Here is a 144179-nt window from a genome sequence, read left to right on the forward strand (position 1 = left end):
GACTTACCGACTTTCCTTCATGGAAGAAAGGTGTCATTTAACTCTGAAACTAAAGTGCATTCTAGAAGGATTCTACTTTTTAAAACAATAGTTAACAAGTTCTTGAGACTCCAGGTCATCCTTTTAAGTTGCTTGAAGAGAGAACAATAATACACTGTAAATATCAACCTCAGTCCACTAACATATTTATTTAACAAAGCTTGGCACTCTTGGAGTGATTCTGGACTGCATCATTTTCAGTGTTCAACTGGTGGTCATAGAGACTCTTCAGTCAGATTTTGACAAAAGGAGGTTGGGCAGAGAAAGAAAGAAAAGACATGAAGACTGCCAAGCATTTGCCTTGTGAAATAACATTATAGGGATCCATCTTTTTGAAATCCCTTTCTCATCTCTGCTTGTTTCCATTGTAAAGCAGGAATAATAATCGGGAACTTGAAAGCAGTTTGACATCTGTTCCACTTCATGTGTCTAATATCTCTCCTCCACCAGCATGCACTCTATCTAGACAGCAGAGGAGAGAAGCCCAGAGCACAGCCATCAGAGAATCAGCATTATACAGACCCTTTGTTCTGTGGTCCAGAGTGTCAGAGGGCTCGGAACAAAGTCAGGAAGAGAGTTTTTCAGATGCTCTGAGAACCTAGCAAACAACTGCCAGGAAAAGTCAGAGATCATTGCATTGTCCATCTGTCAGCAGTTCTGAAGTGATCTTTCCTCTGCTCAGAACTTAGTGAATTTTTTATCCTTTGTATTCTTCTTCCCCATCACAACACTTAATGTAGTTCTCTGCATGCACATCGGCCTCTCAACAATTGTGGGCAGGTTGGAAATATGATAAATTTGAAATAATAGGATGCGGTAGGGTGAGGGCCATGAAAATGCACCACTTGGATCTAACGTGGGGAACATAATTGGTGGGTGGTCCCACTGATGCCTTCCAAGTCCTCCCTTGTGTTTGTACGGGGCTTGCTCTTGGCAGGGCTGCTCCTGTGAGGGCAGGACTCTTCTCATGGGTGACTTTAGCTTGCAGACTCTCTTTAGACATACCCAAGACCGTCTGGAGCTGTGCTGCAGTGTTAGACCCTTCCTACCAGCCCTCCCTCCTTTTCCCTCTTCTTCCACAGGAGTCAGAACTGCGGTGCCCTCCGGAGGTTTCCCCGGTTCCTCCAGCGTCCTCCCCTTCACCCTACAAAAGGGATTTTCTCCAATGAATCTCTTGCAGGTCTAATACTGTGTAGGCAACTGCTCCTCAGAGGACCTGAGCTGAAACAAAAGGGAAAGAGATTTTCTCCCACACTTTAGAGCTCTAAATTTGATGTGAATAATGCATTAGAGAAAAACTAAGGGACAAAAGGCAGATATTCTAATGGAATCCCAAACTGTGCTTGGTCACCCTCTCTCTCCTTTAACTGTTTTGCCTCTTCCCAGCCCATAGCAGGGGTTGGTCAACATTTCGGTAAAGGGCAAGATAGTAAATGTTTTATGCTTATGGGTGACATGGTCTCTGCTGCAACTACAAAACTCTCTATTGTAGAGTAAAAGTACCCAGAGGCAACACATAAAAGAGTGGACATGGCTGTGTTCCAGTAAAACTTTATTTTAAAAAAAACAGGTGGTAGGGCATGTTTGGCCTGTGGGCCGTAGTTTGCGGACCCCTGGTCTTTCAAGTTCATATTGGAAATTTCCTTTGGCTGAATTATTCAATCACTTATTTAGGCCCCTGGAGACTGAGAAGACCATTTAAAGCTAAAAAGAACAGGAAGCTCTGTGTTTTGCATTGGCATCTTCTCCCTTAGAGATACCTCACCCTGTAGTCAGCATTCAAGGCCCTCTTTCCTGGGGATCCGGTGTCTTATGTGCTCCCAGATCTCTGTCATTTGCTTATAAATTTCCTAAGCACTCCACCTTCTATTCTAACAAAGGAAACTTCATTTTTCTTGTTGCTGGAAATTTTAAAACTGAAATATAGCAAGACGATGACTGCATCTTACAAAAGCTTCTAGAAACTACAATAGGAGTCACCATGGCAACACACATTTTTTTGGATGAAGGCATTTTGGAATGGGAGCTGATGAGGAAAAGAAAATGTTGCATGCAGCCAACTGAGGTTTTGACTTTAGCTAGAAAAAACTACCTTGAAGTCTCCCCAGAAGTGTAGGGATTGGGAAAAAGGAAGTAGAGCTGACGAAGGTCCCATGGCTGAGAACAAACCCAGGTAGGAGGTGAGTCAATGAAGTGGCCAGGTATTCTGCAGCCGCAAGTGAGATGGGAAGGTTTTACTTCCCTGATTATGCTTAATTGGTGGTGAATTTTGGTATTTTGTGATTCATATTTTGTATGCTTGAAGTCACTTTATTCATATCCTTGCTCAGATATTACACTTGAATTTTACTATTCTCGAAGAAAGGATTTAGCAAAGGGCACTGGACCCGTTTGGATTGTCTTTGGCACTTGTTGTTCCAAACTTCAAGACAGAATGGCAGAAAATGGCCTCAATACTTGGAAAAAGAACTGGGATGGTGGCAATATAAACATTGACTCTCCCTCTTGAGAGAGATCCGTGACTCAGAACGGATTTCCAAGCCATATCCTTTTGTCTCTTGGCACTTCACCCTGATCCCGTTGTCCTTCCCTCCCTCTTTGTTCTTGTTGAGGACTGAGACAGAGCCAAGCCAGCAATAAGTAATAGATGATAAAACTTCGTTTACACAGAGCCTCTTAAAAATAGTTAACAGTCTGCAATACTTTTAATGAAGCACCCATACTTGTGAGGATTAATCATTTAATTAATGATAACATATAATTAATATAAATCATTAGTGACAATAATAATAGTTATAAAGTGGTAGACTAAGCAGGATCACAATGACTACTAAAATAATAATGAAATGTGTATCATCTCATTTGATTTATACAACATCTTGTGTAGTTGGCATTTTATAGATTAGAAAATTTAGGCTCAGAGTTTAATTCTGATTAAACGATTCTACCAAGGGCATAAAGCTGATAATTCATAAAGTGGAAATTTTTGGCTAGTCTGGCCTCTAATGACTGAGAAAATGGTTAGGCTCAGAACTTTGAAATCAGATGATCTGGGTTTGAATCCCGGTTCTACTCTTTCATAGTAAGTTACTCAACCTCTGTGTCTGCCCCACTGGGCTGTTAGGAGGATTAAATGAGTAGTATTTGGATAATGTTTAGAACCACATTCAGCATACTTACTATTATTAGTGTTTGTAAAATAAATAATTATACCACACTGGTTCTGAGAATTTGAATAAATTAGCTGACATTAGGAGATACCTGACCTTTCTAAGTTTCAATTTCTATTTATCTGCAAAATGGAGATAATAATGGTATCTACCTTACAGTTATTTACAAGCCTAATTGGACTTAACGTAAGTACATCATTACAGTATCTGGGACTATTAAGGGCTCTATTTTTGTTAGCTATTGAACTAGTCTGGGTTCTCTAGAGAAACAGAACAAATTATATAAATATATAATATAATATAATATATTTTAAACTATAAGGAGTTGCCTTATACAGCTGTGGAGGCTGAGAAGTTAAGTCCATGATCTGCAGTCAGCCAGCTGGATACCCAGGGGAGACAATGGTGTGAATGTCAATCTGAATCTGAGTCTAAAGGCAGAAGATCAAGGTCCCAGCTCAAAGACAGTCAAGCAGAAAGCATTTGTTCTTTATCAGCCTTTTATTCTATTCAGGCCTTCAATGAACCCCACCCACATTGGGGAGGGTGATCTGTTTTATTCAGGCTACCAGTTCAAGTGTTAATCTCATTCAGAAACACCCTCCCAGACACACTCAGAAATAATGTTTGTAATGGACTGAATGTTTATGTTCCTCTAAAATTTATATGTTGAAATCCCAAACCTCAAGGAAATAGTATTAGGAGGTGGGAGTCTTTGAAATGTGATAGGGTCGTGAGGGTAGAGCCCTTATGGAAGAGTTTAGTGCCCTTTATAAGGGAGACCCTAGAAAGATCCCTTCCTCCTTTCACCATGTGAGGTGACAGGGAAAAGACAGCTGTCTGGGAAGTGGGCCCCCAACAGACACTGAATCTACTGGTGTCTTTATCTTGGACTCCAGCCTCCAGAACTGTGAGAAGTACATTTCTGTTGTCCATAAGCCACTCGGTTTATGCTGTTTTGTTATAACAGCCCAAATGACGAAGACAATGTTTAACCAGATATCTGGGCACCCAGTGGCCCAGTCAAGTTGCTGCATACAATTAACCATCCAAGCTAATATGATTATTTTTGTTGTTATTGTATTCTTTTGTGGAGCTGAAATCTATGCAGATAGATCAACCACATCGACACTGAAATATAGACAAGTATAAATGGCTAATGTGGGTGATGTGCATAATATTTTCAATTTCGTAGGAGCACACACACGTTATTCAAAGATTAATCTGCTTGGCTGACAGAATAATTTCAACTACATTTTAAGGACATTTCTTCTCATAGAGAAACATCTTGTTCAGGCACCAGACAACTTAAGAATAATGGGTTGATTTAAAAGACAGTAGACTCAAAATTGACCACTGTATAAAAAATAATTAGGACCTTCCTTAAGTGTTGGAATTTTAAGGCATCGATTGGACAGCAGACTTTTAAAACTGCGAAATTAAGGCAGAGTTCTTGCCAGACAAAGCACCTTTGCCTGTGAGGGGAATTTGTGAAATGTCACAGATGGTTTACTAAAAAAGACCCAGAGGAAATTCTTACAACCTATGAGCAAAGCGGCAGGTGCAGGACATAACTCCCCTCAAGCTGCCCCTATGAACACGTAGAGCCTCAGCCTGTGTAACCTGGGAAGACCTGGGCCTGTGTGTGATACAGCCCCTGCCTACCTCTCCAGCTCTATCTATGTCTCCTCCCCCTTTCTCTCCTTCACTTACGTTCGACTTTTCTTAGTTCCATAGTTGACTATGCTTGTGCTCGCTTTCAGGGCTTTGCACCTGCTACTCCTTTCTGTGAAGAATGTTATGTCCTCACTCCTGCCTAACTCCTTCTCATTTTTCTGTCCTAGTTTAGCTATCATTTTTCCAAGGGGGTTTCCACGATCCCCCAGACAAGATTAGACCTCTCTGTTGTATGCTCCAAGAGCACTGTTTTCCAGTGTTATAGCACCCATCTCCCTTAATTACTTTTCTTACTTCATATTTTAATAACTATATGTACTAAGACCATGAAAACTCCTGAAGGGCAGGGCCTGCGTTCATTCCGTATTCTCCATTCTTACCACAGTGCCTGACACATGGTAGGACCTCATTAAATACTATCTTTGATTGAATCTAAGATGCATTGATTGTAAGACACACCAGTATTTCATCTACCTATAGGAAGAAAAAAACTTCCAATTAAACTATGACATCATACTTTTTTTACCATTTAGCATTTTTTTAAAGATTTTTTTTTTTGATGTGGACCATTTTTAAAGTCTTTATTGAATTTGTTACAATATTGCTTCTGTTTTTTGGTTTTTTGGCTGCGAGGCATGTGGGATCTTAGATTCCCGACCAGGGATCGAACCTGCACCCCCTGTATTGGAAGGCGAAGTCTTAACCACTGGACCACCAGGGAAGTCCCACCATTTAGCATTTTTATTCTGTATTTAATAGAAGACACTCTCTAGTCTTGTGTAGGTATAGATTTTTATCACATATCACTCTTGTACTTACATGAAAGGAAAAAGTGGAATAAATTTGTAAATACATGTCCTAAACATCTTCATATTCAGAATCTGACTCTTCTGATCATTTTATTTTTTATTGTGGTTAACTATACATCACATAAAATTTAGCATCTTAACCATTTTAAACGCACAGTTCAGTGGCATTAAGTACATTCCCATTGTTGTGAGATTTATTTTTTACCCCTTAGTTTAGGTGTTCTTGTTTCCTCTGCCCCATCCCCCCGCCCTCAGAATATCCTCTGTGCCATCAAGCACGTTGGGGCTGACACATCTTAAAAAGATGATCTACTATTGTCTCTGAGGATTTCTTGTAAATTTCACACCCATTCCTCAAGAATTTATATACACATGTCCAGGCAATGACAACTCCATCATGTCTGCTGCTAGGCCAAAGTGATTTTAAGATGCATCCTATTTCTGGAGTTGTTGAAAGTGAAAAAAAGTGAAACAACAAACATGGCATTTGCCAAATAAATACTGTAAAGTCTACAAATATATGTAAGAAGTTCTATGCATGTATATATGTAGGTTGGTAGGTAGCAATGACATTTTGTGCTCAATATGTCTGTAAAAAATGAGGAGGCCACTTCTGATTGGGTATAGACAGGCCTCCTTGAGAGGTTTAGAGGTCAAGGCAGGAGAGTTGCTCCCTCGTCTTTCTCCTGCTTCCTGCCTCTGTAGAGCTGGAGGGAGGAGAGGGCTGGAGCTTTCACTCACAAGGAGGAAACTTTGCTATATCTTTCTTTTGAGCTTTGGTCCTTTTCCCACCAGCCTCTTGCCTTCTCATTCTCTGACTGAATTTATACATGGTGACTTAGGATCCTGATTTTGTTAAGGTTTGAGGATACCATAAATTGCATCTAGTCAAATCCCTTTATTTTATAGAAGAGGAAATCTGATATCCATAGGGGTAAGAGGAAAATTGTTCATACTCACGTGTGGACAAATACAGATCAGAGAAAATTGAGTAGATGCTCCAGTGAAAGGTCATAGGCTAAGTGCCTGGGAAGCCTAAACTCATAATGCTTACATTGTTTGAAAGCATCTGTTATGGGCTAAACTGTGTTCCTTCAAAATTCATATGTTGAAGTCCTAACACCTAGTACCTCAGAATGTAACTGTATTTGGAAGTAGGGTCTTTAAAGAGGTAAGTATGGTTAAAATGAGGCTGTAAGGTGGACCCTAGTTTAATCTGATGGGTGCCTTTATTTATTTATTATTATTTTACAGTAGGTCCTTGTTGGTTATCTATTTTAAAAACAGCAGTGTGGTGTCTTTATAAGGCAGAGGTTAAGACATACAGAAAGAGACACCAGGGATGCAGCAAGAAGGCAACCATCTACAAGTCAAGCAGAGAAGCTTCAGAGGAAACGAACCCTGCTGACAACTTCATCTTAGACGTCTAGCCTCCAGAACTGCAAGAAAAGAAATTCCTGTTGTTTAAACCTTCCTGTGTATGGTATTTTGTTATGACAGCCCTAGCAAACTAATACAACATCTTAATGAGGGAAGAGAAGAGGGGATTCAGAAAGATAATTACAAGTGAGGGAGGAGTGCACGCGAATGTTTTAATAACTTACAGCAAGATTGGGCTATTAGAGAGTGTTGTCCAAGGGGTCCCAGGAGAAACTAAATCTTCCATCAAATCGCAGCACTCTTCTTCCCAAGGCGCTCAATGAAAATATGGAAGACATGGATCAAAGGCAAGACTGCAGCACTTTGTGGTGAGCAAGGTTAGGTGTCAAATTCCAGTAGAGAATTCTGGTTTGCTGGGCTGGGGAACAGAAGGTGGCCTTCTCTCCGTACCCTGACTTCACACCAGCTTTAGCCTCCAGTCGGTTATGCAGGAGGAATGTACACAGAAGAGAAGAAAATGCCATTCTCGGCAGTTTCAGCTTTTTAACTTTATTGTTGAGTAAATCTGTGCTATTTATATTTCCCCATAAAGTCATCAATTTCATTAAAATTTTTAAATGTATTAGTATAAAATTGTACAGATTTTTCTTTTCCAATAAAAAATACATTTTCTGTATTTATTACAGACCTTTTCTCATTCCTTGTTTTGTCTGTCTTTTCCCTCCTTTTTCTTCCCTACTCTTTATTGCCTCAAAAGAGAATTTTTTTTTAAACATCTTTATTGGAGTATAATTGCTTTACAATGCTGTGTTAGTTTCTGCTTTATAACGAAGTGAATCAGCTATACATATACATATATCCCCATATCTCCTCTCTCTTGCATCTCCCTCCCACCCTCCCTATCCCACCCCTCTAGGTGGTCACAAAGCACCGAGCTGATCTCCCTGTGCTATGCGGCTGCTTCCCACTAGCTATCTGTTTTACATTTGGTAGTGTATATATGTCCACGCCACTCTCTCACTTTGTCCCAGCTTACTTTCCCCCTCCCCGTGTCTTCAAGTCCATTCTCTACGTCTGCATCTTTATTCCTGTCCTGCCCCTAGGTTCTTCAGAACCTTTTCGTTTCTTTTTTTTTTTTAGATTCCATATATATGTGTTAGCGTACGGTATTTGTTTTTCTCTTTCTGACTTACTTCACTCTGTATGACAGACTCGAGGTCCATCCACCTCACTACAAATAGTTCAATTTCGTTTCTTTTTATGGCTGAGTAATATTCCATTGTATATATGTGCCACATCTTCTTTATCCATTCATCTGTTGATGGACACTTAGGTTGCTTCCATGTCCTGGCTATTGTAAATAGAGCTGCAATGAACATTGTGGTACATGACTCTTTTTGAATTATGGTTTTCTCAGGGTATATGCCCAGTAGTGGGATTGCTAGGTCATATGGTAGTTCTATTTTTAGTTTCAAAACAGAATTTTAATTCTACTGTATCTGGTTCCCTTGGAATCTTCAAAACACTTGTGCTCACATGCTGCCATTGCCTCTTAACCTGTGCTCTTAATGTTGGTTTCTTTGTGTCATAGGGGTCATGCTCTTTTCCAAGCTTATGTGACGATTCTCATGATAAATTGGTTTCAGACCTATGCTCTCCTTCTGAGTCTTCCTTATCTTGTTCTATTCTCCTGTACTGCAGCTTTTCTTCATAGGCTGTATTTTACTAGCTTGTTGTTTACTCTTCCTTGAAGGAAATGGATCTATACCTGGTGTTTATGAACACATACAATATGTAGATTGCCTTGATCTCACTCACCATCCACTTGAGTGTTTGTTCAATCTCATATGCATGACAAGAGAACAAATTGCTACACAGTTTCCATTTCCATTTCTGGAGTTTGGCAGCCTTTCACCTGATAAACCCTGTTGAGGTTCAATCATGTGACACCCCTCCTTCAGCTCCCCGTCCCCAACTTCCTTCTGTAACAATTCGAATCAGCACGCTAGATGAAAAAGAAGAATACTCAGAATATTCTATTCCTAGGACTCTTTTTGTGCATGCACTTAAGACCTGTTCCTACTTTCTAGCCTGTTGTTTTCTGAGTGTTGCAGTCTCTATATGGAGAATAGAGAGGTATTATAGAGAGGTAAGGTGTCTTGGGGACGAAGAAGCATGAGAATATCATCTTGCTCGCCTCAAAAAATAGAATCCACGCAGCCGCAGGATTCATGCTCAATGTTTTAGTTAGGTCATATCCTCTTTTTGAGTGGGCAAACAGTGAGGAAATAAAAAGACATTTTCCTTTCCATTATCTTGCTTTTCAGAGAAACAGGTTTGCTCTCTTTTCAGAAGCAAAGTATTTGTGGGGCCTTTTCCAGTTCCATTTCATCATTTTAATTCTAGTTTTAGGCAAATGTGTGAGTTTTCATCTTTTTCTCTGACCTCTAAGTGGGCAATAGCTATGTCTGTCTTGCCATTTTACTTCTGACATAGTGACAGCATTTGGAACAACCTAGGTTCCCAATAAATAATTCATCTAATAAATTGATGTATGTCACCATTGTTATATTACTAGGGTATAGGAAAAAATGTATCAAGGACAATTAGCCAGAAGAAATTTTAAACTAGGCTTTCCTATTAAGGTAGGTTTTGTTAAAATTTCAGGGCCAATTTTATTTTCTTCCCACCTAGTAATGTGGCTATAACTATGACATAGGCTAATGACTTGATTTGGAAACTTTGATATGCCAGGAATTGTATTAAGGTCACTCGTTCATTCCACATGCATGCATTGAGCGCCTATTAAGGTTGGCTCTATGCTGTGGTAGAATTCTTTCCAGCCCCATGGGAATGAGGATATGGAAGTGGCTATGTAAATACAAAGAGCACAGGTTAAATATACAAATATATTTTTATATTAAAATCATTGCAATCAATTGTGAGATATAATATAGTTATATAAGATGTACAATGAGACACAGAAGGAGTGACATTTGAGTTCTGTTGTGGGTCTTTAGAGAAAGCTATAAAGGCTAAGAGTTATGGAGGATGGCGGTCTAAGAGGAAGAGCATTTCTGGGGAAGGTAGTAATACCTAGGGTCTGGAATAGTCAGGGATTTGCGTGTAGTTAATTGTGATCGAAATAAGAGGGTGGAAAATAACTGGAAGGGTTTTGAAAATGCAGTTCTCCATGAATCACTGAGGATAACTTTCACCTAGAATTCATGGACGGTACTAGATTCAGAAGGGTGGTGGACCATAAGCCAAAGTGATAATGACCGGGGAAGATTTTTTGCTTTGCCTAATCGTGTTTATGTCCTGACAAAAGAGTCACAGATTCAATGTAGATACAAATAATTGAATACAGAATACACAGATGAGTGAATGCCTCAAGGAAGCATTATAGTGTAAGAGACAGAGAATGATAAGCCCCTGTTGGTTCACAGGTAGTTCCTCTTTACGAATTTGCAACATGCTGAGTGGTTGATAAAATTGAAAATGATCTTACCTTATCTCTAACTATATTCTTAATAGTTATCTCACTATTGATACCGAGCAGAAATATCTGCTGGGTCCAAGTGCAATATATTAGATTTAAAAACCTAGTTGTAGTCTTTTTGAGAAGAAAACTGGAGAATGGGAGTATCTAGTAGGGCAACTGATTTATAATTTAACATAGTTTTCCTTTATAAAAATCATATAGACAACACTTTATTTTGAAGAATTAATTGTATAGCTTGACAAGCATTTGATTCTATCACTAAGCACTGGTTCTGAACTATTTGATATTTTAAAGTATTGTTCTGTCTCCCTGCTCCATCTTTTTAGTTTTGGGTATTAGAGTTACTAGATATCAGGATTGGGGGTCCTAGACTCCGTGGGCGTGTGCTGTCCAATATGGTAGTCTTGAAACATGGTAGCTGTTGAACATTTGAAATGTGGGCAAGTCTGAATTGAGATGGGCTGTAAGTGTAAAATGCACAACTGATTTCAAAGACTTAGTTTGGAAAAAAGAACATATTTCTTTCATAGTTAATGTATATATATATTGAAATAATTAATTTCATCTGTTTCTATTTTTTGATGTGACTACTAGAAAATTTTAAATTACATATGTGGCTCACATTACATTTCTATTGAATAGCATTGCTTTAGACTATAGAAAAGTTGTCATAGGATTGTGAGTCTAGTGATATAATTTGCTTAGATATCAGTGAATATGTAAGCTTTAATCATTCTGTTAGCCCAAAACATTCTGATAATAAGTGTCTCCAAATAAGTACCTATTAAATTCTTTTTTTTCCTCATGAAGCTAAGGTGTTGTTAAGAGAATTTTCTCTTTAAGTCTTTGGCTGAATAACTTCTTGTCGACATAACGACAGTTTTGGTAATCTAGCAGTCACGATTACATTCCAGGCAAGGTCAGTAGGCTAACTGATCTTTCAAGTCTAGGGAAAGATAAATTTCAGCTTCTCTGATGGAAATGGCTTTGAACTAGAAGTCAGAAGACCTGGATTATAGCCAAAACTTTCTTGGCCACTTATAAACAGTCTGCATATTCGTTAGTAATAAATTATTTTGCTGGGAACTAACCATATGTTTCCATATATATAAAAAGGGGAAAATTGATAATAGCAACCCAACCCACCCACAAGGTTATTATGGCAAGTTTATGTATAAGATGATAATTACAGTACAAGATGTGCTTAAGTTGTCATAACTTGCACTTTCATGAGGATTTTTGCCTACATGAAACTTTGCAATGTCTTTTACAGAATAATGGAAACCTGCTTCCCAATGCCCATAATTGGACAGTATATATTGTAATTGGTTATTATTGCTGTTCATCACCTTGGGATAAAAGAAGCTGGCAGGTTACCTCAAAGGACAGATCCAGTGATCTATTGACCTTGATCCTGGATGAATCAATTTTTAAAAATCCATGCCTTTTAAAATGGGAGTAGAGTGGGGTGAGTCACAGAAAATCTCAGGTGTTTGAAACAATTCAGGAGAGAGACTCATGTGGCTGAAGTTTGAAAATCCAGTGTGGGTAATTGTTGATTATTAATTAATACTGAGTTGAGTAGCAAATAAAGGGATCTTTTCTGGAAATCTTTAGATGAATGTTTGTATCTTAAGGATGTGATCCTTTCACTGCTTTAGTAAAGTACCTTATTAATTAATTGGGTTCAGCAAGGAGAAGGGAGTCTTTCTTGATCTTTGGCCAAAACTATCCCTTAAAATAGACCAAGAGAAGGAAATATAATCCCGTGGCATTAAATTGTGCCACTCAAAGGAGCTATTCTCAGCATCAAAATCACATATATTCTTTTGGAAATATTTTTGACTCTGCCCTTTTCCTTCCTTTCTGCATTAAAAATAATTTAAAAGCAAAATAAAAAAGATCTGCCGCTGCATCATCCTTTAACTCTTTCTTGCCTCCATAAGATTCTACTTGGCTGAAATACATTTAGAGTTTCTTCAGTACCAATAGAAAAAGAGGCAAAACTTTTCCAGGATGTGTTTTCTATTTATGCTCGAACCTTGTATACTTATTTGTCTGTATTAGCCCTCTGCTACATTTAATTTTGTTTTGTTTTGAAGTTATTGTTTTTCATGCTTGGTTTATATGCTAGTCATTGTGCTAAATGATTTGCATGCATTATTTTACTTAATCTTCTCAAAACCTTAATATCACCATCTCAGAATTGAGAGGAAAACTGATGGAACCTAGCTCATCTCTAACTCAGAGCTCATTGTTTATTCCATGCCTGTGCTCTGTGGCCAATGCACACAGCTTGGAGAACAAGCAATGCCATATAACATTTAGTTTTCCATTTAATCACGTCACCTCACTTGCCCATGTTAGCAGTGAGTCACAAAGAGCCCTCCTCTTAAACTACATGTATTATCTTCTATACAATAAGCTCCTAGAGGGAATTATCACTTATGGTGTCTTGGTTACTGCTGTGTCTAAAACGATACCCTGGGCTAGTAGGAGGTAATAAAACTTTTTTGAGGAGGATGATGATGCTGTTGATAACTCTTAGAATGTGGTATTAATAGATGATTTCAATTTCTATTCCCTTCCCACACACATTTTTAAAAACTTCAACCTTTGAAAACTTCCCACATTTCTCTATCCAGGCAGTTCAACTTCATTTCTATACTCCACATTCTGAACCTCCACAGAGTGGGAAGCTCAGCTAGCAGGATTTTAGAGGAACTAGTCTTCTTTTGAAATAAAAATTCATGGCAATCCCAGGGAGTGGCCATATCCCAACAACAAGACGGAGCTGAGACTGGGCTCATCTGTCGAGGATGTCAAAGTGAAGTGCAATGCTTTTCTGATTCATGGTTCTTAGCTAATAGAACTAATTATTAAAACTAATTAATTAAAACCTGCCTCTTGTAGCACACATACCACAAACAGTGGTACCACACTCAGCGAATAAGTGGGTTTCACTGCAAATCCCGCGAAAACCCCATCTGTGCCTCTTCCAACCTATCAACTCATCTAAGCTCTTTGAGATCATTAAATGGCAATCCAATGGGAACAGCAACGTAGTGGCTGACAGTTTTTGTTTTAAATGCCTTCATTTGCTTTAGTTTTAGTTCCAAGCAAAATGCTATAAATAATGCACTGTACTTACATTTATAATTTAAATGCACACAGCATTATTATACTGTACTGCAACAGCAGCAGGAGAAGCTCTCTGATAATATATTACCAGCATGCCAAAGACACTCTGTCCTTTATCAGAGTTTAATCTCTCACACACACACACACACACACACACACACACACAGAGGCTTGGTTTATGTTTGTGAGCAAGGGCGTACACAGATATCACAAACACCTGATACTAGAGAAGGGTGCTCAAAATCTAATCCAATGGAAAAGCTTTTGCACAGCAAAGGAAATCATAAACAACCCACAGAATGGGAAAAAATATTTGCAAACTATGCAACTGACAACGGACTAATCTCCAAAATATACAAACAGGTCATGCAGCTCAATATCAAAAAAACACAAACAACCCAATCAAAAAATGGGCAGAAGATCTAAACAGACATTTCTCCAAAGAAGACATACAGATGGCCAAAAAGCACCTGAAAAGATGCTCAACATCACTAATTATTAAAAATATCTTTAAAGTCAATTTTATTAAGGTATATTTTACATATAAAAATATACCCATTTTAAGTCTACAGCATGAGTTTTGGCAAATATGTATACCTCTGTAATCAATGCCATAATCAAACTACAGAAATTTCTATCATCTCAGAAAATTCCCTCTCTCTTGGCATTCCCCTTATATCCTGGCTCAAGACAGCCACTGGGCTGATTTCGTTTCTAGTGCTTCATATAAATGAAGTCATAAAATACTCATTCCACTATGTCTGGCTGCTTTTTTGCAGCATAATGCATAATGTTTTTTAGATTCATTTTGTTGGGTGTATTAGTAGTTTTTTCTATTTTATTTCTGAGTGGTATTCCATTGTGTGACTATACCACAATTTGTTTATTAGCATTTGGCTGTTATGAATAAAGCTAATATGAACCTTTGGTTACAGGTCTTTGTATAGCCATGACATGTGTTTTCATTTGTCTTGGGTAAATACATATGAGTGGAGATGGTGTGTCATATAAGAAGTATACATTTAACTTTTTAAATTTTATCTCAGGAAGAATCTGCTAAATTGTTTTTCAAATTGTTGAATGATTTTACATTCCCACTAGCAATGTATGAGAGTTCTAGTTTCTCCATATTTCCATCAACACTTGGCATTATTGGCCTTTATAATTTTAGCCACTCCTTTGGATATGTAGTGGTATCTCACTGTAGTTTTAAATTTGCATTTTCCTGATGACTAAATGATATTGAGTATCTTTTCATGTGCTTATCAGAAAGTCATATATCCCTTTTAGTGAATTGTCTTTTAAAATTTTTTTTCTGTTTTTCAGTGGATTGACTTATTTTTAAGTTTTTTGAGCTCCTTATATGTCCTAGATCTAAGCCATTTGTTAGATATATATAATGTAAATATTTTCTCCTATTCTTTGGCTTTGCATTTTCAGTTTATTAACGCTCATTTGGAGAGCAGAATTTTTAGTTTAAAGTTCGACTTACGCTGTCTTTAATTTTGGCCTTTTGGGCCTTATCTAGGAAATCTTTACTGACATTAAAGAAGGCAAATGTTATAGATCTGGATTTAATGTTTAAGGTTATGACACTTTAGAGTCAGTTTTGTGTGTGGTATGAGGTAAGTGTTGAGCTTTGCTTTTTCATCATGTGAGTTCCAGAACAATTTGAGAGGACTGTCCTTTCCCCATTGAATTATTGTGGCACCCTTGTCAAAAATCAGTTGACCATATATTCATGTGTATATAGGAGAAAAGCATACATTTAATTCTTTCTGTAATCTCTATTTTATTTCATTGATTAAGTTCTATTCTTAGGTCAGTTCTGAACTGTCGTGATTTAAAGTAAGTTTTTAAATCCAGTATTGTGAGTCCTCCAAATTTAGGCTTTTAAAAAAACGTTTTAGCTATTCTAAGTCCATTTTATTTCCATATAAACATTGGAATCATCTTATCAACTTCTACAAAGAAGAAAATTAAATTTGGCCTGAAACTGTAATAAATCTGTAGATCAATTCAAATAGAACTGACATCTTAATAATACTGAGTCTTTTAATGCATGATTTAGTATTCTTTAATTTCTCTTAGAAGTTTGACAGTTTTTAAGTGTACAGGGAGTGAACATATTTTGTAAAATTTATCCCTCAGAATTTTATATATACTGGCATTATTGTAAATGGTATATATATATATATATATATATTTTTTTTTTTTTTGTATATATATTTTTAATTTTCATTTTTTGGTTACTAAATGAAAGAAATCAGTTGATTCTGTATATTGATCTTATATTCTTCAACTATTACAAATTAATTTATTAATTTTGGTAGCTTTTTTGGAGATTTCATAGGATTAATGCATGATTTTGTCACCTTTGTTTATAATGGGATGATAAAGTGGTCCCTGTTTTAACTATAGCCAGGAGCATAATTGTTAACCCGTTTTTATATATAGGTAAACTGAGATTAGAAAGACTAAGTAATAAAGTGATGAAGAGCAGGGATTTGGGGTTTAGGTTGGAATCCAAATTTTTACTGCTTACTAGTTGTACCACCTTGGGTAAGTTATTTAATTTTCTGTCTTGGTTTCCATATATCTGAAATGAATATGCTGCTGCTGAGAAAAATAATACAACAAATATAATGTAATATTAGAAGTTGTATCTTATCATTGTTTTCTTATTAACTGAGATGACAGATGTGAGGGTTTTAGCACAGTGCCTGGAAACAGTGCCTCAGACACAGTGTCACTAACCAATGATATTATCCGTAATCACTTTGGTAGAATTCTGACTTTAAGTTCAGGAATGTAATACTGATGAACAAGATAGATGTTTTTTCATTATTTATCAAAACTGTTTTTCCTTTAAAAAGTAACCAGAACAAGAAAAAGGTGTTCAGGCCCATAGGATAAATCCCCTTGAAGAAAAGACAAAGTATACTCATTTAAAGGAACATGAGAAGTCTTGTTTGTGTTTGTGGGGAAATTTTGACCAGAAGTTCTGTAGATAATCCATGACATATTCTCAGTTCAAGATACTTATTAGTTAATTAATCACAATGATGGATATCTTCAATATTAGGCAATAATTAACAAATTCACAGTCTTGAGACTACCACGCAAAAAACAACTTTTAAAGGACTTATCCACTTTTCTTTTTAGAACCCCATCAATTCTCGATGGAGAAAAATCAGGAGGAAGAGCTAGCATGCTCATTGTTGAAGGTTTGTCGGTGTCTTAAGTTGATCCTCAAGAACTTAAGTTTGGCAGGTAGACAAGAAATAAGATACAGATTTGTCAGATATGTAAGGGAATATTTCAGCTCAGCAAGGGGAATTTAGAAGTCTTTCTCTGCTGACTGATCACAACCAGTGCGTCAGACAACAACATCCGCTTATTCTTAGATGACAACAGTGCCAGTTAATTAGCTCTTGTTTATGTTTTGACTATTGATAGACTTAAATTATATTCATATTGTCATGCAGAACAAACACACAGAAAGGTTTGCCTTTGATCTAAATACATTTTTTCCTTGGCTGCAGTGACATTTGAACTGTATATCAGAATAAAAAACTTATAAGAAATCAGGCATAAAAAAAGTAGATCATCTAAATCAGATAATTAAAAAAAAATCTGATTAATGATAATTTTGGCTTGAAAACCAAGTGCCCTATTTCAACAGAAGTTCAAGTTGACTTATAAAAATGCAGACATTACCTTTGAGATTGACTTTACAAAATGCCATGAATATCTCTGCAAATTTCTCAATCCTCTTATCACTTTGACTTTTTAAAGATTTAATGCTATAGTTGTAAGTATAAAGCATATTCCTTATGTATAATTCTTGAACTAGAGTGAATTTCATTCTTTCATTATGTTTAAAAAGCTTTCCTTCTTCCTGATCCTTATAAACTCTCTTTGAACAATATTTATTAAAGGTCAAGAAAATGGTTTTTCTAGAAGTCAGAATAGCATATCACTTGCAGTAATTTAAATTGCAGAAGAGTTTGTATCTTTACTACATTCTGTGTAACAATGCTTTTGCTCTGTAAAGCATTCTGGGGGTGTTGGAATATTTTCCTTTTGAAGACAAATGCTCCATGGTTGGCATGCTCTAGCCACTGTTGCACCCATTTAAAGACTTCTAGGTTAGAGTTAAGCATGGGTAAAGCATCCCTCAAGGGAAAGTGTAGGTACTGGAGATCCTAGCCTTTTTCTATACCCTATTGTTGTTCTTTTTCTTTTTCTTTTTTATTCCCCATTTTTCTTCTCAAAGAAACATAAAGAGGCACCAGTAAGAAATATAAGTATTCTTGTTTGGTGTCCTTGATTAGAAGTAGTGCAGACATCAGGGAGCAAAAACCAAAATGATTATTCACATAATCCTTAACGCTGACCATTTTAAAATACACTGCAACAAAATAAATTGTAAAAGGTAGTTTTAAATGTACCCTTCTGTCTCTACTACATTGTCCTTGTATCACTAAGATAATTTTTAGCACCGATATCAGCTTAGGTAATCATAAAAGTTAAAGAGCTGCCACTGGCAGCTTTTTCGTTCCAAAACTTTCCATAGAACTTCAGCCAACATGATGTCTTGATCCCTTGTGTCCAAGGAGTGGTCAAGGTTTATCAGTCAGCCTTCAACAGAAGAATTTGACCCTGATGGAGTGGCAGCTATAATCATATGGTATTTTTAGGAAAGTGATACACTGAAAAATAATATCACAATTATGTATTTATGAAATGTTGGTTTCTACAAACTGGAGATTTAACAATGATTGCTAGAACAAATCAATACATTTCTAAAAGAAAATAAAAATGCACAGAGATAGTGTCAATCAAATGGATTATGAAAAAGCACAGTCCTGTTATCTTCGTAATGAATGCGGTACAGAGTGTCATAAATGCCCTTACATCCTTGTCACATAGTGTGAATTACAAAGAGAAAGACCAAAGAAATTGACTTCCCTTGAACAGGGTCTAATACGTGAATCCTTTGTCCCTTTCTCACTTATTAGATGCCTTTCATTAGTGAGCTCTCATAGTCTAATAATCAATCCCAAAATACTCATAATTATGGGAAGACAATATCATTGCCATTTTCACAGTCGTATTATCATATTTTTAGTGTGTTGAGCACAGCAATTATTTATGAAAAGTAACACATGGAAGCATGAATAAAATATCTTTATGTACAAAGTGGCATGGCAGGATTTCGACCCAATATTTAATAATACACTTGCAAATGTTCCCTGCATTAACATAGTGGAAAACAATAAATACAAACGTTAGGTAACAAAAGAACACTGAGAAAGTAGGAAAGTCTCTGTGGATAAGAAATGTTAGTTCTGAAAACTTTAAACTCAAGGGACAGTCATTTCATCAGTGAAGCCACCTGCCTGGGCTGTCAGGTTACCTGCTCACAGATGCCCCTCCTAAAATTCCCTCCCCTAGGAATGTTCCTATAAAATGTGGTAACGTGTTTTTTCACATCTTAAAGGACAGGAGAGGCCGAGGATGGTTTCCGATTCTCTTCGATTATTGCGTGTCATCTGGACATCACTTTATTGGGACAGGTGACTGGTGCACACTGGCGAGCATGGTTGGAAGTCAGGATTGAATCCACAGGGCTTTCTTCCTTTCTACCTCTGGAGCACAGAAGCTGAAGAGTAAGCCTGTGGGGTGGGAAAGGGGGAAACAAAAAAGTTCAGATTCCAAGAAAGTGAAGAAGTAGAGACGCTGGGGGACACCATCTCTTGGTAAGAAATGTTAGTGACCAGTTGAATTTTTCCACCCAGTAGAGTCACTGGAATGTCTCATAAGCACTTCAACTTCAACAAGTCTGAAAGGAAACCCACTAGACTGCCTCCCAAACCTATTCCCTCTCGCTCCGTAATTCCAATCTTTGCTCTTACCTTCATGATCCATCCAAGCACTCATGCTAGATGTGTGGGCATAATCTATACCCCTAATAGTTCTCCTTCCCCAATGCCTACATGCACACAATCCCTACCTCTGGAGAATGTTACCTTCCAGGCAATTCTTTATTCTATTCTGCCTCTTCATCTGTATCCCTACTGTACCTGCAGACCTGGTGAAGCCCTTGTTCTTTTCCCGGGGAATACTGAAATAGTCCTCTGATCTCTCGGCTTCCGGTCTTACTCCTGTTGAATTAATCTTCCACACTGAACACTCAGTGATGTGTCTCAAGCACAAATCTCATCATATTCCTCTTCTGATTAAAGCACCTCACCGTACCCTATCACTAACGCGACATCGTTCAAGGTCTGTTGCTTGCGGTAACAATGTGAGTAATTTAAGAAATTTATTGGCAACTTTCATGCTTTTGCTGCTGTGTACTTATCAGGGAGAACAGTGAACAGGCAACTCTGCACTTCTCCTTCACAGGAAGGAGAGTCAGGGCTTTGGTTTATTACTTTGGGTTTTTTTGTTTGCGGTACAGAAACAACTTTGTGTATTGGCCCCCCAAAAGAGCAGGAGATGGAAGCTTCTGTGCTTTAATTGGGAAAGGGGCACGTGCCCGGCATGGCAGGGTAGGTGCTGTCGTGCTGCTGATGGCAGTGCCGGTGGTTTGCTGGAGTCTGGGAGGAGGAGGATATGGTGGGGGTGAGGGTGGGCAGTGGGACCAGGGTGGAGACCTGCATCTTGCTCCCTCATGGCGTGGTAGGCGAGGCAGGACCTTTGCTAGGGATGGTTGCATTGCTGCCTTGCAGTGTGGGAGCCGGACACTGGTTACCATGTCTTGCGGGACAGTTGGAAGAACAGAGAGTGGACACAGGATCCAGGTCAAGTCTTACTTAGTCTGTGGAAAGGACTGTAAAGCAGGGCATTTCTAATGTCCTCCCAGAGCACCTGTGGCTGACAGATGGTCTCGCACAGGCCAGAGCATGGCGTAGCCCTAGAAGGAACACAATGATTACAGGGGTGACTGAAACACTCCCCGCTCTCAAATTCTGGACTAACTTCCTGGGTGTGTTTTACATTCAAGGTCAAATAAATAAATGGCTGCTTGATGGCATTAGTAAAAAGGAAAGAGTCAGATTTTATTCTGCTTAGAAAAGGAAAGTATTTCATTCTCGCCATGTGAAGTCCTTTATGATTTAGTTTAGCATGGGAAACAAGACCTCTCATGATCTGGTGTCTTCCACTGCTTCAGCCTCATTTCTCAGCCCTTCTGGCATTGAACTATATCTTCTAGGCCCTTGCTTCCCAAGTTATCTATGGACCAGGTTGGTTTTTAAAAATTTCTAATCAGTTGCAAACTGATATTTTAAAGAATAAAATAATGTGAATAAAATGTTGAAGCAATAGCAGATTGCTATAACAATTTTTAAACGCTTACACTCAGTTTCTGTACTTAATCTCATTGTGGAACAGTATCAACAGTTCACTGACCCTGCAGCAGCTGTATATAGAACAGCTCTAAGTTAACCAATTATCTATAATTTTTTTCATATACCACTCAGTTTCACAGTTCTTTGCATTTACATATGCTATTCCCTGTGCCTAGAAAAACCCAGGTCATTTTTTTTTCCTTACCCTGTAAGTCTCAACTTAAATACTATCTTCTCTAAGAAATTTACCATTAAATTTCAAGGTACCATTGCTATCTTTATATACCACTCTCTTATTTACTATATTCTATTAAAATGATCTTATTTGTATTTCTCTACACTTGTCTAAGCTCCTTGAGGACAGCAAACCATGTTATGTCCCTCTTAATACCTGGTCTAGTACTGGGCAAGGAGTAAGATCTCTGTCACTTTTTCTTCAACGAAACTGTAATCCTCCGTAGGTGAGTTTCTAAGTGAAGCTAAGCGTTTGCAGCATAGATCAGCTAGGTAAACATCTCAATTTATGTGAGTAGGATAATGCTCATGATTAATATTGTATTGATCTTTTTTTCTCAAAGATCAGAAACCAATATAGGAACAAACTGGATTTTTCATCACAGTGTATTACACATTGACAATCTTTCTCAAGAAATGAATTTTGCTTGCTTCATTAATGATTTTATTCATTAGCTGACATTTCAGTTTGAATGTCTGTACCAATACAGCATAAGCTTTCTTTCCAACATTATAATCTCTGTAAAATTCAATGTGCTGGCTTCTTTATGGTCACTGAAGAACTTTATGGTCACTGAACCTCTCACAACCCTAAAATTTTGTATATTTGTGATTCTTACAAAAAATTAATGATCACTTTAATAATAAAGTATCATGATTATTTAATCATATTGACAACACTTTATAAACAAAGAAGCATAATGGTTTTAGGAGAAAAGGTCATTCTGTCCTGGTTTTATAGATGTGGAACCTACTGCAAAGCATTATAAAGAAATTTGTTGAAGGCCATAGACCAGGATCAGAAAATAAATCTTGTTTTACTTGTGATGTTTTCTTTTTAGCCCTCATTATTCATTTTAAAATGTAAGAAAAATAATTGAAAAACATGTTAAGCTTTTCTGGAAGTTCACAAAGATGCTTTTAGATTATCAAGGGTGTCATTTAGAAAATTACAGAAGTACAGTGAATTGTATCTGCAAGAAAAATAGAAAGGGGTAACATTCCACTTTGCTGAGGATCTGTGAGATGAGACCTTCATACAAGTAACTGGTCTTGCTGCCGCTTGGTTCTTCATTGATCTGAAACGCCCCTCACTTCTTACGCTGGCAGGTGGCTTGGAACAGAACGGACAGGAGACCTGCTGCAGAGGGAGCGGCCGGGCGGCAGCAGGTCTCCTCCCTTCTGCAGCACAGGATTGGTGTCAGAACAATTAAAAGACTTTCTTTTCAGTTCTAAAATTTTCTTTCCCCTCATTTAAGATATATCTTGGATGTGTCTACCTGCAATTAAAAAATTGTCTTGATAATCACTTTTGTTAGTTGTATAATGTCATTGATTGGATCACACCTAATTTATCTGAAATTTCCATACCACTGGACATGCTGTTTCTAAATGTTTGCTACCATTCTTTGTATATTAATCTTTAATCACATTTCAAATAATTTCCTTTTGAAAATTTCCTAAAAGTTAAGTTACTAGGTGACAAATGTGAATATTTTAAGTCTCTTAGTGAATATTACCAAACTGCTCTTCGGAAAGATTAATCCAGTTAATCCAATTTATACTGTCAAAATGCAGCATATGATACTATTTGCTTCACCAGTATGATTTTTAAAAATTAGAAAAAGAAAAACTCAAGTAATTGAAGGTTATAATTTTTTTGGTCTTAATTCCATTTTTGATTAGTAATAGTACAGGAACTCTTCTATAATTTTATATTACCATTTTTATTTCCTCCTCTGTGAATTGCCTGTTCATGGCCTTTGCTCATTTAAAAAATTTCCGATTTGTATAAATGTCTTTGTATATTTAAAATATTAATGAATTGGTCTCATATTTATGACAAACATTCCCGATTTATAATTTATAGTTTTCTTTATGATAATTTTTATGTTTGGAAATTTTAAGTCATGATGTAGTAGAATTCCTATTATTTCCATTGTGTTATATTGTTTCATGGTCTGAAAATTCTTAATCAGACACATAATAAAACCTAACAAATTTTTCTTCTACTTTTTTTTACATTTAGTTTTTTTATATATTTTCCCCATATAGATATTATTAGCTAATGTCCCTTCACACTCATTATTAACCAATTTGTTCAGACCATTTGTTGGCATCAGTAAGAAAAGGATGTGCTTTCCTGCTCTACATTTTGGCATAAAAATTCTGGCCTTAGCAGAAGTCCTAGGTAACAGCAAATCAATTCCCTGTCACTTTGTCATAAAAGAATTAAACTCTTGTCATAAAAGAATTAATCTCAGAAGAAGATAACATAGCATATTTGCATTATAAGTGAGCACAAATATGTATAGAAGTACATACAGCTAATGTATCTCTAATCTTTGATTCCAGTGGCCTTCAAAACTTACCACAAGTTATTTTTGCACTAATACCATTTTGAGGGAGGTATCAGCTAATAGCTGAGAGGAAAATGAATTATACAGGGAAAGCTTAAACTAAAATAATCATTTTCTTATTCTAAATAAATTATGGTCCCTAAATATAGCAATAAATCTGCAGTGAAAGATAGTATTTTTCGAAACTCCTATCAACCTTCCTCTTGTTGACATAAAAGTCTTAAGAGATTTTAGAACTAGATTGAATTGATGAATTGTATCAATCATGCCCATATAGCTTTTTAATTTTTTTCTCTATTTTCTTATTTCTTGTGTGTGATTTCATGTTCTCACTAGACAAAGTTTTGCAGAGAGGGCAAGGATCATAGATTAAAGGTATTTTGGAATTCCATTAAGTACAACATTCAGCACAAAATAGATGATCATTATATGAAGCAGCAGGCATTAAATACATCTAGAAATTTATCCTGAGGTGAAAAATTTTAACATGAGTGAATGTTTCCATATCAGTGTTTGCTGTTGCATACCAATCCAAAGACTTCTCAACTTCTTTTCTCAACTTCTAGTTCTGATAAATGCATTCCTATTTATCCTGACTTTCTGAGTTGATATCTTATTTCTAGGTGATATCTGATTTCTAGGAGAAAGCAATTACTCAGCGGTTACTACATTTAAAGTACAATGGTTGCTAAGAGAAATATATTGAAAAAGGGTAAGACAAATAGACAATAGAACTGACCAATTTCAAACATGTTTCTTCCCATTACTTTCATCTTTACTCTTCAGAACATTGTTATGTAATTCCACAATTACTCAGAAAGGCAACAGAAGCTATTTACCTCTGCAAATCAAAAGACATGAGATTAGAGGCTAGGAATACTTTTTAAAGTATAAAAATCGAAAGAAATGGGAGTTGGATGATAATTCATTTTGTTGAGCTTGTTTGGGTCAGTACTCTTCCTTTTCTCCTGTATAGAGACTGCCTCCTGCATAGAGGCTTTTCTTTCTTTCTCTTTCCAGCTGAACAGAAGACTTCTTCCTCCAAACTGGACAACTGGTCACTAAGATTTGAGCATTTTAACAATCTGGAAAGCATCCTTTTACTAGCCACAGGATTGCAAAGAAACCATAGCTTGTATGGAAGGAAGCTTGCCATATACTAGAGAGAGCTGGACCACGTCTCCACAAATTTCTCACACTTCTCAGGTTCTTGAATCTTGCATCTGAAAGAGTGCATTGCAAAAGGATAGGCAAAGTCCCAGATTCCTCTCATCCTAACCCACCCCTTGCTGGCTAGAGAAGGATGAAATTCTGACACTGACGCATGTCTGGAGGACACTCCTTTGTTTACGTCTCCTGCTCCTGGCCCGAGAAGCATGGCTGGCATCATTTATTCAATAAACAGTGGCTGAGTATCCGTAACAGCATTGTATTCGTGCTGGGAAGTAGACACAAGTAGTGAGCATAACAATGACATTCCCCCCGGACACTACCCAGAGTGACTACCATTGTGTTTAGGCCAATTCTGGGCATACACCTATTTATCTGTTCTTTTGCTTTTTTACTATTAGTTGCTAAAGGGTAAATTTCTCTGCAGGTTCTAAAAATTATCAAACACTAATTGTGAGGGCACTTAATCAATGCTGCTTGTGAAAAATAAGTCAAAAGAAACTTTTCTTACCCAATTCTAGAAAAGCAAAAGACAGTCCCATGCTAAGCTGGAAAAGTTAATTCCAGCAGGCCTGAAATCGGGCTGAGTTGTTTTACTAAAATAAGACATGTACCTGCATTGCACTGACTCCTGGTCAAAGAATGGAACACACAGAATAGCAGTTGCTTGTAACCATAGTTTTGAGAGGTTTCGATTATTCATTGATTAACAATTAATGTAATGAGATTGATCACCTTGCATCTGGTCTCATTGAGACACCTGGAGGGCTCTGTCACTCATCTAGTTATACAGCAAGAATGTGCCTACATGACCATCTGGGTACTGTAAGTTCCCTATATACAAACGAGTTCCATTCCAAGAGTGTGTTCGTAAGTCCAATTTGTTCGTAAGTCCAACAAAGTTAGCCTAGGTACCCAACTAACACAATCAGCTGTATAGTACTGTACTGTAATAGGTTTATAATACTTTTCACACAAATAATACATTTAAAAAACCAAAAAATGAAGAAAATATTTTTACTCTTACAGTACAGTACTTTGAAAAGTACAGTAGTACAGTACAACAGCTGGCATACAGGGGCTGGCATCGAGTGAACAGGCAAGAAGAGTTACTGACTGGAGGAGGGAGAGGAGGTGGGAGATGGTAGAGCTGAAGGGTCGTCAGGAATAGGAGACAGAGTGCAATTTCACTCATGCCTGACATTGATGGAACGCATGTTTGCATCTTTGAAAGTTCGCAACTTGAAGGTTCATATGTAGGGGACTTACTGTATAAGAAACCCCAGCTGAGGGTGCATTTTGGATCACCTTGTTTGAGGTACTTTGTGCACACATCCATGGTGCCTGGCTCCAGAGAGAAAGTACATCTGGGTACGGTTCTTACTGAGAGAGGACAATTGGATCTCCCACCTGGCATCTCTGGACCCCTCTCCCTGAGCCAGCCTTTGGCTGTGATGCGCATTCTTACCTTAATGCAGCTGCTGTGTCATATCCTATTTTTTTTTTTTACTGTCATTGTGGGTCCTGCAAGTCTTCCTTAGCAATAGAACCCTGTCTAACTGCCACTGTTAAGTATGTATATGCTGACCCAGGCAGAGGCAAACTGCATCTATGAGGAAACATTACCAACAGGCAGAAAGAATGAATTGTATCATTCCTGAGGTAGGCAGGGCAACTGGAAGAATCTTCTACAGCCCCCAAGACATTTATTTCTCTGGCAAGTGTTCTTAGAGTTTGTTTTTAGACAAATAGAAAATGATGGTTTAGCTGACACAAGCTATTAACTTTTCAGGTTATAAAAGTCTTTAAAAATAATCTGAGCTGCAGCAGGCTAACAAAACAGATATTAATGAGTATCGCAGTGAGTGAAATTAGGGAACTTACATATTTATTGCCCAGGTGTGGAGAGGATCCATCAAGCTGTCAGTTCTTGGTTTTTCCTTGTGCAGAGTGTTCACCTAAAAACAGAAGATATGCTTTGGTCTATAAGCTCAGAGAGCGAATAAGCATGAAAATAAAAGTTTCTTGGCTTGTTTTTTGTTTTTCAAGGAAAGTCCAATTTCCCTTTAAGAACGTCATTAGAGCCACAGCTTACCTCTTGGTATTGCCTGGAAATCGTTCACCAAGATTTATGAGCTTTATTCGGCCATTGTTTATTTTTACCCTAGAGGAGCAATGCTAACTCACTTCCTGCAGATAGGGGGTGTGAGTTGGGAGGTGATAGCAAGAGAGGCGCCCTAGGGAATAAGTTATTGAGTTTTGCTTGTTCCGTAAGCTGGCTCTGCCTGAGCAAAACTACATCATATATTTAAAATGCCATTTTATCAGGAAAACATTCTAGGGTCCTTTGTTTAAATAATTCAGTGAGAGTTTCGTGAAAATGAATTTATAGGCCAACATGAATACTTTGATGACATACAAAGCAGCACAGGGAACATTGCTCAAAATAACAATGTTATTCCATCATCAATATAAAGATAAATATTAACTTAGGATGATGGGGAGCTGAGAGGCCCCAAGCATTTTTTTTTAAATTTATTTATTTTATTTATTTTTGGCTGCATTGGCTCTTCGTCGCTGCACGTGGGCTTTCTTTAGTTGCGGTGAGCAGGGGCTACTCTTCGTTGTGGCGCGTGGTCTTCTCACTGCGGTGGCTCCTCTTGTTGCGGAGCACGGGCTCTAGGTGCGCGGGCTCAGTAGTTGTGGCTCGCGGGCTCCAGAGCGCAGGCTCAGTAGTTGTGGCGCACGGGCTTAGTTGCTCCGCGGCATGTGGGATCTTCCCGGCCCAGGGCTTGAACCCGTGTCCCCTGCGTTGGCAGGCGGATTCTTAACCACTGCGCCACCAGGGAAGCCCCCAAGCATTATTACATGCTCTTGGATTTGTGTTCAAAGCATTTCACATTGCCTGTGTCTTTCATGTAGATTCAAGTAACAACAGCAGTCACATTATATAAAATCAGTATGGGTCCAAGTGTCCAGCTTTGAGAATAAATGTCATTGTTTTGCTCCAGCTTTTATCTGCCAGCTAGGAAACCAGTCTTCTGGGGACTCCATTGATGTCACCCGTTACCTGCACTGTCATGGCAATAATAAATAGTACCAGAGACCTAAGAAGAACAAACCTGGGACTCCCCTTCAAGAGCTCCTCAAGTCTTCTGCTTCAAGAAATGTCAGGCTCAGAGCAACAGCCCTCACAGCCCCTGACCCACTACAACCCTTTGCTCACTATTGTTTATTTAACAAAAAGCACAGCATGTCCTGGAATCCATGGCTATAAAGTACAGGAATAAGAAGTAAACAAAAGAAACATTTATTGAAACCCTACTGTCTGCCAGAGGTCATGTAAAACAAATCATATGAAAAACTTCAATTCTTAATATCTCCCAAAGTCTGTCTAACTGGGAGTAGAAAGTGTGGAAAGATTCAATAACCATATGATTCAAATAACAGTTACAATAATGATATATATGGTAAAAGCAAACAAAGTACATATACACCTAGAAAAAAACAACTGGAAAGAAATACACCAGGACTTCCCTGGTGGCGCAGTGGTTGAGAATCTGCCTGCCAATGCAGGGGACACGGGTTCGAGCCCTGGTCTGGGAGGATCCCACATGCCGCGGAGCAACTGGGCCCGTGAGCCACAATTGCTGAGCCTGCGCGTCTGGAGCCTGTGCTCCGCAACAAGAGAGGCCGCGATAGTGAGAGGCCCGCACACCACGATGAAGAGTGGCCCCCACTTGCCGCAACTAGAGAAAGCCCTCGCACAGAAACGAAGACCCAACACAACCATAAAAAAAAAAAAAAAAAAAAGATAGTAACCCTTATTAAAAAAAAAAAAAAAGAAATACACCAAATGCCAATACTGATCATATCAAGGTTTTCTCTCATAAGTAATTTTTAATTCTTTTCTATTCTCCATTTTCCCCCATTCTCTATTATGCATAACGTGGTCAAATAGTAAAATGGCAGTTTAAGCCATGAAGAGATATTCAAGGCAGTAGTGCATGATGACTTGCCAATCAACAGTTAGAGGAGAGAAAGACCACGTACAGCTGGGACAGTCAAGGAAGCCTTGGTGTAAATGCAGAGATTGACGCAACTATTGAAGGGCTGTGAAGACAGATGCTGAATCTCTGTATGGCTTTATACATCTATGAATCTTTCCCTCATCTTTACAGTTGTTCATTTCTAGTTGTTAATGAACGTTTGTAAAACACAAATAAACAGAAAAGTAACTGTACATTTAATGAGTAATTACCATAACATACTAATTAGTATTAGTATACTAATAATATATGAATAACATGTAATTACCACAATGAGTAGGAGGGGGAGGTGGGAGTGACAAAGGAGACCAAGGTGCTGTCTCCTTCTTCAAAAGAGCTTGAGTGCAGTGAGGAACACAGAGGATAGGAGGTGAGTGACATCTGGGAAGTACGTGTTATTAAGTGGCTCACAATTTGAGCAAGTGAAATCTGGCACACCATGAAAGGCCTTGTAGACATGCTAGCGTTGGAACTTAATCATAAGTAATAAAAACTTATCAGAGTTTTCCAAGCAAAGGAAGATTATAAATGGATTCAGATCTGCTTTTTCTTCCTCCAAATAGTTCAAAACCAAGTGATGCTTTGAAATTAAATTCAGTGATACAGAGTTTTCTTTCTTTTGTGGAATCATGTATTCCTTAATTTAGACAATTTTCTTCATATTTGTATAGCCTTACATGTTAAAAATGAGATAATGTACATTAACTTTCTGAGGAGTGGTGTAAGTGGGAATCATGTTTAAAATGCATCATGTCACATGTATATTTTGTAGTAAATCATGAGGATGTTTAACTTGGCAAGACTTCTTACTAAACCTGAGTGGCATCTTATATGTTCTCATAAAGGACTCCGTGATCTGCTATGTTTGGTGCTCATTTTTTTCTGAAAGTACATTCTTGTGTATACCCTAGTAGGCTTTCTCTTTTACATTAAAGAAAGCTCCCAATCGAAATAATCAGATTTTAAACATTGTGGGCCACATTTTCAACGGAAGAACCCTGCTTGAGAAAGAACATATTTAGAAGAAGCAGGAAGTGTGGATGGATGAACACCATAGCCAATTAGAGGAGGAGGATTTGAGGCAAGGAACTGTCTTATCCGGAGAAAATACTCAGAACAATAACCATTACACATAGAGGCTTGTAGAAACCCAGAAAATTTAACATCCACTGGCATTCCGCCTGAAGGTGAATTGCTGCAGAGCTCTGTTTCCTTGGAAACATGATATATTGACCTCTAAAATGGCAAAATTTATTTTGAAATATAAGACCAGAGTTTATAAATTGACATACTGACCAATCCAATGAATTCTTAAGACCATTGAATCTCAAATTTCATGTTGTTACCCACATTGGTGCATTAATTAATACTATGTCCCTTAGGCAATGTAGCACATAATATGAAATATAACAATCATCAGTTCTGAGTGGTGAGTTGTCACATATTCGTTCTATCAAATTCTTTTTCTGTATTTTTTAACTATTTAAAAATTTTTATATAGGAGATAGTGGAAATTTAGGCTAAACCTGTGAACTTATATAAAACAATCATTTCAGACTATTCTAGTTATATTTTAGAATGATGTCACTATTAGGGAAGAGATATTTAAGTGAAAATAATTATAATAATGTAATTTCTATTGAGTGTGGTGAGCATAATTTTATAACGAAAGCATATTTGAATAAGTTTTGAAAGAAGGTGGGAAGAGATTTGTTTGCAGGTGTTTCAGGAACCATCAAAACCTGTTAATGGTGGACAGACTTTAATAAAAACTGTGGTAGTACAAAGAGAATTTGGAGGGCATTGTTTTAGATTATCAGTTCTAGGCTATTGAAATCAACTCTGAGTCACCTATTTTAGTTTTCCCCTATTACCAAATATTTTCTATAATCAGCTAGGTTGACTTTTATTTTATTAAAAGAAGTGTGCTTTCTAACTGGAGGTTGGCAGAAATAAAAGTACCAGAGACTAGATCTTATTATTTCCATAGTAATATTTCCTCCTTAGACCTATGACCTGAAAAGCTACTTATGAAGAAAAGGAAGTTTGGGTAGTTAAGGGTCTTCTTAACTATCCCACCGTGGTCTACCCACTTATTATTGCAGTTAGTATGAGGGTGGGAGACAGTAGCTTACACAGAATTATGCTTGGGCCTTGAAGAAGAATCAGAAAGCAAATTTGCAACCAAGAAACACAAGGTTTCTCTGTGGATTTCCCCTCCTGAGAGCCGTGATTCTGGTGTCAATTGTCATTTCCCTGGTAGAAATGGGTAGCAGAGCAGGTGGTCTTGATCTCAGCCCCCTCCTCACCAGGAGAGCCAAGGGCTCCTATACAGAGGCTTCTGGTCCACAGCTTGGAGACCCCCAGAAGCTGTCGAGTGTTTGGTTTAAATCCCGAGGGGATAAAGCAGCGTGCATGAAATTACAGTTTGTCATGCTGCTTACAAGTCACAGGCAGATTCTGAGAACTTTTCTTGATAAATGGTGTAGTCACACTCTGGGTCCTTCATAACCTTACTCAAGACTAGTTCACATTTAGTTGGCTTGCCTGGAGGATTTCCTTGACCAAGTATAATAGGCTCAGCTACTTAGTCAAGGCTGGTAAACAGCCAGGAGAAACTGGTGAGTGGTTTCCAATTATCCTGTGGAGGAATTTTACTCTTTCATTCATTCATATGGTTACCTTCAAGAGAACAGTGTGGGAATAAAGAAATGTGTAAGAGATACAAGAATGAAAGTCTCTCTTAAGAGAAAATGGCTCCCATGAGGGATTTGGCCACATCTCTGCAGATTTTGGGTGCCCTTGCTTTTCAACTCTTTTGTTTATCCGTTGTAGTTTGTTCTAGTTGGAATCTCCTACCTGAAATGTGGACCTCATTCAGCCTTTGATATCTTGCTCTTGAATTGGGACTATATTTATAGCCTTTTGTTTTACAAAATTGTTTTTTGCAACGTATTTATAATGTTTATCATCTGATAGATCTCACTTCACATAACATGTATTATGGGACTATTTTGTATAGGTAAAATTGGGGGGACTGAATATAGTAAATGTCTTGATGTAACTTGATATTTAAATTCGAGCCACATAGATTGTTTCATAAAACTCATAATTACTTTTTATTTATCTGTTTTGTCATATTGATGTTTTAAATATTTTGTTTACTCAAAACAAAAATGTAATCTGTGTTTTTTTAATTTTTAAAAACTATCTAGCATCTCATTTTTCATTGCTTTCAATACAAATATAATTCATACAAATCATATCTATATTTTGAAAACCTTTTTAGATTTCAAACCAAACAAAATCAAAACCTAAGAAACTAGAAAAAAGAAATGTAAATTTTATCAACAGGAAATTGTGTTTTGTCCTCACTGAGAAGCTCAGTTAAAGTATTTGAAGTGATATAAAATATGATATACATTTTAACTGATGAATCCTAGTTCCAGTAGACTGTACACAGCCATTACCAAAAATGAAACAAAACAACAGCAATACTTTAAAAAAAACCCTGTGGCATATTTAATGTTTTTTCTGCCACTACTGCAGAAAAGAAAATGCCTCTAGTCACCACCCATTCTTTAGAACACATCTGCATGCAACCTCCAAAAGCCAGATAGTCTAATAATCTTACCAAAAATGGTATTTCTAGGGCTCATCTTTCCTTCATAGGAGAATTTTGTATTTCTTGGGAGTTAATGATTGAGTTTTTCTAGAGAAGTTATGCTTTTTGGTCATGTTCACATGAACAAAATCCAAGTTAGATTTTGAAATAACCATTTTTCATCTAATCGACAATCTGGGAGCTTACCAGACTCATGAGAAATTGTCTTAACAGTGAGAAGCTTCACACTCTCTTTATCGGACTGAGGTCTATTTGGAAAAGAAAACATTAAGTTAGCACCACAGTAATTAGCATTACATATCTGTGAAGGAAAGTAAACATGATACAAACAGAAAGAAGAAGATACACATGCATATATATTTTTTTGTGTTTCTATGGCAAAACTTGTGTCTCTTCAAGTACAGACACATATACTTTTATAGCACTTTCATTTCTGGAATCAAGCCAATAAATCTCTGTTATTCTGTTACGGTGATGATCATCAGCTAAATTAAACATCAAGATGGGTCATGTAGGGACTTCCCTGGCGGTCCAGTGGTTAAGACTCCGCGCTCCCAATGCAGGGGGCACAGGTTCGATCCCTGGTGGGGGAACTAACATCCCTCATGCCGAGCAGCACAGCCAAAAAGAAAAACAACAAAAAAACCACCTGTCATGAGGTCCATGTTGCACATGCCTCCACTTCTGAGTTGTGAGGGGAAGACATAGAAATGTTTCCAAACCTTTTAGACTGGTCTGAGTTCTGGGTAATTCCATTTCATGAGGTCGTGGACACTGCAGTATAGTGTCTGAACTGTCTATTTCAACAAGAGTTCCCACCTATCCCTTCTCAGACTCAAAATAGTTTCAAACCACAATTCCTCTCCTTGGACATCTCAAGAACCTCTACTTTTAATTAAGAAGGGTAGGTGGCATAGGGACATTATTCTTAAAGTTCACAACCCAGTGAATATACAAAGACACCCACAAAAAGGCAGGCTACAAAGTCAGGTCAACACAGAAAACTTAACCACAGAATTTGGTTTTGACATTAAAATAGTTTGTCTCTTTGCAGCACCTTGATTGTAACAGTTGGTTGGATTGCTAACAACTGCTTTGTTTGTTTTAGTAAAGTCAAAGCAAAATAACCATCTGTTGTTAAAGTAAAGCCACTCAGAGCTGTCTCAAGGTGCAGGCATGATTTTTCCCTAATTGTGAGAAGCATATTGAAAATTTCAATGGGAAAACTATTTTAAAACCCTAGCTATGTTTTTCTCTGATTTTTTTGGCAACTTTTGATTTCTGATTTTACCACTTTACCCAAGCTTAAGAGTCTCTTTCAGTTGTTGGAATTTCTCAGTTGAATTTCTCATACTTGAGAGCTCTCTGACAAATAGGTAGCCAAACCCCATATACTGTGCCTTCTACAAAATGCTTGAAAAACCCGAAGAAGAATTATGAGTAGAGGATCAATACTTTCCCCTATATAAATGACAGGGTCAGAGCTTCTAGAAAAAAACAACGATGCAGCATTACTTACTGGTCATTTCCATTTTCAGGTGTGCCTAGAAGAGGAGGGAATTGTTATTAGAGTTGTGAAGAGCTTGGCTGCAAAAAACCTGAGACCCCTGCCACTTTCTGCTCAAAGATGTCTCTAAAGCCAATTTTTAACTTTTCAGTCTCTCGCCCCATTCCCCGGCCCACTGACCATTTCCTCAGACGTGGTGACTACTCATTCCGCAGTCACAGCTAATACATTCATGGTATAGTCTCAACTAGGCCAACTCCACTGAACGTAGCTCTGGACTAATTTTAATCTTATAGTTTCGTATCACTGTGTGGAACTATTATCCATTATTGTACATCCCACAGACACCAAAAAAGCTTTCAGTATCTCTGGAAACAAATTCTTCTCAGAGTATTGAATTACCTTCTTATAACAAAGAATAGAATTTTTGGCTTTTCTTTATATGTTGCTCTCTCTGGGGACCTAAATCTCTGTATTTGTGGTGAGCCATGATGTTGATATTGCTTCTAATTGCTTCTGAAGCCCACGGATTCAGCTTCTCAGAAGTGCCCTACAAAATGTCACTGAGCCTACTAACTGTAACTAATCTTTTGTCCGCTTTGCCAGGCTGTTCCACGAGGGCCAGGAGAAAGCAAGTCGGGCTTGTGAGAACGCAGAGTGATTCATTCTGCACAAGAGCATGGCCTCTCGGGAGCCGATCGTGCTGGTCAAACCTTGCATTAATCTGTGGCCTATCGGCAAAATATTTAATGTAATCACTTAAGGTCCTTGCTTTGTTCCGGATTTGCTGTGATTTTATTCCATGACTCGGCTCCCATCTCTTGGATTTCCTTTCATCTCTAAGGTAGCTCTTGTCATCAGGATATGCCTTTTGAATATCATTCTTTTGACTTGGACCATCATTGTTTTATAAAGACCTTGATTTCCACAAAAATTTTGGCTACTTCTATTTCTGTCACCTTGGCTAAGTTACTCCAACATGAATCTTAATCCCTAGAATTTAATTCATGGCACGGTATGCTGTTCACCAACTAGATCTAACCTCATCTTCCCTACCGTCAGTAGGGTTTTAAAAACATTTAAAAATACCCATTATAACTGTTATGTATGATATCACCTGTGCTGCTCATAGCCCTGTTTCACAATGAGCAGATATTTTCTTGTTTGCCTGTTTTAATATTTTTTCTTAGAATACTGTAATATGGGTTCATTAGCAGATAGATGCATACCAGCAGACTACTTTCTGCATATATGCCATTGTTATTTGGGTTAAAGCTCACACTACTGTCAACATTATCCAGATAAGCTGAATTTCATACAGAAATCTCTGATTCATATTGGCTTCCAGAGATCAGAGTGGGTTTACGAATTTTCTGAACTTAATGAAGTCTCACCCACATACTTGAAGAGTGATTAACTCCAGGTGTTTAATGGTGCTAATTTAATGATAACAATACTGTGAATTCTGTTTGGAAAACAAAGTTGACAAATAGATTTGGCTAATTGTACAATTGCCCAACTTGGTTTTAAACTATTGCATGTCTTCAGAATAACTCTCCATAGTGGTAGGAATTTCATAGTTTTTCTGAATGATCCAGTTCACCTATAAAGTCCCCTTTAATAGAAAGTGTCAACTTTTCAAATAACTTATTTGCAAATCTTCCCATGCAAAGCAGTTTTCAGTACAGGGTATTTTTACTAATGGATTTAGCCCACAATTTTTTTCCCTATCCTGTATACTCAACACCCACTGGCTTCAACTAGATTGGTTGAGTTCCCATAAAAGATAGGATTGGTGGTTTAGAAACTTAGAGAAATTAAACTGATTTATAAAAATGCTATTTCCCCTCTGGAAACTGAGTGAGGAAACATAGTTCAGACTTTATTAAGAAGTTTATTCACTAACTCCCAGAGGGAAAGACATTGATTTGTTTTCTTCTTATTTTACAGCAAGAGCTAAAATGAACACTGCTGTTTTCACCTCATTACTTTCCCTTGCACTGTCCTGCTCAGGCGCCAAACTGTCCGCGCCCTGCACAGTCAGGGATTGGCCTCAGGAACAGCATTCATTAGTGTCCTGGGGGCACATTGTCCATGGGGTAAACAAAGAAGAGCGTGGCTCATAAAAATGATTCATTTTTACTTTTTAACAGTATATGAGACTTAGGTAGAGTTCTGTTAGTGAACTGTTTAGAATTAAAGTAAGGAAAGGAAAGGTTCTACTTTACTGAAAATTACAAAATTTAACTCAACAAGCATATCATAAGGCTCTCTCTGCTATTTATTATGCACAATGCCATGTGAGTCATACGTAGTTTGTGACTTGGAGGGGTTGCCTGAAGTTATGGACTGAATGTTTGTGCCCCCCTCAAAATTCATATGTTAAATCTTAATGCCCAATGTAATGGTATTAGGATGCTGGGCCTTTGGAAAGTGATTAGGTCATGAGGGCAGAGTCCTTAGGAATGGCTTAGTGCCCTTATAAAAGAAAGCCCAGAGAATTCTCTTGTCCCTTCTGCCACATGAAGACACAGGCAGATCTGAAAACCAGGAGATTGCGCTCATGAGACATCAAATCTGATGGCGCGTTGGTTGAACTTCTCAGCCTCGGGAACTGTGAGAAATAAATGTTTGTTGTTTAAGCCACCCAGTCTATGGCATTTTTGTTACAGCAGCCTAGACAGAATAAGATGTTTGACGTGCAGGGGAATCAGGCTTATAGAGAAGTAACTATACTATAGTGTGATGAATACTGTCATTAAGTTCTGTGGAATTAGAAGTAACAGAACACTCCACTTTGCTTAAAGAGATGGGGTGTCGAAAAAATATGGATTAAGTTTGTTTTTAAGCTAGATCCTAATGGATAAGATGGAGATTAGGTGTGTTGTTATAAAAGTTAAGCAGGGGGCTGGACATTCTAAGAGAAGGAATAACATGGATGAAGCAGAACACATGGCACTACATTATGCAACCAGGAAGGTGTCTGAAATGGAAAGATAGATTGAAGTTTAAGATAACATAGGTGAGTTCCCGGGAACTGGAGGGGGACTCAGAGGAAGCATGAAATAAAATGAGAGCTCAAGTTCCTGGAACAGAAAAAAGACTGAATAAAGACCAAAAGAAATCTCAATAGAATCGGGACTTTAGTTAATAATGTATCAATTTTGGTCAATTAATTGTGACAAATATACCATACTAACGTAAGATATTAATAATAAGGGTAGATGGGAACTCTCTACCTATCTTCACAACTTTTCTGTAAATCTAAATCTATCCTAAAGTTTCAAAGTTTATTTAATAAAAGACTTTAAAATATAATGCCATTACGGGAATCATAAATATTCAAGAGGCAGGGAGAAGAAGATGAAGCAGCAAAAAGAAGAAAAAGGGCGAGGATGTAAAAGAAGGCAGTGTCACTTTAAATGAAAGAAGAAAGACTTTCCAAAGCTAATGGAGAGATTAAGGAGAATAATAAAGAATTGTTGGACTAGAATCCCTCTAAAAATTGCAATAGTGTTCAATCGTGAGGACCTGGTTCAATTAGCAGAGCACACGGTTGTGGAAGACACCTTCATAGGAAGGAAGCTGTGCCTCCCAGGAGGGAAGTAAGTCACAAAACACTCTTCTTGAAATTATGGGTCCCAAAGTGAAATCCTTAGCGATACTTCCCTTTATTCTCTGTTACACGGAAATGGAACAAATCTTCGCTATAGCTAACGCATGTCATTTTATGCCTTCTTTACTACCATATTCCTCTGACCACCCACAAAACTAGGGCTTTTTCATTAAAAAAAATTTGTCCATATCCGATATTATCTGCCATTAGCAGTTAATTCCTACTCCTTACATTCACCAGCATTCAATGGATTTCTCTGCCCCTTTCCCTCTACCTCTGTGATCAAGCAATACAGCAGTTCGTTTCTGTGTATAATTCCTCTCTCCTCTTAAGAGTTTAAATTCAAGTTTAGACTGAGCATGTATATTCTCCTTTTAGGGAAACAAAATGAAACAAAACACTGTTACCTACCTGGGTCTGTCTTCCAGCACATTCGATACAAACCCACCAAAGCAAAGACTGAAAGTGTTATTGCAATCAAAGCAATAACCACAGGCAAAATAATACCTAAAAAGTATTGGAGACATTGTCAGTTAGAGTGGCTATTGAATTTCACAACAAATAGTTCATGAACTGAGGAAAAGCATGTATGCTTCCTTTCTTCTTTAAACATCATTTTATTTAAAAGAAGATTTTTTTATGCAAAGAAGATAATTATCTGATTCCTGGGTTTTGCCCTAGTTGTCATTTCTGATGTATCCACTTGATGTCAGTCTTGTAGCCTTTCTGAAATAAAACTCCAAACCTAAGGAAGACAGTTCCCACTTTCCTGGTGACTGAAGGAATGAGGAGATGGGAGACTGGTCAGGCAGAAGCTGTCCCCTATGGTCAGACCCATATTCACACTTTATATTCTTTACTACTTTATAGTGAAGTTACTAATACATAGCTTGGATGAAGGCAGTCAGAAGGCACAAACTTCCAATTATAAGATAAATAAGCACTAGGGTTTTAATGTATAACATGATAAACAGAATTAACACTGTTGTATGTTACATATGAAAGTTGTTAAGAGAGAAAATCCCAAGAGCTCTCATCACAGGAAAAAAAAATTTTCTATTTCTTTAATTTTGTATCCATATGAAGTGACCCATGTTCACTAACTTATTGTGATAAGTTTCATGATATATGTAAGTCACATCATTACGCTGTATACCTAAAACTTATGCAGTGCTGTATGTAAATTATATCTCAATAAAACTGGAAGAAAAAGAAATATATATCCTCTACTGGTTCTAGTGGAAATGGTCTAGTCATAAAGCTGGCTTCTTAAAAAAAAATCACTAATATCTTTCTGTAAAAATATCTTAGGACTAAAAAGGCATACAATAACATAAGTGGATATAGATGGATATCATGGTGGAACAATATGGTCCAAGAAAGATAAGCATGTGTGTATTTGTGAATGTCTGCTTGGGGGAGTGGTGTTGCTACAGTAAACTAGGGTAAGTTTTTCCTGTTCTCATTAAAAGAAGGGTTTTGCTGTTTGTTTGTTTTAGCATCTGCCTTCTTTTCTGACAGTCATTTCCCAGGTTAAAACAAGAATGAAGAAAGGAAAAAGCTGTCATAGGGATATAAGTAGAGATATAGATGTTATAGTTACTATTTAGTTAGGTGTTCTCATCTGCTGGCATATGTACTCCTTATATTTACTGGGGGTTGAGAATAGCTAGGAGATTCATTTGTAGGGTGGGTTACACTTCACTGTTATGGTTAAATATTTGTTTTAAGTAAGTTCTGCTGGGTTCATATTAGACCTTACATGAGATCATTAGTGCCTCCCAAAATGAAGATGGCATGAATCAGCAGCTCAATAAATGCAATATGCTGACTTATTGAATGGAATGACTTTACCTAAACCTAAGATAATCTTTTATCATCACAGCTTCATATATATTCATCTTATTCTTAATTTTCAGGGAAATTAATGAATATTCTCTATTCAGTCCTAGCATAAACAGTGGCTGACGTACATATGTTTTTGCTAAAATGGAACTTTTCTTAAAAGGCCATTTTTAACATTAAGATAAAGTTTTGTAAAGGTGAAAATTCATTTTTATGGAGATTTCTGCCCATGCACTTTGGCTTATCAGAGATTAGTCCCATCAATTCACCTTGACCCCTGGTGGTAGCTGCTTAGCACTAAGGTAAGAAAAAAAAAAAAAAAAATCCCCAAAGTGTATTTATTAAAACCAGACTCAATGGGAGGAAACTTTCAAAGCAGGTGGCAATTATATAGGATTATAATGGGATTGCAGGTTCAGTAAAGCTGAGAAAAGGCTGTCTATAGTTGAATCCCTTCCCTTATTGGTAACATTCAAACTTTCTGCAGTTCTACTGCCTTGAATGAAGATGCACGTATTACTCACTGGAATAAGAGGGGTTGGTTGAAGAAGAGCTTGCATTTTTTGCGTTCTCAGTGCCTATTATTTTAAGAAAGAAAAAAAGTCACCTTTGGTTAATGTGTGCCAATTCTCACAAACCTCCCCCCACCTCCCCACTCCCCGTTTAGGTAAGCCTCTGTGATTTATAGGTATGAAGCTTGGAGTGAGAACATTTTATCTCATTCTGAAAGAGTTCTGTTTTATGACTCAAGATTGGTAGGGAGTTAATGTATACAATCTGATGAGTTTGGACACATGCATATACCCATGAAACCATCCCCACAATCAAGGTAATAGACAAGAGTCATCACCTCCAGAAGTTTCCTCATGTCCCCTCCCTTTTTTGAGGATGTGCAGTTTTGTTGTGTATAAATTATACCTCAATAAGCTGTTTTTTAAGTTGGTGAGGTTTTCTTGGCGAGGAGGGGTCAGGCGAAGCAAGCTTCCACTCATACACACAGAAGTCATACCTTGAGACTGGGAGATGTTTTCCAGAATTGTTACTGATATTGAGGATAATGTAGGGATTCTGGAAGGTGATGCATCTGGTTGTAGAGTGTTAACTGTAGGAAAATGATAAATGTAGCGTCAGATGATAGTATTTGCTCTTCTTACTGGATTTCTTTGCAGATTCAAACAATTTGCATTTCTGATGATCTGTAAAAACTGCTTATTGTTGAATAATGGGGTACATACAATTATACATTAAATCATGAGTTCATTCTATCTCCTCCTGTAGAGATGATTAAATTTGGAATGAGAAAACCTGGGTGTTAGTATTATATCTTCAAGAACTGGCCAAAAAAACTTGAGCAAGTTTCTCATCTTAGGCTACAGACTGTATCACCTACTGCATGAAGTTCTGCATCCCATAACAATGCAAATCAATGCAAAAGCATTAGTCACACTTTAGATATTACAACTTTGAGTGATAGTGATTTTTTTCACTATAAATACTTAAAATGGACATAAATACACAGGACTTCAGATTTTATAATGTTTCTTAGTGGTCAAAGAGAATGATTGCAATTGAGGCTTTGGTTGGAAGAACTGGGGAAAAAAATAATAGAAGATCCCTTCATTTTTATCTCAGCAGTGATTTACACTTGTATGCCTTTTCTAGAGTAACTGCTGCTTGGATGCATTTCCACCACTATCCATGCTCTTTTTACCAGGGCAAATGTTAATTTTAAATTGATTATTATTATTTGTTTGCATAAGTCAACATTTGCCATCCTTAGTCAGAAGGACTAAAACAAAAATAAATAAATAAAAATTTATTATTCAAAACTCATAAATCTCAATAAATTTCAAGGAAACATAGATAATTATATGTTTTATAAGTGTACAACATTTATTCTTGTGAATCTGTAATAAAAAGTAATTTGTATTTTGAACATTTTTTGAAAAATAATTATCTTTTTCTTGAAATATGAAGTAATATCTTTCAATTACACCTGTTTGCCTTGTCTCTACACTGAATTGCAAGTTCCTGGAGTGTGAGGGCTGTAATTCCCACCATCCACCACACGAAGCTCTGACCACAGTGGGTATGCAGTAAGATGTAGCTGACTGCTTGGATAAACTAAGAGGAACTTCTTACAATTATGGCCCCCTTAGGAGTGTGAAGGCCATGCATAATTGCATGAAAGAAATTGATATTGCCTATGACTGCCTTGGATCTTTCCCTCTTTGTCACCCACAGCCCAGCACGCTCTGCATGCTTATGCATTTTTGACATTTGTGGGGGGAGAATAATGTTAAGAGTCTGTTCTTGCCATGCAAGAGATCTGTGGGAGGAAGCTAGATATATGCCCGTAAGAACAAAGAAAAATGTCAGGCTCGTGCACTGAGCAGGCAGAAAAAGGAATCTTAAATACAAGAGTGGGAACTAGCTCAAACCTCGGTACTTAGTTGCTTTTTCCAGTGTCAAGTGTTCTAGTGAGGATGAATGCTCTTTTGGTTGTGTTGGTAGAGAATGAGATGGCTGATTAAATAACCAATGGCATTAATTCCCCTGGGATTTCCCAAGGGTTAATTTTCAAGACTCCACATTCTACCTTATTACCTTCTCATAGACAACCTAAGTGGCGGCTACAGTTCTGAGTATAATCTATCTGGTTCAGATGAAACTCCAAGCTTTCCTCCTTAAAAGGTTAAAACGTGTTGACTGTCCAGTGCCATTATTGCTAACGACCCACAAGGAGGCAATAGAATTAACCCTTCTTAAAAGAGGATTTGTTGGCTCCTTGAACAAAGACTTTTTTTTTTTCTTTTAACCACAAACTTTAGTTAATAAATCATTTCTGAAACCAGCACACACGCACACACACACACGTACACACACTTCACCTCTATTACATTGAATGATTTCTGGTGTTTTCTAGTCTCTTTTACTTCATTTAAAAAAATACTAGTCATGACCCACTAATGGGAATTAACTGACAGTTTGAGAAACCCTGTCCATTAGCGTGATCATATTGATAAAATTACAGGTCTTGGCTGAATTCATAAATTGTGAGTTTAATGTAATTCTTCCTGCAATTAAGATGGAGCCATGGTATGTTCAGAGCTTATGATTTCTGTGGATTTCATTGAGACTCTATTATGTCACGTTACTACTAAAGCGGCATCGGCAGAGGAGGTACAGGAGAGGTACAGTGGATGGTTGAGAGCATGATTCTGAAGACTGAGTATGTGGGCTCAAATCTGACTCTAGCACTTATTTGCTGTGGAATCTTAGGCAAGGCACTTAAACTCTTTGCGTCTGAGTTTCCACATCTACAAATGGTGATTATAATTTTTCTACATCATAGTGTTGTGAAAATTAAATGAGTAAAAATAAATTTAAATTGCTTAGAAGTGTTGATACTGATATGTTTATAACATATAATTACTATAAAATTATGTTAATTTATATTATATTAATATATTACTTTATAATAATATCCTATTGTTATATTGTGATTAGGCACCTACAGAGTGGTGTCTTTCAACCAAAGTCAATTTATCTAATTTTCTCAGATATTCTAAGTGTAAAGCTATATGACTCTTCAGACACTTACATGTTTTCAGAAGCTTCTTTGCTCTGGTCAGGAACTGGAGAAACTGGAGTATAGGTGTTCTTAGATGACATCAGTTTGCTCTTAGACCTTGACTTTTGGTGACTGTAATGATTATTGAATTGCAGATATGGTATGTTATGACTTAAATTTAGTTTGCAAACTTCAGGCCAGAAATTGGAGCAGGCTGTTTGAGGCAGAGACCTCAGAACAAAGTCTGTTGTAATAAAGAGACTTGCGGAACCAAGTCTATTGTAATAATGTGTACTCAAATTTACCCTATGGGTTAGTCTCCAAAATTTACAAACAGCTCATGAGGCTTAATATCCTCAAAACAAACAACCCAATCAAAAAATGGGCAGAAGACCTAAACAGACAATTCTCCAAAGAAGACATACAGATGGCCGAGAGGCACATGAAAAGATGGTCAACATCACTAATTATTAGAGAAATGCAAATCAAAACTACAATGAGATATCACCTCACACCAGTTAGAATGACCATCATCAGAAAATCCACAAACAATAAATACTGGAGAGGGTGTGGAGAGAAGGGAACCCTCCTACACTGTTGGTGGGAATGTAAATTGGTGCAGCCACTATGGAGAACAGTATGGAGGTTCCTTAAAAAACTAAAAATAGAGCTACGATATGACCATGCAATCCCACTCTTGGGCGTATATCTGGAGAAAAACATGGTCCAAAAGGATACATGCACCCCAATGTTCATTGCAGCACTGTTTATAATAGCCAAGACATGGAAGCAACCTAAATGCCCCTCGATAGAGGAATGCATAAAGAAGATGTGGTGTATATATATATATATATATATATATATATATATATATATACACACACACACACACACATATATACACACACACATACACATACAAATACAATGGAATATTACTCGGCCATTAAGAGGAATGAAAACAATGCCATTCACAGCAACATGGATGGACTTAGAGAGTCTCATACTGAGTGAAGTAAGTCAGACAGAGAAAGAGAAATATCGTATGATATCCCTTATATGCGGAATCTAAAAAGAAATGATACAAATGAACTTATTACAAAACAGAAACAGACTCACAGACTTAGAGAACGAACTTATGGTTACCGGGGGGAAAATGGGGGGAAGGGACAGTCAGGGAGTCTGGGATCGACGTGTACACACCGCTATATTTAAAATGGATAACCAACAAGGGCCTACTCTATGGCACAGGGAACTCTGCTCAATGTTATGTGGCAGCCTGGATGGGAGGGGAGTTTGGGAGAGAATGGATACATGCATATGTATGGCTGAGTCCCTTTGCTGTACACCTGAAACTATCACAACATTGTTAATTGGCTATACTCCAATATAAAGTAAAAAGTTAAAAAAAAAAAAAACAAATTTATCCTATTGCCATCTGACCGTGGAACACATTTGGCTCTTGCTGTAAACCAATTACTAGATAAATCATTGGAAGTTTTAAAGACAGAAGACCTTATTGATGTCCCAGGGTACCTCTGGTGGTTATAAGAATGCACCTCATGGAAGGCGAACTACAGTGTAATTGACCGAGGTTCCCCACCTGCTCTCTGAATCCCATCATTGTGTTTGTGCTGATGCCATACCTCCTGCGGGCTGCTCCCAGCCAGTGATTGAGCCTGGCAAGGATAGGAAAGCAGGTCTGCTCCTGGGAACCAGGGGTTTCTCTGAGGAGGGACTTGAGCTGGAGGAGTCCCTGATGGCCTTCTCAAACCTTCCTTAAAGGAAAGCATATCATACACAGATATTAACAGGAGAAAAAGTGTGAGAGGCAGTAGAGGATAAAATGTTCTAGTGTGAGAAAGAAAATAAAACTGTGTGTTCTATTTTCATTTCACCATGTTTCCTATACTTCTTTTTGATATGTGTGCATCTGATATGTGTCTGAGGGGCTAAATTCAATTGAATGGAATGCTTATTCATTTTTTTCATTATTTATAAATAATTGGAACTGGTCTCTAACTGCAAATTGATGGATTCATGTCTCACTTTTAAAAAGAACTTTCCAGAATTTGTCACAATAACTCATTCACTCCTCCTTAACACATTTTCTTCATGTGGCTCCAGTAGAGCACACACTGCTGGTTTTTCTCCTACCTTAAGTCTTACTCTTCTCAGTCTCCTTGGCTGGTTTCGTCTCTTCTTTCTGACTCAGTCTTGGAGGGCCCCAGAATGTAGTCCTTCGTCCTCATCTCTAACTACACTAAGTTCATTGGTGATTTCAGTCAATTTCAAGGTCTAAATAGAATATCAGTGCAAATGATCTCCTAATTTATACTTCCAGCCTAGACCTCTTTCTTAAATTTCAGATTCATAATAAAGGCAAATAATAAAAATCTGAAACTCAACATGTCCAAACTTGAATTTCTGCTCTATCTGCAGCCTTTCTATCTTAGCTGATGGCAGATATTCCTTCCAATTGCTCAGGCCAAAAGCCTCAGAGTTATTTTTGATTCATCTCTTTCTATACTATTCCAAAGGCAATCATCAAGAATATCTATAGGCTCCACCTCCAAAATATATTCAGAATTTGGAGATTGCATGCCACCCTATGACCCTATGACCACCCTGGTCCAAGCTACCATCATTTCTCTCCTCGAAAATTTGCAAAAGATAATCTTGCTTCATTTGACAGTCTCTCCTCAGCAATCAGAGTTATACTTATAAAACATGAGTCAGATCATGTCACCCCTCTGTTCAAAATCCCCAGTGTTTTTCCATTCCACTTACAGAAAAAGTCACAGTCCTTGAAATAGCCCACCAAATCTTAGGTAATCTGCCTGGTATATCCCCTGCCTTTCTCCCTGCCCTGTTTCTTTAACACACCAGTCCTCTCCTCAAGTTGTAGCTCTGTTTAGATGCTCTTCCCCCATGTATTAGGTGGCTCACTTCCTTCTTGTATTTTCTCAAACCTTTTTTATGACTTATCTTGACCACTTTTTCAATACTGAAAATGGTCCCCACCTCTCCGGCACTCGTAATCCCTCCCTTCTACACTGTTCTACATCTTCTCTTTCTCATAGCACTTATCACCTCCCACCTTGCTTTACAATTTGGTTAATTAATACATGTATTGATTATAGTTTGTCTATACTTATACTAGAATATAAGATCCTCGAGGGCAAGAATCTTTATTTTGCTCACTGATATTTCCCAAACGCTAGAGCAGTGTGTACAAGTAGCGACCGTAAGTTTTGCTGAATGGACAAACAAATTTTTTGGCAGCAGACGTGACTACTGTTGAGGAGGAAGTGAATTCATGTGTTTTCCTTTTTTGCCTTAACATTAGGATGGGTACTTATTTAAAATCATTCTCATTAATTTTTTTCATTCATTCTGAAGTAACAGAAAAAAATAGACACCTACTCTGGGTCCAACAGTAGATGCTGAAGGAAATACAACAGAGTACATGAGATGGTTATTTCATTTAAGGAGCTCTCACAGGGAAGGTGAACAGCACAAAGTTGACAGATGTGAAAAAAAACAAAACAGTACGTCAGGGATTAAAATAAGAGATACCATGTTATTGTTAATTGAATTTTACTTATAAATTAATTCTTAACAGAAAGAATTAGAGGTGCTTAAGCAATGATATAGGCCATAAGATGAATGAAATAAAAATGAGAAATCAGAACAAAGGAAAATGGAAGAAACAAATAAGCTCCTCCTAAGAGTTAGTACCGAGCATCAATACGGCTGCTGGTGTTGGCCATAAGAACTGATTCTGAGCATGCTGACACTCAGGGGAAGGGAGCACGGTTTACTCTAGGCTTTCATTATCAGAGTGGAAAGGGATCTACTATGTAAGTACGTGGCACATCAGCGGTCCAGTCAATAAATGCTATGAGGATGGCTGGTCCCATTCTCTGTTCTGGGAGGCGAATATGCTGATATGATCCCTGAGGTCTCTTCTAGCTTTAAGATTTAGATTCTTGTCAGGGTTCCTTTCGATTCAGATTTTGTCATAGTTAGTGTGCATTTTCGCTTTTAACGGGATCCCCCCATCTACATAATGGGCAAAATGACAAAAGGAAACTTTTCTGCCTTCACGTGATAAAAATTAATTTCTGCTCTCATCAGACCTGACCTTTCTGACCTAGCTGTACACTTCAGGCTATGCAAAAACAATTTTTATCTCAAAGTTCTTTCACTTTGCTTTGGGCCATCAGCATAACTAACCAGAAGTAATAGCATCCTCTAACCCAGTAATAACTGTGATTAGAGATTTGTTTACTTTAGGTAACTCTGTAGAAATATATGTTGAAGAAGGAGGGCATATTTTTCTTTTGTGATTTAATATAAATAGTTATTAACTTCCAGAAAATTATATACAGTGCACAAAGAATGAATGGGGCACTGTGCTAATTACTTCCACATGTGCTAACTCACCTTAAACATTTTTATTATGTGCTTTAAAGATGAGAGATACTGTGGCTCAGAGAGATAAGGTAACATGTCTGACAATAAGTAGAAGGGCTAAGACATAAGCCAAGTATGACTCAAAACCCTATCGGTTTCCTTTCCATTATGCCATGCAACCAACAGATTTCAAGTGAGTTGAGTTCATCTTACTTGTTAATGGCATCATTATCAATGAGACCAGTGAAATTTTTTTCTCAGCATTCTGAAAGTTTTAGAATGTTCTCATCTCTCTCCCAAAATATATACATCATCTTACCTTAAATTCACAATTTGGATAGTACGACCTGAAAACACTGAGAAGCTTTTCAATATGTAACTCTTCCTGTGCCATATGCTTTCTGAGAATGTGAGCGTAAGCGATCCAAAACATGGACATGAAAATATTAAAAAGGACTTTATTTTCAAGTCATGGGACACTATGTGCCAGGCATTGTTCTAAGTGTTTTACACTCACTATTGTATTAATAATATTTTCATTTCATAAAGTGGAAACTGAAGCCCAGAGAGTTTAAGTAATTTGCCCAAAGTCACACAGAGCTGGGGTTTGAATGCAAACTCTAGACTCTGTTCTGTCAACCACAGTTCTGTGCTGCCTAAGCTGCTCCTCAGTCGGAATGAGTTATAAGTGCATGCCTCTTATTTTTGTTACATGAAATATTATCTATTTCAATTTCGGCTCCAATCGAGAAGGTATTCTTCCTACCAAAAACTAAACACCTCCTTCCTTCAATAGGCCAAACCAGACTCTGCATATACACACAAGCAGACAGAATGATTCCTAGTGTATTAAATACAGCACATTGTAGAGCTCATTGGAAGAGCTCACACCCTTAGCAATATCATTGAAATGTGTTGGTTCTTAAAGTGAGGGTTGGCTAGCTAATCAGTTGAGGCTGTGAGTTTTTATGACCTTTCAGTGTAGACTAGAGAGCCACAAGAACAGGGTCGAGCACTTCTCAGAGAGTTATCAGATCCCTGAACTAGAGGAGAACTCACATAGCCATACCTAGATTTATAGATTCATACAATTTCCTAAGTGGAAGTTTATGCCAGACCCTATCACATAAATATTGATATATTTTTCATTCCATAACTGAGTTATTTTATTCTCAACTAATTTTCAAACAGCATAAAATTTCCAAGTTAATAAAAACAACTCTGGATATCAGTTCGCTATGGGTGTATTTCTAGTTTGAGTGCGTTCTACCTGAACAATAGCATCAAGATTCTGTCATTCAAATTGATGACTGATTAAAAAAAAATAATAAAAAAAAAATTTAAAAAAAAAAGATTCTGTCATTCAAAGTTCGAACAGTCAGGTAAGTAATCCTCTGTATAAAAATAATTCATGCTTCACATGATATGAATTCCGAGAGATGAGTAACCAATCCCAGGCATTACGTAAGATGTCAAGCATAATGAATGAACCAAGACAGAGCATCCTCTTTTCCAAAGGCCAGTAGTCAGTTTTGATGGGACTTTTGTCTGTACTGGCTTCTGATTTTCCATCAAAATTAATGTCTACAATACAACTGAGGTCCTGAAACACAGTTGAGAAAGTAAAGAAGGTGGGTACAATGAGAACTTTCACAAGCTGTGCTGGTGACTATGAGAATGTTGTTGTGGTGATTAGTTTTATGTGTCAACTAGACTTGGCCATGGGGTTCTCAGATATTTGGTCAAGCATTATTCTGGGTGTGCCTGTGAATGTGTTTTTTGGATGAGATTAACATTCAGATCAGTAGACTGAGTGAAATAGATTACCCTCCATTAGGATGGCTCTTATCCAATCAGTTGAAGGTCTGTATAGAACAGAGAGGCTCCCTGAAGTAAGAAGAACTCTTTCTGCCGGATTGCCTTGAGCTGGGATATCAGTGTTTCCTTGCCTTTGAACTGAGATATTGGCTCTTCTTGGGTCTTGAGCTTGCCAGCTTTCAGACTGGAACTTACACCATTTGCTCTCCTGGTCCTCAGCCCTTTGGACTGAGTCTAGAACTATACCATCCATTCTCCTACCTTTCCAGGCCTCTAGTTTGCCAACTGAGATCTTAGGACTTCTCAGACTCTGTAATGCATGAGCCAATTCTTCATAATCAATCTCTTTAGAGATTTCCACGCATATATACAAATACATATATATATATTTTTTTTCATTCTGTTTCTCTGGAAAACCCTGACAAATATAGTTGTATTTTCAGAAAGTTAAGGGCAGATGGTTTATTCCTTTCCCAATACTCTGAGGCATATTGTTCCATTTTTCTCTGGAGCTGAGGTCTCTTATCAAAGAAATCAAGAGGTTCATTTTCAAGGACAAGTTATTAGCTCTGCCTGTCTGTGAGAAAATGATAAGGCTAAAGAAAAGTGAATTCCATCATTGCTTTAAATTGTTGTAATGGCCGCATGATGGCTGCATGTATCTCTGGGGAATAAACAGTCTTTCATCACTTTTTAGTGGGTCTTTCTATCTCCTCATTAGCTCTGAATTCAGAGCTAAAAAAATGAGTAGGTAGAAAAATCTGGCAGCTAGAGTGTCGCTTTTTTCATGAACCCCTTCCTCATCTTTCTTAAACTGCTTTTTCCCACCCAATGTATACCACAACAACAGCTAAAGGGAAGAAAATCCCTTCCTCCTCTGATCTTAACATAAGCTTATCTGAGGCTCATCTATGACACATCACTTTATACCTACATGACTGCTGGCGTCATTATAGTTATTTATAATATTGACCAGTCTTTAGTAACCCTTAATGGCAGGCTCCATGTAACACTCAAACTCTTAGCTAGTGTTATGTGTGATGGAACAAAGCAAATATTTATTGAATGCCTCAGTTAGTGGTGATTGGTTGAATATACCATTCTGTATATTTGGCAGGGGATTATACAAAATTTGGAGTCTCACCAGGTATGTTACAGTGGTCAGGTGAAGATTGACTTTCCCACATGCTTTAGATATTGGGCATGAATTCCTCATGCTTAGCATTGTTAAACTCAGTTGTCCATTCATACTACCTTTGCTCTGTTGAATGGAACGAATGGACATGTCTTCTGACTTTGATCATTTCCATCTAACTATGACTATCTTTCTTTTATCTTTATTACGTAAAATTGAATGTCATATCTATGTATAATTGCTTATAATTCACATTTTATATATAGTTGCCTTACTTATCCTGAATTCCAATAAAAGATCCTACATAAAACAATCAACAATTTCTAGATCCTTAAAAATAGTTTTTGAAGAGAGTGGTAAAAACATAATGTTTCAAGAAAATTAAAGTCAGATGCATAATCTGAAAGAAAATATCAAACATGAGAACTCAGTATGTTCTAGTCAAAGATTAAATGTATATTTAGCTCATATTTATGGAAGGAAGCAGTACTAATAATTCTGTGGGCAAGAAGTCAACCTCAACTTTACCTAAAAGAGAAATGCTAATTATTTTAAGGAAGATGCCTCTCCTTGATCATATGGGTGAATATTTGTGAATTTTTTTGAGTGTATCTGGATTTAGTCTTTAGCCAAAACATACATCTGAAGTTTGAGACTGACTTTTCTGCAGCTGATAGAATCAGCCTCATTTCTTTCTAGTCTGCTATTCAAATCAATGGTTTGTCTATTATTTGTTTTAGGAGAATTAGTTTCTATAATTCAAAATTAAAGTCTAAATGGGCTTTTTATTACATTTAAAAATCAATTATAGTTAAAGTTGGCATTGTGTAAATACCATTATTTCAAACAAAATAAAAGATGCTTCAGTCTCCCCTTAAAACGAGCTGACACTTTGTCAGCTTCCCAATCGTCTTTCATCTGTAACTTCTCCTTGATAACCAATCCATGAAGCGGGGGGACAGGACTTCTCCAGGACAGTGCAAAGCATCAGCCAACGTAAAGCTACCCTCTTTGCCTGGATGTACTATTTTTATGCTTTGTTTTACTTTGTTTTTCCCAATGTTTTTTCTGTTGCATTTCTAGACTATGTAGATGGAAATAAGAATAAAAAATATGGTGATAAGGTGAAATAGAGAGAGTTAACAATATAAAAATAACTTCTTTATTCATTTGATGTATTATGTAGAAGATAAATAATGAAAAGTTAAAAGCATAATGATTTCCATTTCTAATTCTTTGAAGGTAGACTATGATGATTATTTAGGACATTTGCTGTGAAAATGTTATCAGAGTCACTCATAATTTTCATGGCTTTATTTTTCCAATTTTTAAAAAAAGTTACATGATCTTACAAGTTTACTTCATGTATTTCTCATTTTATATATACCAAAGGTGGTTATTATTGAGAACCTAAGAGATTTGTCATTTATATAAGTACCAGGTAGGATGTAGGAAGATAAAAATCCCCCAAACAATTATAATTTCAAAACAATAGGAAGATTCAACATTATCATTTTCCTCTGCCCAGTAATCTTTTTCAATTTCTGTTGCTCCATCATCCAGAATTTATTCAGTTTAAAACTAAGGATGGCAAAGCATGAGCACTTCTTGAAGTGATAACATTTTAGGCTGTTAACTGTGGGTTATAACATGATCTCTTCAGATGCCAGGACCAGGCTTTGTTAGAAAGTAGAGAAGACAGCAAACACACACTCTATACTTCTGAGAGAGGGCAAGCTGACCACAGAAACAGACCAGGAACAGTAGGTTCTGAGCAGAGGGAAATTCCACAGGCTTTATGCATTTACCAGAACTGGTTCCCCTCATCCCAGCCCCAGAGCGCTGAGGCACATCATTGTGTATTCTCTGGGACTGCATTTTTTTAACACAAGGTTTCCTAAATATTTTAGTTGCCATGTAATGTTTTCCTTTGTACTATTTCACCCTGTCCTCAGACCGATTGATCTACTTTGTCTCTTTCTTGGGATTTTACCCAGGAATATTTTCAGAGAAAGAAAATTAACTTACCTGGTGTTTCTGTGGCTTTGATTGAACTCTGAATCTCAGCTTTAGAGGAAAGAAAAGAAAATTGCTAAAATTAAATGTTGAATATCAAATGTACTCTCACAATTCTTCCAGGTGGTAAATGGATATAGATCTTAGCTCATTTCTGATTTACTTTCATCAAATCATAAAATCAAGAGGCTTCCTGATTAGAGGAAACTTCAGAGCAGGGGTCAGCCAACTTTTTCGTAAAGGGCCAAATAGTATTTTAAGCTTTGTGGGTCATAAATCTCTAGTGACTATTCAACTTCGCCATTGTAGTGGGAATGCAGCTATACATAATACCTAAAGAATAAGTATGGCTGTATTCCCATTAAACTTTATTTACAAAAACAGGTGTGGGTCTGGATTGGCCTGTGAGCTGTATTTTGCTGAATCCTCTTTTGGAGCACCGAGTACAACCCCACATCTTGAATACGCCTAGATAACCCAGACAACTACAGAAACTTTGGTAGGTACTTCATGAGTGGCACTGCCATGTGTCATATTCCTACTAAGATACTGTGCACCTCCTGACCTGAGGAAGATTCAGAATGGTTCATACAGATTCCTCTGAAACTTAGGGAATTCCTCTAAAGTAAATAGTTCAGAAGAGCTTCTACAAATAAAATTACCTGAGAGAATCATAATCAAAGATCACTTCAACAACCTGGAGTGTTGGCACCATGAACCAAGATTTGCCAAATGAAAAAATATAGAAAAAAATTGAAACAAATAGAAGCCCAATAATGATAGTTTAAAAATATTCACTTGCTTCCTTTGTATTTTCACTTGACTGTCTCACAAGCATCTCAAATTTAACATGCCTGAAACAGAACTCTTTTTAATTGAAGTATAGTTGATTTATAATGGTGTGTTAATATCAGGTGTACAGCACAGTGATAGTAATTCAGTTTATATATATATATATATTTATATATATATATATTCTTTTTATTCTTTTTCAGATTTTTTCCCCTTATATGTTATTACAAAATATTGAGTATAATTCCCTGTGCTATATAGTAAGTCCCTGTTGGTTGTCTATTTTACATACAGTAATATGTATATGTTAATCCCAAACTCCTAATTTATCTCCCTCACTTCCCCTTTGGTAGCCATAAGTTTGTTCTCTATGTCTGTGGGTCTATTCGTGTTTTGTAAATAAGTTCATCCGTATCTTTTTGTTTTAGATTCCACATATAAGCAATAGTATAATATTAGACGTTCCCTGTCACACTTACTTCACTTAGCATGATAATCTCTAGGTCCATCCATGTTGCTGCAAATGGCATTATTTCATTCTTTTTTATGGCTGAGTAATATTCCATTGTATCTATATACCACATCTTCTTTATCCATTCATAACTCTTGACTAGTATCCTCAAACCCACCTCCCCCCTCACCATCTTAGATCAAACCATGGTACAATTGTCTCCCAGGTGCACAAGCCAAAAACTAGTGGCCTTTCTTATTCACTTCTTTTTCTCACCCCATCAGCTCTAGCTTCAAAATATATTACAAATATGTCTCACCATTCAATCGAATACTGTTCATCTAGCACCTATATCTGTCCCCTTAGTACCTGCAATAGCCACCTAGAAAAATCTTTTGAAATTTGAATTTGGCTGCTCCAAGGGCTCCATATTCTTCTCCTCACTACAGCTGGCAATTCGTCATGGGACATGGCTCCTGCCTTGCTCCTCAATTCACTCCAGCTGTTTCGCCCTGCTGGGCATCTCTGTGGTACATCAACGTGCCAGGGCTCCTCCTGCCTCAGGTGTCCCTGCTTGCTCTTCTCTAGCCTCAGTGTTGCCCTCTCAGGCCTACACTGGCTCCTTCCCACCCTTCAGGATTCTGCTCAGGTTTCACCACTCAGAGAAGTCTTCTCCAGCCACCTTATCTAACGTTGTATACCTCATTTACCTCCACGCTAGCCCGCCACTCTGACTCATCTGCTCAACAGTACTTTTATCACTCCAGGGACATTGATTTTTTAACAATATATTTGTTGTCAGTTAGAATGTAACTCCAGGAAGACAAAGATTTCTTGTTTTACTCAGAGCCGTAATCGCAGAGCCTACTACCAGGTCTCTCGTAAAAATATAAGGAATGAACGAAGAACAATAGAAAGTAATAATAATAAAACTAATTCTACCTCTTTGAATTCAATTTTTAAGAGAAAATGAATGCCTTACTTAATATTCCTGCTTGGATAATTATAGCTACTATTTTTCAAGCAACTCTTATGATCAGTTCCATATATTAATTGCTGATGTCTACAAGAAAGACGTTATTATTTCCACGTTGCAGATCTGCAAATATTAGTTGAAAGCAGTGAAACTGCTTTCTCAAAGGGAGGACCGTGATTATAATTCAGGTCTGTTGGTTCTAAGGTCCATTCTCTTTTACTCAAAGAGACAGCTTTTCCTTCCACTAAACCGTTCTGAGTGGAAAGCTTATGTAATTAATTCCTACTTTTGATAACTAGTTAAAATACTCTTGAACATGGCGTAATGTTGTATTTGAAAGTTGCAGTTAAAATATTTATCAGCTGCCAGAGGATTAGAATACAAATGAAATCAAAACCTTTTGTTCCTCCTGCTTTTAATATCAGGTCATAACCTTCTTGCTGATAGACTTTACAGAGAATGAAAAATTTTTAAACTCATATCAGACAAAACCTTCTGACTATCCTTTTTTGCATTTTTTTCATCCTTCAAAAATGCATAATGAGAGAATGGACTTGGGGACACAGGGAGGGGGAATGGTAAGCTGGGACCAAGTGAGAGAGTGGCATTGACATATATACACTACCAGTTGTAAAATAGATAGCTAGTAGGAAGCAGCCGCATAGCACAGGGAGATCAGCTCGGTGCTTTGTGACCACCTAGAGGGGTGGGATAGGGAAGATGGGAGGGAGACTCAAGAGGGAGGAGGTATGGGGATATATGTATATGTATAGCTGATTCACTTTGTTATAAAGCAGAAACTAACACACCATTGTAAAGCAATTATACTTCAATAAAGATGTTTAAAAAATGCATAATGATTTTAGAGGGACATATTACACAAAAGGAAAATAACTATGCCTTAAAGATGTAGCTGAATATTAAAAAGATAACATATAACAATTCAAAATCCGGGCTTCCCTGGTGGCGCAGTGGTTAAGAATCCGCCTGCCAACTCAGGGCACACGGGTTCAAGCCCTGGTCTAGGAAGATCCCACATGCTGCAGAGTAACTAAGCCGGTGCACCACAACTACTGAGTCTGCGCTCTAGAGCCTGCGAGCCACAATTACTGAAGCTCACGTGCCTAGAGCCGGTGCTCCGCAACCAGAGAAGCCACCGCGATGAGAAGCCCATGCCCAGCAATGAAGAGTAGCCCCCGCTCACTGCAACTAGAGAAAGCCCGCGCACAGCAACAAAGACCCAACGCCGCCAAAGATAAAATAAATAAATTTATTTTTTTTAAAAATTCAAAATCCTTTTATTGTGTCTTAAGAGGTCCAGACTTTTATATATGAATGAATATATTATTATTCTGAGGACAAAATTCTGTAAATCTTAAATATTTAATCAATACTGGAATATATATACCTTTTTATACTAAAATCAAGGATGTATTATTCTGAAGATAATAAAGTGTTTTCATATGGCATACTATTTTCAAATTTGGATTCAGTTCTGTGGATATAAAATCTTAATAGAGAGGAATGCTATGGAATACGGCTAAAGTATTATTCTTGCTTTTTTTTAATTTATAAATTTCATAATGCAAATGTGTTTTTAAGAAAAGGAAGTAGATGAAGTCAAATAGCAAATAAGTGTGTAACCTAGTCTCAAACTTAGATATTTAGTAAAAACCAAATCCTTAATCAGGGTGGTTGGCAACTTAAAATCTTTTGGTTGAGTTTGCCTCTAATATGAAACTGAAGTCTGAAATGCAAATGAACTTTGAAATGCTAAACTTTAATCCACAATTTAATCCAAAGCTAAACTTTGCTTAAACTATCAGCTTTTAAAACAGAAATAATAAGCAATAATACAACAAGTAACTGCTAAATATTCTTATCTTATGAAGGCCATTATATTTACAGCTATATATAGCTGTATATAATCACACACAGAACATGATTTATCATTAACAGGCCCAGGAGAAAAAATATATACAGCCATTCCCATATATAATTCTTTTCCGATTTGCTTAAAAATAATTTACTATGACCAATTCAAATTTTCCTTCTTATTTCCACCCCCCATTCCAAACAAAGCATTGACTGAGTCACTGTACATGAGATGAGTTCTGGTTTGGCTAAACTGTGACTTGTGACTAAGACCTTGTTATCCTGAGTATTCCTCCTTTATCGGCCCACATGAAATGATACAAACTAATTAAATATCATGTAAGAAACGTTGTAATTAAGTTCCCAAATGTCATAGATAAATGGTGACATTCACAAGAGAACTAATGAGGATAGGTGATCAGATAAATTAGTGTTTTCCAAAGCATGAGATGCATAGCATTGTAAGAGAGATTCTATGAGGCAGTACTGGAAAGTGGCATTAAATAAGATTGAAACACTAAATGAGAAAGTTATTTTCTTTTCAGCTTTTTTGTTTATTTCAATGACAAAGTTTCAAAATTTCAATTTGATGCAAATATGTCATTAATATGTAGCATGTGCTTATCATTTTTTTTTCACCCCACAGCAGGAAGTACAAATGCAGTCCCCAACAATCACAAATTATTCAGTGGAGTTTTCCACATTTGGGGAAATCACAGGGGTCAGCACAGCACATCCAGAGTGCTATGGCTAAGCCTCAACGGGGGAAAACCACCTTCATGATTCTGGTATCTCCTCTTCCAGGTAAGTATTTGATTTATTTCTTAAACAAGGACAAGCAAGCCTCAAACTCAGAGCCTTTGGCAAGCAACAAAATCTAGCTAGAATTTTGTTTTATTTTGCTTACATCATAGTGACTTTCTAGCTTCTGTTTATGCCCAGTCAAACTGGTTTTTCATTTATGATGGTTTACTTTTCAAACAAATTTAAGAATAAAAAGTGCATCAATTGAAAGAAAGTACTAAAAAAATAATAGTGCAGATGGTACGCATATCTGGCAACACTCATTAAGTTGTGGGAAACACTGAGGTAGTATCTTGCAGAGGCTCTTGATAGTTGTGTAGAATTTGAATAAGCAATTGGAGGAAAGACAAGGGGATGAAAGAAGGACCGTACAGATGAGGACGGCAGGATGAACAAATACCACAGTCAGCAATAAATCTGGCAACAGCGAGAGAACCACCCTGGTGAGAATCACAGGTTCCTATTCAGCCAGCCTATCAGTCCGTCAATCTCTCATATTGAGTGAACTCCTACTTGTCAAGCATATGATGCACCCAATTAAAAGCTAGTTGTTTTCTAATTCCTTTAGATACCTTATGTAAAACAGTTGTAATGAGAACAAGTGTGGTATAGTGACTTTTATGGGATTTGAGGCGAGAAAAACAGGGTTTGAATTTCATCTTTTAATTTAACCTTGGCCAAGTCATTTAGTCTTTCTGAACCTGTTTTCTTATTTGTGAAACTGGTATCATAAATACCGACTTTGCCTGGCTTTTATAAGGATTATCATTAATAAAACAATAGCTAAAATGTATTATTTACTTTCCAGACACTGTTTTAAGCTTTATATATTTTTACCTCTTTTAATTTTCACATGAATCCTGTAAGGGTGTAGTCTTATTACAACTACTTTACAGATGAGGAAACTGAGGCACAGAGAAGTTAAGGAGCTTACCAAAGGCCACAGTCCAAATTAATGGTTGTGCTCTTATTTGAACCTAAGCTATCTGATTTCAGAATCATTGTTTGTAACCAATAAGCTAACTTCCTCTTGGCATGATTGTAGAGCCCTTTTTTTTTATTATTTTAGGAAGGGTGTGGTGCCTTGAAAAGCACAGGCTTGGGCAGAGGCCATTCTCACGTTCAACCAGTAGTATATCTGAAGTGGCTACCTGATTACTATACAATTATATATGATTTTTGTGTTAAACAAACTCCATACTAAACTAGGATAAATTATGCAAACAGGAAACATATATGATAAACTATTTGTTACATATAAATGTTATTAACTCTGACTAAATAACCTACTGATTACTTATAAATGTTACTCGTTTTTACTTAACAAAAGTCAGATTTTTCCCTTCAGATTTCAAGTCTGTAATATTGTATATGCTGTGGTAGCAGAAGCTCTAAGTGGCAAAAGCCTGAGAAGTATTTTTATCCACGCACTTGCCTTAGTAGAGTTATGTCCTGGCATTTGCCCATCTCAATTTGTCTTCTACCTGTAATCTTATTCCACATTCTCTCCTCAGCTAAGACAAAATCCACCAAAGGGAGAAAGGGCAATGGTCTCTCCTTCCCTGTCAATCTCTTACAGTGTGAACTATACCTGCTTTCAAATCTGGTTATAGATATCTGAATGACTAAGTTTCCAGCAAGAAAAGCATCTATTTTGCTTTCTCCCCTCCATCTTCCTTTTACCTTTCTCTTCTCTCTTCAGAAACCATCAGGTATGCAAAGGAAATGAAAAGAGTCAGAGAGGATGCCACGTTTTTAAGCCACTGGCAGAAACAGGGAACTCAGGAAGAGGAGAAGATTTGTAATTTTACAACAGAGTTTTACGTCCAATTTTCCCACAGTTTAGATACTGGAGGATGGGGACTCCTGTGATTGACATTTCTTTGAATCACTCCTCAGTGCCCAGTGCGGTAGCCCTGCCAACAGACAATGGCAAATGCATGGATGTTGAAATCTAGGCGTAACAAGGGTAAATTCAGGACACGGTCTGGAGTGGGTTCAATGGTGACATCCCCCTCCCCCGACTTCCTTGGAAAGATATGTGTACCTAGAACCGGTGAATACAGCCTTATTAGAAAAAGGATCTTTGCCAGTGTAATTATGGATCTTGAGATGAAATCATTCCAGGTTGGCGTGGGCCCAAAATCCCAAGAAAGTGTCTTTATAAAAAAAGAAGGCACAGACAGAAGAGGAGACACAGAGGGGAAGGCCGTATGTAGACACACAGGGAAAAAGACAATGTGAAGACAGAGGCAGAGATTAGAGGGATGTATCTATAAGCCAAGGAATGCAGAGAATTACTAGCAATTTCCAGAAGCTAGGGGGCATGTCAGGTCACCGATGCTCTCCAAAAGATTTTTAGTGAATAAATTAATTTACTAATTAATCCAAAGGGCCCTCGTTTCTTTATAAAGTCAGATCACTGAATTAATGAGGATTTCTATCTTAAAAATCCTAGTATTCGGGATTAACCAAGATGGCGGAGTAGAAGGACGTGCTCTCACTCCCTCTTGCGAGAGCACCAGAATCACAACTGGCTGCTGGACAATCATTGACAGGAAGACCCTGGACTTCACCAAGGAGGATACCCCACGTCCAAGGACAGAGGAGAAGCCACAGTGAGACGGTAGGAGGGGCGCAATCAGAGTAAAATCAAATCCCATAACTGCTGGGTGGGTGACTCACAGACTGGAGAACACTTATACCACAGAAGTCCACCCACTGGAGTGAAGGTTTTGAGCCCCACGTCAGGCTTCCCAACCTGGGGGTCCGGCAACGGGAGGAGGAATTCCTAGAGAATCAGACTTTGAAGTCTAGTGGGAATTGATTGCAGGACTGTGACAGGACTGGGGGAAACAGAGACCCCACTCTTGGAGGGCACACACAAAGTAATGTGTGCATCGGGACCCAGGGGAAGGAGCAGTGACCCTGGGGGAGACTGAACCAGACGTACCTGCTGGTGTTGGGGGGTGTCCTGCAGAGGCAAGTGGTGGCTCTGTTTCACCGTGGGGATAAGGACACTGGCAGCAGAGGTCCTGGGAAGTTCTCCTTGGCGTGAGCCCTCCCAGAGTCTGCCATTAACCCCACCAAAGAGCACGGGTAGGCTCCAGTGTCAGGTTGCCTCAGGCAAAACAACGCAACAGGGAGGGAACCCAGCCCCACCCATCAACAGTCCAGTGGATTAAGGTTTTACTGAGCTCTGACCGCCACAGCAACAGTCAGCTCTACCCACCACCAGAGCCTCCCATCAAGCCTCTTAGATAGCCTCAACCACCAGAGGGCAGACAACAGAAGCAAGAAAAACTACAATCCTGCAGCCTGTGGACCAAAAACCACAGTTACAGAAAGACAGAGAAGATGAAAAGGCAGAGGGCTGTGTACCAGATGAAGGAACAAGAAAAAACCCCAGAAAAACAACTAAATGAAGTGGAGATAGGCAACCTTCCAGAAAAAGAATTCAGAATAATGATAATGAAGATGATCCAGGACCTCGGAATAAGAATGGAGGCAAAGATTGAGAAGATGCAAGAAATGATTAACAAAGACCTAGAAGAATTAAAGAACAAACAAACAGAGATGACCAATACAATAACTGAAATGAAAACTACACTAGAAGGAATCAATAGCAGAATAACTGAGGCAGAAGAACGGATAAGTGACCTGGGTGACAGAATGGTGGAATTCACTGCTGCGGAACAGACTAAAGAAAAAAAAATGAAAAGAAATGAAGACAGCCTAAGAGACCTCTGGGACAACATTAAACGCAACAACATTCGCATTATAGGGGTCCCAGAAGGAGAAGAGAGAGAGAAAGGACCAGAGAAAATATTTGAAGAGATTATAGTCGAAAACTTCCCTAACATGGGAAAGGAAATAGCCACCCAAGTCCAGGAAGCACAGAGAGTCCCATACAGAATAAACCCAAGGAGAAACACGCCGAGACACATAGTAATCAAAGTGGCAAAAATTAAAGACAAAGAAAAATTACTGAAAGCAGCAAGGGAAAAACGACAAATAACATACAAGGGAACTCCCATAAGGTTAACAGCTGATTTCTCAGCAGAAACTCTGCAAGCCAGAAGGGAGTGGCATGATATACTTAAAGTGATGAAAGGGAAGAACCTACAACCAAGATTACTCTACCCAGCAAGGATCTCATTTAGATTTGATGGAGAAATCAAAACCTTTACAGACAAGCAAAAATCCTAGTATTCTAGAAATGTGTCTTCTACAGGCAGAATAAAAGAATAAAAAAGGAGAAATACACACAACTTTAAGAGAATGGGAAACGATTAGAAATGTTTTGAGAACATGCTTTTTCTTTTTTTGCCAACCTAATCAGAGCCTTCTCTGGGAGCTTCCTCAAACTAACTGGGCAAGGGAGACTCTTTTTTTTTTTTTAAATTAATTAATTAATTAATTAATTAATTTTGGCTGTGTTGGGTCTTCGTTTCTGTGCAAGGGCTTTCTCTAGTTGCGGCAAGCGGGGGCCACTCTTCATCGCGGTGCGCGGGCCTCTCACTATCGCAGCCTCTCTTGTTGCGGAGCACAGGCTCCAGACGCGCAGGCTCAGTAGTTGTGGCTCACGGGCCTAGTTGCTCCGCGGCATGTGGGATCTTCCCAGACCAGGGCTCGAACCCGTGTTCCCTGCATTGGCAGGCAGATTCTCAACCACTGCGCTACTAGGGAAGCCCCGAGAACATGCTTTTTTGATCTACATTCCACCTTTCTAGGGAGTAAAGCAACAGACCTCGATAACTCTTCTCTACTCTAAATCAAGCCTGCATTTGAGATAATGTACCCACAGTGCCTTTATCTGATAGTCACTCTCCGAGGACCCATTGCCCATATGTTTAAGAGGTGTTCAACCTTCCCCTGCCTATAGATTGTTTTGTTCTCCTTCTGTTTCTCTGTCTTGGCTCCACTAATTTTGAATGTTTGTGTGTGTGAGGGGTGGAGATGGAAAGGGAGCATTGCCCCGCTAACCAGGAATCTGGGCAGACTCTGGTCTCATCAGGCGCCGATGGAAACGTGTGCAAACTCATTATATCAAGTGGAGTCCATGCTTAGCAGGAAGCACCTTGAGGAACGAGAGAGATCTAGGGGGGATGGCTGCCCAAAGAATGAGTTTTATAACAACATTTCTAAAGGACTTAGTATAGAACTGGTTAATCAAATGGCAAATGCAAAGGGCAGCAGTAAGTACCCTTCTTTCATTACCTTGCTTTCCAGGGTGTTTCATTTTTCAAGAAATGGCTTTGTGGGTGTATTTTTTAAACTACTTGGAAGAAAGCCACTTCAGACTGTGTTTAGAAGCCAAATAAATACAGGAGTCTCCAGAACTGAGATGCAGAGGGCATTTTATTGCATGAATCAAGGCAGAATTAGGAATCTAAAGTGGCGCATGGGATTGACCACAGACTTCTGTCTGAGTGCTAATTTTAATAAACCATGGTCCTTGAATGACATTTTCCACATCAGGCACTGCCTGGGTGGGGGTCAGTGCAAATTACAAATTATTTGAGTTTAATCTTCAACTGCTGCACATTTTGCAGATGCGTATTCACTTTTATTCTTGTTTGTCTTGGGGGCAGTCATATTATGAGATGGATGAGGCTTTGGTTTGCCAAAGGCACTTTTGAGACATATACTGCCTACAAAATAGGTTCTACTCATCAGAGCCCAAAACACTACCACAAAAAAATGTTCTTCTTATGAAGGAAAAATGACCCTCCTCTTTAAGTTCCTTTATGTGGTGACTAATTAAATAAAATTATTAGTTTGCAATTATGGTGTGAAATTCGACTTTTTCTAGATAACCTTTTTTATGTCGTGCCTAAGATGATTACAATGAAAAAAGGGGGAAATGGAGGTTCTCAATGTGTTTCTAGACAACAGTGGGCCTTGGGCATCCACAGTCCCCACTTGCTGTGTCATTCTACCTTAGAGGTCTCCCAAGAAGAGACTTGGAGACTGTGAGTCACCTGTAGCTGCTTGTTCTTAAGGACTATGGGTATGCCAACAGTACAACCAGTGTTTATAATGAACGGGATCTGATAAGGCTCTTACAGAAGATTGCTAGCTTTTCTACTCAGGATAGTTTGACTAAAAGTACAGATTACTTTCAGTCACAGAGGCCAGAATAAGGGAAGTCCTTGTTGTGAAGACACGTGTAGACTGGACCTGGAAAACTGTCAGGAACCAGGGGATCTCTCGGTCCTGCTACTCTCTCTGTCTCTCCTGAACAACTTAATCTTGCTCGCGGGGTCTCTCCATTTCCCCACATAGTCTCTCTCCATTCTTCTTCTACCAACTCTGCTTACTCATAATACCCGCTTCCTTATGCCGCAGGCATGCACACCAATCACCGTGGCTGTCTCAGACTCACTCTAATAAAACCTTGCTACTACAGTTCGCCTGACTTTCTGGTTTGTTTGGGTTTTCTAGTTCAGATTACCCAGAAGGGAATTTTATTGGCCTAGATCAACATTCTCTTTCTTTTTGTTTTTAAACAAATCTTTATTTGGAAACTCACCACTTAATGAATGCACTCATTTTAAGTACACAGCCCAATAATATTTAGTAAATTTATAGAGTTGTGTGACCATCACTATACTACAGTTATAGAACCTTTTCTTCAACACAAAAAACTTCCTTGGGCCTTTCTGCAGTCAATCCCCAGGCCCATCTCCAGGTGCAGGCAGCCACTTACTTACCTGCTTCCTGTCCCTATGAAAATATCCTTTCTGGATATTCCACAGAAATGGAATCATATACGTTTGTGTTTTGAGAAAGACTTCTTTCACTGTACGATGTTTTTCAGATTCATGCTATTACAGAATGTATCAGTATTTTGTTCCTTTAAATTGCTGAATAGTATTCTATTATACGGATATCCCATGTTTTGGAATATTACAGATGCATTCCAAATGGAAAATCCAATGAGATATTCTGTTTCGCCAGTTAATGGACATTTGGATTATTTTCAGTGTTGGACTATTATGAATCATGCTGTTCTTAACACATTAACCACACCCTGTTTTGATTACTATAGCTTTAGAGTAAGTTTTGAAATTGGCTGTGTTCGAGTCTTCCAATCTTGTTGTTCTCTTTCAAAAGTGTTTTGACTATTCAAGGTCCTTTTCATTTCCATATATATTTTAGGATTGGCTTATCAATTTCTATGCAAAAAACCTGCTGGTATTCTAATAGGGATTGCACTGACTATTTTATCAATTATTGATCAACTTGGAAACAACCGCCATCTTAAAATATCAAGTCTTCCAATCCATAAACATGTAATGTTTGTCTGTTTATTTATTTATTCTTTGCAATGTTAAATATGTATTTGAATTTTAATCGTGAGGTTATGCTGATGCCTTCGGTTTCAATATGATAATGCAGTGTTTTTTTCCTTCCCCCATTCTGTATTTGTATCTTCCCTTTTCACATTGAGAACACATCTATATGTTTTTTCAATCTTGTAGTACCAAGTATTTAGATTTGCTATATTCATTTCAATAAAACAAACTCATCAAGTGAATTTCAGGATTTCTCTGCAGTGTTTTTCTTTTCTCTCCCCCTCTTTATCTGTTCTACTGAGGAGGGTGTGCAGTTAAGACTACGTTGTTTAAAGTACTTGGATTCTTTTTGTTTCTTTTTTTGTGCTTTTTTAACAATTTTATATATGGTTAGGTAAAGTGTTTCTGTTTGCATTTAATTTTTTCTATTTCTGTCTTTGTTGATGGTTATATACTTAGAAACAATTATATTTGTTATGAAAATTGATGGTAGATTATTACAGTATAAAACCTAAGGAAGCAAATGTTCAAAACATTCATCACTGGCTTTTAAAAAATTTTAAAGATACAGCAGCAACACACTCACATTCTACTTTTCTTTCCCCTGCGATTCCATCTTTCTTGTGAACCCTTGAAATGGCTTTGTGTGGCTAAAGTCAGAATCAAAATGATGTCATTTTTGCATCTCACTAGCACTTTCCCACCGGCAGTAATGTTTTAAAATCTGATTTCTTTGCTCAAGTACCAGATGTAATTGTACTAATGAAAAATTTTCTTTTTTGATCCTTAGTGGGCTTGTCTGAATCACTAAAACTAACAAGTGGTCTTTTTCACATAATACTAAAATAAATGTACTATTTAAATTGTGTGTGCATTACATTAAAAAGGCATAAATTGCCTTCCCCTCCCTGCTCTGCTGTGTCTGGCTTGCTGGCTCACACCTGCCACATCTCCCAGATGTGCTCTGATACCAGGCTCCACATTGTGAATGTCCAGAGCATGTGATCAGAATAGGCTCAGCTCTGCTTTGGCTTTGGGGGTCCCTTAGTTCTTTTGTTCCTCTTGCCTGGAAACTGACCCCACGATGTGTCCTTTTTAGGGTCCCAGACACCCACTAGAGCCCCTCCAGGTGATGTGCCAGGTACCACGGACTAGTCTTACTTAGTTCAGTTATACTCATATGACTATCTGCCTTAAGACAAAAACCCAGGGAGGTGGCAGCATGCAATAAAGAAAAGAACACAGGGCAAGGAATCAGATATGCCCAGTTGTTAATGCTGGTACTCACTAGCCCTACTGATGGGGACAAATCTTTCTTGATAATTCACTCCGTTACCTCATTAGATCACTGGCTTATGATAAAAGGCTATAACTCAGGGAGAGCCAGATGGAAGAGATGCACAGGGCAAGGTATGGAGAAAGGGCATGGAGCTTCCATGTCCTCTCCTAGTGCACCACTCTCCTCAAATCTTCACATGTTCTCCAACTCAGAAATTTCCATTTAGATATTTAATTTCTCACAGAAGTGTTTTATAGTTCAGTGTACAAATCTTGCATTTCTATTGTTAAATTTACTCTTAAATACTTTATTCTTTCTGATGCTATTATGAATGGAATTATTTCCTTATTTTTTGGATTGCCATTGCTAACATAAAGAAATATGATTTATTTGTGCATATCTTGTATCCTCTGGTATAGAATACTCTTTATTAGTTCTAGTAGCTTTATTGTGAAATCTTTGGGTATTCTACATAGATAATGATGCAGTCTACTGAGAGAAACACATTTATTTCCTCCTTTCCAATCTGGATGAATGATTCTATCTGTCCCTTTCTATCTATCATTCTATCTATCTATCTATCTATCTATCTATCTATCTACCTATCTATCAGCTTATTGCACTGTCTAGAACCTCTAGTTATAATTTTGAATAGAATTGGTGAGAGTGGAATCTTTGTTTTGTTCCAGATCGTAAGAGGAAAGCATTAAGTCTTTCACTATTAAGTATGATGTTTGCTGTATGTTTTTCATAGATATCCTTTACCAGTTTGAGGAAGTTCCATTTTATTTATATTTAATTGAGTTTTAATTATGAGTGGGTGTTATATTTTGTCAAATACTTTTTCTGCATTTACTGAGTCTACTAATATGGTGTATTACATTACTTGATTTTCATATGTTAAACCAACCTTGCATTCCTGGATAAATTCCATTTGTTCATGCTTTATATCACTTTTCATATGTTACAGATTTTTTTCTAATATTTTATTAAGGATATTTGTATCTGTGTTCATTAAGGATATTGGTCTGTAGCTTTCTTTGTGTTTCCTTTTCATTCATTTCTATCTTTGGTGTTAGGGTAATACTGGTCTCAGATAATTATCTGTGCGATGTTTCCTCTACATCATGAAAGAGTTTGGGAAGAATTAGTATTACTTCTTTTGTGAATATTTTGATAGAATTCACACTTGATGCCATCCTGCTTGGAGTTTTCTCCATGGGCCCATTTTAAATTTCTAATGCAGAATCTTAAATTGCTTTAGGTCTTTTCAGTCTTCCTATCTTCTTGAGGCAGTTTTAGCAATTTGTTTCTAAGAATTTTTTCATTTCATCAAAGTTGTCTGATTTTTTGGCCAAGCTCACCTTTTTGTGCCAGGTGATATCATAGATTATTGCTCAGGCTTGGACTGATCCTCCTTGGCATCCACTCATTTGTGGCTATGGAGGGATAGAGTATCACTGTACAAAGCAAAGTCGCTAAATGGTTGTCCCATTTGGTAGAGACTAAGAGAGAATATAAGTAAGGCATTGTTCTTTGGTAGCTGTGGGCTGGAAAACATTCTGAGTTTAGTTCTATCCAATATACTAGTTTAACATTTCAGCACAAATTGTTGTACTTACTTTTGGATTGGGAACTTTGTAATGTTGAAATAGCATTTGGAAGTGGAAGACTTGTCACTGTTTCTCTTGTAGTGATGAACTCAGTCTTCGTGACACCTTTGGCTGTAGATCCTAATTATGTAAAAAAGAATGAGTAGCCATTAGGGGTGTAAACAATCACTAGATCATATCATTAATATTAATATAAACATCCAGTTACAACTTGAAGATTAGTTAAAGTCTTCTGATCAAGATATAGAAATCCAGTGTTTTGATGTCTGTCTTTTGGTGAATCAGTTAACTACATTTTTAAAAGTGGAGGGACATTAGACTCTCCTATATGTCTGATATAGGTTATTTCACTTGATCATAACAGTAATTCTATGAATTAAGTAGTAATTATGATCACAATTTTATGTGATTCTAAAAAGTTATATAATTTTCCCACAGTCACAGAGAGCCAAACCTTTCTGATGTAAAACTTAGTTGCTCAGCTACCCTAGAAAGGGGGTGGTAAGGCAGTAGTAGTAGTTGAAAGTGGTAGTATGATTCCCATGCTATCTAGGAGAGAATTTTCAGGTAGGTGGAATAGCAGGGAGGAGAGAGATAACAAGAAGTAAACAGAATAAACTTTTAATTATATTTAGTTCATTTTTGGGGGGCAAAAAGGAAATTCAGCAACAAAGAAAAAATAAGCTGAGTTTTCAAAAATAGCATTGGAATAAGATTACTTTAAACAATCTAAATTTGCACAAATATTATAAAACAAAATGATTGATGACCTTCAGTCTTTTCAAAGTCTATCATGGGGAACATTGAGTTAGTAAAGATAGGCATGCTGGTTAGTGCACACTTAGTGTTAGCTAGATACGATGTTGGCTGGAGATGGGGAGAAGACAGTTTAATAGACTCCTATCACAAAGAGGTCTGGAAGCCTGAACTGCTGGTGCCTTCCAGAAGTGCCAATCAGCTTTCATTCTATGGCAATAAGCATCTATAGTGTAATGCAAATTCTTAGTGCACTTGAGAGATTCATGCTGGAGAAGTTTAGAGTTTGCAGGAAGACCTCATAGACAGCGGGTAAATATGTCTTCAGGCAAAAAGCCTTTAGAAATTGGTATGCTAAAGAAAGTGAATAAATTTGAATATAGGCTATAGGATTAACACTGCATATAAGAAAGTATGAGTGACGGGTTAAAAAAAAAAAAAAAGAAAGTATGAGTGAAAATGGTCACCAACTTCAGAGGAATCTTGAAGTAATAAATTGAGAGGGAAATATTTGAGGAAGAAAAGAAATGTCTTATTATATAAGGAAAGCAGAAATTGATCTTTGTAATAGTATGGAAGTGGGAAAGGTACAGAAACTCAACACTTGAGGATGGAGGAACGTGGGGATAAAGATCTTGCTTCTCACTGGAACTCCAAGAACATATGCTTTGAAAACACCAGAACAGGAGTTCTTCTTCAGAAATCTTCAGAGAAGAATTCTTCTGCTGAGCTAAAATTGGAAACTATGAAAAAGCTATCCTGATGGCCTAAAGAATTCCCTCATATAAAGCAGACTCAACAGTCTCGGTGATGGGAAAAAATAGAATGTATAGCTAAGGAAGATGTGAGGAGCTGCCAGTTTACGAAAATACAAAGAGAAAAGGAGAATAATGGAGTAGCTGGGGGTACAATCCCAAAAATTTTATTTAGAGAATTGCTTATTATTAATGTGGAATATACTTCACAGATGAGAATAGAATTAGAGCCCACACTCAATTCAGGACAGGTTGTCAATTACACATGTCAATTAGGCCATGGAAGGAGACAGGAATGTTTTGAAAGTGATCCAAATATTTAGAAATATCCCTGGTGGACTATGAAAATAGAATAGAATGAAAGATGTATTGAATGAAAAGTGAATAGAATGAAAAATGTGGAGACTAATGCTGCCACAGGCATAAACTTTCAAATTTTACTGGTGTACTAAATATTTCAAATCCTAATCTCAGAAGAAAAGAAAATGGGTAACCTACATTTATTAAAATATGAGAATCATAGTCTTATATTAACATCTTCTTGGGAAAATGTTCCCAATTGCACTTCAGGTTCACAGGTAGTAGATTCTGGACTTCTGCCAAGAAGTGATTGACACCTCAGAGCAAAAGGAAACCAATCTCAAAGCTGTTCTTTAAACTTATATGGTTTGCTCTCTTTCAGTTTTTCTGTCTGGCCATTTTCCCCCAGAAAACACTATATATCAGCTGTGGTCTACAGGTGTGACTCACACTGTAAGTCTAGGTAATAATATATGTATCAGATTTGACAAACATTATTTTGCTTGAGCAATACTAATTTAAATCACAGCGTCAAGATAATAGTGACTTTACCTTTAGGACTTGTGTTTTTGAAATTTATGTTAAGCCTTAGAATTTGATACAGGTGGAATGCATGAAAGACAAAATATGAGGAATTTTTAAACCATATTTAACTTGGAATAAAGAATCAAACACAAGAGATGCTGGAGAAAGTCTCATCAATACTGGAGTGTAAATGCAGAGAAGAGACTTTGACTCCAACCAGAGCCCTAAGTTAGAACCATTGGCTAGAACTAAGCAGAATGAATGTGAGGAATATGGGCTGTTTTATAATTTGTCTTGGTATTTTCAATGTGAGATTCATGTTGTATGTTTTGAGAGATTAAATTTTTGGGAGTAAGCAACAAATGTGAACATTAATTATATTAGGAATTTAAGGTGTGTTTACAACAGACTGACTTGAAAGGGAGGATTTATGGAGTTAAATTGCGCAGCCAAAGGGATTAAGCAGTTTTATTCCTTTGAAGTTACATAATTTGACTGACAGTATTGTTTTGTCCAATATACATAACAAAAGCTCCTTGTGTGGTTACTTTGTCTTCAGAAATAGAATATGGGATAAGTGACTTTTTGACAAAATCAACATTTACTAAAACATATGCTATAGAATACTAGTACTTTGGTATGTTACTTTGTTTATGTTACAAAACACTTTTATAGTCAAATTATTTGGAGCTGCATAGATTTTGACTATAAAAAAACTTTTAGGGCTTCCCTGGTGGCGCAGTGGTTGAGAGTCTGCCTGCTAATGCGGGGGACACGGGTTCGAGCCCTGGTCTGGGGGGATCCCACATGCCGCGGAGCGGCTGGGCCCGTGAGCCACAGCTGCTGAGCCTGCGCGTCTGGAGCCTGTGCCCCGCAACGGGAGGGGCTGCGGTGGTGAGGGGCCCGCGCACCGCGATGAAGAGCGGTCCCTGCACCGCGATGAGGAGTGGCCCCCACTTGCCGTAGCTGGAGAAAGCCCTCGCACGAACCGAAGACCCAACACAGCCAAAAATAAATAAATAAATAAATAAAGTAGCTATAAAAACGTTGTCACCCCTTTAAAAAAAAAAAAAAAAAAAAAACTTTTATAGTCAAATTATTTGGAGCTGCATAGATTTTGACTATAAAAAAACTTTTATAGTCAAATTATTTGGAGCTGCATAGATTTTGAAGTCAACATTTACCAAAACATATACTATAGAATACTAGTACTTTGGTATGTTATTTTGTTTATGTTAAAAAACACTTTTACAGTCAAATTATTTGGAGCTGCATAGATTCTGAAAAAACATCAAATGAATGTCTTTGTGTTAGGATTACTGAGAATTTTTACAGATGTTATTGTGCATTGTAAAACCCTCGGAGGGTAGTATTTTCTAAAACACTTGCCCAGGTAGCTCCATTTTCAGGGATCATTTTATGGGCTAGTGCTTCATAGAAATTATGTACCCATAACAATGAGGGTAGTCTGGGGTAAAATTAATTAATATCCTGATTCATTTAAGTGACTTCTGAGGTAATATTAAAGATCCCATAGAAAGACTGTGAAGGGCCTAAATGTTTATACCAATGATCCTAGGAAGATGTGTCAAAGCAGTGGCAAAGAATGGAAAAGAAGCCTCTTGAGGTTTTGCTCAGATTCTTCTGAACACCTCCATTGGAGTGAAAAGGAATACCTCAGAATGTAAATAAGTTAAAAGGGAAAAAGATGTGAAGGAATGTCAGCCAGATACCTGAACAATTCAAAGAGAACGTAAGACGTCGTTCCCTCCAGTACTCACTCCTGAGGAAGAGGAGCTCAGATCATGCAACCAGACTATCCCGGTGTCCCCAAAGATTCTGGAGAAGCACAAAATGGTGCTGGTGAAGGAATGTACATAAAGTAGGACTATAGCTTTCAGTGGGAGACAAGAAGAGCGGAAAGTTTTATTTCTATATAGATTTAAATTTCCTTTTTCTTTTCCATATTATTTAGAGGGTAAATTAGGTAGGCATTAAGGGTCCCTTGGAATTGCGTGTTTAGCAATGTCCTACCTCTTGCAAAACCATCAAGCACCATGTAGTATGACCCCAGGAAAGTAGGCCAGAGCAGACTACTGAGAGCTCCCTGCTGTTTAGGCCTGGCCTAATAAGGTGTTTAGGTGTCTCCAGATCTATCAATTCTCTAACCCAATTTACCAAGGTAAGCTCATATAGGAACTTGGGACTGATCCTAGGTCATGAATAAACTTATATCTGTACTTAGAGTGGCTTTTTGCGTTATATATCCTACAAATCAAGTGGGTTGAGGTATTTGGTGACCTCGGAGCAATGTAGTAATTTTTGAATCCCTTCGTTCTTTCTTGGAGACTTCACTAACAAATAGATGTTGACTTTCTATTTCCTTAAAATCTATTTTAACAGTGTTTCTTGGAGCCAGCGCAAATATTGGTAGGAGCTTCTTCTTTATTTTCTCATATCAATTGATCCTATTTACCCATAAGTTCTCACATATGAAAAATCAGCAACAGTGCTTATGGGGACATTAAAAGCTTCTCAAACATTTGAGCTGCCCCTTTGGAAAACTGTAATTAACAATTACAGATGAGGTTATTCCCAGCTTAGGTGGGGGGTGAAAAAGAATTGCTTTGTTTGTTTTCCAGTTGTAGAACACATGCATTACTTATTTTACTATGAATAGAATTTAGCTAAACAGAATAATGACTTATTTCAGTAAATCGTAACTGTACTACTAAAGCCCTAAGGGTTCAGTAGGGAAGCCTCACAGGCTTGGTGGTAAGAGAGAGAAATGGCTAGCAGTCCGCCCTGCACATACCACCACACTGCTTCAAACTGGGCGGTTCAACTTCTATTTGTCTGATATATTCACATTTTGGACTTTCGCAAAAGATTTTATGAGGAAATGTTTCTGCTAATTACAAACAATTTTAGACAAAAACTAATTGAATTAATAATGAGGGTCCTAAAGTCAGACATTGTCTGACCACACTGAAAGTAGGATGAACAACATCAGAGTAGGCAGAAATAACAAGATCTTGTGTTATTGTGAAATTCATGTGCTATTAATGTTTCTATACTATGCTCAAGAATATCACCTTTCACTTGGACTTATTTACTCTTTTTTTAAACACAATGCTAGCAAGTTGGTTGTGTGTGTTTATGTATGTGTGTATGTGTTTTCCACTTAAAGGAGCGACCTGAAAGAAATAACCATTCATAGCAGGCAGGCAATCTCACCCAAAATATAGCCTAAAAGCAGGGAAAGAACCAGAACATGCACCAAAAAGGGAAAAGAAAGGCAAAAAGTTACAGAATTCTGTGACTATTTTGTGTAGGAAGGAAAAGTGCTATATAAGCACTGTTAATACCTGAGGGGCTCACTACTTAATAGTGAAGTCTAAATAGTTGAGATTAAAATAGTAATACTTACTCATTAAGTAATAGTTGATTATGAATTAGTTCAATAGAGAGAAAAATTTAAAATTAAAGAGCCAACTTTCAAATTCCAAATTGTTATTATGAATTTTGTGCTTTTTTGTTAAGTCATTTAAGCTCTCTGAAACTCAGTTTTTCAGTTTTTAAACAATTTTAAAATAATCTTCAAAAAATGATAATATATCCTGAGGTGTGGGCAAGATGATGCAGTAGGAAGATCCTGAGCTAACTCTGCCCACAGGTACAGCGAAATTACAACTATTTACAGGACAACTATCTATGAAAGTGACCTGAAGACTAGCAGAAAAGATTTTCCACAACTAAAGATACAAAGAAGGAACCACAACAAGACAGGTAGGAGGGGTAGAGATGTAGTATAGTCAAGACCCACACCCACAGATAGGTGACACACAGACGGGAGGATTCTCACAATTCCAGAGGTTCTCCCCAAGGAGCGAGGGGTCTGAATTCTACATTGGGACCCGCTACCTGCGTGTCCTACACTCCCAGGAAAATGAGTGCCCAGAACATCTGGCTTTGAAGGTCAGCAGGGCTTGTGTAATGGGAGAGCCAGAGGGCTATAGGAAACAGAGACTCCACTCTTAAAGGGCTCATGCAAAGTTTCACATGCTCCGAGTTCCAGTACAGAGGCAGTAATTTGAAAGGAGCCTGCGTCAGATTCATTTGCTGATCTTGGAGAGCCTCACAGAGAGACAGGAAGCAAAGCTGATTCCCGTTGGGAACATAGATGCTGGCAGCAAACATTCTGGGGAGCTTGTTCTACCATGAGGATGCTGGTGCCGACAAGCACAATTTTGGAAACCTCCCTCCAGCCTTGAAGTGCCAGGGGCTTATCCACCCACCAGCAGGCAGGCACCAGTCCCTAGAGATCCGGGGCTCTGCAAGCAGCTGCTCCGGGTCCCAACCCCACCTGCCAACAGGCTGTCACCAGCCCTGGGACTCCCCAGGTTCCACAGCAGCCACCCTGGGACCTGGTCCTATCTACCAGCAGACAGGCACCAGCTCCGGGACCTGCTGGGTCACACAGCCAGCCATGCCAGATCCTGGCCCTACCTACCAGTGGGCTGGCAGTCGCCACATGAGTTACAGCTTGGCAGCCAACTGGCCTGGGGGCCAGCCCTGCCTACCAGTGTGCCCACAGTAGTTGGTTCCACCACAACAGAAGGGCCCACACAGTCAACATAGGGGGCACCCCTAGAGCATACAGCGCTGGTGACCAGAAGGATGTGGGCTGCTGAGCCCCATAGGATGTCTCCTACATAAGGCCACTTCTCAAAGATTGGAAAACATAACCAACCTCATAATACGTAGAAATAAATGTATAGAGATAGGCAAAAGGAAGAGACAAAGGAATATGTTCCAAATGAAGGAACAAGACAAAACCCAAGAAGAAGAACTAAGTGAAGTGGAGATAAGTTATCTACATGATAAAGAGGTCAAGGTAATGATCATGAAAATGCTCAGTGAACTTGGGAGAAGAATGAATGATCACGTTGAGAAGTTAATAAAGAGTTGGAAAATATAAAAAAGAATCAAATGGAGCTGAAGAATACAATAACTGAAATAAAAAATACACTAGAAGGAATCAACAGGAGATTAGATGATACAGAGGAACGATCAGTGAACTGGAGACTGAGTAGTGAAAAATCACCCAAGCTGAACAAAAAAGAAAAAAAGAATTTTTAAAGATGGGGACAGTTTAAGAGACCTCTGGGATAAGATCAAACATACTAACATTCACGTTATAAGGGGTCCTAGAAGGAGAAAAAAGAGAGAAAGAAGCAGAGAACATATTTGAAGAAATAATAGCTGAAAACTCCTCTAACCTGGGAAAGGAAACATGCATCTATTTCTGGAAAGTACAGAGAGTTCCAAACAAGATGAACCTAAAGTGGTTTACAGCAATAAACATTATAATTAAAATGACAAATATTAAAGATAAGAAGAGAATCTTAAAAGCACCAAGAGAAAAGCAACTAGTTACATACAAGAGAACTCCCATAAGACTATGAGCTGAATTTTCAGCAGAATCTTTGTAAGCCAGAAGGGAGTGGCATGATATATTCAAGGTAATGATAGGAAAAAACCTACAACCAAGAATAATCTAACTGGAAAACATATCATTCAGATTTGAAGAAAAGATAAAGAGTTTTACAGGCAAGCAAAGGCTAAAAGAGTTCAGCACCACTAAACCAGCTCTACAAGAAGTGTTAAAGGGATTTCCCTAAGTGAAGTAGAAAAGACCGCAACTAGAAATATGAAAATTATGAAAGTAGAAATCTCATTGGTAAAAGCAAACATACAGTAAATGTAGTAGATCAACCACATAAAGCTAGTAGGAAAGTTAAAAGACAAGGCAGTAAAATCATCTATATCAACAATAAGTATTTAAGGGATACCTAAAACAAAAAGATGTAAAAGTTGATGTCAAAAACATTAAACATATATATAGAGAGAGAAAGAGAGAGAGAATTATATATAAACCTCATGATAATCACAAACCAAAACTCTATAATAGAGACACACAAAAAAGAGAAAGAAATCCAAACATAACACTAAAGATTGTCATCAAATCATAAGGAAATAGAGCAAAAGAAGAAAGGAACAGAAAAGAAGTACAAAACAACCAGAAAACAATTAACAAAATGAAAATAAATACATACCTATCAATAATTACCTTAAATGTAAGTGAATTAACTGTTCCAGTCAAAAGACATAGAGTGGCTGAACAGATTGAAAAACAAAACAAAACGAAAAACAAGACCCATATATACACTGCCTACAGGAGGCTCACTTCAGATCTAAAGACACACATAGACTGAAAGTGAGAGGATGGAAAAAGGTATTCCATGCAAATGAAAATGAAAAGAAAGCTGGGGTAGCAGTACTCATAACAGACAATTTAGACTTTATTTTTTTAAATTTATTTTTAAAAAACCACTTTATTGAGGTAAGATTGCTCAAAGTGCATTAAACACTTCATACATTAGACACATTTTTATGATGGTATATTTTAGAGCTACTTACTTCTTTTTAAATCCATGTATTATAATTTATTTAACCAAACCCCTGTAGGTGGGCTGTTGAGCTTAATTGAATTAACAAACAAATCAAGCTGAGCAATGTACAATATTGCCCATTCAGGCTGGAGTTGCAAAAATGAAATATTTTTCTCCCTTTCATCTAAGTCTACACAGCTCTGGCCCCCACATTTTAGCAATTGAAAAAGTAATTAATTCTGACTGTTGGTCAGAAAAATGCACCTTCCAGAGCATTCTAGGAAGTCAGGCAGAGGGCAGCTTGCCAGGACACAGCCCTTCCAGTGGGAGTAGCATTCTGAACTCTTGAACGTAAACTGCTGGCAGTATTTACTCCACTTTGAGTTACTCAAAACAGACTTTAAAATAAGACTGCAACAAGAGATGAAGAAAGACATTACATAATGATCAAGGGATCAATCCACAAGATCAGATAATTGTAAATATACATGCACCCAACATAAGAGCACCTACATATATAAGGCAAATATTAACAAAAACAAAGGGAGAATTGACAATAACACAATAATAGTAGAAGACTTTAACACCCCAGTTGCATCAACTACCAAAACTGAGTCAAGAAGAAATAGAAAACCTGAAAAGGCCTATACCAAGTAAAGAGATTGAATTAGTAATCAAAAGCTTTCCACAAAGAAAATCCCAGGATAAGATTTTTCACTGGTACCTTCTACCAAAAATTTAAAGAATATTTACCATCAATTGTTTACAAATTTTTCCAAAAATTAGTAGAGAAGAAAACACTTCACAGTTCATCCTGTGGGGCTAGTATTAACCTGATACCAAAATCAGACAAAGACAACAGAAGAAAACTATAAACTTATATCTCTTATGAATACAGACATGAAAATTCTTAACAAAATAACTGATAACAAATCTAGCAACATATAAAAGGCATTATATACCATCACCAGGTGGGATTTACCACAGGAATGCAAGATTGGTCCCACATATGAAAATCAATGTCATATACCATATTAATAAAATAAGGGATTAAAAACCACACAATAATCTTAATACACTAAGAATGGCATTTAACAAAATCTAACACTTTTGCATGATGAAAACACTCAGCAAACTAGTAATATAAGAGGACTTCCTCAACCTGATTAAGGGCATCTCTGAAAAACCTACAATAATATCATACTTAATGGTGACATACTGAAAGCATTCCCCTAAAATTAGAAACAAGAAAAGGATGCCCTCTCTCACCACTTCTATTCAATATTGAACTGGAAGTTCTAGTCAGGGCAAATAGGCAAGAAAATAAAAGGCATCCATATTGGAAAGGAGGAATTAAAACTATCTCCATTTGCAGATAAATCTTATATATAGAAAATAGTAAGGAATACACACACCACACACACACACAACTTGAACCAATAAATGAGTTCAACAAGGTGGAAGGATATAATATCAATATATGATAATAAATTGTATTTCTATACAGTAGCAATGAACAATCCAAAAACAAAAGTGAGGAAAATGATTCCATTTACAGTAGCAATAAAATGAATAAAATATTAGGAATAAATTGAACAAAAGAAGTAAAAGTCTTCTGCACTGAAAACTATAAATATTATCAAAGGAAATTAAAGAAGACCTAAATAAAGGCATCCTGTATTCATGATTTGGAAGACTCACAGCTGTGAAGATGGCAGTACTTCCCAAATTGATCTATAGATTCAATGCAATCCCTACCACAATCCCAGCTGACTTTTTGCAGAAAGTTAGGACAAGTTTATCCTAAAATTCATATGGAAATTCAAGTGACCCAGAATAGTCAAAACAATCTAGAAAAAGAAGAAAAAGTTGGAGGATTCACACTTCCCAATTTCAAAACTTAATGCAAAGCTATGATAACCAAGACTGTATGATTCTGGCATAAGAATAGATATGTAGATAAGTGGATTAGAATTGAAAGTCCAGTAGTAAAAACATACCTTTATGGCCAACTGACTTTTATCAAGGGTGCTACCATAATTCAAGTGGGAAAAGAATAGTCTTCTCAACAAATGGTGTTAGGACAACTGGATGACTACATGCAAAGGAATGAAGCTGGACATCTACCTCACACTATATCAAAGACTTTAAAAGCTGAAAGTATAAACTTCTTAGAAGAAAACATTGGTCTAAATCTTTGTGATCTTGAGTTGAGCAAGTATTTCTCTGATTTGATCCACTGCACAACTACTAAAGGAAACCAGAATATGTCACCCCAAAATATGCATCTTTGATATAAAATTATTTTAAACTGAATGCAATTAAGAAGTAGCAAATGCATAAAAATATCTCCCTTTTCTGCCTAAAGGCAGGATATAAATTTTCCTTTTACTGGAGCCAGACTCATCAGTGCAGGGAAAGCAGCAGAGGAATCAGCAAACAAACTTTACTTTGTTAGTTTCCTTCCGTATATTGACCTTCCCTTAGTTTGCTGCCTTGGAAGCCTAAACTGCTTTCCTTTGCCCTGTCTTTATTTTTATTTTTTTTACAAATTTATTATTTTTTGTTGAAGATGCTATGTAAACTGAAATTCTATGCCACAACTTTGATTTACTCTTTGTTTTAAGTTTTTCAAGTGATATGCATTACATGTGTCAATAAACTGTTTTTCTCTTGTTAGTCTTTTTGTTCACAATTCCCATCTGAAAACCTAGGATAGGCAGAGGCAAAGTTTTGCCTCCTTCACATGACAAAAGAAAATACAAGTAAATTTTACCTTATCAAAATTAGAGATTTTAGTGCTTCAAATACACCTTAAAGAAAATTAAAAGACAGCCTACAGAATAGGAGAAAATATGTGCAAATTATCTATCCAATAAGGGTCTAGTCCTTAAAATATATTAAATAAAAATTCTTACAACTCAGCAATAATAAGAGAAATAGCCCAATTTTTTTATGGGCAATAATTTGAATAGACATTTCTCCGAAGAAGATATACAAATGGTCTATGAGCACCTGTAAAGATGCTCAACATTATTAGTCCTTAGGAAAACGTGAATCAAGACCACAGTGAGATACCATTTCACCCTCACTAGAATGGCTATGACAAAAAAGAAAGACAACTAGTATTGGCTAGAAAATGAAGAATAGGTACCCTTATACCTTTCTGGTGGGAATGTAATATAGTGAAGCTGCTTTGGAAATCAGTTCCTCAAAAAGTTAAACATAGAGTTACCATGTGACTCCACAATTCCACTTCAAGGTATTCACTGTTGACCTGAAGCCAATGGACCGACAGATATTTCTCCAGCAAAGATGCATTTATTTGGGATCAGAAGAGAACTGCAATTCAGGGTCTGCAACCATGGCAAGTCACGTGTAAGTTCCCACATGGCAAGGGAAGAAGAACATTTTTATAGAGGGGAAAAGGAAGTGGGGAGGGCGATAGTAAACAAAGAGTCCCTGGCTTTTCATTGATTGAGTCCTTGCCAGGAAAGAAGAGAGCCTCTGCTTCCTGCTGGGCTCTGCTATTGTCTCAGGGTGTGAGAGCTCCCTCTTCCGGCCCATCAACTCTATTTAAAATACTGAGGTTTTTGTTCATTGATTTTTGACAATACTCAAGAGAAATGAAAACACATGGTCACACAAAAACATGTACATAATTGTCCTTAGCATCATGATTTACAATAGGCAAAAAGTAGAAACAACCCAAATGTCCATCAACTAGTAAACAGATAAACAAAATGTGGTCTATCTACACAATGAAATATCATTCAGTCATAGAAAAGAATAAACTACAGATACATGTTATAGCATGGATGAATCTAAGAACATTATGCTAAGTGAAAGAAGCCAGACACAAAAGATCATATATCATATGATTACATTTATATGAAATTTCTAGAATATCATATGATTACATTCATCATATGATTACATATCATATGATTACATTCATATGTAATCATGATTACATTTATATGAAATTTATATATATATATATATGATTACATATCATATGATTACATTCATATATATCATATGATTACATTTATATGAAATTTCTAGAATAGGTAAATCTATAGAAACAGAAAGTAGTGGTTGCCAGGGGTTAGGGGAAGGGTGGAATGGGGAGTGATTGGTAATAGATGTAGGGTTTCTTTTGGGGGTGATGAAAATGTCCCAGATGTTTGCAGAAGCTTGTGAATATACTAAAACCCACTTAATTGAATACTTTAAAAGGGTGACTATTATGGTATGGTATGTGATGATATACATAAAAGAAAAATGGTGGCAAAACAGATACATTACTCACCTTCACCACTAACTGCTGTGGTTACTGAAGACAGTGTTGACAGCAGAGATGTTTCTGAGGGTTCCTTGCTGGTAGCTCCTAGATAGATGACATTATTATTAATTACAATTTCATCTCACCTGTCATGGAGTAAAGAAAAAGAAGTCAAATCTGAAGGTGAATTAAAATCCTTCTATAGATAATGGGTAAACCTTTGTCTATCTTTATTTTTCCATTTTCCAGCTTCTTTTGTCCAAGGTAAGGAATGTCAGTACTGAATGCTTGGGTGGCCTGATAAACACACACAAACACACACACACAGACACACACACACACAGACACACACACTTTTGTATGAGAGGTCCCAAAAGCAAATTTCTACTGCAGATTGTTACTTAGGTCTCTTTAAAAGTGAATTATTGGGCTTCCCTGGTGGCGCAGTGGTTGAGAGTCTGCCTGCTAATGCAGGGGACACGGGTTCGAGCCCTGGTCTGGGAAGATCCCACATGCCACGGAGCAGCTGGGCCCGTGAGCCACAATTGCTGAGCCTGCGCGTCTGGAGCCTGTGCCCCGCGACGGGAGGGGCCGCGATAGTGAAAGGCCCGCGCACCGCGATGAAGAGCGGTCCCCGCACCGCGATGAAGAGCGGTCCCCGCACCGCGATGAAGAGTGGCCCCCGCTTGCCGCAACTGGAGAAAGCCCTCGCACGAACCGAAGACCCAACACAGCCAAAAATAAAAATAAATAAATAAATAAATAAATAAGAAAATCCTTTAAAAAAAAAAAAAAAAAAAGTGAATTATTTAAAATCATTTTATTTTTCCCAGTGGGAAAAATTACCTGGTCAATAGGACCTAGGAGTAATGTGCCTTTTTTTCCCAAAATAAGATTTCATTTTGTTGATTTAGTTGTGGCTTTGAAACTTCCAATAAACATAAATAATAAAGGAACTTGCAAACTCCTGTAATTAATTAATTTTTTTCATTTATGAAACAATTAATTGATTTCGCACTCTGTACAAAGCCCTCTCCTAGGCTTCTGAGGGCAGTATCTAACCCTTAGTCCCCTCTTTTTTCCCATGCCCCTCCTCCCACTCCCTGCAGTTGCCGCATGCTCCGACTGGCCCTTAGTCATCTTTTTAATCTTCATCATATGAAGAATGATTCCTGGCATAGAGTGGGCATGTAGTAAATGTTGTTTCAGATAAGATGGCACTCATACAGGACAGGGGGACCAACAAAAGGATAAAGATCTGCTTTAAGTAGTGAACACAACTTACTGATTTGCTACTCATGGTAGCATTCCCTTTTCTCTTAAAACATGTTAGAATGTCCTTTTGTGATTAGGGCAAGGATTCTATTTTTACTATGTGACATTTATAAAATCTTGGTTCTTATATATACACATGCTGTGTTTGAGGGAGGAGATATTTGGCTCTGCACAGTTTACCTAATACTTTATTTTTTTATATCTTTATTGGAGTATAATTGATTTACAATGTTGTGTTTAGTTTCTGCTGTACAACAAAGTGAATCAGCTATATGTATACCTATATCCCCATATCCCCTCCCTCATGAGCCTCCCTCCTGCCTTCCCTATCCCACCCCTCTAAATTGTCACAAAGCACCAAGCTGATCTCCCTGTGCTATGCAAACAAAGCAACTGACAAAGGAAGCAACTGACAAAGGATTAATCTCCAAAATATACAAGCAGCTGTTATTAATACAGTTTCACCTTGTAAGCTGTGCTGCTTAAGTGGGGAACTGGAATATTTACAAAGATATTTTTTATGACTGAGAAATGACAATTTTTTCTTCTCTAAAAATAAACTTTGCATATGTAACCATCACAATAGGATCATTCCCAAACAGGAAGTGACCCAAAGTGATATCATCGAAGAAGCCCACTGTGATCTCATGGTTCTGTATCCAACCCAAAATAACACATGAGTTTCAAAATAGTGAAATAACCTAGACCTTCATAACACAGATATAAGATTCCCAAATTATTTTCCTATGATTAGTTTACATGGGTGCTACTAATTTAATTTGTTAAAGTTAAAGTAAATTTCATGAAGAGTTAATCCTACCTTTAGTAGATATTTCAACTGTTGATTTCTCTGCAACATTTGGTGATGACGTTGTGTCTGATGTTGGTACAGATGTTTTTGTTGCAGAAGTTGATGATAATACAGGAGTGGTTGTATCTTTGACTTCTGAAAAAAGTAAATTGTGTTAAAGCAGTTGCATTAAAATTTACATTTATTTTGCCAGTCAACAGCCTAGTATATTTAAACAAAGTAAACTGTATGTATATTACTGCATCAGGTATGGTTTTGGAATTAATTTTCTAATTGTAATGAATTCAGCCTTGATTTCAGTATTCATTCACTAACTCCATCTGCTTCTCACCAATGGTGTGAATTTTTAAGATGGTTGGCAGAAGCAGTCTGTGGTTCTGAAACAAAATAATAGCTGACAAAACTAGTGAGGAATAAATGTATGAGTTTGAAACTTAACAATATTTTTAATCCAACTAAACTAACATTGTCTGATGAAATAATTAAATAGGCACTCTCTGGGCAGTGGATATTTTACTGAATGTTTTAGAGCATGTTAAAGTTACTAAATACTAAAATCTCAGTATTAGTGCATCTCTTTTTGGTACATAGCATTTCTCTCTCTCTGTCTCCATATACTACATATATATTCTAAAGAGACAATAAATTTTAAAGAAATTCAACAATTGCAACAAGCCTACATTCTTGGGGATAGAGCCACCATAAATCTGACTTTTCAAATGACTTATTTCTCTCAAAGGCACAGAAGTGAAGACAATACGTTGTTATGTATATTATATATTTATTTTTAATAATTATTTTTTGGCAATAGAAAGCCAATATCTTACAATAATTCTTAAAACTTCCACTGCAATATTATTTTTTTAAAGTGAAGTATGTAGGATTTAATTCTCAGTGATCTATGGAAAGATTTGTTTCATATAATATTATTGTAACTTATTGGCATTTATATACTTTTTTTAATCCTGCATTTGTTGGACTTGTCTCTGTATACTTACTGTTATGTTGCAGATCAAAAAACAGCAAACAAATGTTTACAAAGGATGTGGAAAAAATATTCCTGTTCATGGAAAGCACTATTTTTATGTTGTTACTTTGTATACAGAACAGTTGACCCTTGAACAACTTGGGGGTTAGGGACGTCTACCTTCCATGCGATAGAAAATCCAAGTATAACTTATACGTGGCCCTTCCTATCCGAGGTTTCTCTGCATCTAAAGATTCAACCAACTTCAGATTGTAGCACTGTAGTATTTACTATTGAAAAAAATCTGCGTATAAGTGGACCCACGCAGTACAGACTCATGTTGTTTAAGGGTCAGTTGTATACAGAGTCAGTACAACAGGTAGTTGAGAGGATGGACTTTGAATAACAAAGATTCATGTTCAAATCCCAGTCAAACTGAGTATGTCATTACAGTAATTGTATGTCATTCGTATGACTTCTCAAATTTAAATTTCATCCAAAATTTTCCTCTTTGAATCTGAGAAAAAAACCAAAAATCTTTCAAGTCATTGAAAAGCAATATTTGAGATGTCATGAGATAGAGTGTACTTCCTGTTTTATTTTATAGACTTGAGGGGCTTGGGAGTGTTAGTGCTTAGCGCTGACTTTGTTTACAGACAGCTCACAGAAATTGCTTGATGTATGCAGCACATACCGATGTTTTCCGTACATACAGGAATGACAGAACTGCTTTTTCACGGGCTTTACCGAAATCAAGTCAAAAGCTTTTTTCACCTCTGAAGAAACACTTCACACCCTTGGTCTTACTCGCATGCCCTCCTCCCCCTCAATACTCAGCAGAGAAGAGGAACACAGCGTGTATGAGGTTACCTTTTCTCTATTAGTCATTTTGTTCTATTTTTCTTTCTGTCCTAGAGTCCATGATGTAACACTAATTTCTAAGTTTAAATTGAGACTGAAGAAGAAGTTATTTGAAGAGGCATACACCCCATAGACTGGAAATTTCACTGGTAAATAACTTGAATGATCTCTGTTGACTTGCTAAATAGCAACAACCTTAATTTCTGAGTATAATCAACAACTCCAGAGATATTTTTCATATTTTTTTCCTCCCTCCCTTACTTTTTTCTTTCCTTTTTTGCTTCCATACATACTTATTGGGAAACTAATATGAAAAGCATGATTAGATACTGCAAAAGACTCTATGTTGTACCACATAGTATCACCCTTGAGTAGCTTTTAATCTGGTAGGGAACATAATGCCTATACACAATAAATAATAAAGAATATTCTGTATGAGTTGTGTAGACCAGTGTTTTTCAAACTTCAGATTATGATACAATTAAAGAGTAATTTAAGTCTATTTAATACATTGCAGCCAGAGCTTTTTTTTCCAAATGAAAGAGAAAAGAGGCAATATTAGATTAATATTGCAAATAATGAGGGTAAGTATTGTTTCATGAAGCTTTTGTTTAGCATTGTGTGTGTGTGTGTGTGTGTGTTTGAGAATGAAATGTGTGTCAATGCAAAATGTATTTCTTACTGTGATTCCAGCTAAAAATGAGAAAACTGTGGGACAAGAAAAAATTGGGGCAAGAATTTATAAGATAAAAAATGACCACCCTGCTGGCATGAGCAAGGAATATTCCATGAGAGAGTTGACATAGGAGCTGGAGCTTGAAGAGTGAGTAATATGGTGACACAGGAAGAGGAAAGAACATGAGTAAAGGTCTGAAGTGGGGGAGTGAGAGGTATTTGAGGGCACTGCAAAGAGCTCTGTTTGGCTGGATTGCTGTGTGCTACGACAGGACATGGTGGATGTGTCTGGTAAAATTCTGGAGACCAGATTGTAAAGGACTTTGAACACCAAGCCAAAGACTTGAGACTTTATCTGCGAGTCTGTGGGGAGCCATGGGAAGTGACCAAATGGAAATTCAACTGTAGGAAACACGATGGGGAAATAAGTGGGGCAGAGAATGAGAAGATACCAGTTGAACAGAATTGAAAGCCGCCATTTTTATGTTTACCAATGTGGTTGGCCCTCTTGAATTCATCATGTGAGATCAGTGGGTTCTCATCCATACAATGACTTGAGGCAAACTACAACAAGACACATTTCTAGCTACTTATGTGGTAAGATTGAGATGTGCTGTCAGGCTTCTCCTCCTCACCGTCCTTCTACACATTTGGCCACGGATTTCCCTGAGTAAAACCTTAATCCATTAGCACTCATCAATGTCTCCATTACTAGTTCTTCAGATTGTTCAACAGAGAGTATTCCCTCTTTTGGCAAGGACTGACAAACAACCCCTAAGAATACTGAGCGTCACTACGTGCCAGGTAGCATGTGAGTACTTTCCATGGATTATATCATTTAATTCTAAGACCCTACAATGTTCATACTCTTAGATCACCATTTTACAGATGAGGATCAAAAGTGGTAAGCAACTTGTCCATATTATACACTAGGAAGTAATACAGTTGGAATTTGAATCCGGACACCTTTGGCTCCAGAGAAGATACCCTGAACCAGCACACATCCGGCCATGGGAAGGCGGCTCCATGCCAAGCCACATACCCCCGCCCCACCTGCTTTCTGCCTGCGACGGAGTGCGGTATTAAAATGTGGACGTGACTAGACCCACCGATGTTTTACCGCTACGTGCCTAGGATGAGGAAACAGACAAAATACCTCACTGTTTTTTTTTTTTTTAAAAACAAGCATTCATACTGTCATGTACATATACATAAACACACATATAAAATGTTTCCATATTAGACTGAAAGCTTTAAAATATTTCCAATCTTTTAAAACTATTTATAATTGAAAAATATTTTTTACTGAGTTAAAAAAAATTCTGCAAATAGAAACTTTCTCTCCTCATACGGTGGAAAAGAATTATTCCCTTTAACTACCGCTGTTGAAGGTTTTATTGACCAGGATTCAAGTAACCATCAGTTATGCTTTTACTGTATTATCTGTAAATCTCTTCTAGGTCTGATTTGATCTCACAATAAACCATTGAGGAAAATGGTTAATTCTGAAGTGTTTTCTCTTCATAGGACACTGTGAGGTAGCATTTTCCCTCTCTTTATCTCCAAAGTGATTAAAGAATAATTTAACAAGGAGACCTGTGCTTCACAGCTTTGCTTGTGCCAAACCAGATAGCGCTGCTCTCGGGAGAAACAGATGGCATTTCATCCTGACTCTACCCTATATCCATGCCCTCCAACTGAGAGAGCACAAGGGATGCCATAGCACCAGTTTCCTACACTATGAAAGGATGAAGCATTATTGGGATTTTAATAAAATAACTATTTTAATTATAAAAATCATAAGCACTTTGAGAATTCAGTGTATGGCTAGAAACCAAGATTCATACTTTCTCCTGTTTTCAAATGATCAAGTCATCGACTCCAATCTTCTCAGACATGCTTTGTAATTACATTTAGAGGTAACTCACAAATAGTCTCTAAGAGTTAGAATTTCATCCATCCTCATAAGGAGCAATTGCTTCTCCAGCTATCTTTTTCCCTACCAATTCTGTTTCTAAAGTCCACTGAATCCACTACTAAAGAAGATTGATCTTGCTTCTTCTAGATCAACACAAACACTGAATGACAGTAACTTAGAATTCTAGAACTTGAGATCTGGAAAGAACTTTTCAAAAAGATCTTAATGGAATAGAAGCCCTACATTTTACAGCTTAGAAAATGTATGAGTTTAAGGTAGTTTCAAAAGATCATAGCACCAATTAGTAAAAAGTTAAAATTTTTTCCTAATTCTACCATTTGGGTATGTGGAATGCAATTGTGGCAGAGATAGTGCTGAAGTTTCTCTTTGAAAATATTTACTTTGCCAGTTTTAACCATAAACACAATTTCAGAAGAAGGTTTTTAAGTTCTTTAAGGAAACAGAAGAATGGTTTCTTTAGAAATATATAATTAGAGTAAATTCAAAATGCTAACTACTAAATGGTCTTATAAACCTTCAAAGTACCATTATTAGGTAATACTCTCATCACCTAGATCAACTGCTCTATGGAATTGAAGGTAAAGTAGCTGATTTTATATTTCAATAGCTTACAACGTATTATTTCTACTATTTCATATAGTCTTCATGCAATGCCATCTCCTATGTATGCCACCCCTTAGGCTTTTAGGAACTTTATACAGATTTTATCTTGAAATAAAGTAATTGTCAATTTTCCGTTGTCATTTGTGGTTGCTTCTCCCCTATGTATCATGGCTTATAGTGAATAGAGATCCACTTCTTAACGTTTGTATGTGACGGCAATGCACAAATTGGGGTATTATAAATAGTGAGAATGTCCTTTTTCGTAGTACTTTGTCAGTAGTTGCTAACATTATAATTTTTGTTCAACATATACCCTGTATCTTCTTTGTCAGAAAAGAAGTAGCAAAGAATTAGCAAAGTTTAAGTGGAAAATTTCAATTTTCCCTCACACATTAAAAATATATTAAAATGTTAATTACATAGTATAATATACAAAAATTTATAGATAAGTAAAATATATTTCTATAGTAGCATAATAAAAATAAATAAATGAAACATGATACAACTTTCTATATTCCCATCAGAAGAAAGCCTTCGTGAAAGGCAAGGCACCAACTCATTTTGATTATCAGTGTCATAGCAACACGTTTTGCCATTAATGGTGACCCTTGCTCTTTGATACAGCAAAGGTCAATTTGGTTCATTGCCAACCAAATTAAATGAAGTTAATTTTTTTCCTCAATTAAAAGAAAACAACAATTATTACGTGATGATGTGTTCCTGACTACTTCTACTTGCATTGATCTAAAAATTTCATGATATCCTATATGAAATGTATAAGTAAACTACTAGCCAATGAGTTACATACCTCAATAAACATTTATTAAGCATCTATTTCAATAGGACCTAAGCAAAAATTTAAAATATGTTTTTCCTAGAGTGACTTAGACTTTATTTTGATACTCAAGCTCTACATGCATGGAACACCTAGAAGGTTATGCTAAGGTGCCATATAAAAATGGTGCTGTATAATTAATACTATGCATAGCTCGTTCTATCCAAGTGAAATCAAAGTAAGGTGATGTCTCTCTATGTGTCTAGGATAGCGAGAATCATTTTCTCCGTGGAACAGATGTCAAAAGGAATCAGATAATTGAGCACAAGAAGGAAAGAAAAATCATGCTTCATGGTAGAAAAAGAAGAAAGGATATTCAAAGAGAAGGGCAAAGACAATAGTGCCAAGTAAAACAGAGGCTATATAACATAAGGCCTGAAACGGGGCCTTGGGGATATTAGACACTTAAAAATAGAATCTTTTGGGAGAGGAAAACAGAAAAATTTAATTTTCAATGAAAACATCAGAGCTAGTGGCAACTCTTAAAAAAAAAAGGATTTGAAGTTTACTTTTTCAATTAAGGCTAACAAAATACTGTAGTGAGCACAAAAGGTTTTAGAATGCTTACCTTTCCTAGGTGGAATGAATTTGGGGGATAAGTTAGAATAAAGACGCAGATGTAGAGAATAGACTTGAGGACACGGGGAGGGGGAAGGGTAAGCTGGGACAAAGTGAGAGAGTGACATGGACATATATACACTACCAAATGTAAAACAGATAGCTAGTGGGAAGCAGCCGCATAGCACAGGGAGATCAGCTCGGTGCTTTGTGTCCACCTAGAGGGGTGGGATAGGGAGGAGATATGGGGATATATGTATATGTATAGCTGATTCACTTTGTTATACAGCAGAAACTAATACAACATTGTAAAGCAATTATACTCCAATAAAGATGTTAAAAAAAAGAAAAAGAAAAAGAAGAAGATCTCATCTCTCACAGAGAGGAAAATATGCAGGTAAGTGGGAGAGAGCTATGCCTTAAAGACGAATCTCCTCGGGTTGCCAGCCATCTGCGAGGTGGGGAAGGAGTGCCAGGCCTGGCAGGCTCGAGCACGGACAGGTGTCTCAGCCACCTGGCCCCTCTGGGGAGAACGGGAAGGCAGCAGTACATTGGTGAGTTCCTTAAACAGAAAACAACAATATCTGCAAAATGGACCTGAGAATCCAAGGTGTTCTGGCTGACACACAGGTGGAGGCTCCCAAGGCAAGTTTCCTCCACTCACCCACGTGTCAGGCTTGAAATTATGGGGCAATGCAGGTATTTTTCCTTCACAAAATGACTGTGATGCTTTAAAACTCAAGTTGCATAATAACGAGATATTTGAGATTGTGGAGTCTATTATAAGGGGACTTTTTGTATACTGTATCAGGTTTGGAAAGTTTCAGCTCTTTGAGGTATAAAAAAGCAAAGGTTATATTTAATATTTATAGGAGTGGGAGTATTAGGGGAAAGGAGTGACCTGGCCATACTGCTGGGCTCTTAGATCAACCATCCCCAGATCCCTCCCACCATGCCCTGCTCTGAACCCAGAGAGGAGCTGTGGTTCTGTGGCTCAGAAAGCATCTTCCCAGTAAACGAGATGCTTAGGCTTCGCAGGTTCTTGTCGGTACCAGCAAACTTTACAAGCAAGTCTCTTGGGCTTGTCTCAGGAAGGGGATCAATCAAGGGCCCTCTCAGTCCTGGAAGGAACAGCGCTGCTCTGTCCCTTCTCTGGGCTCCACACAGGGGCAGTGATAACGGAGGAGAAGGTGGTCTTCTTCTCTCTCTAATGGCGCCCCCGGCTTTCCTCTGAGCTTAGAATGTCACCACTTGAAATCCTGGGTCTTCACTACAGGCTCTCCTGGCATTTCTTCAGGTTCAGGGAAGGTCTCACTAGACACTTTCCACCAGCAGTGACATTAGAAGAGTGATTGACACACATGAAATGACACCACGGGAGGTGGAAGGACACACAGCCTTAGCAATTGTGACATCAGCTAATTATGTAACTGTGTGAGCCACTTCACCACTTTGGGCCTCAGTTTCCTCTCTATGAAAAGTGTCTGTTGAACAAAATCTCTTCAACTATAAAATTATATTACCTGTAAGATTAAATTACAATGTAAATATCCATTATGGCAAATAATTAAGCATAAGTTGCAAGAAAGAAGCTTGTACTTTAGCAGTTATATACAAAGGCTTTATAGAGTTATAAACTCATCACCTGGGAGAAATCTAAGCCCCAAAAGGCATTCTGTATTACAAGGGAGAAAATGATTACGTTTATTTGCAATCTGATAATGTTACCCGGACAAAATGTATTTCCCTTTAGGGTGTTAGTCTACCCAGAAATAGAGAAAATGTGAAAGACAAAGTTTGGAATAGATATTTGGAATACTTTGTTTTGAAACTTTTTTTTTTTTTACATAGCAGAACAAATGATGAAATATTTTATATAGGTAAGCTAACATCTACGTGAATGAATAGAGCTCATATACAATAAGCTAGACAGCTCCTTCTCAGCCATGTGTGTGTGTAGGTCTGTGTGTGTGTGTTCATGTCTACATTTAATGAGTGACAGATGAGTTTGTAAAAAAGTCTACAATATTGCATTTGAAGCTAGAAAATGATATTTGGCTGACTTTGAGATGTCATATTTATCACCTCATCTACTCTATTTTTGTCTTTTCTAAGTGTAAAGGAAAACTCTCTAACTGATTCTAAATGCTTTTTAATTTGTATCTGTTGAAAGATGGTAATTTCAGTTATTAAGGGGTAAAATAAAAGGACAAAAAGTTATTTCTATCTTCTGAAAAGTCAAAGACAATCTTTTCTTGCCCTGAAAAGAATTATTTGAAGTGACAAAAAACTTTAAATGACAGACATTCCAAGAATGCAAACATGTATAACAATAATTGCTTTCACTGACATCATTTGATTTTAACAATTTCATAGAACAGTAGAACAGACAATACTGTTATCTTCATTTTATAGATGAAGAAACTGAGGTCTGATTGTGACTTGCCAAGAGTCACAGTAGAAGGTGTTAGAGCCTTGTTTATACTCAGATGTTCTAATCCCATCTTTCATGTGCTTTTCCTCTACATTGGCTAGTCTTAGAACTGCAATGTCACGTTTGTGGTTGCAGTATTTCTGTGCTACTATTCGGTATTATTTAGAGTACTTTAGAGCACAATTTTTTTTTCTCATATTGTTGTTAATAATTATGAAAACAAATGAAACTAATTAAGGTATATAAATTACTGAAAGTAAAAAGCATTTGTCATCAGTAGAATGACCATGTCACATCATCCATCAGGGATGATTAAATAAAACAGAACAATGTTTGATGTTGACCAGTCACATCATCCATCAGGGATGATTAAATAAAACAGAACAAAATCTCTTCACTCAAAGTTATATCTTATCTTGTTCATCAATAGAATATTAGTGCGAAACAACTTTACTAAAAAATTTTAAAGTAAGAAAGTCAACTTTTATTTTAATATCATATGACTCAGAAAATTTATGAAGGGCTTTCTAAGACATGATTTTTTTCAGTGTCCTTTATTTGTTACTTGTTCTGGATTTAGGGAAATGTTACAAAATCTTTTTTTTTTTTCCTTTCTTGTTTTGGGGTAAGGCAACAGTGATATAGTGAATATATTATTGTTCACTCTCACTTTTACAGCAAAATCACCTATAATTTACATTGATCACATCAAAGAACTATTTTGCCCTCTTTATTTCATTTGCATCAAATTATTTTTAGCATATATATTCAGGGTCTCCTGTGAATGCAAGAAAAGACACTAAATAAATGAAAAAATATCCTAGCACGGAATAAAACAAGGGACAGTGTAGTGTAGGAAGTAGGTGACCGCAGGTCTCCACAATTTACCAGCTATGTGACCTTATGCAAATTACTTAATCTCTTTAGCCTCTGTTTTTAAAATTATAGAAACATACCCTATAGGGTTTCTGTGCAGAGCAAAACATTAATATATATATAAAACTTGAGAGATGCAGCTAACATCTAGGTTACACTTGAATTTATCCTGATTAAAAAGTCGATGACATGAGATACATTTTAGAGCTCTACCAATAGGTCAGACAAATTGATGTTTCTTGCTTATACTGTCCCTAAATACTTGATTAACTACTTACAGAGCCATGTCCAACACAGTCAGTAAGTTCAAGCTAGTAAAGTCTTTCTAAATAAAACGTAAGCTCCTCCCTAAATCATAACCTGATTCTCCCAATTACATCCTTTGACAAAAACTTTGCCAGATTTTATAAATTATTTTTAGTATTATCTTTTTCTGATATCCTTATACCATTTCTTTTAAGAAACTATGGTTATAATAATGGAACAGAAAGATTGCAGGATAGAATAAAGAAAACATGAAAGTCAGTTTCATGTAGTAGAAGAAAGAGGTTTTCCATGTTGCTGTTCCATAGGTCCACGGTTGCTACCATGCGGTGGACATGGTACTCTTGGGATCTACAGAGTTTCAACCAGGGATCGCTGAATCTATATTCAAAGTAAATATTGTCTGCATATTGAAAAAAAATGATTCACACATATATGCTACCATTTTAAAATTTATATAGTTTCTATTGTGATTAATGAAATACAAATGTTTAAAAATTGCTAAATATTTAGCAGCATTCTGTTTTCTCAATTAGTGGGTGCAATTATTATCTTACTGGGAAGGGGTTCACAATTTTCTTGTAAATGAGGTACTTATCTTCAAAACACTGGGGGACCACTCCTTTGTGGATCTTAGTATGTCAATAACAGCACAATTTTGTTTATTTGACTGATGACTTTATATAGCATCCCAAACTGAGCCAGAATTTGATATCTTGTCTTATCCATTCTCTGCAAATAATTAGGGTCAGTCTTTAAACACCCATGACTCATACTTTTTAATTAGAAACAAACAAGCAAACACTTACAGAGAAGGGGATTTATAGCTCTTCGTTTCCAATATGTGCCGGTTCTAAGTGCTAGAATAAAAGCATACTTCTTCTTTCTGTGAATCTGTTTCTCCACACTGGAGATGGAAAAACTGCTCAGTTTTGCTCAGATGAAACCACATGCCCAGTAGGAGCCTATCATGTATTTATATAAGAACAGAGAAGAAGTCATGGTGTCTACTTTCTGATTTTGGAGCCTAGCTTTTATATGGTATATTTTCCAAATTAAAAATATTTTGAACATTCCTTTAGGATGCCATCGAAGAGTCACTTGTGATGGGTTAATTAAATCTAACACATTTAAAAATAACTCTGCGTGTTGTGGGACAGATGCAGCCTGTGGAAAAAGAAAGAGCTTACACTGAACATTGCAACAGATTTTTGTTATTTAATAGTAGGCAACAGACATGTTTACAGAATATGTTTTCAAAGCCTGGTTGGAAAGTATCTTTCTGATACATTCAGCTCTGCTGACAATGAAAGAAATCAGGAAATCCATATTTAAAGAGAAGGATGACTGTATACTTTTATTTCTCAATCAACTCAAATTCGCCTCATCATTTAAAAGTAGTGCCCTCTTGCATAGTATCATTCAAATTTAACTAGAAGAATGAACCATTCCAAAATCCCTTCCCAAATGCCAAGATGACGACTAGGATGGAAAATTTGTTCTTATCTAAGAACAAACAGTCAGGTGTACACTTGCCAGAAGTGCTTTTGGAAAGTCAAAAGGATGTCCAAAACTATAAGAAATGTAAGAGAAAGAGCTAGAGAGAACTGAATTGTTCTGCCCAAGAAAATGGAAATGATCTGTTATTTTTTACCCTTGAGGGTAAGAGAGCAGAAGATATGCGGGAAGAGGAGAGAGAATAGACCAAGAAAGAAGGTAAAGCATCCAAAAGACTTTTAAGAGCGGAGATATCTAAAACACATTCTTAACTTTGCACCACTCTGTTGTAAAACCTCCCTTCCTTCAGTAAAGTCACCTATTCCACATGCAGTCTGCAAATAACCAGCAAGACTTTAGTTAAGTGGATCTTTCTGGGCATGCAGGAAAGAAAGGGGAACTACATTTTGGTTGTTGCCAGTGCAAAGTTAAAAGAAAATGTCACAAGAAACCAAGTGGAGTACAAAATTTGAAGGATGCAAGCAGGTGGAAAGAAAGGTGAACATGAGAACTCAATCCTCCCTCCACCACGAAAGATTTGAGGAAATGGGGTGCATTGGGCTTTTTCCCAGAGCAGCAAGTAAGTCTATAATCTGAACATGTTTTTACATTAAAGGTGGAGAGATCCAGGAGCTATCTGAATTATATAAAATTATTCTTATTTTATTAAATACTGTTTACTAGACTCAGAATCAAATTTGCTGAGTCACAGTTATGTGTTTGCTGCAGAAGATAATTGTAAATTTGCTCTCTAGCAAATTATTCCAGAGTTGGCTATAAATTGTTTGCTTCACAAATATGGCAGGATGGATAATCAGAACAAATAGACTATGGAGCTACAGAACAAGCACTTCAATGCAGCAGCGATAATTACTTAAATCTGAGATACCACCAGTATTAAGTAATAAAGTGTTTTCTAAGTGTGAAGGTTACCATTAGATCGCAGTTGACATTTATTTGTAAACTGATTTTTTCTGGTTTTGAAGATGAATTCATGCCAGAACAATTAAATTTACTTTCCTAACAGCAGTATTAATGAGAGAAAACCAATAGATGTAATCTTGCATTATTATCGATATATACTTAATTTCTTTTATCCAGTATGCCTAGGAAACATGGTGCTCTATATAACTAAACATTTTTTTTAACGTCTTTATTGGAGTATAATTGCTTTACAATGGTGTGTTAGTTTCTGCTTTATAACAAAGTGAATCAGCTATATGTATACATATATCCTCATAACCCCTCCCTCTTGCGTCTCCCTCCCACCCTCCCTATCCCACCCCTCTAGGTGGTCACAAAGCACCGAGCTGATCTCCCTGTGCTATGTGGCTGCTTCCCACTAGCTATCTATTTTACATTTGGTAGTGTATATATGTCCATGCCACTCTCTCACTTCATCCCAGCTTACCCTTCCCCCTTCCCATGGCCTCAAGTCCATTCTCTAGGTCTGGGTCTTTATTCCTGTCCTGCCCCTAGGTTCATGAGAACCTTTTTTTTTTTAGATCCCATATATATGTGTTAACATATGGTATTTGTTTTTCTCTTTCTCACTTACTTCACTCTGTAGGACAGACTCTAGGTCCATCCACCTCACTACAAATAACTCAATTTCGTCTTTTTATGGCTGAGTAATATTCCATTGTATATATGTGCCACATCTTCTTTATCCATTCATCTGTCGATGGACACTTAAGTTGCTTCCATGTCCTGGCTATTGTAAATAGTGCTTCAATGAACACTGTGGTACATGACTCTTTTTGAATTATGGTTTTCTCAGGGTATATGCCCAATAGTGGGATTGCTGGGTCATATGGTAGTTCTATTTTGAGTTTTTTAAGGAACCTCCATACTGTTCTCCATAGTGGTTGTATCAATTTACATTCCCACCAACAGTGCAAGAAGGTTCCCTTTTCTCCACACCCTCTCCAGCATTTATTGTTTGTAGATTTTTTATGATGGCCATTCTGACTGGTGTGAGGTGATACCTCATTGTAGTTTTGATTTGCATTTCTCTAATGATTAGTGATAACTAAACATTTTTATTAGTTTAGAATCATTATGTAAAATATACCAAAAAAATCAATTTTCTAGCAATTCTAATAGATAGCATTAACATTTATCTGTGTATCTCCCATTACTAGTGCTTGACAATAGGTGTTTATTAACTGTTTATTATATGCTAAATATAAGTTTTACCTGAATAGCCAGAATCTTCAAACTATTATAATTAATCTATCACTTTAAATAGAATTACTACCAACTAAAAATAGAAAATACAAACTTGGGTTGAATTTATATTGAACATATGATCTACTATTGAAACTTCATACTGAAATAAAATTTCTGAGTTTAAATTTGTTGCTGAATCATTATTCCTTTATGCTTTATTACTATTTGTAAACATTTCTCTGCTTTTTTTGTGAACTCAACAGTGTTGAATGCTGCATAAACTTGGATTTATGATTTTTTTCTGATATAGGGGTCATTTTAAAATCTGGGAAGAATTTTCTATGTTTTTGGCATTTTTCTTATTTCTAGTGAGACTTCGGTAACATTTGAAAGCATTATACTTCCTATTCTCCTGGGTGATAAAGGTTGAAGTGAAATGTGTTTGCTAAAATTCGGAAGAGTCTCTTACCAACTATAAAAGTGTCTTTAAAACTCTTGTCCATTTTAGCAACTTCTTAGTGAGAAAAGAAAAGCTGCCAAAAGGAAACGCCATATTTGGTTATAGCAGCCTCCTAAGGTTTAATCTCTAGTAAAGTGTGTCCAAAATTTCATTCACTCCTGTACCAGTTTTATGAGCTTATTCATATTCTCTACTCTATCTGTTATTGGTTCCTTACTCTTTTTCTTAAAATCAAGTCACTTAAAAAATTGACTATAAAAATAAATACTATGACAAAATTCATATTCTATAAAGATATCATTGACTATGATGGTTCCAGGCTTGAGTCCTGCTCTGCCTATGTTGAAAAGTGAAATTAATGAGTGTTACAGCACAGTAAGACATAACACCAAACATACACTTGTATAACTGTAAGTATCATAGAGATTTGAGTCAATGTTGTTTAATTCCATTTATGCCTAAAATTATCTCAAGTACCACCAGTTGTACCCATTACACACCCTGGAAATACTGCTTTAGGTGAGAGCCTTTTAAGGCCACTCAGTAAGACTTTTTTTTGTTTAAATAAATTTATTTATTTATTTATTTTTGGCTGTGTTGGGTCTTCGTTGCTGCGCATGGGTTTTCTCTAGTTGTGGCGAGCAGGGGCTACTCTTCGTTGCAGTGCACGGGCTTCTCATTGCAGTGGCTTCTCTTGTTGCAGTGGCTTCTCTTCTCATGGGCTCTAGGTGCGTGGGCTTCAGTAGTTGTGGCTCGTGGGCTCAGTAGTTGTGGCTCACAGGCTCTAGAGCACAGGCTAGGTAGTTGTGGCACATGGGTTTAGTTACTCCGTGGCATGTGGGATCTTCCCGGACCAGGGCTTGAACCCGTGTCCCCTGCATTGGCCGGCGGATTCTTAGCCACTACACCACCAGGGGAGTCCCCACTCAGTAGGTTTTAAAGTACCCTGTAATGTCCTAAATTTTAGCTTCTCCATATGACAGAATGTCAGCCCGAACTCCGTTTTTATCCTTCCCTTTTTATCTCATACCACCATGCGTTATTCCCATCTTTCTTTAAGAATCAGGGTTAAAGCAGCCCAAAGCTCAGTATTGTTTAAGGGACTGATAATACAGGTAGAAACTAAGGGCTGAATAGGTGATCAATAATTATTTAATGTCTCAAATACCTATGTGGAGAAAATGCTATACAGTTGATCCTTGAACAACATGTGGGCTAGGGGTGCTGACCCTCTGTGCAGTCTACACATAATTTATAGTCTGCCCTCCTTATCCACAATTCTTCCTTATCCTCTGTATTTGAAGTTTTGCATCCATGGATTCAACCAACCTCCAATTACATAGTACTGTAGTATTTACTATTTTAAAAAATCCACATATAAGTGGACCCACAGAGTTCAAACCCATGTTGTTCAAGGATCAACTGTATATAAAAAAGGGGCCATATGACCTACAATAATCCAGTTAGAATCTAAATCAGGTTTTTAAAGGAGAGTACGTTGAGCTGCATTTTTAATATCTTGGATAATAGTAAGGAAATTTTCAATATAAAAATAATTAAATTATTATTCATTTACAGGACAAACTTTAGTAGGAATAAATATAAAGTAAACAACAAAAGAGCAAAAGCAAAAAATGTGCAAATTTAGTAAAATAGGGTAAAAATAAATACATCAGAAAAAGGTGTAAAGGCAAAGGAAACCCCAAGCAAGAAATGAATGATTAATATGATACTTATCATATTATAAAATATATTTTATAAAATTATACTTGCAAATGGAACTGTATGATGAGATCGTGCTATACAACTAAGAAGTAACTTGCTATTTTGCTCAGTAGTGGTTAGATTTTTATTAGAACATGAATGCAATTTACATCTCTGCAGTTTAAACAAATAGGAGCAAAATTGTCAAAAACCAGAAACTTATGTGAGTAAAGAGGTAAACTGAATTCCAGGAGGAGAAGGAAAAGGAGTTGGAATGATTTACTCTTTAATCTGAGGAAATAATATCTGAAACTAATTTAATCCTTTCCAAATTTGTTTCTTTAATATTGTTTGTCTCCTTAACTTAATTTCCCAATACGTGAATGAAAGTTAAAAATTTCACCCTAAAATTTCACCTTTTTGTTTCATTAGATGAAAAAATTCAGTAATTATTTTACTAATGTTCAGAGAAAATAATGGACAAATACAGTTCATTAACAAATTAATTCTCATGTAAGCACATCAAGAAATACAAATGATAACTATAAACCAAATTAATTAGTAAAATATATCTGCCATGAAAATACCATGATAACTTCCATAATTAGAATGTGTAACTTTTTAACTATCTATGTTGGAAGAATAGAAAAAACTATATGCTTATAAAATTTATTACTGTTGGTAGTAGTAATATAGTATCACAAAAAAGGTAATAAAGAATCATTCTAGTTCTATCTGCACCAGTTCTTCAATGGTAAATTAAAGCTCTGAACTTTTTGAATTTAATAGGCAAGGGTGTTGCCAATATTAATTGAATATTTACTGTGGATATAGCTTAAGAGAAAAGAATTTACGAACAGGATGTTCGTTCTGTTCATCTGGGTGTCAAAAACTCAAATGTATTTCAAATTTTATGTGATGACATTTGCATTAGCTATCTATTGCTGCACAACAAATTATTCCTAAGCATGTATCTTAAAACAATAATCATTTATTGTCTCTCACAGTTTCTGCAGTAAGCTCAGGGCTTGATGGGTCTGGAAAATCCATTTACAAGGTGGCTCACTCCCCTTGCTGGCAAGTTGGTGCTGGCTGTCAGTGGAAGGTCTCAGTTATTTTCCACTGGGTCTCTCTGCCTGACTGTTCTCACAACATAACACGATGGCTGGCTTCCTCCAGAGACAGCAATCTGAGAGACCTCGGTAGAAGCCATGTGTCTTTTACTACCTAGCTTTGGAAATCACACATCACTTCCACTGACTTCCAAGACTCACACAATTCAGTCCTAAGTAAGTGTGAGAATGGCCCACCCAAGTGCTTAAATACCAAGAGGAAAGGATCACTGGAGGCCATCTTGGAGACTGGCTACCACATTACTTACAATTTGTTGGATTACTTTCAAGTACAAAGATTATTCAATTTAAAAAAATAAAGTTCTGTATTCTGGAAGAAACTTCAAAGTTTTGTTTAAAATTTGAATCTACCCACTCAAATTTCCCATTGCTCCCCAATAGATAATCTGGTTTTCTATCCCTTAAACATGGCGTTTTTATTTCCTACTCTGTAGCTTTGTCCGTGTTGTTCCTCCCTCTTTTTTATTTAATAAAACTTTTATAGAACATGGATAATTTTTTTCTTTAAAGTTCAACTGAAGCTGTACTATCTGCATGAATCCTTATTTATTAGTTGCATCTACAGTGACTATCCTCTCCTCAGAATTTCTAAATATGCAATTCTTAAATCACACAATGGAACATTTAATGAGTCCCTTTTCATTCATCTAACACAGATGGTAACTGAATGCCTACTATGTTCTAGGACTGTGCTAGGTGATGGCATAAAATTAATTATTTATCTCCCTTACCAGTCCAAAGAATTCACTTATATATCTTATATTTATGATGCTGATATTTAATATGTTTTGCAAGTATATTCTTCAAGTTGTTAAATGTGTGTGTTTTTTTTTAATGTCCCCAAGTATATATTTTGTGTGCAGAAAAGGTTTTGTAGAGATTAATTTAGTTTTGAAGTTAATATTCAGGTTTTTTTTTTAATTCATGTAATAAAAAGTCTATTTCTCTCAAGTTTTTAAGTTCAATTTACAAATGTTATTATTCTACTTATTAATGTAGCAAGTTTAGCAATCACTTAGGGTCTCTTTAACATTTAATCCCATTTATATATTTGGTTAATTAAACTCCCTTAAGTATTTAAAACTCTATTCATAAATTGAAAATAGTTAACATATACCAGTTTGCCTGCATTTTAGGGTTTTGTAGAGATAATGTATGTAAAAGTACTTTGTAAAATCTCAGTTAATAATCAAATATGGCATTATTGTTAAATTATGAAGTCAGATGTGCTACTTTGTTGAAACGATTTTATAGAAAACAAAGCACATGGCTTTGCTTATAAGTACTTTTAATAAATGTTTTAACAGTTTTTAAAAATGGTAAAAAATTTTTAAAGTACTTCTCTTACCCTGAATTAGATGGAGATAGGAGAAAGTCGAATTTGAGTGAAATTAAAGTCCTAAGGAGGATTAAACACTGTTCCTTCTCATGACAGCCTGTCTGAAACACCAAGAAGCATACAAAGCAAGCTTCAATCTATACTTCAGAAGACAGGTCCTAGCCTCACAATAAGGACCTGGTGGAGACCAGAGATCTTGAGGTACACTAACATAAGGGTCAGCCTTCAGTCTAGTGGGGCAGATTTACAAATCAACTACTCAAATTAAATATGATGAATGCCTCTGACTACTAAATAATCCCAGGTAGAAACATCTTACAAAAGGCTACCTCAATGCAAGAGGACAAACCTGAGCGAAGGCAAGTCTTACGTGAAAGGCCTCTGACCCTAAGTAAGTAAAGGTGAATGACAACCTGCAATAAGAGAATAACAGAATGAGACTGGGAGGAAATCAATAATAGCTAAATTAAAACTTTAAAAAGAACACAGTATCTTCCCTATTCATAAGGGATTTGTTCCAGAGATGTGAGGGAAATGGGGAACTTGCAAATAGAGTATGATTAATGACAATAGAGATTTATTTGCTAAAACAAGATTGTTCTTGTCACAAAATGCTTCAGAAGGCTACTGACATTTCTCTCCATAACTTTCTTTTTGTGGTATTTCTTAAGGTTTTCTCTTTTTTCACTTAGGATCTCTTTAATGACAGTAAAAGTTATTAAATATTATTTGAATGCACTTTTTTTATTGTTATCTGTGACGAAACAAGAAGTATTCATAAAACACTTCTGCAGCATAACAAGTACAATGGTGTCTCAAGGAAAAGCACCTATGCAGCTTGAGTTACAAAGTGAACTTTGTTTTTTTCTGCAGAATACCATTTTTACTTGAAAGGATGATTTACAAAAGATATTTATTTATTTATTGAAATACAGTTCATTTACAATGTTATATTAGTTTCAGGTATACAGCAAAGTGATTCAGATATAAGCAGCTTTTATTTTTCCTTTCTAATTACTTTTTATCTATTTTTCTTGTTTTACTAAACTAGCTAGCATATTTAGTACAGTGTTTTATAAAAGTAGCATTGCTGGGCAAAATTGTTTCATTCTCATTCTCAAAGCGAAAGCTAACATTTCTCCATTATGTATAATGATTGCTGTAGTTTTTGAAGCTACCCTATCAGATTAAGAAAATCCTCTATAGTCTTGTTTCCTAAACGTTTTTATCAAGAAGAAATGTTGAAATCTTTTTTTTTTAACTTTTTTTTTTTTTTTTTAAACTTTGGGTTTATCTATTTATTTATTTTTATGGCTGTGTTGGGTCTTCATCTCTGTGTGAGGGCTTTCTCTAGTTGCGGCAAGTGGGGGTCATTCTTCATCGCACTGCGCGGGCCTCTCACTATCGTGGCCTCTCTTGTTGCGGAGCACAGGCTCCAGACGCGCAGGCTCAGTAATTGTGGCTCACGGGCCCAGTTGCTCCACGGCATGTGGGATCTTCCCAGACCAGGGCTCGAACCTGTATCCTCTGCACTGGCAGGCAGACTCTCAACCACTGCGCCACCAGGGAGGCCCAGAAATGTTGAATTCTTAAAAGTGTGTTTCCTGCATGTGTTCAGATGATCCTGTAATTTTCATTTTTATTGATTTTCTTCTTCTCTCCTTTTGCTTGATTAGTATTGGCAGAGGTTTAGCAATCTTATTAATATACACATGAATTCTTTGCATTATATATTTCCTTTCTATTTCATTAACTTTGCTTTTATTATTATATTCTCCCTTATACTTTATGTGGGTTAACTTTAGCCTTTTAAAAATTATTTTCTTTCTAATGTGTGCATTTAAGACTATAAAGTTTCTTCTAATTACTGGTTTAGCTGTATCATACATATACTGTTATAAAATATTTTATTTCCCTTCATATTCAAAATATAGTTCTAATTTCTATCATGATTCTTTTTCCTATATCCATAGGTTTTTTATAAATGAATATCTTCATTTCTAAGCATACAGAAATTTCACTGTTCTAATTATAATATTGGTTTATAGCATGATTACAATAAAGTCAGAGAAAATACACATCCAGGTCTTTAGCTGTTTTGAAGGAAATGTTGGTGTAAGACATCTGGCACAATATGTGAACATTAAAGTTTTAATCAGGTACCAAAATAGGTAAAATTACAAAGGGGTGAGATAAATCATTGTATGCAGAATTTCAAATAAAATATCCAAAACCTGTCTGTGGACCCTTGAATCTCTTTACCCACTGTATAACATAAAAAGAATAAAAGTGTGGAGAGATATATAGATATTATTTGAGAAGAGGTCGTCTTCGCCGAATACTTCTTTTGAATCCCATTCCAACTTCCTTCACCCCTAAGGAGCCAGGCTCGTCTGTTCCCCTGCAACTCAAACCTACCTTACTATGTGGTCCCTACAGCTGAAAGGCATAGTGGCCTTGGATCTGATTTACCCCTGGGAAATCAAGAGAATGAAGGATTGCTGCCTAGCTGCTTTGGTGTAGGACCAGGAAGGTTATTACTATGTTGAGAATAAGCCTACCTGAGCAAGGAGTGTTAGAGAAAGAGATATAAGACTGTTTCCTGTGGACCAAATGAAGAGCGAAAATGAAAGAGTGGGCTGTTTTGAGTCCTGTTCCTTGGGACTGTGTGGAGAGTTGGACACTTTAGCATCAAGGAGCTCTGAGGTAACACAGGATTACCAGTGCTTTGGAAGGAGTAACCACTGAACTCCCAGACTAGGATCCATCCTCATGAACCAAGTTGCTGCATGGGGAGACAGGTCCAAAAGCACACCTTTGTGGAACCCATGAAAATGCACCATTTGGCTATTGGTTTTAACCATCTTCCAGGCTCTGGCCACTACGTATGGTGCCAGGTCAAGTAATAAGTTTCATTCAACTGTCTCATTCCTCTCTTACCCTGCTCCCAATGTGGAGTGGTCAGAAAGGGGCTGGAGAGGGAATAGGGAACCGGAAAATAGAGAACTTGTGAAGAAGCCACTTGTAGAATTCCATGTGACACAGGCATGAGCTACAGGGGAGAATTTTCAGTTATGATTTTGTATCATATATTCTAATTTTAAATTGATAGCCTCTGCAAATTTTGTTGTCCACAGAATTGTCCATTTCTTAAGAGTAAGCAAAAAAGTCATGGAGCTTCAATATTTTTATTAAGGGCAGGAAGTTTATGTTCACCAAATAAATTGTAAAGAGGTGATGGGAAAGAAAAATAAAGTAACATTTTAATCGTATGCTATGATTTGTTGTTTCTAAATTCTTTAAATTATTTTCTAAGTTTTATGCTTTCTCAAGACTGTGAAACAAGAGTACTAATCAAGGCTAAGTTAATTATTTATAGCATATTGTAATAAAAGCATTAATCTTTATGAAAAATAAAAAAGAAAATGATGACTGGAATGTCTTTAAAATTCTGAGATTGAGCTGGCAAGCCTAGTTAGTTGCAGAAAATTGTCCCAGTACCCTGTCCTTTCAAAAATCTATTGAACCACCATGCACATGGTGATAGCTTTGCAAATTGCACATGTAATGCTTAGATGAAATCCTACAGGTGAAGGGATTAACCCTATGCCCACATCTGCAAAGCAGCAAAGGAGAGAGTCAGATTGGGTGGAAGTGCACATACTTTTGTAGGAATGAGAGCATTACCCAATTTAAAAGGGGGCACTTATTACTCAGGTTTAACCGAGTGCTGCTGTGAGGAAATATGAGACCCAGAGTTGCCAAAAGAGCTGAAAATAAGATTTTCTCTTTCTTTCTCTGTCGCCGTTGTTGTTTTGTGAAACTTGCTGATTTTTAAATAGTAGCCTGTAGTCATAAAACATTGTGTGGCCAAACAACACACTTCTGCCAGTTAGATATCAGAGGTTTCTAGTTTGTGAAACTCTGGAAGAGAGGCTGTTGACTTCTTTCTAAAACTTATCTTATCCTGGTTTATTAAGAAACAGCAGGGTAATGACAAGTTTACAGATTTGTTTGTCATTTTCTAATACTGGAGGTTTCCCTGTATATATTGCCCAGATTCATAACCTCACCGCTTCTCCATTTCTCTTCATGCTTAAATGCTAATCATTTAATCCTCCCTACCTTCTCAAATTCCTCTGGCTCTTAATAGTTCTCTGGGAAGCAGAAATACTTGTGTTTGGATTATCAAACACATCCTGACCCCGCTTGAAACTTTGATAGGACTACTATAGCTGTTTCCCTAATCAAACCATTATTCAAGGTGGCTAATTTTCTTGAGCAGCCTATACAGCAGAGGCTCATGGTCTTTTGGTATTAATGAAAACAGAAGGGAGATTAATAGCAGAATGGAAAGCAATCAATAAAATCTTACATTGAGTAGGGAGTAAAGACTATCTCCTTATAAAGAGATGGTTAAAAAAAGCTGGAATTTAATCCTATGTAACTAGGGAGATTTCAACGTTTCCACTAATATTTGTCTTGGCCAAATCAAATTTCCTATTATACTAAACTAGTATAAGCAAAAAAAAAAAAAAAGAAATTAGGTTACACTGAATTAATACCAAAATTTTCCCTGAAGGCACTACACCCTAGCACTTTTCTGAAAGATGAACACCTCCAGACACCTCTGGTTATCTTGCAGGTATGGGACAGTGAAAAGAGCTCAGATGACTAGTCACAAACTTGAGTCTAGTCCAGGATTTCTCAGAGTGTATTTCAATGTACAAATGTATAACAATTATCTGCAGTAATTGCTGGAAAAATAGTTTTCTGGGTTTTACTGAAAGGGAGTGGCCTGGAGATCACTGGGAAAAAAATATTTTAATAGATATTTTAACATTGAGGGCTACTGGTTCGAGTCACAAAGTGTGAGTCCTTGGGCTTTTCTCCTCTGATAATGAGCACAAATAACACCAGCTTGGCCAATCCCCTGGGGAATGTCAAGGATTAAATGAGATATTTGATCAGTGAAAGTGCTTTGAAAAATTCAGCATTCAGCCAAAGCAATGGATGGAGGAATGAACTGGCAAGAGATTTAATGATAAGAAAGAACTCTACAAGGTATTAGATCTGTAAAAGTGGCTAGAGGGCCGATGGGGAAAGCTCCTCCCAAATCATTAGAGCATTTAGAATGTCTCCCCATCTATTTGTAGTGAGGTGGATGGACCTAGAGTCTGTCATACGGAGTGAAGTAAGTCAGAAAGAGAAAAACAAATACCGTATGCTAACACATATATATGGAATCTAAAAAAAAAAAAAATTGGTTCTGAAGAACCTAGGGGCAGGACAGGGATAAAGACCCAGAAGGGAGAATGGACTTGAGGACACAGGGAGGGGGAAGGGTAAACTGGGACAAAGTGAGAGAGTGGCATGGACATATATACACTACCAAATGTAAAACCGATAGCTAGTGGGAAGCAGCCGCATTAGCACAGGGAGATCAGCTCGGTGCTTTGTGACCACCTAGAGGGGTGGGATAGGGAGGGTGAGAGGGAGACGCAAGAGAGAGGGGAAATGGGGATATATGTATGTGTATAGCTGATTCACTTTGTTATACAGCAGAAACTAACACACAATTGTAAAGCAATTATACTCCAATAAAGATGTTAAAAAAAAAAAAAAGAATGTGTCCCCATCTCTCTATCAGCCTTCCTCCACTTCTCATTCTTGACCTTTCTCCATCCCAGCCCCTTCAGAGAGCCTGTCTCTCTATCAGCCTCAATCACTTTCTCCATCTCTTTTAACCTCATTTTTCCTCTCAATCTTTTTCTGATGTCAGAAAATTTCCTTCTCTCTCTCTCAGTCCTTTTTTCTACCCCTCCCTCAGCCAAGCCAAATACAAATAATGCCATGTAGAAAAATGGAAAAAAAATATCTTTCATTGGTATGTACTCTGAGAAAGGTTGCTCACGGCAGAGAATTGGCTTTTTCACATGCAAAGAAGATCCGTTCTAACAGCCCTATCTGAAAATTCCCAAAGGAGGTAAACGTTAGGGAACAGAATTGAACATCTTGCTCCAGAATGAACATATTTAGGAATAACAGAATGAAAATGAAGCAAGATAACTTGAGGCTAAATGTACAGAAATTGCTTGTTACAGTAAGATCATACAATTGTAGATCCAGAAGAAAACCTCAATATCGATTATTCAAACCACATCATTTTATAGATGGAGAAATGAAAGTCTTGAGAGGTTAAAAAAAAAAATTGCTTGGCTCAGTCACACAGCAAGCTTGTGGCTGCTGGTGACAAAAGCCAAATGGTCTTGGCTCAGAAGACAGCGCACCCCGCACAGTTGCACAGCGTTGGTCTGTGACACCAGCCAGAGCTCAATGAGAAAAGAAGGGAAGAGTACATCATTATATTCCAAATATATGGAAGGAGCTACAGTAGGTTTTCTTTTATGTAATATGCTCATAAAATAGTATATGCGTTGTAGGACTTCTGTGTTTTTATTTGACAAAGGAAAAAGCTGTTAGTCCCATGTCAACTGCCCAGATGGCATTTTTTTTTTTTTTTTTAAGGATTTTCTTTATTTTTTATTTATTTATTTATTTATTTATTTTTTTTTTTTTTTGGCTGTGTTGGGTCTTCGGTTCGTGCGAGGGCTTTCTCCAGTTGCGGCAAGCGGGGGCCACTCTTCATCGCGGTGCGGGGACCGCTCTTCATCGCGGTGCGCGGGCCTCTCTCTATCGCGGCCCCTCCCGTTGCGGGGCACAGGCTCCAGACGCGCAGGCTCAGCAATTGTGGCTCACGGGCCCAGCTGCTCCGCGGCACGTGGGATCCTCCCAGGCCAGGGCTCGAACCCGTGTCCCCTGCATTAGCAGGCAGATTCTCAACCACTGCGCCACCAGGGAAGCCCCCAGATGGCATTTTGATTATTTATTGATCAGTGACAATTTTAAAACCTGGGAATAACTGAATTATTGGATACCTTTACTTCTGAACAGGATTAGTTAGGATAAAGTTATTTATTCAACATTCTGAACCAAGACTTCAGAAACAGAGAGGTGACTTCTGTAATCAGTGTGTCTTGAATTTCCATAATTTTACATTTTGTTCTAGTGGGGGTAAGGATTAGTCTGAGCTAAATGATTCAGGATTACCTGATGAATGGTGCCTAGAATAAAAGGATACCAATTTTTTCTTGTGAGCAAGACACAGGAATGATTCAACACTTGCCCTCAGATAATCACGCCATTCTTGTGTGATTTGGACAGTTGACGTAAACGAAAGGCAGATATTTTCTGCTATTCATACAAAGATAAGACAGTAGGTCAACTTCATAAAGCGAATCAAATAAGTTCAGCCAATGAACAGAGTATCCTAAAATGACACTCACAGCTTCTCCACAACCCAGGCCAAGGATAAAAATAAATATTGCCCTCAAGTCACTGAAACCAAAGCCAGGAATGCCTTGGGTATTTTCAACTCTGCTGACTTTTGAAGAAATACAGTTCTCCAAATTAAAGCAAGGGCCAGTTGGGAAGCATCACCTATGTGTTCAATGATAGGTCATGGGGAAAACAATGATCAATTAGACATTGTCCTTGCTTCCAAGAGATTTATGTTTAGTTAGGTTGTAATGGACTCTAATAAGGGGTTTTTAAATGATTGACAGCATTGTCATTTTTCTTCTACTTTGCAAATCTATAGAGTTTTAAACGTTAATTGATATAAAACTTGCACCCAACAAATGAGGCCGTCAGAAAATGAAAAAGAAAAAAGAAAAAAAAAGCTTATAGATTCACATAATTATCTTAATCCCAATAATGCAATTACCATTAATAAATCTTTAAATTAGTTAATTATGTGCATTTAAAAAGGTGATTCTCACTTTTTAAAATTGGATTTGCAGGGGGAGAGATAACTGGGTGATGTCTCATTGTTGGACAGAGGAGTTGTCAGAATAGCCTTGAGCTGACAAATGCAGGAGTGGCCTCTCTTCCCTAGGGAAAGTGTCTGGGAGTTCAGCATTTATGTCCTCATACTTGCTGAATGCCCTAGGAGGACGATTTCACAGTTCATACCACAAACACACACACACACACACACACACACAAAGCGTTCCTTTTCCCATTTCAGTTAAAAATAAGTTCGGGGGGGAAGGGGAAGCTGGGATGAAGTGAGAGAGTAGCACTGACATATGTACACTACCAAACGTAAAATAGATAGCTAGTGGGGAGCTGCTGCATAACACAAGGAGATCAACTCGATGCTTTGTGACCACCTAGGCGGGTGGGATAGGGAGGGTGGGAAGGAGGCTCAAGAAGGAGGGGATATGGGGATATATGTATACATATAGCTGATTCACTTCGTTGTACAGCAGAAACTAACACAACATTGTAAAGCATTTATACTCCAATAAGGAGGTGGAAAAAAAAATAAGTTCAATGTGTGATACAAATGATTTTCTGTGTTTTGTGTGTGTGATTTTTTTAACTTGGGCATAATTTCAACTCATGGCAATTTGAGTGTGTAGCAGCCATAAAAAAATATGTAAAGGTATATGGCTAAAAGAGCAATGATGGATTGGCAGTTAAAGGCCCAGACAGTAAAGAAAAATTCTCAAATTATGAAGTACATTCCTCTTCATCTATTGATTCCGTGAGTTAAATGTTAGGTTTCATATTAATAACTAAATTTTAATAGTGAGTTATGACTTACAGAGCATCTAAAATAGGTTTTCCAATTATCATTTAACACCAATATTGTGTCAACAATTATCATTTTTCTCATTTTTAGATAAAGAAACTGAGGGTAACAAGAATTTAGTGTCTTGACGGGCTTCAGCATACTAAGAAGCTGGATCCAAAGTTGGTCTGTTCTCACATTAAGAACAAAGTTCCTTCCACTAACCTATCCCACCTCTAAGAGTAAGCAATGCTCAATACTTTAAGATAAGAAATAACATTTGAGGATGTTGACTATTCTCAGACTAAAAAGTTAGAATTTTCATTAAACACAAGTACAATTTTGCTTATTAATTTGAGTGATTAGTTTATACAGTGAGTTAAATAACTTACAAATCTGAAAGGCATCTTCGATAATATACCAGTCTGTATATGTCAAATTGTGCCTGTATATATTATGATTAAGAACATAACTGGCAATCGTATTTCATTCCTACTTCAATCCTATTGTGAAAAATTATGTGCTGGTTTTTCTCTTTGTGAGAATGAACATTGTAATTATTTAAATATTTGCTGATTCTAGATTGGAATCAACTTGGCAATAAAGTAGTTTGTCTAAGGAATGGGATATTATAATCTGTAGGATTCTGAGTTCCCAAACTCAGCAAAACAGAGCCATTATATGCTGGACACTATTCTCAGTGTTTTTGTGTAGTACCTCACACGATCCTCAATATCCCTGTGAGGTAAGACTGTACTCATGCCTATTTTATAGCTGAGAAAGCTGAAGGTTAAATAACTTGCCTGAGTTCACACAGATAGTAAGTGGCAGAGCTGGAATTTGAACCCAGACAGTCTGGCTCCAGGAGAATTATAGATGTGACACTAAGTAATTATTTCACTAATAGTTATTTCCTCTTTGCTTCTTTCCTTCTCTTCTAAGTCCCATATTAGCTGCACTGACATTTGTATTAGAGCCAAGAACATTATTTTTTTCCAACCAACATAACAGTGAGTAGGTAGGGAAATGCCTACAACTCCTTTAACCCATCCCCTAATAATTAATTGAATCCAGGATATTAAGTGGCTAATTAGCACTAAGTAGAAATTCATTCATAGCACTGTGGTCTTAGTTTGCAGTTTGGAGACGCTGAAGGGGCTATGAGAGGCAGCAGTGCTTCCAAATGACTCAAGTGGAAAGTCTCTACCCTTATTCTTTTGATCAGAAAAACTCAACTTATTGCAGTTGTACTGCATTGGAAGATAGCAAGTTAGAAGGGAAGATTTTGAAGAATAATATTCTCCGATTTGATTTTAAGCATGATCACTCTAGGATAACTTTACACTATCTCCAAGCCTCGGTGTCCTAATCAGTAAAATGGGAATGACAAAGCTGGCCTTGAAATGTTGTGATGGAAGTAATGTGTGCCAGGTACAACAAATGGTAGATGTCACTAGATGTTGTAACAATACATATCTTGGTTAACTTGGACCAGACCTAGTTGTGTTCTCCATTTTTTTTTTTTTGGCCGCACCTTGCAGCATGCAGGATCTTAGTTCCCCAGCCAGGGATGGAACACATAATCCCTGCAGTGGAAGTGCAGAGTCTTAACCACTGGACCACCAGGAAAGTCTCCATTCTCTGTTTTTTGACACAACTAATTTAGGTTTAGGCCAGAATATGACTGATTAAACAGAATAAAAATCAGTTTACATTTCAGATGAGCAGCACACTAAGAATAAAATCAATGACATTGACATTTTTGACTACCGACCTCACAATATAGTTCCTCATTGACTCTATACAGACAAATGATTGCCTTAGGAAAGGACCTGCTTAGAATATTGTTTAACTTATTCAACAAAAGCTTTTTCAAATTTTTTCTTGAAATGAAGAGGAAGAAAGGTAGTGAATATCAATTAGAATATCAGAGAAACTCTGGTATAATGTATATATTGTCATCCAAACCAAAATGTTCCCATCAGAAAATAATCAATCCTGAATTTCTCCAAAAAGCAGAGCCTGAGACAAGGGTTTGTATGCAGTTTGTAAAGGAAAGTGATCTCAAGAAAAGGAGTAGAGAACTAAAATAGTGAAACTGGAGCAGCAATAGAAGAGGAAAGCATTTATTCACTGGCCCCATTCTTCTTTTGGGCAAAGCCTGTCTCATAGAGTGCTAAGGTTCCTGCACTTCTAGCTCAGATACACAACAGTGCCAGGTGGGTTTCTGTAGGTGAAGCATACCTTAGTATGAGAACAACAGGAGACAGGAAAGCAAGAGATACTCATTCACGTGAGACAAGATACTGTCAAGCTACACCTGAGAGGTTGCCATAGCAATGGTTAGATTAAAGGCAACCAGAGAGGATGTAGGTGGCTGCTTCTATTTAGAGACTTGTTATGATTATCTCTACTGATATGTCATTCTACAAGACACAAAACCTCTATTCAAGTTTAGAAAACTATTTTTTTTATGGTTGCCGAAATTTGGGAATCATATAGTGGCTCTTCTAGATGTGATTGACACCACTAATGTTTCCCATGCTACTGCTGATATTGTGTGCAACAGTAGAAAAAGAAAAAGGATCTTACTTGTTAACTAAAAGAGCTTCTTTTAACACTCAACAGGCATTATTATCCTAACCTGACAGAGCTATAATGACCCACAGGAATTCAGTAACAGGAACGGAGGCATTTACTACACAGGAATTGAATGGAATGTCATTTAGAGTAAATTCCTGCTTTGACATTCAATGTTTAGAAAAACACATCTCAAATTGTTCTCAGAGGTGAAGAGGAAGTTGGAAAGTGATGACTAAGAAGAAAAGAATATAAGGAACTTGGACTAGATAATTATTCACAAGTTAAAATATTTACCTGAAGCTTGAAATATAACGTCATCAATGAAAAGGAAAGGATGGACAATTATCCAGTAAATTAGAAGCTTTTTGAAACCTTCAGACGTTCATCTTTTTTTCTCAATATCTGAATAATTACAATCAGCAAGATAAAATTACCAATTTGCCAGTGACAGCTGTTATGAATCTCTTAAAAATAAGAATTCTAGAATGACCACTTCTACTTTTAAAGATCATTGAAGAAAAAAAAAGAGTAGTAAAGAAAGAATGCTAAATAAAAGGCTTGGAAACTTTTCCCATTGAATTTGTTTCCGCACTGATTCACTCTTTCTATAATAGATCACCAACTTCAGGTAAGATCTATTGATAGTGACTAAGCTAAGAGGAAGTAACAAGTAAGATAATCTGCTCTGAAGCAACACATATGTTACCTAAAATAACACATGAATTAATGATGTACGACATTTATTTAATTTTCTCCCAACTTCTCTTACGTGAACTTTGCTTTCAGAAAAAAAGCCATTTTGAATTTTTGAGAAGTTGGTTGGTAATAAGGTTTCTCCTTGAATATTTATAACCATAGAAGATATTACATAAAGTATTTGATACCCAAAAAAGGAGAAGCAGAATCAATTGTATTTAGATATTCTTCCTCCCAATGATTATAGTCAGAGTAGTTTATTCATCCAGGTTTGCTATAAATTACTGTCCCCTGGTACTAGGTTGTCCACCTATCCCTAACATCTTCTCCTCTGCTGGAGTTTGGGAATTGACTTACTTTGATAAGAAGCCCCTTTCCATATATTTGGCTCGCACTTAGCGAGTATAAGTATAATATATTATATATATTATATAATATATATATTAATAATATATATAATTAACTAATAATATATATTATATTATATTATATAAGTATAATATTATATATATTATATTTATAAATAATATATAATACATATAATATATTCCCGATAGCCAGGAATCAAAATACTCCACTTGTTTTCATGTTATGTTCTGTGATTCATACCTGTCCATAACTCTTTCACAAGGATAAGGTAGTAAACAAAAAGTGATTATCAGAGGAAGAAATTAAAAATGAATAGGCAACTATATCATTCATGTATGCATTCATTCAGCTTATTATATCCTTATTATATGTTTAGAACTGTTACTATACAGACTATAATAAATATGACCCCTACTTTCATGGTGCTTATAGTCTGGTAGAGGAGATGAGATATGCACACAAATAACTAAGATAAAGTTGGAAAATAAGTGCCATAAGAGAGTTATAAATATGGGCATCCAGCAGAGAAATAAATTGCTTCCCTATGTTATTAATCTTCCAGTGAGCAGGACAGGACTAAAATCTCTTGGCAGACAAGTGTAAAGAATACTCATCCCCTCACCATCACCTCCAGGGCCATTCCATCTACCAACTAGACAATTTTAACCTACCATTGGTCATCTCTACTTGAATATCTTATTAAGATTTCAAACTCACCATGTCCAAAATCAAATTCATCATTTTCTCCCTAAACCATCTCCTCCTAGCTTTCCATACGTCTGGTCCCAGGCCATTTCCCTACTTCTATTATTCAAATAACACTCTACATCTGTCACTATCTTTCTCATAGCCAGTCAATAATATGTCAAGTCACAAACTTTCTACTTCTTTAAAGCTCTTCCCTAGACCCTTCTTTTCATTTTATTGACAGACTTTCAGACTTGCAATAACATTTGAACCATTTTCTTTAGCTTTTCTCTCTCCTGACTGCCATAGTCTAATGTATACCCTGTTGACAGATTAATCTTCTCAGTTTATGGTCCCAATCATATAATTCCCATGCTCAAACACATTTAGAGAATCCAATATAATTAACTATCTGAGTCAATATTTCTCTTCCTGGTATTCAACATATCCTGAGGCTATATTTCCAACACTTAACCTCTGTCCAATCTGTGACCTCCTTAAATTTCTAGACTGGAACATACTGATGTTTTTAAGTTCCTATTCAAGAAATTCCATCCATCCAACCTGTGTTTCAAGTTTCAAAGTTTATCATAATTTCCACTTTTATATGAAGGCTTTTCTGATGTTCCTACACCCAAAACTAAGCTAGTTGTGAATTCTCCATAGCATTCTTTATTTACCACTGAAGACTTACAAATAGAATCAAACTTATAATGATTTGTCTCCTCCTCCTCTCTCCCCACCACTTCTAGGACAAGGGCTGAGTCACAGTGATCGCTATAAACCTACAGCGTCTAGCATAGTGTTTGTCTTATAGGATGTTCAATCCATTTTTTTTCCCATGAAATTGAATGTTTAATTCCTAACAAATGAATTTCAACAAGCAATTAAATTCTTCTTCAGACACCAATAAAGTGACGTGTGTTCCTGCTTGCAGATGGCTAAAACATTCTAATCTTTCCTAAATTAATGTAAAGTTCAAAAAGCAAATGGCACTTGAAAAGTAAATTGCTTCCAGGGCCTCCTTTTCTTGGAATCCTTCTTCATTTAACTTTTCTCAGTCCTGACAGTCTAAAGCTCATCAGTCTAGACTTAAAAGCCAAAGGAGCTTAAAAGCCACTGCAGGGGTCTGTTCAGTTTTAAATACAATTTAGAAAACCTTGGGAAAGAATGACAGTTCCTTTTCAAGAACCTCCCATACATATTTCAATAGAACAGCTTTCCAAATTGGAAATTGTAAAATATTGTACCGCTAACCAAGTAATAAAGTCACTCACTGCCATGCAGAAAGATTTCCTTGGTTTTCACGAAGAGCACAAAAAACTATATTGTATTTATTTAAATCTGAAACTGACAAAAAAGTCAGAAAGAAAAAGAAAAGTAGTCAATTTCTCTAAAAGATCATTATTTAGGAATAAATTACTATGCAAAAAAGCATGGATCTTCTTGACAACTTATGAATTTAAGACAGATGAAATGCCTCCTTCTGTACTCCTATAATCAACTCTGCTGATGAAATATGTTAAGCATTCTAAGCTTGGGGAACATATAAAGCTTTGAAATCAATGTGTTTCCGGTACAGGGGGTTAGGAAAAAAAACTTAATAAATCAGCTTAGGAAATGCTTCATTTCCTGAACCGTATCTGGGAAGGAAAACATAAAACAGGCAGAACCAGGTGCAAAAAAAATCATACACGTGGATGGGAAAATCTCTTCCAGTTCCTTGTAGGCCTCACTCCGATGGGCAATTTATGCTCCTTAAATTAACAAAGGCTCGATGGGAGAGGTTGAAGGAGATAGTCATTATGTAACCATTGTCTCTGCTCAAATAAGAAATTATCTTACTATTGACATATACACACTATATGTATAAAATGGGTAACTAATAAGAACCTGCTGTATAAAAAAATAAATAAAATAAAATTCAAAAAAAAAAAGAAATTATCTTACTTTGGTTAATAGTTCATTAGAAAGAAGACACTATTAATAGAGAGGTTGGGCTCATTACCAATGAGCTAAAGGACGCTGGTTTTTTCCCTAAAATGATCATAATAGAAAAATCTGCCAGGTCATCTCTGGGTTATCTCTCACCTTTCCAGCTTCCTTACGGTCAGGTTTTGCAGGCTGCTTCTATTGATTCTATTACACTTTGCTTTCTGAAGTACATGTAATCCATTCCTATCTATCTCTCCCATGCAAACTGAAGAGTTACTTATAAGCTAGTGCACTGATTTCTGTGTCATCTCATAAATATTCTTTCTTTTAAAATAATCAGAACTTTGTAACTCATCTAAGTTAAATTTTCTGGTCTTATACCCACTGCAACTTAACCCTGGAAACTCCCAGATGGATTGTAATCAATCGTATGTGATTTTGCAGTGTTTGGGTATTTGTACTAAATTTATATACATATTTTGAGAAATTAATGATAAATATTGTTCAAGAAGGCGTGTGCTTATTTTTTCCTACATAATCACTGCAAATGGAATTTTGTAAGCAGTGAATTTTGAAAAGAGCACATGCAAAATAAAGTTAGAATTGAGTTTTTTCCAGGGCTCCTCAGAGTCAGAATCAATATGTCCCAACCATGTTCTTTTATGATAGTTTGTACTTTAGTTTTCGCACCTATTAAATCTGTCTTATGTTAGATTTACATGCTTATTTCTCCCAATAGTGCATTTGCCACTGTGGGCAAGGACAATGTCTTACTCATTTTTGTATTCCTTGCACTGCTGAACACATGGTGAGAGCCTAATAAATATTGATTAAATCTAATTGCTTACAGTAAATCCCTCCGGAAGGGTCAAAAGTCAAATGCAATCATTTCTTGCAACTGGTCATTAATATAGTCAGGGCTTATGTAGGTGCATATATATCCTTTATCTAAGTTTCAGAACCTGCAGTCAATGGGTAGGGTTTTTATGTCTATAAATTCCCTGAAATGTTATGCAAAACATTGTACGCATCTGTGTTAATTTCTAGAGCAAGCATCCATTAAACTTTAATCAAGTGACTCTCCTCCATTCTCACCCTCCCCCCCTCAAGATATTAAGATTCACTTCCCTAGGCAGTTTTATCCAACCTCTCAATTTATCAGAGCCAAAAGATAGTTGGGACAAATATAGGCCAGCATCTGCAGAGCAATGTTTCTGATTACAGCCTTTCACCGGTACATGACAATCTTGTTATTTCTAGGCTTATGTCTGAAAAGAGCGCATTTTTGAGAAATAGCCCATTTTTAGCCAGCATTTGAGCCCCAGATTGTTACTGTCCGAAAAGGCTGTTGTATATTCCCAGTACCTTTACGATGCCATGGAACACACTTCAAGGCCGCTGCAGCCGCAAACACTTTTCCTTCCGTGAAAACAAACATCCTCTCTGTGAAGCCTTCTCCACGCACCCCCCGCCCACCTGCACACACACTCAACTCAGCAAATGCACTGCTGCGTCTGCTTTTCAGGGGAGGCTCCCTGAAGGTAAACTGAGGCTCAGAGCTGCCCACTAGTGATTTCTGATCCACACTGTCAGAACAATAAGAGAAAAGGGTACCTGCGTCGTCCACACCGCTACAAAGACTGGACAGAAGAAGACAAAGTACGGTCCCTTGAAGCAGTTTCATGGTGCCTGTGGATCGTCACAGTGGCTCTTCTCTCCAGAGTCAGGCAGGGACAACTCCCTCCCAGCCTGGCAGGGCCTTCTTAGCAAATGGAAAAGGTGTGCTGGATGTGAACAGCCACTGCCCATGCCTACTTATTTCGGGGGTTCTGATAAAGAACAGGAGGAAATGCACACACTCCCTTTGGGAGTTCAGCAGAGAGGAGATTTATTGTTTCAGCCCCTTACAGGAACTTTTTTTTTCTCTTCCTTTGGCAGCCACTTGTGTTTTTGTTACTACATTATTTTGTTCTTCTTCAACAAAAAGGTCAGGACGGGTTTTGAACAGAAAGAGATCTTTCTTGAGAATGGATCTTACAGGCTTTCTAACTTTTGTTTTGAAAGTATGTTTTGGAGTGTTTATAAAGGGGCCTCGTTAAACAACGACTTGATTTGGATAAAGGGCTTTAATTGCCTGAGGGTTAAATTTTAGAGCAGAATCCACAAAGAATCAACTTTTCTTCTCTCTTTCCAACTTGAAAGCCAGATTAGTAAAGACCACCTTCTGGAGATAAGTGCAAAACTTTATTAAGTAGATCATGCTCTGACTTGAGTAAGTGAAAAGACTTCTTATCGGATGGCCAGGGAGGTTTTTCAGGATATTTCTAATAGAATTAAGTAAAGACATGTGAATGCTCACTGCTCATTCCTGGTCTTATTGTTGGAATTCGATGAAGGAAAAGGAAAAGGAAAAAATACTTATAATACCCTGTGGATACTCTTCTCTAGGAAATGTGATTGGAATGGCACTGGAATGGAATGCTCTTGTAACAGATCAGTGAAGTAGGAAGACATGGAGTCTCTGGACCAGAATGCCAATCAGGCAAGATACGCTGTGTATTAGGGATCTCTTTGATGTTAGTAGCAATTGATTAAGACATGGTGCTAATGCAGCCTCAGCCCTGACTAAAATCCCTGTGCGTGCCAAGTAATTCTACACTTCTCCCAAGCCACAGGCTACACATCTAATCTCAGCCAATCGTCCTTTTATATACCTTTAGGCATGAAGCCCCTGGACAAAAGAGTGTCAGTGGGTCAATATTAATTCATCTGTTCCACCAAGAAAACTATTCCAAAAGTACACCTTTACCTGTTTATAAGGAAGACATACATTTCACTGCTGCACGGTGCAGGGAAGGACTTATTCCGAGAGTGGATAGAGCAAGTTGATTAATCAAAACACCCCAAAAACTAGGTTGTTTTATCCTAAGTTATACCAAGTCTCAGAAGAGCCTCTAAGTGGCTATTTTGTGTATAAAACCTAATTTTACCCTCTCTTCTAAGTAATTTTCTAAAACAGACTGCCTTTGGAGCTGTTACTTTATTTGTCATATCCTGGAGAGTATAAAGATAGCAATGTATGTGAATAGATGTCACATGCACTTTCCAGAAATAAATTGGGGTGTGGCCATGAACTCACAGTGGAGCACTCACATTACCTCACTTCCTGCTCCTTGCTCTGCTTTAACTAGGGAGTTTTCAGCACACATGGTCAGTCCTGATGTTGGTTTAACTAGGGAGTTTTCAGCACACATGGTCAGTCCTGATGTTGGTCCCAATCATTGTTGCAGGAATTCAATAGCATTTTGATTTCTTTGATTCTGATGCCTGACTGCTAGGCATTTCCGTGAAAAACATTAGATGCCTATTCCAAGAATGCTTGATAATAGAGTATTATGTCTATTTAAAAGATAAGACCTGTAGATGAAAAAAATAAAAACAAAATCTGAGAAATGCATTTTTAAATGGTTAGGCAAAAAAAAAAAAAAAAGGAAAAATAGGAGTAATACGGTGGGTCAGCTTTATCTTAATAGATCAGGGGTATTTTTAAGGTAAAAGAATTCATTGAAACAGTGGCAACTGCAAGAAGAGACAGACAGATCAATGGCATAAAATAGAAAGTACAGACACAGAAATATATATAGCTATCTACATATATACATAGATATATTTGCCCATATGTGTGTGTGGCGAGACTAGATATAGGTGAATTTAATATACAGTAAATGTGATGAGTAGAATGTATTATTTAATAGGTGATTTTTGACAGGTTTTTAACCATCTTAAAAAAATTAAAGTTAGGTATCTACTTCAAGTACCAAAATAAATTTCTTATATGTTAAAGATTTAAACGTAAAAAACAAAATTATAACATTCTAAAAGAGAACATGGGTGACTATTTGCATATAACTGGGGTAGAGAGGACATTTTATGCATAACTCCAAAAGCAGAATACATAAAAGAAAGACTTGATCTTTTTTCTTACATAGAAATTAAAAGATTTTTGGCTCAACACACAAGATGAAAAGGCAAATGTAAAAGTTCATGAAAAAATAATACATAATACAGATTTGATATCCTTCATATGAAAAGACCTTTTGCTAATCAATAATAAAACAATGACTTTGCACCTGAAAATAACATCATCATAGAAGAAACAGAAGGCCAACAAAATGGAAAAGTATATTTATTTCAGTAGAAATTAAAGACATGGATATTCAAGAACTGAGATAACAGAATTTTTTTTTTGCCTTTCCAATATAATTAGGTATATTTTCTGACAATACCCAGTTTTAATTAATGTTCAAGGAAAGTTACTGTCTTATTCTTGGGGTATGACATTTCAGGGGGGTGTGACCTGACAATATACTTCAAAGTTATTGATACATCAAAACAATATACTTCTATGTTAAAGAACCATACTCTTTGAACTTGCAATGATATGTGTAGGAACTTATTCTAAAAAGAAAGATGCTCATTAAAGTTTATGTTATTACAAACACTTGTCAAGGGCATTAATTATTGGGGAATAAGATGGAATATTCTGCCACAAAATAGTATTTAAAAAATTTTTATGGATGTGGAAACACCTTCATGATATTTTGTTGCATGTATCTATGCATTTGTATGTACATATGCATACATACATATGTGTGAATATATACATATATTTAAAATAGAAAATGTTAACAGTGCTTATCTCCTGGTAGTGAATTATGGATGGTTTTTATCTTGTATTTTTTTATTTTTCTTAAAAAGATTTTTAGAGTAAAACATATTATCTCTATCTTAAAACAAAACGAAACAAAATTTTTCTTTGACCTGATACTTTTTGTTTAATTTAATGTTTTGGGGGAATATTTATACAAACATTTTGTATTCTAACCTACTTGAATGTTTTAATTATTTGGAAGTGTGTGATTTAAGAGCACTTTATTAAAAGAAAACCTGTGACGAGAACTAAACCACCCTAATCTGAGAAATGAAAAGATGTTTTTGCTTTGGTTTTTTTCACAATTCGTCCTCTGTATTCTTGTTGAATCTGAGAGATAAGCTGTTGTGAGGTCATGCAAGAGCAATCTCAGAATTCTTTCCCAGCACATCTCAAGGTTTGCAATTGACATCTTTGACACTAAGAAATTGTATAGTGAAGACTCCAACGCTGATGGGCATACTTTAACTTGTGTGGTGCTGAGAAGATTATTCAGCTGGCACCATTATTGAGCCCCAAATTAAACTTCCTTTCCATCCTTGCCTTCTTCCTCTCTCCTAGCGTGTCACTGGATAAAATCACCTAAAATGGTAGGAAGGCCAAAAGGTGATCATGAACTGGCAAAGAGCATGAGCTCTGTGTTCAATCCTGGCTCCTTCTTTTCGTCCTTCATGGCTCAACTGAATTACTTGGCCTCTTTATGCCTTGGTTTCCCCATGAAAAAAAGGGGATAATCACCATGGAAACTTCAAATGTGTTTAGAGAATTAAGTGAGATTCCAGAAAGTCTTCCAAAATTGTATATTAAAACAGACAAACCTTAACCTTGTAGTTTAGGCTAAAATAGATTGTCTTAGTTCCATGGCATGCTTTCAGGTTGTTCAGATTTTAAATAAACCATATTATTCCAAAGTGATTGACCAGTTTCCTAAGAAGTATTCAGATGATGAGAGTCCCAAAATATTGTTGACAGCAGATTAAACAGACTCCCAAATCTTATTTTTAGGAATTTATTCCATGCTCCACTTTTAAGTTTCTTTAAATATCAAGTCCTTTCTTCAGTGGAGATAGAACCTAACAGATTACTTTTGTTACTTGTCTATCTGAAATGGGAATTGGGGAATCTCCTGAAGGTATTGGGGACAGAGCTGAAGACAAACAGGTTCATGGTACTAGAGATATTAAGTCCCCCTCCTGCAAAGCCAAAATGGATATGAGGATCAATAGTGGGTGGGCCCAGTCATTTGGCCAAACTTACGCCAGTAAAATATCTTCCTCACTTACTGTATTTCTAGTAATCAACTCCCAGTGGCCAAGGGCCAGTGCTATTTCATTATTGTTCAAATTAAAAGAAGACACGGTAAGCTGATTTTTGAAGTTTCCGAAGAGCTTGTCTTTTACATTCTGCAATGGTCCATTATAATTTTACACCTCAACATATAAAGACAATTCTCTCACCTCACACCAACTCCCTAACCTTATAAGGTTCAACCTCTAAGTCTCGATATATAAGGGCATAAATATAGGAAAATTGTAAAAGCACAGTAGCTCATGGATAAGATATACAAAAAAGTTACTTTAGTACAAAATTCTTAGTAACACTATCATTTGTCAGGAATCCCCTTGACAAATGGTGAATGAGCTTGCATGTCAAAAGTAGAAATGATTGGAGCTCATCACTCTGTAAGGCAATTCTCCTGTTGGACCATGCTTCTTGTTAAAAAGTTCAATCACCATTTTTCATCCTTATCTGCCTTAAAAAGCTTTGGAAATCATTGTCATAAATTGGTTTTTTGTGTACAAAACTGAGCTTAAGGGTTTTTTCCATTAATCATATTAATAAGGAAATGAGATTTTTACAAGCACTTTTGGGGAATAAGACAGAATATAATTCATTTAATTATATCTAATGAAGCACAGGTATGATTACTTCCTTGGAGTTCTAATATGTAAATGAACTCAGAAATATTGATAAATAGGCAAATATAAAGTACTTCATTATTTACTCAACTTTCCATTTAGCTCAGCTGTTACCACATACCCCATGTCCAAGATTTCTGCTCCGATGTCTTATTTTTGGTGTGCTAGAAATAGTATCTTAGGGAAATATTCTTTTCTTATGTCAAATGACACCTAATAAAAATTGAGTGAGTAGTATATGCCAGGGATTTTTTACAGATATGTTCATACAAAAGTGTGACATAACTGAATGGCATCTAAGTGCTTTCACTTTATATATACTCCATCCAGCTTAACTGATTTACCTATTCAGATTTTACTCCTTTTTCTACCCATTTTAGCTCTTATTCTGTTTCCCAAATCCCTTTTTGCATTGTTCATCTCTGTGCCCATTTCGTAATACTCAAAGGAATCTTTCACAGGACTAGATCTGAAACAATTTAAAAGCATGATGAGGTGATTTATTTACTTCTCCTTTCCAAACTTCCAGGCAAATGGAAGTTGAAGTTAATTCTCTAGAAACTGGGTTGTTTTTTCTCTTTTTTTCCAAATAAAGAAAGCCAACTGCAGGCACAGCTTTCTGGTATTCATAGAAACATATAAACTTAAAGTTAGAAATGGAGTGCCTGTACTGGTTCATTCCTCTTAATAAACCACTCTTTACACATAACTCGGTGAAAGAGTTACCTTACTAATGGCTCCTGGGCTATTCCCCCCCGGGGATTCAAGAAACTGCCGTTTGCTCTCTTTGCCTATTTTGTTCCCCATCTTCTTTGGTCACTCTCTCCCAGGATCCAGTCGATGCCCTTCATAATGGCCTCTACCTACTGGTGTTTCAGTTTGGTTTCCCCTTGGATGCTGTATCCCAGATCAACATTTTACTAACCTGTGGAGAGATTTCCCCGATTATGATGTCCCATACACCCCACCCTGACTCTCGTCAAAACTGGCTGAAATTTGCAGTCAAGATTAATGAAAGTCCGGATCCCTGTATTAGGTGGGTTCATGTGACAAGTTCTGGCCAGAGGCTTTAAGGGGAAGTAACATGTGTCACTTCTAGAACAATGCACAGAAGAGCAGGTATGAGTCCTCTATGCTTTTATTTCCCTTCCATGACAACCTTGTATCCCTGATGGAGGAGTTTGGGTCTGTGGGTGACAGTGTGGAGAAGAGCCTTCCACCTCCAACACCATAGACTTGTTCTGAATTTGCATGAGCAGCACATAAACATTTATTGTATTAAGGCAATGAGATTTCAAGTTTGTTTTGTTACTGAAGCTTATTCTGAACAATAGAGGATTCTATTTATTACCTACTCTTGAAAACCTGGATTTGATAGAATTAAGACCAAATTGGTCGCCCTTTTCAGACATCATTCACCTCCCACACTAGATAGTAACTTCTCAACGGCACACCCTTTGTCTTCGTCATCTATCCCATAGCTTAACACAGCGCCTGATGCAAAATGATTACATTTTTATATCAACTAGATTGACTTCTCAGCCCTGATCCTAACCTTTTAGGAAGGCCTTGTACTGAGTCCTATTCTCTCCTCCATATTTACCTGCTCCATTTTTCCTTCAGCAGTAAAATGCGATGGAATCTTTCTTGACCCAACTGAAGGCTCATTGACTGGCCCAAGAGGTGGGTGGGCAGGGAAGAGGTCCAGATAGTTCTTAGAGATTATGTAGGTTTCCTCATTTTACTGAAAGGAGTTAGTATATCATTAGAACATGGGCTTTGGGGGGCAGACAGTCTTAACTCTGTTATTTTCTCATGTTGCTAAGGGCAAGTTAATAAAGCCCTCTAATCCTCATTTTCTCACCCTTAAAATGTAGGAAAAATAATCTTCTCATGGGGTTATCAAAATAATACCTGAGATTTACATATGTAAATTACCCAAAGCAGTTGATACTCCTCACATCCAGTCCTGTTGCATGACACTAGGATAGAAAAAACTTTTTCTTTGAGTCTTAGTTACTCATATGATAATGACAGTTCTTAGTTCTGAAATTATCCAGGTGATTTTAAAAATTAAAGACGACTTGAATGAAAGTATGTTAAAACTTATTCATTTCTATATGAAAGTAAGATACAGTTTTTTAAAGTTTTCTGAAAATTAAGAATATGTTTCATAATGTAATACAAATAATTTTAGGAAGAGGGTGTTAATAATTAAGGATCTGGCCATTATCAAATGCCTCGCCTTGCCAGAATGCAAACAATTTTAGTAAAATGCAAATGGTTTTTGCACCAAGCTTCTCAGAATAAATCACTTCCATTTCATCACCAAATAAAATTGTTTATAAATGTTTTCAACTTCATTAAACTAGCACTAGCTTAGTATTTTCCCATCCTGTATAACTAAAGATAAAAATACCTTGGATGAACAACAAAGCTGGACATAATTCGACCCATTCTTCCAAATCCAGACTTTAGTCAGAGGAAATGACATAGTAATGACTTTCACAAGCAGACGAGTGCCGCTTCAGAGCACACTTCCAACCATAGAATCCAAATTTCCTGCCTTAGGAGTCTTTAGATTCTTATATCCTGGTTTGGCCTGACAGTATACCACGGGCAGTTTTTTCCACATTTATCCATGAATCTTAATATTGGAATCACCCTATGGAATTTTTCAAAAACATACATGTTTAAGCCTCAACCATAAAATTTCTCTTTAGGAAGTCCAGGGTGGGGACCAGGCATACATATGAGAAAAAAAAAAATATATATATGTATACTGTTGATTCTGATGGACACCCTCAGTTAATAATTACTGATTTAGATCATTATTAAAAAAACACTCTTTAAAAAAAAGTGTGCTTGCTATTATTTAAAAGGAAGCAGCTGTGCTTCCTAGCCCTCACTCTCTGCATCCATTCCAAAAGTCTTCGCTTTAAGAATCTATAACTGTTTCGAGTTGGCTCTTAGTAGGCCTTCTCAACATCAGTAAAATGAAGATTTAAAAAGCAGCAACAATATCTCAGAAACTCACTTTTACAGAATTTTTATTGCTTTAAATTAAAATATAAATTCCATTAATTCCATTTATATTGTCAACCTCACAGCTAATTAAGCCTGTCATGATCTTTTCAAGTGGCAATGAGTCCAGTCTGTGGAAAGACATATTTAGGTTTTATGATTCTGAGCTCTTAAATCCCAAACATTCCAAACTGCCTTGAATAATTGTTCATGAACCCCTTTTAAATCTCATTATATTTGCATCCTGATTCATAGAACAAGAATAAAATACTGCCAACTCGTGAAGTAATGGTTATATTCAAAGTGGTTTTAGATGTTTTCCTTTCTATTTGGTTGAGGTGTTTTTGTGAACACTCAGATTTGAGACATGGTGATCAAGGTGTGATTCTATTAGAATGGCATTCTGTCTAATCAGTTTATAATACCATGTTTTGATTTGTGCTGCCCAAATAATCTTCTAATAACACCTTTGCAACCCAAGTAGAATTCTCTTGGGAAAAAACCAAAACCATAAACAACCAAAAAACATATTGACCCATAAGGCAAATGTCTCAGCTCCTTAGCAGTAATTATGCTCTATTAAATTACTAAATTAGCATTTGTGTTTTTCTCCAACCAGCTTCTTTGAGTGTAACTAGCTAGGTTTAATTCTCCAGATTCAACAAATTTGAGTTTCTGGGTCTACAAAACTGAACGCTAGACACTGACCCATTGTGGCCCGACCACATATTCCCTCTATGAGAGTCCTGCCTGGGCATCACTGGAAAAGCAGTGCCTATTCCTTTGGTTGATTTTCTTCATGATGAAAATAATGAAAAATGGAAGCCCCTGCTATACTAAACATATTTTTCTCCTTTGATGTTCCAGGAGACAAAGATGTAGAAGACAAAATATGAGGCTCAGGACTAATGGCCCTTTAAGAGGCCATGTGGAACCTCTACTCTGCAGGAGGCCAGACTTCCTCTCCACCTACTGTCCTTTCCACAGTCTTCATTCTGCATGAAACACCATACACTGATGAATGAAACTTCCACCAGAGACAGATCTGGGGGCAAAAGCAGATTTATCACAAAGCTAATGAAATTTATGCTTCAGAGACTTTCACTTGTATATACTGATATCAAGGTTACCTGGGTGGGACTTAGCAAAGTATTCATGTAGTTATATGTTTTTGTTATAAACTTTATAAAAGGAATATGTTTTAGCTGAAATCAGTTAGGATTATTGTCTCTTTCTCCCTTGTCTCCCTTCCTCTTCTGCTGGGTAGCATTGGAATGGATATTATGAGCATATGGCTTAGGGGAAATTGAGTTGGGAATTTAGTTAGGATTTGGTGGCATGTATTTTTTATGGTTTACAGTCACTTCTATGTATTATTAAGTTGCTAGTTGCTTCAATGTACTACTGCCTTTCAGGAATGTCTTCACTGGTCACTGCACTGATAGGCCTTTTGTTGTACATGGATAGGCATGTGTCTGATTACGATATGAATGCATTTGATAGTTCTTGGAACTGGAATTTTGTGGACTGTGGAAGCAAAATAATATTTGAAATGTATGGAGTCAAATGGTAGTTTGTGAATAATTCTAATCATGAAATGCATCAAATTACATGCTGAACATGTGGTTCCTTTTGTTCCCTTCTGTCAGGAAAACAATAAATGCCACATATTCACATAAAAATGCAATGTAATTTTTTTCTTTTTTGATAAGAATTATGAAATAGAATTTATCACGTTGCCAGTATTTCTCAGATTAGTAGCAGAAGTAGCAAGTATATATGTGTGCAGTCACAGGTTTAGGCATCTCAACTATAAGTAACCTAGAACAAATTTTGTTCAACCCAGCTAGAGAAAGAATGATTATCTTTCTCTTCTCCCTGTAGAAAATGATTTTACAAAATTTTTGTCATATGAGGAAATGATCAAATATTACAAAGCCAAAATATGTAGAAAATAAGTATTACAGAACTGTGTTTTTTGTGACTTTTGTGATATTTGTTGGCTTTTAAAATATATCATCAGTTGTGCTTTTTTCCTCTCATTCTAAATGAATAATTGCCTTCATACCTTATATCTTTTCCTTAAAAATAACTATCACTTTTTATAAGCTTCAGTCCCCACAAAATCTTTTTCTTGTCCTTCCTGGGGGAGCTAAATGGAGGACGTTAAAATGTCTAAAATATTCAACTAAAAAATAATGTGGTTCTGGAAAAATGTCTCTAAATCTGTACAGGGTAGCATGAAACTGTACCAGTTCTCTTGTTTTTCATTTTCATTCTCTCTCTCTCTCTCTTTCTCTCTTTCTCTCTAACACAAACACACACACACACACACACACAGAGGCTGTCTTGGCTTTTCATACTTTAGAGAACAGAACAGACATTCTCTACATTCAGCATTGTAATTTGCATAGATAATCACTAAGCCTCAGTGAGAGAATTCTACAGTAACTTTGTTTTCTTGTCTCCCCAAAAGACCAAATAATACTTCCCCTCTATTGACTCCAAATCTACTTGGAAAGATCACTCTTCTCAAGCCTTTATGTCTCTAAACAATGTTTACCTGCTCTGGGTTCCTGAGAGCAAATCTTTAAACTCCTCTTATATTTCTGAGCAGTTGTCCTTGATTACTTATGCTGCAGATGCTAACTTGGAACACAACTCAAACTCACGCGGAAGAAAGGCTCTGTTCTCTCTGGGAAATCCAGAAGGAAGATACTCCTTGTGATCAGATGAATAGATCATATAACGAAATCTACAAAACTAATGACTGGATTTTTTTTTTTTTTGTACAAAGTCTTTGAAGTAAAGGAAAAACATTTAGCTGGATGAGTTTATGCTAATAAACTTGAGAGGTCTTCATTTGGTATAACACTCATACTAAAGTCTCAGAAGCTAACTAGGTCAGTGTCAGCCTCTGAACCAGCCTCCCTGCTCTTGGTCCAGTGCTTTTCTGGTCATACTCCTATCCTCTGTCCAGAACTCCAGCAAGAGACGGTAGGTCTAAAATAGCAATGGATTAAGGTTCAGCATCACAAAATAAACCAAGAGCTTAAAAACTAGTTAGAGTTCAAGACTTGTGGACAAGTTTGGAATTCTCAGAATAACTGGAATCAAGCAAATAAGATGCAACAGTTTATAAAGATTAAATCATCATTTGTTCAGCAAATATCTATTGAGTACCTATTATGAGCTCATCACTGGTGTAGGGAACAGGTATAAAACAATAAGACAGATATAGTCCCTGCTCTCATGGTATCTAAGATGTGAAAGCAAATCTTATTTTTAAATTATTTAATTAATAATATTTAATGATTTATCGTATTAGTTTGCTCAAACGGCCATAATAAAATACCACAGACTGGTGGCTTAAACAATAGAAATTTATTTCTCACAGTTGTGGAGGCTGGAAGTTCTTGAGACTGAATCAAGATGCTGCTGATTCCGTTTCTGGTGAGAACCCTCTTCCTGGCTTGCAGAGGGCCTCCTTCTCACTATGTCCTCACATGGTGGGAGAGAAAGAGCCAGCTCTCTGGTGTCTCTTCTTCTAAGGGCATGAATCTCATCATGAGGGCCCAACTTCATGACCTTATCTAAACCTAATTATTTCCCAAAGGCCCTATCTCCAAATACCATCACACTGGGGCTTAAGACTTCAACAAATGAATTGGAGCGGGGGGATGGGATTCAGTCCATAGCACTTACTTAATTAAAAATATAAAAATTTAATTATTAAAATCATCATTTAATTAAAGTTGTAATGAGAGTTACAAAAGAAGTGTAAATTATGCAGTGAAAATATACAACAAAGGAACTCTATTCTAGTAATTTAGAATTCTCTGAGGACTAGACATTAACTCAAGACCTAGAAGATGAGTGAGTCTTAGATATGCAAAGAGAGACCTCACTGGGAAATTGTGAAAGCCCAGAAACTGGAAAACCTTATTGCATTCAAGGCAGAGGGAAAGAGGTCATTGTGGTTAGAGAGAAATGAGCAAGAGGAGGGTAATATAATATGAGATCAGAAAGATCTGCAGGAGCCAGGTCATGCAAAAGCCTGCCGTGATAAGGATACTGAACTTATCATAAGGGTCAAAAGTTTTCAGGGAATTACTCTAGGCAGGGGAGTGAGTTGCTGATGCCTTGCAAAAGAAAATATTATTTAAGGAGATATGCAGAAGGTTATATTGAGCTGACCTGATGCAGGACTGACTTAACAATTGAGGATAGTAAAATGTTGCTAAGAGTCTGGCTTGCAAAATTCAAAGACTAGTGGTGCCATTCACAGTGACAAAGAACAATAAAAATACACAAGGTTTCAGGAGTGAGCCCATAAGTTTGGTTTTGAAGATGTTGAGTTTTAGGTTCTCTTGAGATATTCAAGATGAGATATAAGTAGCCACATGCATATATCTATCTGAAGATAACAGAAAAAGCATGAGCTAGAGATGTGAATTTAGTGTATGTTATACATACACTGTCATTTAAAATAAATGCAATGGATAAAACTGAAAAGGAAGAAAGGGTCTACGGTAATTCTAACATGTGATTGTTGGATGAAAGATGAGGAGTCTATGAAGACAAAAGGAACTTCTAAAATATAAAATTAAAACCTCTTGACAGAGAAAAAAGAAGAGTATCTCAAGAAAAGTGGAGAGACCCACACTCTGGAATGCTGCTACGAGGTTAAATAAGATGAGGACTTTAAAATGCCCCTGTGGATTTAGCAACATCTCAGCAGGCAATGTGGATGGAAGCCATCTTGGAACGGTTTAATGCATGATTAGAAGATTGGGAACTATCCTGAGAAAATGTAGACTGCAATTATATGAGCAATTATTTTTCTTAGTTTAACTGGGAAGAATTGGAGAAGAGAGGGAATTACTGGGAGGTGGAAACTTTTTTGGAGTGGGCCAATTATGATTAGGAGATGGGAAACAGTAAATGTAGATTGCAAGTACATATTAGAGATTTTTCTGCTCAGCTGAGAAGAGAGGAGAGGGAAGTTACTACTGGGAGGTGGGTGTAGGGCCTAGGAAATAGTTTTGAAAGATCACTTATACTGCAGTGTGGCAAATAGATTGGAGTGGCCCATGAGAGGAAACTAAAGATAAGGTCATTGTTTTCATACAGGCAAAAGACGGCTTGACCTAGGAAAGAAATGGGCTGAACTAGATGAATTCAAGAAAGATTTTGAAGGTAAAATATGCAAGACATGGTGATTGTATGTACACAGAGAGAGAGAGGAGTCAAGGATGATTCCCACGTTGAGCATTAAATTTTGAGTAGGATTAAGTTTGAGGTGTCTATAAAAACACCAAATAAAAATAAACAGAAGTTGGATTGGGCCTCAGAAGAGAAGATTGGGTCAAAGGTATAGTTTCATAGGAGGCAGCTCTGGATTATATGTGGTAATTAAAGACATGCAATGGATGCGATACCAAGGGCGAGCAAGTAGAGAAAGGAGAGAAGACAATCTGGAATGCAACCCTGAGGAACTCTACCACCTAAAGGAATCGCGGTAGAGGAGAAGGAAAGCAGCAAGCCAAAAGATAGGAGGAAATCTAGAAGAAGTCCTTGTCTTGGAAGCCAAGGGCAGAGAATGACTAGAGAAGAAGATTATCAATTTGCAGCAAATGATGCTGACAAGTCAAATAAGATAAGGATTGAAAAACGTTATTTGGATTTAGGCTCATAGAGGTCATTGATGACTATACTGGGAGCCATTTGAATACACGGTTAGGGTTAGTGTGAAAAGCAACTTCAGAGCTAATAGGATGTAAAGAAGAGGCAGAGCGTATAGACTCTTATTGCAAGAAATGTGTAAAGAGTTGAAGAAACAGGAGTAAACGTGAGCTGCTCTGAGGCTGCATCAGCCATACGTACTTTGTGACTCATATTCCTTTGGCACCACCCGCCTCTCAGATGCTCAGCCTCAGCGGCAGCTAAACAGCTCTGACCAACACAGGTTCCTTGTCGGGGCCTCACCAGTCACTTGCCCCCAAGAGCACCAGGCTCTCTCTCGGCTGCTTTAGGCGGCCAGGCTGACCAGCTGCACCACAGGATCTTCTGGCTTCTCCTGTCACTTCCGAACTTGGATGAATCACAACCACAGCCAGACTAACATATTCCAGTGTGGATTCTGGCATCCCAGAGACTCAGACCACTAACTCCAAAGGGCAGAGAAATTCACTCCTCAAAGGCCATGCATTGCCCTCTGGAAAACAAGAGCTACACAAGAGTTAGGCAAATCGATTCCCTCACCTTTCTTCCTGCCGGTACTACTAGGGACACATTTTCTTCTTGCAGCCTTTCCAGAGAAAGTGCAAGAGTCAAGCAGTCCTATCTGTTGAATAACCTTCTGCATACTTGAGAGCTAATAATGACGGGGTAGCTGTTTGATAACACCTCATTTTATGTTGCTTTATGCCTTCCCTGCCTCACTTTGCCTTTCAAATATAGCATTCGTGCTTCAATTTTTGTAACAGGCTTCCTAGTTAATAGTAAACCTGAGCTAATAAAAGAGTCCAGGGAGCCTTTTTTTTTTTCAAAGATAGGGGAGACCTGAGCATATTTAATCACTGAAGAAAAGGATCTTGTCGGGAAGAAAATGTTGAAAATGCAGGAGAAAGGGAGACTCATCACTGGGGTGTCGTTTTCAAGGAGGCAAGAGGGGCCCCAGAGCATGCATGGAAAGTGAAACCAAGTTTTACTGAGCTCTAATTATGTGCCAGGCTCCCTTCTCAATGATAGGAATATACTATTATTATTTTTCTAGTTCTCACACAATGTGTTGAAGTAATTTTCACCATTGTCCTCATATTGCAGATGAAGAAATGGAGGCGCAGAGCTACAGGGGAGTTTTGCCAAGTCACAGAGAGTTTAAGTGGAGGAGACAAAATTATATTTCAAGCATCTATTTCCAGAGCCGGTATTCACTCGGTGTATTTTACTGCTTACCTTTTATTAGAAGAAGATAATTTCCTCCACTGTGGTTAGAAGAAAGGAAGAGAGGTTCGCCACAGTTGCAGATATGAAGTTCGTGGTGGGAGGGTGAGGGACTTCTCATGAGATTGCTCCACATTTCCCAGTGGGTGGCACCATCAACTAGGAGTGAGCAGGAAAAGGGTACGTTGGGAATTTGATAACAGTACAGAAAAGTAGAAATCATTTCCTCTCTAGCCTAGGTTATTGCAATAACCTCTAGTCCGTTCATACTGCTTCTATCTTCATCTCTCTCCAACCTGTTCTCAACGTAGCAGCATGATCCTGTTAAAACTCAATTCAGATCATATCATTCTGCTCAAGCCCACCAATGACTTGTCTGGTTCAGATGAAGAACCGGGCAAGAATTAAGACCTGTTGTGCATCATGTCATTCGCTTCTGTCCCTCCTAGTCTCCTGTCTGAGATCTTCTCCTACTCCTCTCTCCCTTGTTCACTCAGCTTCAGCCTTCCATGAAAACACCAGCCATGATCTCAGTGCAAGACCTTTGCACTCACTACTTCCTCAGCCTGGGATTCTCTTTCTCCAGATGTCCAAGTGGCTAGTTTCTTCACATCTTCCAGGACTTACCCCAAACTTGCCTCTCAGAGAAGACTTTCCTGGCCACACTAAGATGTCAACTGTCCTACCAACATTTCTTATCTCCATCCCTTCTTTATTATTTTCTCCTTAGCACTTATAATTACCTATCATATTATACACTTAATGTTTTGTCTTGTTTGTTGTCTACCTTTCCCACTAGGATGTAAACGCAAGGAAAGCAGAGCTTTTTATCTCCTTCTTTGCTCCTGTATCCCTAGCAACTAGCACAGTTCCTGCCTCATAGATGCTCTATAAATATTTGTGGAATAAATGAATTGTTATAGAGAGTGGAGAGTCAGGTGCTTATTAAAACGTGCTAAGGTAATACAGGAACAAAGTTGAGGGTGGTGACCATGAGTATGTGATTTCCTTCTACAGCTGTCAATTGCTGGGGGACAGGCACAGGGAGACAGAGAAGGAGAGGGCTTTTCTTCCACCAGAATTGGTCTCAGAGATGTCTTTTCTCTCTGCTTTTCTACCTTAGACAAAATCTTGGATTTCCTTTAATGTCTCATGCAACTTTAGACAGAAAAGAATGAAAGATGAGCCACTTTTAGAGGACTTCTTAAAATTCAGACAAGAGTTATTAATTGTTGGATACATGATACATATTTCAAATAGAGGAAATTGTTTCCACATCCACAAGATGAGCTTCAGTTTAAACCTTAAGTTCTACATCCGTTTTTTTTCATCTAGGAAAAACATGTATTTGTTGGCAGATCTGTGAATTTGCAGCTTAGATGCTCTACCCAGTCAGCGTTTAAGTTTGAAGGGTCACAGATCAGGTGTGGAGGACTGATAGGTAAGTTAGTACATTCCCTTCTGATTTTCTACCCCCAAGAAATGAAAAGGATTGAGTCATTAAGCGATAAGAAGCTTCCTCATTGTGACCAACGAGTCTTCTAATGCAGCATGAAGAGTGTCTCAGCTATAATCGAGAAGATGGGAGATAAAAGAGATACTGTAAAGAGAATTTAAAGAAGGCACAATGATCCTCAGATGAGTAGTGACACTTGCACAGGAACGGTGGGTTTCAAATTTGCTTTACACAGGAAGCCTCCAAAGTGTTTGCTCAACGCAGACTCCTGGGTCCAACTCAGGATCTAATGTGTGAGCACCTCTAACGCTGGGCCCTAGAGTCTTAATTTTATGTCAGTGACACAGCTGATACTATTGTACATTGTCTGTAAACCAAATACAAACAAACATTGTTGTAGAACATAGTCCATAATAAAAAGAAGGCAAAATTAGCTTCTACGTTACCAAATTGGTGAAAGTTAGACACTAAAGCTCCAGCATCTTCCAACAGGAGGAAATTCTATGGCCTCATTAAGAGATTTTTTAAATTTTATTGTAAACAAATGAACAATGCCATTGCTTGATCATTTATTTTAATTTTTATAATTGAATCAAAACAACAATTAGAAGAGAGAAAGATGCCTGCTAGAGCCAGGCAAGCTGAAGTCTAATAATAAGAACTAACAGCTGAGAGTCTGTTGGGGAATAAGGAAAACAAAAACTATTTCCAAAAGTGCACAAAAGCCCAGAAAGAATGGCAGTCTAGGACCTCTTTAAGTAGGGATAAACAGATCTCAATAGCTCCAGACGGTATCACTGCATTTCAGACTAGTAATGTCCCTGAGTTACTAATGAAAGATTCAATCATTTTTAGTATTCTTCAAATATGACTTCGGGGAAGTGTAATGAGTCTTACAAAGAGTTAGATGCACAAAAATAATGTTAATGTAGATTAGAGTAAATTTCAGTTATTTGGAAAATTAACAGAAGTGGAAAAATTTATCCCCAGATAAATGAGATACTTAACGTACTTTCCATGTGGATAGTGGTTAAATAATTCCCTTGTATTGGACCTGGGGCTAGCCTGGCATAGGAAGTGGTCTGGCGGATAGTGTCATAATTTGCATTTATGGTGCCAGAAACTGGGGAAGATTCCTGCCTGAGACCACTCAGGGCAGGGAGAGTCAGAGAGGAAAGCCACACCAGCCAGCACTAGAGCTTTGTCGCTCTAAGGGCAGCCTCCACCGGCAGCTGCAACATCACCTGGGAGCTTGTTAGAAGTACAGACTCTCAAATCCCACTCCAGACCTCCTGAGTCAGAATCTGCAGTTTGACAAGATTCCTGGGCACAGTAAAGTATGAAAAGTGCTACACCAGTGAGAGCTGGGATTTCAATGTCAAGGGATGTAGCTGATGTTGAAAATGTGAGAGTTCAGAGTTCGGAATCACACAGAAACTGGGAATTCAAAAGCAAATTCAAATTATATAAAACTGCCAAGAATAACTCAGGGGCATCCATATAGCTCTTAAAGAGGGGGCAGAGGTGATCAGGGTCACAGGCAGGACAGATACCTTACACACATTTTTCCTAAAAACTCACACAGATTTATCTCAATTTTTCTTCAAATGTTTTTTTACTATAATATAACATAAAAGAAAAAATGCACAAATCATCTGTACAACTCAATGAGTTTTAAAACTATTTTAATGAGGTATTTACATGCAAAAAGATCCATGATAACTTTTGACAAATGTATATACCCAGGCAATTACCACTCTGACCAGGATATATATCATATTCATCATCCCAAATTAATTTTCATCCCCAAAGGCAACTACTGCTCTAATTTCTATAGCCATAGATAGTTTTACTTGTTCTTAATTACATAGAATATATTAAGTATTATTATGTACTTTTTTGTATCTAGACCCTTTGCCCCAACATAATGCTTTTGAGAGTCACCTCACTTTGTTGCACATATCAATAATTAACTAGTTTTTATTTATTCATCCTTGTACAAACATACCACACTCACTCGTCCATTCTCCTACTGATGGACAGTTGGGTTGTATCTTGCATTCTGGCTTTTATAAATAAAGCAGCTATAAAAATGCTCATACAAGGCTTTTGTGGACAATGTTTTCTTTCTATTGAGTGAATATGTAGGTGTGGAATTCCTATTAACTTTCTAAGAAACTACCAGTTTTCCAAAGTGGTTGTACCATATTATGTCCTCACCAGCAATATATGAAAGTTCCAATCGCTCCGCATCTTTGCCAGTGTTTAGTGTGGTGTTACCAGTCTTTTTAATTTTAGTCACATGAAATGGTTGTAGCTGTGAAATGGTGCCTTGTTGGGGTTTTATATGCATTTCCCTGTTGACAAGTGACGTTGAGCACTTTTTTGTGTGTGTGCTTACCCCTCATCTATCTATCTTCCTTTGTGAAGGATCTGTTGAAATCTGTTGCAGATGCATTTTCCAAAATAATGATAATAAAAACACAATAATAGCTCCCATAACATATGTTTCTCGTACAATGCTTTCTTGACATTCCTGCCACTAGGGGTGTATGTCACTTCATCTTAAAGACAAGTGAGACAGTGCCTGTCTTGGCTGATAGAGTATGGTGTGAGTGTTGCTATTCAACTTCAGAGGCTAGATGATAAGAGGCTATATACCTTACCTGGTTTTCTGGGGATGCTCTCTCTTGAAACCCAGCCATCATGTAGTTTGAAAACCCATGCCGCCTTGTGGAGAGATGCCCGTGCATAAGAAGAGACAGCCAGCACCAACTTGCATCATGTGAGCGCACCGTCTTGCAAGTGGGTCCTCTAGCCCCATTTGAATTGCCTTGGCTGATACCAAGTGGAACAGAGTCAAACTGTCTCCACTGAGATTTACTCAGATTGCAGATTGATGAGCAAAACAAATGATTGTTTTTGTTTTGAGACTTAGCTATAGAATGATTTGCTATGCAACGTTAGAATATACTTTGGTTGCTTTATAACAAAAACTAAAACATGTGACAATGGCTTTGTGATTAAATGGTGAGAGAAAACCGAAGGATATTAGTAAAATCCTAAAGACCTCAAGCAGAAGCTTAAGAGAAGGCTGGCAGTGAAGGTTTAAAGTTATGTGAAGAAATTACTGGAAGCAGGAGGAAAGGGGACCCTCGTAATTTATTGGTGAAATATGTGGCAATGCTGGCAACTGAGGTTACATGGAAAATAGGAAATTTGCCAAATTTATCAAATGAACTCCACGATAAGTTTATCAGGGGTCAGCAAACTTTTTCTTAAAGGGCCAGAAAGTAAATAGTTCAGGCTATCTGGCTGTACGATCTCTGTCAAAACTACTGAACTATGCCATTGTTGTGTGAAAACAAGCATAGAAAATACATAAATGAATGTGCATGTCTGTATTGTAGTAAAACTTTGTTTACAGGAATAGACATCATCTCGCAGGACATAGTCTGCCCTCATACAGTTAAAGAGATATCCAGGTAGAATATTGAAAGGTCCACCTTATGTATTCTTGTTTGTGATAAAATGCAAGAGGAGAGAGATGAGTTTAAGAATGACTGGTTAAATATAAAGAAGCCCGTACTTTCTGGATTTGAAAATAAAACTGTTCCTCATTCCCAGCCTTTCCAGATGGCAGAAAATGCTCAAAGTAAGAAAAAATTTCAGAGAAAAAGATTCAATCTAGGGGGATACCTTAAGATCCATTGTTAAGAGCTCAGGAAGATCTAAAGCGATGCTTCATAAAATCTTTTAAGTAGAAAAAGAAGTATGAAGCCATGAGTTACAGAAAATCATTTTCAGGGAGCAGTATTTGACCGTAATCAAGAATGTTGACAACGTATGCCCAAGCTGGATCTCTAACTTGCTACTGACTGGTAACTGATATGTGTCTCCAATTTTCCCTCCTTTTGAATGTGTCTGTAGCAGTTATTCGGTTACTCTTTGCCTCTTTCACCAGTATATGCTGGATGGGGGGACATGGGGGGACAGGATGACTTGTTTCTTTAATTCACAGATCTTCATATTGAAACGAACCACATTTAGAAGTTAAAACAAATTCACCTTGTCTTCACCAATATCTCATTTAGATGACAAAATCCTGCACTTTAAAATTGAGCCTGATGAAGTAATGGATGAGATATGTATTTAAGGGTTTTTTGAAGGGGGTAAGTGTATTTCAGTTGTGAAAGGAATACTAGTAATTTGTGGCTAGAAGGTAGACTGTGGCAGTTTTAAAACATGGTCCCAAACTTCACTGACACTTCTTTCATTAGGTTCTATAGCTCCTTTCATTGATCTAGGCTCTGTGACAGTTTGACTCATCTTATATGGCAGAAAAAGCATTGTGACATTTGGGAAAGAGTCTTGTGCCTGCAGTCTTCCAACCCCTACTTAGTCACATAAGAATGGGCCTTGCAACCAAAACACTTCCTCACCACTTTCTTCCTCATAGCCAGTGCTGGACTTTTCAACTTGTGTGAAAATATCTTTCCCTGTTTGAGACTCAAATGTGTACTCCTTTGTTCTGCTTAAACATGTCACACAGCACCTGACCAACCCCACTGCAATATCTGTCACCTGTAAGAAGGGTATGGGATCCTTCGGCTGCAGCACAAGAAGGATGTGTGCAGGCTAACTGCCCTGCATAGGATGCAAGGAGGAACCCACAGCCTATGGGAGACAGACACCCGCTACTGAAGCAAGCTCTGTCTCTTCTCTATACACGTGCTTGACTGTCTTGTATTTTCCTTGGCAACTTCAATACCAAGATGCGATGGGCAGCAGTGTTCAGACTTCTACTCCTGATAATAGGCAACAGATGTCACTTGCTCAACAGTGCCAGTTTGAGTAGACCTTATAACCTGAAGCATCCACATTCTCTTGGGAAGCTTACTCTTGGAACCCAACTACTCCACTATGAGGAAGCCAAGCAGCCACATGGGCAGGACATGTGCAGTGTGTTATGCACAACAGTCCCTGATGAGGTACCAATCTTCATCCAAAAACAACTTCCGGACATGCAAATAAGTAAGCCTTCAGATGATTCATTCCAACCGCTAGGCATTGAGTTACCCTCAGTCTTCATGCCATTTGAGCTCTCACCGTATAAAGCAGTTACATGCTATCCTTTCTGAGTCTTGCTCAAATTGCAGATTTGTGAGCAAAATAAATGATAGTTTTTGTTTCAAGTCATTAATCTTGGGGTGGCTCACTACTCAGTGATAGAAAGCTGGAACAGAGTATTTTGCTCATTTTTTAATTGAATTACTTCTTTTACAAGTTGGTTTATAGAAGTTTCTATATATTCAGGATACAAGACTTTATCAGATATATGTACTAAAAATATCTTTTCCCCATCTATGACTTCCCTTTTCTTTCTCTTAATGCTGTTCAGTGAAGCAGAAGGTTTTAATTTTAATGTAGTACAATTTATTTTTTTTCGTTTACTAGTAGTGCTTTCTTTGTCATCTTGAAAGAAACTGTGCGTACTCCAGGTTCATAAGGTTTTACTGTTTTCAAGAAGCTTAGTAGTTTTAACTTTTACATTTAAGTCTATGATCCATCTGAATTGCATTTGCATGTATGTGTGTGGTGTGAGACAAGTGTTTGAGTTTCTGTTTCTATATATTAGCTAGCTGTTTCAGCAAAATTTGCTAAAAAGATTTTTTCTACCCCAATTGAATTACCTGGGCACCTTTTTGAAATAACAAATAACTCTGTTCTACTGGTCACTTTGTTTTCATGCTAGCATGGTTAAAGTGGCCTGATAGAAAGTCTTGAAGCCAGATTTGGTTCTTATTAAAAATTATTTTGGTTATCCCAGATCTTTTGTGTTTTCATAAATTTAAAATCAGTTGTTAAATTTCTACAAAAGAGTCTATTGGGATGTTGACTGGGATTGAGTTGCATCTGTAGATCAATGGAGAGAATTACTATCTTAACAACCGTTTTTCAACTCCTGACCATGGTTCATCTCTCCACTTTTCCTCATAAACGTTTGATAGTTTTCAATGTGCAGTGGTTTATCATCTTTCATTAAATTTAATCCTAAGTATTTTACATTTTTTATGTTACTGTAAATGGGTTTTTAAAATTTCCTTTCCAATTTATTGCCTCTAGCTTTAAAAACTACAGTTGATTTTGTATATTGACTTTATATCCTGTGACTTTGTTAAAATTATTTCTGAGTTCTATAAGCTTATTTTTAGAAAGTTTAAAACATTTTGTATGTAAACAATTTTGGTACCTGTTAAAGAGAGTTTTAACTCTTTCTTTTAAATTTATTTATTTATTTATTTATGGCTGTGTTGGGTCCTCGCCTCTGTGCGAGGGCTTTCTCCAGTTGTGGCAAGCGGGGGCCACTCCTCATCGCGGTGTGCGGGCCTCTCACCATCGCGGCCTCTCTTGCTGCGGAGCACAGGCTCTCAGACGCACAGGCTCAGTAATTGTGGCTCACGGGCCCAGCCGCTCCGCGGCATGTGGGATCTTCCCAGACCAGGGCTCGAACCCGTGTCCCCTGCATTGGCAGGCAGACTCTCAACCACTGCGCCACCAGGGAAGCCCAACTCTTTCTTTTAAACGTTATGGCTATTATTTCTTTATCTTACTTTATTGCATTGATTAGGACCTCCGATACAAAGTTGAATGAAACAATGAGAGCAGACATTTTTCTCTTGTTTTCAATCTTCATGGGAAAACGTTCTTTTTTTTACTATTAAATATGATTGTGTTACAGGTATTTTTTGTAGATGCTCTATATCAGATTGAGGAGATTCTCTTTGATTCCAACTTTGATGAATATGTTTTAAATTGCACCCAATGCTTTTTCTGCATTTTTTAAGGTATTTTCCCCTTTATTCTCTTTAATATGGTGGATTACATTGACTGCTTTTGACTTGCATCCCTCAATAGTGAATTATTTATTTTGTATATTGCTGAATTATTTTTGCTACTGTTGAGGATTTTTGTCACTATGTTCATGGAGGTATAATGGACTCTAGTTTTTCTAGTGTATTTGTCAAGTTATGGTAATACAGCTAAGCATGCCTCATTAAACAAGTTTGGATATGTTCCCTTCTATATTTTCCAAAAGAGTTTGGATAACATTGCTTTTATTTCTTCATTAAATGTGTGGCACGAAATACCAATTAAATCATCTGGATCTGAATTTTTTTATGGTAAGATATTTAATAACAAATTTAATTATACATTTACTTTTCTTACTGACTAGGGTGTTCTCTCTCCCATCTCTTCCTGACCACGAACTCTTTATCTATCTATCCATCCATCTATCTAATCATCTAGCTAACGAGCTAGCTATGTGTCCATCTATATGTCTGTTCTTTGAATCTCAATGTACATGTGATTCCCTCGTCAAGCCTTGCCTAATTCCTCAGCCTCAGGCAGAGTTGTAGCTTCCTCCTCACTATTCTCTGTTCTCTGTTCTTACTATTCTTACATCAGCAATGCTTTAATTTCTTCTTCCATCATTATTTTACCTTACTTTAACATCAAAATCTGTAGTAAAATATTGGACACCAGACACACATTAATAACTATCACCATAATAATAATATAAAATAAAGGGTTTTTTAAAATATTTGTATATGTGATATGCTGCATGTGTATTGGTAGAAGAGTCAAGATGCAGTGACTAATTGTATTGTTTGCATTGAACAGATAAATCTAGATTAATTTCTGAGCGAATTTATACCCACACCACACTGAAAAAAAATGATGTGCCAGGAAGTACCAGTGCACCAGACATTTCATGGCAATTTGTGTTCATCTCACCTTCAGACTGCAAATACCTTTCTGGACATCTCCAAACATACTGTGAATTATTTGAGAGAAAAAAAATCACCATTTTTACTCACCTCTGTCTTTTTTACCCTCCAGCACAGTGAATAGCACATAGGAGGCTCCCAACGAGTGTTAGATAAAAACGTATTTTTTAAAAACTTATAACTATGGAGGCCAAGACTGCAAAATGGTAGGCTCTAAAACTATGAAGGGATAATGAGTTTCTTTTAACAGGTTATTTTAGAGATGGGCCACTGAATTGAATAGACATGGTAGAATGAAGAAGCTTGGGAAATAAGACAGATCTATGTAAAGAATCTCATTAAATGTTTAATCAAAATTTCATGACCTGTGTAGGGAATTGAAAAGACTCCCTGAGAAGTCATAGAAATTAATTTGGAGGGGAATTAAACATGGAGACTCATAGTGCTGTGTAAGTGATTTTGTGTCCCATGAAGCTCCCTAAATGTGTTTATGAGCTGAGCATCCTGTCCTGAGCTCATGAAATAGGAAACAGTGCATCAGTCTTGGCATCTCCTGGTATTTGAAATGCTTGGAATTATTATCTCATACTCTTGGCTGTCTCAAAGGAAACAAAACAGAAGTGTATGTTTGGGTCAGGCTTTAATTTTCCAGAAGACTGAAAAATTCAATCACTATCTACCCAGACACTAATCTTGTCTCCTTTTTCCTCTGATCAGGAGGACCTCATTCTTCTGGGCCTATGTCACCTTTAATGGGCAGTGTAGGAAGGTGATATCCCAAGTGTATTTCAGGATTCACTCCACATTTATTCCCTCTTCTGACTGTCAGCTTTAATTCATGGTGGAGATCACTGTGTAAATTTCACTGGCTTGCTTTCCTTCTTTATTCATAGTGAGTAGGAATAATGAAATGTTAACTAAGATTATAAAAATATAGTGCCTGTGATTCCATATGCAAATTCTTTAAATTCTTCCATTTCGGACTACAGAAAATGGAAAAATCTAATTAGCACAGAAGACTTACTCCAAAAACCTGGACAAATGAATGTCGATGTAAAATAAATATTATTATAATATTAAAGCTATAGTATTTAAATGTAAAAAGTTGTCATATTTAAAATTAGTATTCACATAACTAAAATGATTTCTTGAACAAATTTTTTTTTAACATCTTTATTGGAGTATAATTGCTTTACAATGGTGTGTTAGTTTCTGCTTTATAACAAAGTGAATCAGTTATACATATACATACGTTCCCATATCTCTTCCCTCTTGTGTCTCCCTCCCTCCCACCCTCCCTATCCCACCCCTCTAAGTGGTCACAAAGCACCGAGCTGATCTCCCTGTGCTATGTGACTGCTTCCCACTAGCTAGCTATTTTACATTTAGTAGTGTATATATGTCCATGCCACTCTCTCACCCTGTCACATCTTACCCTTGGTTAAGAATCCGCCTGCCAATGCAGGGGACACAGGTTCGAGCGCTGGTCCGGGAAGATCCCACATGCTGCGGAGCAACTAGGCCCATCGCCACAACCACTGAGCCTGCGAGCCGCAACTACTGAAGCCCACACGCCTGGAGCCCTTGCTCAGCAATAAGAGAAGCCACTGCAATGAGAAGCCTGCACACTGCAACGAAGAGTAGCCCCCACTCACCACAACTAGAGAAAGCCCGCGCACAGCAACGAAGACCCAATGCAGTTGAAAATAAATAAATAAAATTGAAAAAAAAAAACAACCAACTTGATTGACATAAAACTCATTTGCAAATATTCAAAGTGCACAATCCAATAAATGCTAGCAGTTGCATATGATGTGACTTCCCACCACTATCAATTAAAAAAATATTCTCATAACCCCCAAAATATTCTACTTGCCCCTCTGCCATGGATGTCTCCCATCAAACCCAGCTGTAGACAACAACTGATATGGTTTTTGTCACTGTAGATTAATCTGTATTTTCTAGAATTTTAAATAAATTGAGTCATATACTATGTATGCTTTTTTGTCTGGTTTTTATTCACTGAACATTCAGTGTGCTACATTTATCAGTAAGTCAGTTCTTTTCATTGCCAAGTAGTTTTCCATTAAATGCATGTATCATATTTTGGATATCCATTCACATATTGATAGACATTTAGATTATTTTTAGTTTTGAGGCCCTTGTTAAGATATACATTTTCATTTCTTTTTGGTAAATTATTAGGAGTGGAATGTCTGGGTTTTATGATATGTTTATGTTTGACTGTCTTAAAAATGGACAGTCGTCTAAAGTGGTTGTACCATTTTGCCTTCCACTCAGCAGTTTAGGAGATCTTTAGTTGCACCTCAATCTTATCAACACTTGGTTGGATGAAGTAGTTCATTCTCTCTCTCGGCAGCCAAAGTAAAAGTCTCA

General features: G+C 37.1%; 1 protein-coding gene and 1 non-coding gene across 5 annotated transcripts; both read right to left on the reverse strand.

Moving 5' to 3' along the window:
* Positions 1-18898: 18898 nt before the first annotated feature.
* On the reverse strand, positions 18899-117750 carry EMCN (endomucin). 4 transcript variants are annotated; one of them, XR_450208.2, is made up of 13 exons: positions 117546-117750; positions 82716-82841; positions 80648-80725; positions 67551-67661; positions 52463-52501; positions 40498-40590; positions 40013-40066; positions 38055-38150; positions 34040-34064; positions 32707-32768; positions 26731-26804; positions 24416-24517; positions 18899-19402 (listed from the first exon to the last, which is right to left on the reverse strand). XR_450208.2 is itself a non-coding variant. In XM_007172910.2 (12 exons), the coding sequence occupies exons 1-11, from the start codon at positions 117613-117615 to the stop codon at positions 26770-26772; spliced, it is 789 nt and encodes a 262-aa protein (XP_007172972.1). In that variant the 5' UTR covers positions 117616-117750; the 3' UTR covers positions 18899-19402; positions 26731-26769. The 4 variants fall into 4 exon arrangements, 3 of the variants coding, with proteins under 3 accessions (XP_007172972.1, XP_028019976.1, XP_007172973.1); XM_007172910.2 differs by lacking the exon at positions 24416-24517; XM_007172911.2 differs by lacking the exons at positions 18899-19402; positions 24416-24517 and adding an exon at positions 24535-25114.
* LOC114236549 (U1 spliceosomal RNA) lies at positions 57190-57356 on the reverse strand. Its single transcript, XR_003622488.2, has one exon. It is a non-coding gene; the product is annotated as a U1 spliceosomal RNA (small nuclear RNA).
* Positions 117751-144179: the final 26429 nt, after the last annotated feature.

The sequence above is a fragment of the Balaenoptera acutorostrata genome, chromosome 5, assembly GCF_949987535.1.
Source record: "Balaenoptera acutorostrata chromosome 5, mBalAcu1.1, whole genome shotgun sequence".
Classification (NCBI taxonomy): Eukaryota; Metazoa; Chordata; class Mammalia; order Artiodactyla; family Balaenopteridae; genus Balaenoptera; species Balaenoptera acutorostrata.

Coding starts and splice junctions, on each gene's coding strand:
- EMCN (XM_007172910.2), bottom strand. CDS start 117,615: ATGAAACTGCTTCAAGGGACCGTACTTTGTCTTCTTCTGTCCAGTCTT. Junction 40,067..40,497: donor AAACATCTCCCAGTCTCAAG/GTATGACTTCTG, acceptor TTAAAATAATAG/GCACTGAGAACGCAAAAAAT. Junction 26,805..32,706: donor GACAATTTCTCATGAGTCTG/GTAAGCTCCCAG, acceptor TTCTGTTTTTAG/GTGAACACTCTGCACAAGGA.